The 144179-nt window shown below is 43.6% G+C and overlaps 1 protein-coding gene across 1 annotated transcript; it reads left to right on the forward strand.

The window, feature by feature from the left end:
* Positions 1–17716: 17716 nt before the first annotated feature.
* On the forward strand, positions 17717–83935 carry FOXO1 (forkhead box O1). Its single transcript, XM_054805078.1, has 3 exons — positions 17717–18559; positions 77989–79345; positions 79741–83935. Exons 1-2 carry the CDS (start codon positions 17954–17956, stop codon positions 79330–79332), a joined length of 1950 nt encoding a protein of 649 aa, XP_054661053.1. The 5' UTR covers positions 17717–17953; the 3' UTR covers positions 79333–79345; positions 79741–83935.
* The last annotated feature ends 60244 nt before the right edge of the window (positions 83936–144179 follow it).

The following is a 144179-nucleotide window of genomic DNA, read 5'->3' on the forward strand; positions in this document are numbered from 1 at the left end:
CTTTTTGCAGGAATGGAGATAAAGATTTGAGTCCAGGACATCTAGGGCTAAGTCAGTTCAAAGGTCCCTGACAAGGTTTGTCTATGGGAGGAATGTGCTTCACTCCCTATTAAAACAGTCCTACATGGAGATAGCTATGCTGCGTCAAGGTGCTCTTGCTGGGGGATAAGGCAGTCCGTGTCATCCCATGCCACCCTAGAGCTCCTGAAGCCCCCATGTGAACAAGACCCATCATTCATGGATCATGAAGTCAAAGTGGGGCAACATAACCCTCTAATCTGACACCACGTGCAGCACAAGCTGGGTGGGTTATTAATTTCAACTAGAGCATCTTTCTTCCAGAAAAAAACAAGCAAACAAGCCAAACATTTGGAACTTAATTTCCACTGATGGAGAGTCCACAGCCTCGCTGGGTAAGTTGTTGCAGCGGTTAATTATGCTGATGAAGTCAATGCAGTTACTGTAAACTCAAGTTATACCAGTGTGACTGAATACAAAATTTGGCCTAGTTACCCGAAAGGAGCAGCACTTTGAAGTCTCTGTATGTCTTTAAATAAAATTATTCTCCAGCGGAAGATGCGGAAATGCAAAACTTTTCCTCTAAAGCATGCTACAGCAGTCAATCAGTCTCCAGTATACTACTGGAATATTAAAACCAAATCCAAATTGCACCCATGTTTAAAACAGTTAATTGGACTTATTTTATACCTAAGTCTGTCTGTCGTCGTTAGGGCTATATTGCTGCTGGCTGTGATAACATTTTATCTGTTAACTTCCAAGCTGCTACGACTAACACCAGCTACTCATGAAATGAGTCAGCTAACTTTCCTTTTAACCGTTTGTTCTGCTCCCTGAAGGTGTTATGAATGTTTTGGTATGACAAGCTGGTCGACACTCATTCCTTTAAAGCTTATGTAGCAATTTTATTGTCACATTTATTTTCTAAAAAATGGGGTCAGAGTTTTGCAGCAGCTGGGCAAGAAACAGTTCCAGCTTCAGTGTGAAGACCTGAGTGAAAACAACTGATTTATTTAAAAAGCATCTTATGATGGAAATTGATATTACAAGTTCTAGGTTTTTGTTTCCACAGGAACAATTCTTAAAGTCTATCTAAATTATTCAGAAACTGCCGAGGCAGTTTTATACTTAAACAAGATTATAAGGAAATACATTGCAAACCACTGCAACAAGTCATTACTAATCACAATCAATTGGAGTGATTAAAGCTCTGAAATCTCTCCTGAAGTGGCATTAATGAATAAGAAATTGCATGCAAATGGCACTGCGGTTCTTGGTCCCAGCCAGATGTTGTGCCTCTCGTCCCCCTTCTCGCCCAGTGCGCTGGAAGGTTTTCCCTTGAGCCGACATCCTGATAAATGACTTTTCCACCCCAGGTGAAATCTCCACAGGAAGACTGGGGACATTTATCCTAGACGAAGAATGAAGGCTGTAGTGTGTTGCACCCTAAAAAAATGTTAACCCCTATAGACTAGTCACACCCTTACTCAGGTAAAATATTTTCAGACCAGCTAACTTATCTCTTCGCGTGTAAAATGTCTGTGGTATTCTTCTTAACTTCCTGTGCTTAACTGCTGCTGCTATGGCTGCTACGCATGGCCAAGAAACTATGCTTTCCCACTTAAGACGTGAACAGAGAGCTCCAGCATATATTTATCTTTTTTGCACACTTCACAGAAATATTTTGAAGCTTAAGAAGTCTCTTGGATTATGTTTGTTTGGTGTTTCAATAACCTCCTGTGAAAATGCTCGCAGAGGATTATTCTTTCTGGTCCGTGATGATTTACTTATTTCTCCAACTCAATGTTTGCTTCATGCTGATTATAAGGGCCATAAAACCTGAAATGGCACTGAAGTGCATCATTTCCAGAGGCTGCTTGCTGTCTTTGCTGGGAGAAGACGAGGAATCACAGCCTGGAGGATGCTCCCTGGACAGAGGACGGAGCCTGCTCTCCTGGGGCTGCAGAGCAGGGCAACGAGATGTGCCAAAAGCTGCTGACAGGGAGCAGAGGGTGATGGATGTCCCTGGGGGAGGTTCATGGCTGATAGCATCTGAGGAAGGTCCCATAAAGCATGATCCTTAATCCGTCTCCTTGGGAACCCAGAAAGGCAGATGTAGTTGGTGGGATGTGGATGAATTTGAGCCCTGAGACAGAAGAGGACAACAGTTTCTCCATGCCTACCGTGCTGGTGTAAACGTGGCCTGCATGACAGAAACCTTTTATAATGTCCCTGTGTTTTATCCTCACCCAAACCATCCAAAATAAAAAAGGAAGTCCACAATTACCAGTGTGCACCTGTCCATGCCCCCCGGGAGAGAAATGTGAATGTCTGCTGCCCACCTCAGCCAGGAGGCAGAAAATGTGCCTACAGACTTTGGTGCCCGCGCCTGGGAGAGCCGCGGCGTAATTGCTGAGTGGTGAATACCAGTTTTTCATGTTCTGGGATCCTTCCCTACATCCACCCACTTTATATGATCCTTTCCTGTTTAGAGAGGAGATTATCTCAGCCCACAAACACCCCTGTAGCGAGATAGCTTTGTGCAGCTCTTCTTCGTGTGGCAGAGGTAATGGTGAGGATGCCCCATGTAAGGAAACCTGTGCACCACAGGATCTGTTCTCTGGGCTGCTCTGCTGCTGAGCGCTCTTTTTGAGGCCTTCTCCTCCAGCCACTGCGCCGCAGTAAACCATGTCCACACCACGTCTGCAGTGCGGAGAGCACCATCAGCTCAGCGAGGTTTCGCAGCTGCTGGAAGAGGCGCCGCTAGGATCAACACCTGCTTTAGGATGCTCCCATATCCCAGCACAGCACAGATGTCCCTCAAAGGCTGTGAGAGGTGACCCAGATCCAGTGCATCATATCTCCCCAAAGGGTGTTGCTGCAAAGCGGTGCTTCTTGACGCAATTGCTTCTTAGTGACAGGAATGAGGTAGGTGTGTTCTAATGAAGAGCGGCTTTAGCTTCACTGTGAGTCCCTGTGTGGGAGGATTGCTCTGCTGTGGGTCAGCACTGTGGGTGGGTTCACCCCACTCCTCCACACAGCCACTGGCCCCAGGCACTGCCGGATCACCCCTCTGGCTCTGGCCAAAAATTCACCAGAAATCCTTCCTTGCTGGTGGTGCCAGTGGTGGTGAAGGAGGTGATGAGCTGGACTGATAATTGTATCTTCTGTAGAGCTATAGATAAGCAAACATTTGAGGAGGAAGAAACTGGTGAAGGGAGAAGAAGAACCTGTATTTCTCACAGTTTCAGGATACTAGCGCTTGACTAACAGGCCAATGTGAGCTGGGGCTGTTTCAAGCCAGACTGTTTTTGACGTGGTGGAAGGGCCAGCTGATCTTGGAGGCTGATCACCTTCCTCCTCCTGTAAAAGTCAAAGGGCTGTCTCCCCAGTAGATCTGCTTTGATTTAATACTCACCTGAAAGGAATCAGGAGTGCCTCCACAGCACCTAACGCTTTGTGAGCCTACAGTTCATCCCTACAAACTTGTGCATGGTTCTGTGTGTACCAGAGTTTCAGCTCACGGGGTATCACAGAGCATTTTCTGCTTCACTTTTTTCATAGTCTTTGTAAGAATTCCCTATTTTTACCCTCAGCTGTTACTTACTGAGTTGAAGGGATGTACTTGCAGTGGATATTCATTCCAGGTTACCTGGATGGCTGCCTGAGAGGCTTCATGTTTGTTCTTACCTTCACGAGCCCTTGTCCCATGGTATAGCTTCTCTTGGAGAAACCTGGCATCTGACCCTACCATTGTTCCTCCATTCCTGTGAACAGTTTTATGGTTTGCATGTTTGAGACTCTGTTCTGCTTTTCTATCCGTCTAATTCACAACTACTCACCGCTGATATGATCCTCTAACTCTGAGCTGACCACAAAATTTTGCTGTGTTCAGCAAAAGCAGTTTCGCTCTTCAAAACCTTTCCTGTTGCCCCTTGGTGCAGCATCGCTCCATGAATCAGTATCTCACTTCTAATGGTGAAGAGTCCCATTCATAGTCAAGATGGTGTTTCTGGCACTGCACATAGCTGTTTTCTGAAAAGTCTCTCCTGCTCCTCTGTAATCTTTCCCTTTTTAACTGTGCGGATTGTGCATGCTCTGCTTCTCAGAAGGTACTAGAAGCCCTTCTCTGAAGACTCTTGCAAAAAAGTTTTGCTTCTTTTAAGTGAGACAGATCTTTGGAGAGCCAGACACTGCTAGTGTGTGTTTCCTTCCATGCTTTAGACAGTCTTCCACGCCATTTTCTGTACGTTCTTTATTGGCGCATCTTGCCAGTGTCTCCCTGCACCCTCAGTTTGCATCCCCTTTCTGCGCACATTGCAGAACATAAAGTAGTTCTTCCTACCTTCATGAAAAGACAAAAAAAAAAAAATCGTCTTGCATGATCAGTGCATTCCCGGGATGCTTTGACGCCCTGGAATCCCTGGTTGCTGCCGCGAGGTTCCCGCTTCGCTGGTCACCCTCCCTCCCCATCACTCTTTGCCCTGCCTCCACTTCTGATACAAAATCAGTGTTCTCTGCTGGTAGATAAGGTGAGCCCTGCGGCAGAGCAGCTAACAAAGGTGAGTCTTTGTTATAATAACAGGTGAAGGGAGCAATCTGAGAAGGGGAAATCTACCTTACTGTGTAGTACCAGTACCAGCTGACTCCATCTGCAGCTCTTCCAAACAAGAATATTCTGGTCTCCTAAAGGCCATTGGTAATTCTGACTATAATCCATGCAGGGGGATCAGACTTTAAAGTCCTTGTCAATCTTCTCTCCCTCTCTGCTGACACCAGCCTATTTTCAGGTCAACATATTCATTTTTAAGTTGCTATTAAGTCTACAACACTGGCATGGCATTTCAAAGTAAATTCAGTAGCAGAGGTTGAACAATGGTCACAGATTACTAATTTATGTAGCTTTTATCAAAGCAAAGTACAAAGATGCTTTTAAATAATAGTCTTTTATTAATACCATCAATACTATTATTACACGGTACTATTGAACATACAATTTTACGTTTAGCTGTGAATTTATTTTACAGAAAAGAAGATGGTTTGCAGTGCTGGCTGAAGATCTTTCAGGTTAAGAAATGATGTTGTATATAGAATGGCTGCAGCCTTTGATTTCTTGTCTTTGTATAAGGAAAATATGTGTGTTCTCAGTCTTTACTGCTGTTGGGCACCTGTAAGTCATCTCAAAACTTAGCAATATGTGAAGGTTTTCTATCCAGAATTGAAGCAACAGCATTAGCCAACACATTGTCTTCAAACACGGAAATTGCCTCAAAAGTATCAGTTGATATTTGACGTAGATTGGATCAAGCATTTGACAGACTTTAAAAAAAAAAAAAAAGGCAGTTGATTGACAACTGTGAAGTCAGATTACATTTTGTTAATGCTGCTTTGAAGGAGGGCTTTCTTGGTCAACGTACCATCAGTGGTATGACTGTAAAGTTTGAGCCAGAGCCAAAGCTTACCAAGTCTTTGCTCATTGGCTTGCTCTCATGTCTGATTTTGTGACGGCTGGGATTGCCCTTGGAGAGTGAGCACAGGCTATTGAAGCAGCCGCACATATCTCTAGCAGCCTGCAGGAAGGGTGGGCTTTTCACCCAGCTGTAGAGGTGTGAAGGTAACTTGTGTCCAGGTCAGCGCTAGCTCCTCTACATTGTTCCCATCAAGTCAAAACAGAGGACTGCTCAGCTCTCCTGGCTTTCAGGTCAGGCTTTGGATAAGTGAATTTTCTCTGCCTGTTTTTCTTCCTCAACTACAGATGGAGCCAAAAGTGGCTGGCAAGGACCTAAACATTAAATTTTAGATGCCTGAGTCATGGCAGGTGAATCTTACCCACACATTGAACTGCTAAATGAAGCCGCACGCAAGCTCTTAAGCCCTCATCTCCCCAGAAGCCTTGGCCAGCACAAAAACGACTTAAAAGCCGCTCTTCCACCTTATGACTGGGAAGATTGCAGGTACTTTCCCCTTTGCCTGGAGATATTGTTAGAAGGCAGCAGAGGCCCGTTTTACCACCATAACAAGTTAATTAACTCCATTTTCCCCCAACTAAGCTGAGCAAAGGTTTTGTGCAAGCCACACGCACTATATTGAGAAGCAGGGCTTTTCTTCCACCTTCTTGCTGTGCCTGCAGTGATATGGCTAACAAAAGCTGTTGTCTTCTCCAAAGGAAAATCATATTTCTGAATTGTTTCCGACGGTCTGGGTTGCTCTTTTGGTTTCGAACTAAACTCGCTGCATTAGAAGAAATCCCTGTCGCGAATTGCCTGCTTCCCTCACCAAGCCCTTGTGAATCATCCATGAGGGAACAACACGGCCCCGCTACCGTGCTGAGCACAGCAGCTGCCAGGCTGCTTTCCTTGTCTGCTGCAAGACGATGCCCAACATGAGCATTCTACAGCTTTCGTGGGTCGTTCGTGCGACTTTCAAAATTTTTGGCCTTCTTTTTCCTTCCAGTTGATTCAAACAAGACATGCCACCACGTTTTGCAAAAGAGTTTCCAGATACTTTTTCATAGTGGGGCTGCCTGTGCCAAGAAGTGTACAAAGCCTCTGCAAATCAGGAAACTTACTCTGTGGTGCAGTCGATATAGGAAAAAAGCTCACTTGCCGCTTTTCGTGCTTGGCTCTGCCAGTGCAGATTCAAAATCTCGCAGCTTCGATTCCTGCGAAGCACTCTCAAAATATTTTTCACAGACTGCTTTCGCTCGAAATCCACGGGAGCAGAGCAAGCTGTGCAACAAAGCATGCCAGCATGCTTGTGAAAAATCCCTTCTGGATGCCTGTCACTGCTCTGCTTAGCATTTGCCTTTGCACTCGCAATAGCCATTTTCTTGACCTTGCGTTTACCTCCATGGCACTTACCCACTTCCTTGCTCAGCTGCAGATCTGGGTGGCTGGCTCAGACATTGCTGCACATGCAGCAATCTGTCTGCTAAACAGTAACCCCACTAAGGAAGAGATGTGCTGATTTGATCTGACATTGGCACATGAATTTGATTAAAATATCAAAGAAAGAATCCATTGACGTAGGTGCTTTTGAAGACCCGTTTGCACGACTTCAGAGATGTTACTCAAATAGATGTTTTTTCTGATCACCATAAGAAAATCTTGGGTTTGATGATGGAGGAGGAGTCACTACCCATTCTGTAGCAGTGGTCCTTGGGATGAAGAGTTGTGTAATCGATGTGCCAGTGCTCCACAGCTGGTGTTTTGCAAACCACTCATCTGGTGGCTGAGCTACTCTGGCTGCTGATTTCACAGCACCAGCAACCACCGAGTCTCCTTTCTCACCGGTGGCTGGATCAAGCTGAAAACCAACGAGTGGATGAAGGTGATTTGAGCGACTGCTTCTGCAAAGACTTTCCTCTGGCCTGTGTTAGGCCACAGAGTACTGTCTTGTCCCTGGAGAAACAAGAATTGAGGGGAAAGATTATAATGCAAACCCATCATGCTGCAGAACTGCAGTAGGGTAAAGACATATTCCTGAAGATCTGTCAGAAAAGCAAACAAAACAGAGAGCTGTTCTGGTGAGTTACAAATATTTGGCCATCACTGTCTGCAAACTAGAACCTTTGATAACCAGTCAGCTACTGAGAAATTTGACATACTCAACAATGAGTTTTACAACCATCTCCCCTCTCAGCTACCAGATATTGATAGCTTTTTAAGAACATAATGACATCTTTTTGGGCTTTCTTGTCCTCTCTTTGTTCTCTTCTCCTTTTCTTAGCAGTTAGGCCCATTCTTGAGCTACCTTCCCACCCTTGACAGAGAACGCCGTAAGATGACTGTACATCACCTTTTTCACTCTTTCTACCCTCTCTTCAAGCTGCCAGATGTTCAGCACTGGTTAAAGTTGATGCCCTGGAGGGGTCTGAATGATGTAGACACCAACACTGTAAGACGTGTAAAATGCAGTTATGGTCCATTGGTGAGTCTCCAGGGTGACAAAGCTGGAGACTGTTGGTGACAAACCAAGTCATCTCCACAGCCCTGGGGCTCTGGGGAGGGTAAGTCCTTTCCTCGCCTCTGTGCAGGCTGGCAGTCTGAGTTGTGGAGCCTGCCCGGTTTGGGGAACTGACCTTGAATGGGTTGCATGCTGCTGTGCTGGATCTCGAGTGTTGCTCTGGAGGAGGCTGTACATCTGCTTCACACCCGAAGAGCCCCTCTGCTAGCAGGGGATTGAGGAGGAAAGGTCTAGGCAGGGTCAGACCGGTGCCTGTATTTGCACTCCTGATTTAGTTCCAATATTAAAAAAACCCCCCTCATTAGATTCACATGATGGAGCAGCAAAGAAAGTGCCTATTTATGGAGGCTGAGGAGAATCCACAGAGATGTGGGTTGCTGTTATTTGTCTGAATGGCGCCTCCTGACATCACGAGTGGCTGGAAAGGCTTGTTCAGGAACAATGGAGAAGGCAGCTCTGCCTGGCTGTGTTAAAGCCTTAACACAACACTTTCAGCATCTAGAATTGCATTTCTTGTCTTCTTGACAGAAGTCTTATTTTACAGGAAGTTTCATGTGCAAAGAGGGAAATGCTTTTTGAGTCTTGTGAGAAAAGTGTGGTCCTTGCTTGTTTGCAAGGTGACTTTTCAACCACACCATGGCGATTTTACAAAGAGTAAGATTAGGTGTATATGTAGAAGAGAAAAAAAAAGCTGTAAGAAGAGGTTTCACTAAAAAACATTATAAGAAGATATCAACTGAAAGGAAGACACATCTGGCAGATCGGGAAAAGTAATAAGCAGTCCTGCTTTTCTGCACTGAATTTCCTGTAATTTTAAAAATGCAGTTTTGCAACAAAACTATACAAGGCTCAGGTTTTTAACAAACCAACATATGTTAAGGAATTCTTTAAAATTCATTTTTGTTCCTTGTCCATTTTATTTTGGACTCCTGAGTCCTTCTTCGAATGTGTATCCGTACGCTCGGTGGCCATCATTGCTGGGTCCTACTGGGCAGAACACTAGCAAGAAGTGCTGAGGGTGCCTTGGAATTTATTCAGGTGGGTTGCCTGATATACCACTTTGTCAAGAGCTGTCAGTTCCTGGCATCCCTGAGCCTGTCAGTCGACGCATTGTGCCCGGCTGTTCGGGACAGTACACCTCTGGGCGAGCGCTCCTTTGCTGGCTAACTCCAAATCTCGTGGGTTTTTTTGCAGCATCACCTGGCTTTGCTGGAAACGCTACAGGGAAGCCCAGCCCGAGGGTGCTTACTCTAGATTGTGGGTGCTGCAGGGCAACGTCAGCTGTGCCCCAGGATTAAAGGGAAAGGAAATGCTGACACACGGCAGAAAACGAGGCGCAGGACCAGTTTTGCTCGACCAGGTGAACTTCACTGTAGCATAAACTATGGAGATGCAAAAGTACTTCTGACTGCACCAGGGGCAGGAGGTGTGGATCTGTTCACCCATTAAATCTCTGCAAGGCACACTCTGGTGGGGATGTGAATGTGGCCAGGGTGAGCCCTCTGGGAGACACCCGTGCAGACCTGCCCGGACACCTGCGGAGGTTGCCCATTGCCCCTTGGAGGCACAGCTCTGGGATGACAGTCCTCCAGTGCCTTTTAAGTGGGTTCTTTGTTTTGCAAAAGCTCCAGTTCTGGGTGCTTTGATACAAGTCCTCTTTCTTCATACACTGGCCAAGTCTCATTTCTCTCCTTGTTTTGTGCTCATTTTCCTCCTTTTTATTTTTTTCCTTTCCTTTCTTGCTGGTTTTTCCCTTGTTGTGACTTCTTTTTGTGATTTCCTTATCTCCCCCCACCCTTTCCCTCTTGTCTTTTTTTCTCGCCGCTCACTCTTTCCCTTCTGCCCCTTCATTGTGTTTCCCACTCTCCAGCAGCTCTGGCACCCATCGGAGAGGACAAGGTGTCTCAATGTCTCTGTGCCTCAATGAACCGATCCCCATCCCAGCAAAGAGGGGATACCAGAGAGTCCAGTTGCTGTCAGACTCTGTTTTCTGTTTGCTCGGGGGTTTTGGGGGGTTTGGGGTTTTTTTGTTGCAAGCTTCTTCATCAGCCAGCAAGGTTGGTAGCCACAACTGGAGCAAAGAGTGAAAGTGGGTGGCTTTCAGGGAGCCACTGCTGATTTCTTTGCAGCTGCAGCAGCATTTCTGTAACGTGTGGGTGGACGGATCTGAACAGCCCCACCATTTACCCCTTCGCACCCGATGCTTTTCTCCGCTTCGAGGCCCCTCCTAAATCTCATCGGAGATGGATTGGATAAGAAGAGAAGCCACCAACCTGCCGCCTGCCATGTGCCTTCCTATTACCGATCACATGGCACAAGCTCATCTGATCCTGGTCGAGGTTCACTATGCGGGGTTTGGCAGATGCAAATGTAAAATTGAAACTACTGGTTGCTCTTCTTATCTGTTTTCAGGCCGGTATGTGGTGTGCCTCTGCCTTTAGGCAGAACCTGCCGCTGGGACCTTGCTGGTTTCAGTTTCATCAGTATATTCTCCTTGCAGGCCAGGCCTAAGCAAGGTTTGCATTTGCAGCACCAGATCTCAAAGCACTTAAACTTTTAACAACTAACGTGGTTGCAATGGGCTGACATTTTTAATATCCATTTTGCAGAGAGGTAAAAAAAAAAAAAAAAGCAGAGTTACTTTGTTTCACAAGAAGAAAGAGAGCATAGCTGCCTGGCGTTGTCGTCCTTCTGCTGCGGGCGCTTACACTGTGGATGATATTTGTATGCTGTAAACCTTACCTATTGAGCATCCTGCCCAAACACTGCCTTCTGTAACGTGTTAGTCACCAGCAGTGTAGGAATATATGCATATAAGTTAAAATACTGTCTTACTATTATTGTCTAACCATGTTTGCATCTATATCAATCTAACGTAAAATGTATACAATGATACCATGCATATGGATGTGTGTGGCGTATACATAATGCACTCATTTGTATGTAAATACAGTTGTGTATATATATATATAAAAATATGCTTTTCAAGCATGACTTCCACAATGGAAAAATACATTTGTTTTTAAAAGTAAGTCTTTATTATGCCGCAGCCTCTGTGCTGATTCTGGCTATACATTATTTTTCTTGTTGATGACAGGTAGCTATAAGTTTTCCAGTGAAACAAAGGAAAAGAAGATGAAATAGTTGTCAAGCATTGCATTGTACCATGCCATGAATTTTCCTTCCTACAGGCTGAAGAGAAACCACTGAATTATACCGTAACTGTCAAGCGTCCTGTTTTTAGTTTGTTGCTCAAACACAATAAAATTATTTAATATACAAAAGCTATCATGCGAAGCCAGTCAGTTTTTCCTCCAGCAATATATCAAGGAAAACAAGAAATGAGAAACGCACCTGAAAATGTTGAAACATTGACCGTAGGATGTGGGAGAATATTGTAATAGATCGTATTTACGACAAAACAGAAACCCAACACCCTGGAAAACATACACACCGCTTGAACTGTGTTTACTTCCAGGCACATTGGCCTTTGCATAGGGGTGGGCCGGGTGATTCAGCTGAATTTGAAACCTGATAAACTCTTGCCTTCTGTTTTTACATCACAGCCAGTGATTGCACATGACACATTAAAACCAGATATCACTACGTAGACGCTACCTTTAGTATTTACTGTATCGATCCTGGTAAGGATCATTTCTTCGGCGTATTTTACTTCAGTCTTTCACTTACGGATGTGTGTACTTGGGTGCAAGAGGATCTATGTTTAAATGGAGGTCTTGAGCCTAGATTGTGAGAGAGTCAAGAGATTAATTTGTGTCAAATGTTTTCCTCAGTTTACCTTCTTCTGTTTATGAGATGTGGCAGCAGATTGTGGTTCCCAGCAAATGTATGTCTCACTTGAGCTTATTCAGGTAACACGGTTTTGTTCAAATGCTAAGTAACAGCCACACTTAGAAGGAATTTGAGCTGCGTTAATCGCACCAACCAGTAAAGTTGTATTATTATTTCTTTTCTTTGACGGGAAAAACATATGAGCACTTCTGACATGAACTCTTGCACAAGGAAATTAAAAATTAAATTCTGATTCCTTCAAATAGTGTGACTTAAAAATGGTTTCTGTGAAACCTTGCCCTGAAATCTTAACAGTTTACATTTTTGCAGATGCTGAGGACAAATGATGTATGAACAACATCAAAGGAAATTGTCCAAAAATACATAGTAAATATTTTTACTAGCTATTTAAAAAAAAACCCAAAGGGTTTTTTTACTAAATCCTTTTTTAAATTTATTTAACTAAATATTTATTGCGGCATTTCTTTTACGCCAAGTGTTCCAACCTCAGCAGCCACTAGGTCTGCACCAAGATTTTGAGAGCCCACATCCCTGCCCGCCCCCAGCACGCTCCATCTCCCAGTCTGGAAAGCACAACTCCACCCTCACCCTTCTTGATGGCTCCCTGTCATCCTTCCTCCTGGCAGAGCCCTACGGCCACTCCCTGCCACTGAAGCTGCTGTAGAGAAATTGGGGAAGAAGGAGGGGGCTGGCTGTGGGCTTTGCTGTTGAGTTTGGAGACTTGCTGCTGATTGCTGGTGGTGGAGAGGAGGAGGAGGAGGTGGTCATGGTTGTACTGAGGATGCAGCAGCTGCTGTGACAGCCCCGGTTGCAGCAGCATGGCTCCCCATGGCAAGCAGTGAGGAGGTGAAGGAGATCACACTTGGCTGTTTGGGCAGCTCTCTCATCAACCACGGTTCCCATCTCCTCTGAGAAGAAGGGGTGGGCTGCATGGAGGCTTTCTGGAGGCTGGAGCTGCACCACACTATGCAAGGATCTGGCAGTTCTCGACTCTGAAATACGTCCATTGAGGCAGGCAGGCAGTGTAGCCAGCATTTACAAAGCTCTCCTGACCCTACAGATGTAAATCCAGAAGGGCCTTGCTGCCTCTACTGGGAGCATTTAGGATTTTCACCTGTGTGTAGCATGAGGAGGAGCTGAGACAGAGCAACTTCAAATCCCACACCAGCAAGTACCCTGACAACTGTTGGGTGACATGATTTTTTTTTAAGCCTAAGGACTGGGATTTGGTAGACGTGGCTTCAAAAATCTGTATCTACACTTGTGTCCTCTGCGAGGTCCTCTGCATATTCATGGTCACCAATTTTCCCCCTGGAAAGTAGGACCAATAATTTTTTCCTTTATTTTGCTGTCTCTCTGCAGTGCCTGGTTAACCTGTTAGCCCAACGCCGTGCAGCACAGTCTCCTTCTCACTGTTGAGCTCGGGAGGGCTGCAGCCTTCCTGGGGGTTAGAGGTGCTAGGGTAAAATAGATAACGAGAAGTACTGTGCAAGCTTGCGCCTGGCAAGGCTGAGTGCTGCTTGTCTCACTTGAGCAAGTCGTCAGCATCATCCTGCCCGTCACTTCTGGTTTGCACCAAGCCACCAGACACTTCTGGAGCCTCAAAAATCCTGGGGACACGATGACAGGTGAATCGGCGATTATGCATTTTCCATGCGCTATAAAACAGGATGGGTGGGATTCGCTGGCCTGAAAGCGAGTGTGACCTACTCGGAGTGAGAGCCTGGCATCCCGGTGGTCGGTCAGCTCCGCCATTGGGGGCGGTGAATCATCCTTGGGGGGGATGTGTTTCCCTCCATCGACCGCAGAGGGACCCTAAATGTGACACCCACCTCTCCCTGGGCCAGCTGGACCTCGACCTGTGTGTGGGTGCTGCCGGGTGAGGCAGGAGGTGAAGGGCAGGATGGAAAGGGGGGTGGGGGCATTAGCACCACCAAATCATGGCAAGGGATTAGCAGATCCTTAAATTCTCTCTGTGGTCTGTGTGGTTGATGGGGAGAGATGTGCACTCCCAGGAGGTAACACACAGCAGTGAAATTAAGCTTCTGCTCCGAAACGTGCTCCGGAGGGGCTGCCTTTCTCCAGTGGCTGTTGAAGAAGCCTCAGATTGGTTGGGAGAGCTTCGGGCACCTTGAACTCCCTCAGCTGGACAGTGCAAATTGCCCCTCCACCCGGGACATGTCCAAACCCTGCTGTGCGGGGAGACTCTGAAGCACCCCAGGTCAGGAGGGAATGTGATTGAGGTGCCACGACACCCCTCCGGTACGCAGGCTCCTCGGAAACGCAGACTGCAAACCAAAGTCAATCCCTTCTGAGAGACGTGGGAGGAAACTGGAGGTGCTGAACTCCTCCATCCTTCCTCAGAAAATAAGCTTTCTCCCAGCTCTTATGGTACCAGGTGCAAACTGGTATTTCATCATTGCTTTTGTTCTGTTAAAACGTTTGTACTCTCTCACCATGCACATACATGTAGAAAAAAGAGCTGTACACAGAATATGAGTGCTTTCAACTTCATGTAATCTCCTGCCGAATTTGATCAAAACCTCAGGGAGTGCATTATACAGACAGTAGTAAAAAGACAGTACAGATCCTTTATTTTGGCTGCCTCAAACCTAGAATATGAATATAAGACTGCGCTTTATTCCAGTGATGATAAAAGGCAATCTTGAGGTCTTTAATTTGAAAAAAATACAAGTTGATGCTAAGGATGATAGGAGATATTGTGTTGTAGAGGAGTGGAAAACTGGAGCAGGAGTAGGAGTAGAGAAATGAAAAGGTGGAGTGTAGGAGGAGGACCGTGGGAGTAGAAAATGAATTGTGGTGCATCCATCAGCATTTCGGCATTGTGGGAGATGAGATAAACTTAATGCTGTCATTTGTAGATGCGGTAAAATTTCTTGCACTGAGCCATCACTGTGCTGAGCTGTTTTAGGAGGAAGGAGCCCCCCTTCAGCAGCCAAATGGATGGTTTTGTTCACGGCAGCGTTGTCCTAAGGGCGGTCAATGGGGTTGGGGTGCACTGGGAGAGCGGTGCAGGTGGCATTACAGCACAAAGCTCGCATGACCCTCATATTGTGCATGGCATGTGTGGCACTTGGTTGCTTTGACTCTAAAATTGATTGACACGAAAGGATTCAATCCCCAAATACTCGATGGAGAGAAGAAGTCCTACGAGGAAAGGAGAGGATCACGTAAGCGTGGACCGGGGTCTTGCAGGACTCACTCACCCAGGCAGTTCTGCCGAAGTCAGAGCAGACTGCCTGGATTACTCATCCCAGGAAAGTGCACAGCATCGTCTGATCAGCCTTCATCCTTCCTCCAACCCTTGGCAGACCTGGGCACAGCCGATAGCATGCAATAGTCAAAATCCCCGTGACAGAGCTAAGCTCTGCCTGTTGCGTTGTGAGTCACAGGGCCCCATTTGCCGAGCAAACGCAGCATTTTGAAGGCTCTGGTTTTATCGCACTCTACCTCCATGTCCCTCACCCCTCACTGCAAACTGCTCTCTGTATTCACTGCTAAGTTTCGAGCTGCAAAAACATCAGTGACATGGGGCACAAATGTGGCAGAGCCCCGCCAAGAAGGTGAGGTGAGCAACGGCAACGGCATGTAGGACCGAGAAAGGGCAATACAACCCTTATCCTGCAGAACGAGCCGGGCTGAACTACGAACACACCAGGGCTTCTGAAAATCCCACGGCAGTAGCTTTCTTCCTGGTTTTCACAGTTGGCATCTGACAAAGGAAAGCTGGTTTTTTTCAACATCTGAGTATACCAATAGAGGTCAGGGAATAACATGTCAACTTTTGACAAAATAAAAAAGCAAGGAGCATGAGATTTTTAAAAAGACCTTAGAAGAAAGCCTGGGTAATAAATCCATTTCTTCTAGCGGGATGGGTGCCAGTCTGGCTCTTTGATTTTTTTTTTTTTTTCAGACACCAGGGAAAGAAAAAGAAAACGTTTCAGTGTTCTCGGGCACTTCTTTTGTTTTGGCTCCCATTTAAACACATCCATTTGCTGTGCGTCCCTGGCTGCTTCTCACCATTATATAATCTCTGCTTCTCCAAGGCAGGGTGCTCTCCCTTATTGCAGGGCAACTACTGTAGCCGAGTTGTGTAACGCTGCCGGATAAAGCTGTTCCAAGCTGAAACGTGGCATGCAAGTTATTAGGTTGAACTGGGACTATTTTGCTTTTTTTTTTAAACTGGAAAAAAAGGGGATTTTCTAAAATCCGTAGGCTAAACAGTATAAATTTATGGGTTGAATCCTTTGCAGGATTTGGAAAACATAAAATTACTTAAAGGCAAAGCAACTCTGAAATTTGACAAGCAGCCAGCCTATAATAAGGTATAATCACCTTTGGCATTTGGGAAAATAAACATGACAAAAACAGTGCTTTAAAATCTGATCAGTTTCTATGCACTTATGCATATGTTGCACTAACTACACAGTTAGGTGTCACTGCACGTCTTAAAAAGTGCTTTCATAATAGATAGCATGTGTATGTAGATATATGATCTGTCACTAAATTATATGCTGTGGGCCTAAATCCGGTTTTATACCCTCTCTCCTTCATTATTGTTACTCATTTTCAGAAAATATTTTATAGGAACAATGAACCACATTTAAATAACCTTGATGCTCTCTGCCTTCATGCAGAGAGGAGGGAAGAGCAACAGGTTTGCTGGCTCAGCGGTGACAGTTACCCCGCTCCAGTGGTTCTTTGACAGGCAACATCAGATGCTGTGGCTGGTCGTGAATTTTGTGACTTACTAAGCCATGTCCGAAGCATATTTTTTAAAAGCACTCCTCCTATTGAAAACAAAACAGATTTTCTAAAAAGTAGGGTTTGCCAGTTTGAACAAGGTTTCGAGTCATGCCTCATCCCTGGGATCGTTTCCCCAGCTTAAGCAAACCTCTTCCTTTTAATTTTAAACAGAATAACACGCCTGTGTTGCCTCGAACATATATCTCTTTGTATGTTTATGGGCTCAGGAGGCAGAGGTGGCATGTCCTGTAACTGCTGCCTCTTTGGAAGGGGGGAATACAAGCCTTACTAAATTGTGTGGCCTTGGGGTTTGCCGGGAAAAATACAAAGTATGTTTAATAGTAGACTTAAAATGAAACTATCCCGAGCTCCCGTGCCTGCCCACGGAATAAAACACCAGCTCACGGTATGAAAACACGCTCAGCCGAAGGGGAGGTTTATCACTTCGGGAGGCGCAGCCACTGTCTGGCGAGGAGCCGGCCCGGGAGGGAGGGAGGCAGGGCAGCTGTCGCAGCCCCCGGTCCCGTCCCCCCTGCGCGGGGGCTGCCAGGGCCCCCACGGGGCGGGCACACGGGCGGTAGCGGCGCTCCGCACGGAACCAGCACCGCCGGGCTGCTTGCTGGGAGCGGGGAGCGGCCCGGACCCCCCCCCCGCTGCACCCCCCACAGCCGCCCCGCTGTAGCCGGGCATGCCCCCAGACCCCGCCGGTGCCCAGGGGCGGCAGACACCGGGGCCGTCGGTGCAGACGGCAGGACCAAGGCAGAAACGCTCGGGGGGGCATTTTCCGTGGCAATTCGCCGTGCGAGCAGAGTTACTTCCTTCGCACCCCGCGGCCGAAGGGCGCTCATTCCCCGGCGGGGCAAGGGAGCTCCGGCACCGCCCGCGCAGCCCCTCCGCCGCGCCGAGCCCGGGGCTGCGGGGGGCACGGCCGGCCGGCCGCCGCTTCTCACCCCCCTTCTGCCTCCCGAAAACAAAAACCACCCAGAAACAGCACGGGGGCACCGGCACCCTCCTGCCACACCGGCCCCGCGGCGGGAGGCGGGCGGGCGGCGCGGCGCTGCCATTGGCGCGGCGCGGGCCGTCCCTCCCCGCCGGGAGGAGGAGGAGGAGGAGGAGGAGGAGGAAGGCTGGAGGCGGGCCCGCACGGGGCGGTCGCTCCAGTCGGTGCGCGCCGGGCGGCCGGGTCGCTGCTGTTGCTGCCGCCGCGGAGGGCAGGGAGCCGGGAGTCGGGCAGGGGCAGGGCGGCGGGGCCGGAGCCGTGAGGGGAGTTGGCGGCCGTGCCGTCGGGGCCGCGCCGGTCCGCGCCCGGAGCCTGCATGGGGCGGCGGCGCTGAGCCCGGCCGCCCCGCTGCTGCTGCCGCCGCTGCCGCGCTCCCGCCCCGGCCCCGCCATGGCCGAGGCACCGCAGCTGGTGGACATCGACCCCGACTTCGAGCCGCTGCCGCGGCCCCGCTCCTGCACCTGGCCCTTGCCGCGGCCGGAGTTCAACCCCCCGAGCTCGGCCACCTCCAGCCCGGCGCCGTCGTGCGGCGGGCAGCCCGAGGGGGCGGCCGGAGCCGCGGCCGGCGCCGGTGCCGCCGCTTCGGGAGCGCTCAGCGCCGACTTCATCAGTAACCTCAGCCTGCTAGAGGAGAGCGAGGACTTCGCGCCGCTGCCCCCCGCCGCCGCCCCCCCGGAGGCAGCCGCCTGCCGCTGCGGGGACTTCCCGGCGCCCGAGGCCGGCTGCCGCCTCCACCCGCCGGGACCGCCGCCGGTGCCCCCGGTGCCGCCGCCCGTGGCCGGTCTGTCGCCGGGCCCCGTGGCCGGGCAGCCCCGCAAGAGCAGCTCGTCGCGCCGCAACGCCTGGGGCAACCTGTCCTACGCGGACCTCATCACTAAGGCCATCGAGAGCTCCCCCGAGAAGCGGCTCACCCTCTCCCAGATCTACGAATGGATGGTCAAGAGCGTCCCCTACTTCAAGGATAAGGGCGACAGCAACAGCTCGGCCGGCTGGAAGGTGAGGGGCGGGTGGTGGGGGTCACCCCGTCGGAAGGGGGTCCCGGGAGGCTCCGCCGCGGGGCTGTGGGCGCCGTGCTCGGCGCTGCACACGCTGCTGCCCGGGCAGGGAGCCCCGGCGCTGCAAACGGCTGGGCATGCTGCCCTCCCCCGGGCTGCTCGCTGCCCGCCGCGCAGTTTGCAGGGCTCCGGCTCCATGCCTTTTTTTTTTTTTTTTCCCCTCTCCTTAAAATTTTACTTTTTTCACCCTTCCTAAGGGAAAAATCCTAAGGGAAAAAAAAAGCGGTTTTGCCCTCCCCCCGGTGGGGCGCAGGAGGGGCCGAGGCCGCCCCCCCCCGCTCCGCTCTCCGCCTCCCCCTTCGCCCTGCCCCGCCGAAAGCAAAAGTTCACGTCGTGTCACGGTGCCGTCCCCGGGCAAACCCGGCGGGAGAGCCGCCGCCTCCTGCTCTCCTGGGGCGGCCGGCCGTGGCCGGGGTTCAACACTCGTGCCGTAGGGGTGGCCGTCGGGCGCTGCGGAGGCTCCGCCGGGTTCCCTGGGGCTGCTCGGCCCTGGGGAGGGGGCCGTGTCGGCAGCCGCCCCGGCGCGGCGGGGTTTGCCGTCGGGCGGTGGAGAGGGGGCAGAAGCAAACAGGGATGGGGAAAGAGCGGAGGCAGGACAAGGGTTGCAAAAATACCGTGTGTTTAATGAGTAAGCCGCTGTATTTGTCTTGATGGCTTTGTTAAACTTTGGTTGCCGGAGCGTCTTTCTCCTATTAAATAGTGGGAAAGAGTTTCCTCCTGCAGCGCAGCCTCTGCAGCCGTAGCAGGCTGGTAGCAGTAACCTGTTGGTGGTAGGGATTTGTGCTCAGCCCTGCGCAGGCTGAAGCCGAGCGGCTGGTGCTGCTCAGAGCCAGGCCGTAAGGCTCGTCCCCAGGTCCCCTTGGGCCCCATGGGCACTGGCCACCCTCCCGGGCAGGTTGCCCTGAGCGTGGCGTCGCTTCGTGTGAGGCTGCGTGGCCGTGCTGGCCCTTGCCCACCATGGTAGTGGCCGCACGAGGCCCGTGGTACCTTCCAGCTGTGCATCCCTGCGGGTGGGGAAGGCTTAACGCTGCTGCGAACAAATCCTCTTCCTCTGAGGCCTCTCTTGAGAAAGTGTCACCCACCTGTGCCCCTGCTCGTTTCGGAGGTAGAGCGCGTAGTTTCGTGACGCTGTTGCGTGAGAGCGTTGTCAGAATAAGCTTCAGCTGGGTGCATAAAGGCAGAGCCTCCTCCGCCCTGCGAGGGATTAAATGATGGCAATAAATGTGTGAGGTACACGCACCCAGCACGGTACCAGTGCGTCCTGGTGTGTTTGTGACTTCGGCCCAGTTGGGGCCAGCCAAACGCTTTGCTTCGCTTTCTAGTATCTGTATTATTTGCCTTTTTAAAAAAAGAAAGTGTCAACTCATATCGTGTATTCATGTTTTTTTAATTGCGTGGCTAGGAATGTTTGTTACATCAGATTTTTGTAAATTTATTTTTTTTTAGAGGTCAGCAACATCCTGCTGAGGAAATGCAGATTAATCTTAAAGTCATTTTTAGCTGAAGGCTTTTAAGGCTTTTAAAAGTAATTTATTAGTTTCTATCGATGTGTTTGACTAAAAAATTTAAAGGATAATTATCTGAAGACATCTTTCATGAAAACCCTTAATAGGAGTGAAATGATTGATAGCTGACAACTTTTAAATAAGGTAACTTGTCACTCCAAAATGCTGGGATTTTTCCAGTGGTATTTCAGTCTCCTTGAAAAAAAGCAAGATGCATCAATTTCAGAATGAGTAGAAGAGAACTGAAAACCAAACAAAATAAAATCAAAGCAAAGAACTCCCAAATTCAAGCGAGCAAATAAGAAACTCTGCTAGCTGTGTAACTTACTAGGTGCTTCCTATTTTATTGCTGCTCTTCCTGTGGTGCTTCAGCAAGTAAGAAGCCTTGCACTCCTCTTGCTGACAGAGCGAGCTCTTCCTATGCCCACATACCGCCGCTATGACAGGGACAGCCGTTACTAGTGTGGTTTTTCGGCTGTGGTACCCTCTGGTAAAGTGCAGTAGGTACCCTGCCACTGCTAGCGGGTAAATGCACACGTACTCTCTTACCGTGATTAAGTAGTTACTGTGTTCTGCGTTGGACACATGTTGCCCTAATCCCTTCCTTTGGCTGCGTCACTGCCAGGCTGCTCAGAAAGTTACACGCTTGCAGTTTTTACCACTTTAGCCAGATAAATGCAATGTTTCTTAAACACCTTTTCAGATTGAGTTACTGTCAGCCACTGGGTGTCAATGCTATAACTGATCTGGTCGAGGCGTGCAGCCCGTTTGCCTCGTTGAGCACCATTTATCTACAGCTCAGCTTGAGTAAGGGTTATTTTTATTTTTCAGTTCGGGAGGCTTTTGGTTTGTTCATGCTCTGGGAGCTCCGAGACCTGCTGTAGGTGCGGGCGCGGGGCTGGGAGCGAAGCCTGAGTCAGCCAGGGCCCCAGCAGAGGAGCATCGCTCCGGCGATGAGCATAGATTAGCGGCGGATTTTTTTGCTGACAGAGGGAGCGCGGGTTCGCGTTAGAGCCTGGCGCTGACTTAGGGCCGGGAGTATGTTGTGTGCGGGTGTTTCGCAGTCTGAGAAAGAGAGGGTGGGGTTTTTTTCCCCTTAAATAAAACTTTGAGACCCTTTACCTTGTTGGAGTTTGCATATTTCTAAGTGCAAACAAGGCACCTTTCAAATTATATGCAAAATCTATGAAATACAGAAAAAAATTAAAAAGAATGTGCACTTTCTGTATAGTGGCAAGGCTGTGTTTCTCACCCAGAAGATAAGGGCTAACTGCTGTTAGTGTTGTGAATGTGTACTGCCCTGATTTAATATCTGATGCTGAACTGCTTTTTCATTTTTCACTGAACAGAAAAGTTCAACGGTGTCAACATTATCTGTTAGGAGCTCAAAATAGCATCCAAGTTCTTTGAATAAAAACATTCAAATAAAAATGGCTTTTTAAATAAGAGTAGAAGCTAAAGGTAGTAACATAAAATTATTAATAGTAGCATATTTAACTGGGTAAAATTGTTCTCAGTCATACATACAAAGTAGTTTATTCCAGACTTTATTAGCATAATCTCTGCTTTATAAATAAAACACCCCCTTGAACTCCAGGGGAGCACAGTCTGTGTGACCCCCCATGCAGTGGCTATCTTGAATGAAGCACTTGGGACGGGCTTTGCCAGACCTGCTGTATTACTGAATGCGAATGAGTGCCGATAGCGACTGGCGTTACTCAGAGAAAGCTGAAGCAAGAACAAGATGTGTTTCAGAGATAACAGAGAAATTGTGAAAGTTGCATGGAAGAATGAAACTTTTCTCCTAGTAGTAGTCAAGTGAAAGCAACGTCTGGTTTTAGTGTGCAAGTGGGAGACACAGGGCTTAAGATGGTCTGTAGTCCTCCAAGAACTTCACCGCAGCTGTAGATAACTTTTCCTTTACTCAAATCTGGTAGCTTTTTGGCTAATCATCATATATAAATTATAAAATGTCTCTGTGATGTGCATATTTCATGATGTCTTTGCTTTATGGCAAAATTGTTGAGATTTATCGTAAAGGAGCTATCACAGTTAAGCTTCCTTGAATGATCTCATCCTCTTAGCCTGCTTTTGAAAATGGGTTCACATCAAAACCTATAATTTTTCTTAAAACAGAGAGTTTTGGTGGCACTCATCTGGAGGTGGATGGGTTGTTTATTTTTCACAGTGGCAGGTGTTAAGGTCGCATGGGTATTTACACCTCCTCGATTTCTAGTCCCAAGGAAACTTGATCACCTAAATTTATTTGTTGCCATTGCTGAAGGACTGAGAATAGATGATATCTAGCTGCAGAAAGATGAATGGATGTAAGCCTGAAAGCCTGAGGACAAAACAGGCGTGGGACGAGTGCTTTGGGCGGCCTTACCGGAGGAATACTCTGTGGTCATGACTCTATTCTGTAGGGAATGCAAAATACATTCTGGGTTGTGGCGTATTTGATTCACAAGCCACACATAGTATGAAGTGTTTGAAAGACTTTGAGAAATCAAGAATAATCTTCACGGAAGTTGTCCAAACCTTTTGATTCTAGATCAGTGAACAATTTAAATTGTGGAGATTTATACAATTTATTTAAAGGGAAATGAGTACATCTCTGTGAGGTTTTTATCACACATTTCTTTTTCTACGTGGAGATATCACAACTGAAGATTGCCTTGAAGAATTCCTGTGTGTTCCCTCAATGCTGGTTACATACCTGTAGGCATATACCTCCGTCCCTTTAGATGCTTCCCTAGGTGATTTGTGGACCCCCTAGCATCTTGTATTATACATGTAGCAGACACACACGCATATGTAAGTATTTATGTTTGGTTTTCTGTTTCTGGATTCTGCCAAGTTAGATGTGATTACAGTCATACCTTTTAACATGTGGCACTAGTAATAGCCTCAACAGCTGGAAGCTGTAGTTGCATCTGCTCTGCCGTGACGCCTGATCTCAGTGGAGTCACGCTTGGAAAAACAGCCAGACCGGTCCCAGCCCCTGCCCACCCTGTTGCGAGTTTTACTATTTAGTGGCTTGCATACCTGCTCACTGCCACTAAAAACGTCCTTTATAGCAGCCTTCCTGGTCTGTCTGTGAGTCACCAGCTTGCATTTCGCTTAGTAAGCAAGAAGCTTTCGGGTATGAAAGTTCAGCTTAATCTTTGCAGATGCAAGGTGCTCTCCTTGCCTGCGCCCCAATAACTCACGGCAAAGCTGTATCACAATGGCCAGTTCCTTTTAAACTTAATTTTGTTTCTCCTTTTATGTTTTCCCTTTTGACCTCAGCCCTTGCTTGAAGGGAAAAGCCCATTCTGGCCTCAAACCTGTAAGTTCCTGCCCAGTTTTTGGGGGCTTCCCTTGCCCCATCCCATGGCGCAGCAGGCAGGCTGTGGCCGGGAGGGACTGCGATGTCTCTCAGCAGCTGGGATGCTCAAGATGCGCCCGCTTGCAGTGGCTTGTGCTGTCCGGTGTGATGTGTCCCTGCATTCACGAGTGGTTTTGAGCTTCCCATCAGGGCCTTGAATTATTTGTTGGAAATACTCTTCATTTTCTTTGCCCATTTTCTATTTGCTGTGATGTCTGTTCAGTTAATTGTATGATTATAGGCAAGATTAAACACCAAAACAAAACGCCTGAGTGGCTTTGTATACTGACTTAATGAACTAAATTTTCCATAAGTGCCTGATTTTTAAAGAACCTCAATACAAAAATGAGGTAACTGCTCTCTTTGCCACTGTATTCCTTACGACACACTCAGCTGCTTCCTTAGTATCATTATTTTTGTATCACTTAACACTGTTTCACAAGTTGTCAGTAAAATTGGTGGTTTAGGGAACTGGGGATTTTGCTGCCTGGGATGGAAAGGGGAAGCAGTGTGGTACAAGGGGATAAAGATATTTAGGTAAGGTATGGGAGGTTTTTTGTTTCTTTTTTTTATTTTTTTAAACAATAAAGTAGGCAATATTTTTGGTGTCTTAGTTTTTTTATAAGACTCTAGAAATTATGTACTCTTGAGATGCTTGTTCAGACTTTTTTTTTTCAGTTTCCAAAGCATAATACTACCTAAATATATGCTCCTCTGTTTACACAACTGGTGAATATTTTGTAAAATGAATGTTTGGCTTTTGGAACAAAACTGCTGATACATTTTGCAGCCACAGATTTGTGAAATATGTAGGGCTGTGGCTACAGAGATTCAACCTTCAGCCCCTTCTGTTTAGTTTGTATATGAAACAAGGACTTCTAATGGAAATGATTTTATAACCTTGAGTAATGAATACTGAAGTAAGATGCAGTAAAGATACCTGGTAAATAGTTTGTTTTCCTCTTTCAGAAACATGTAAAAATGGATATATTTACTTTATTGTAAATAAAGTAAAATAAAATATTGTACGAAGAAGGAACTTCAAATTCACTGATGCTGGCTGCTGCTAGTCATAGTTAAGCATATGGTAGTGAATTCTAATATTTTAATGAATTTTGTAGCATTTTGTTTGTAAGTCTAGTTGCCAAAATGGGTTTTAAATATTAGGGAAACACTGCTCTTAGTGATGATAGGCTGCACTTCAGAAACGAAGCACACTGGGAAGAGTCACATTTTGAAGAACAGCGTCTCTGCTGCTCCATAGAGAGCTTCAGCATGAATTAAATTGATCTCTCAGGACAAGTGCTATTCACACTGAAGTATTACTTCTAAATATACTTAGTAAATGTTATTCATGTGTGTTCATCAAATGGGGTGCTTCATTCCTGTACTGTAGTTTGTGATACACAGACGTCTTAAGTTAGCAATGCAGCAGCTGTATCATGAAGTTTCTTGATAGGTCTCGATTCCTAACAGAGGAGGTGGAGGAGTAAAAAGAACGATGTCGGCTGCTTTTACTGAATTGACAATTATCTGCTAAGAACTTCATTAGGCCTTGTGCTAGATTTCGATAGTGGATACTAGTCTTTACCAGATCACTTAAAATAATACCTAAGGAGGCAAATGTTTTGAAGCAATTCTGCAGTAAATGGTAAAGGTTTAGCAAAGCTTTGCTTCATGGCACATGGGACCAGAAGTGGCTAGGTTTAAAAATGTAGTCACTGAAAACCTCCTGGGACTCTTGACAGCTGCTGCATCAGACAGAGACTGGAAATTTGCTGGAGGAGCGGAGGGCAGCTCTCAATTTGCTCAGACAACTTACTGTTGTTAAAGGCATCTTGCGTCACTGCACAGTATCAATGATGTTATAGTTCTGTTTGAAAATACATCTTATTCTAGAGTTAATTAAACTTAAAGGTACAAGTCTTCTCTTGTTCTAGCCGTAGAAACTTAATTTTTGGGAATGTTAGGAATCCATGCAGCTGGAAGTGCATTCAGTCCCGTTGCCGCTTCAAGCCAGAGTGCCAGGGATAGCTGTGATTGCATTTCTAAGCAGCCCGTGTTTCCCCACGTGCTTTGCTGGTGTGTTAACTGCAGTCCAGGCTCACATTGGTGTGAGCATGTGGGGCTCCTTTTTCATTTCGTCAAGGCTAGTTTTGTTGCATAGGTCTAAGGGGTGTAAGTTCCGGAGCCTGGCACGTGCGTGCTTGAGAGAGCGTACTGTGTGTGCGCGACACAGTCTCTAAAATAGTACACGTTCAGATTTAAATTTGGATTGATTGCCAAAAAAGTGTTTTCAAACAGAGGTGCCCTTAACCCATAGTATTTGCTGACTAAATTATAACTCCTAGCTATGCTTTGTAATATGTAAGAGCTCTTATTTAATTAGCATCTTTTTTTTTTTTAATATCATACAGAGGCCACTTCATGCCAGACCTCCTTGCTTCTCCTGTGTCAGGCTGTGAAAGGGTGAAGTAGGCTGCTCTCTGCTTCTTGAGTGTTGCCATCTCTCTGTAGAAATGTTAGAGACACCCCCCTTTTGATTTAGTTAGTATGCGAATGAAATTTTCATCATGCATGGAAATCAAGAAATTAACCCCTTTTTTTTTAATGAAATGAGTGGTGTGCATACATGAAGGAGTTATACGTGTAAGCAGCCTTCGTGCTCTCCATGGAAACTGTAGTTTTGGGGAAAGTTGAAGGTTCATAAAGACAGGAGATGCAGAGGGCAGTGGCTTGCTGGTGAGGCTGATAGGTTGCAGAGGAGGAGGGTAGCAAGTGAGCAAAAGTGCTGTATGGCAGGGGGGGGTACACCGCTGCTGTTCACCTGGAGCTGGTCTTAAATCTCTGTGCTGGAGCGGGTGGTGTGTAGATGGGCAGCAGCCGCTACGTGCAGGCTGTGTCCCTGGCTGCCCCTTCTGCTGGCAGATCTACCTTCTGGGGAATCCCTATTTCCACTGATGGTCTCTCCTTTAATGCTGCAGTGATATGTGCCTCCTGGCGTAGGCAGAACTTGTGACTTGTGACTTTTTTTTTTAATATGCTGAGCTATTTAAATTTATACAATTTAATTCAAGTTTGAGTTGTTTTCCCTTTTTTTTTTCTTCCCCCCCCCCCCCATTTTGGCAGTTACTGTGAGTGGGCAGCAGAGGGTCTTTGATTTGCTTTTTTTGGGAAGGGGAGCTCGGGAGCATCGGGATACAGACATTGATTCTGTAGAACAAAATTGAAGTGAAAATTGCATAATTGCATGCTTTTTCTCTCCTTCCTAAACAAGGGCTATATGTATAGTTCAGAATATGGACTCTAACTGTCCAAATACTGTTGGCAGTCTCATTTGCAATGAAAAGGTAGCAACTTCTTCAGTTTTCTTATGCTTAACTCCAGAAACTGTGACGTGGGTGGAGTTTCACTTACCCATCACTGACTTTTCAAACTATGCAGTTAGATAAGACTGAAGCAACTTGCTATAAATGTGGTGACTTGTTAGACCGCATTTATTGTGCAAATGAGCTTACATCCTGCAAGATCAGCAGAAACGCTTAATGTTTGCCTGGATGGAAATTAATTAAAATTTGGCGACTGAAATTAAAGGAATGGATTTGTTGCCCGTTGTGTTATGTGAAGCTGCCTTTCAGTTCCCACAGTGGGAATTAGTGCAATTGCATATGTTTTTTTGGCATGTCTGAGTTTCAAGTCCAAGTTGGTGCTAAGTTCTGGCATCTGTAGCTTTCTTAGATTTAGGCAAAACTTGTTTCACTTTGTCTGCTGCCGTTTAATGTATGTTAAATGTATTTGAAGCCGCTAACAGGAGTAAGGACGCTAACAATCGAAAAATATACTGTTGTGGTGGTGGTGGAGGAGGCTGATTTGCTTGTAACTTGCATTTGCTTAAAACTGATTCGAGTTAATCTGCTAATTTGAATGTAATTGTTAGAATAAAAAAAAGTACCTATGCCATAGGTATCTTGGATATATATCCAGATTTAAATTTTGATTGCCAAAAGCATACTTACAGACTGAGAGATCTTTAGTGTTTGCCAACTTAATTATATCTTATAGCGATGCTTTGCAATATATAGAAACTCCTAATTAGATATTCAAAAAATGAAGATGCTGTTATTCAGAGATGCCTCATAGCAGGCCTCCGCAGTTCTCCCCTGTCAGGATGTGAAAGGATTATGCGCTCTGTGCTCCTGCTCGCTGTTAATGTGTTGATTTCTCTTTCCAAAAATACTCTCTTCAAATGTGAACCTTCAAATTAAATGTAATTGTTTGCAACCCCCACCACCCCTTCTCCCAGAAAACCTGGCTCTGAAGGGATCCCGGTGGCGCGCTGAGGGAAGAGGGATTATTCCCGCTGTTGGCTCCCCTCTGGAAACGCTTAATTAGCAGGTGTAATTTGTAACCGTTTGGTTAGTCCCCCTCTCCTTTCCTTGCCGTTCCCCTGCAGCGCTGCCCTGTGAGGCTCCGGCATCGGAGCGCTGCGGGGCCGAGGGCTGCTCCCAGCTGCCCTCAAGAGCAGTCCCCTCGGATGCAGGCCTTGGAAGGCGTGAAGAGGTGGGGAGGTGTGAGCAGAAGGCTTTTCGGGAAAGCCTGGAGCCTGGCTTCTGCCCCGGCGCTGGCTGGGTGCTGCTGCGCGGGTTTCGCTGAGTGTTGGAGCCGTGACCCGGCGGCTGCTGGCGGGGTCCTGCTGCACCGCTGCCGTCTGTCGGGCTGGTTTGTGGGTACTGCTGCTTGCGGCTCAGGTGTGGGGGGAGGTCAGGCAAAGGAATCGCATTTCCTCTTATCGGTTACAGGGAGGAGTTTGCAGTGATACGCCACATCGGTCCGTCGCTACTTGGAGCCGTTAAGGTGCATCCCTCGGCCGTGCTGCCGCCTTTCTTCCTCGGTGAGGCGTTCCAGCCTGTCCAGAGGCTCAAGGCGAGGAAAGCAGTGCTTGTGCTGAACTGAAAGATTCACGATGGAAGTGTTGTTCCAAGATAAATGTTTATTGATTAGATTCCTTAGTATTACTACTAATTATATATATATATATATTTAATGAGCTTTGCGGTGATGTTAAGGAAGGTTAAGTTGCCAGGGCCAGGTCTGGTTCAGGTATCTGCAGTTGCAGTTTGCCTGTCGCCACCCTTACGCTTGTCCTACTTCAGCCCTGCCTCTTTGAGCTGAGCTCTGCTCAGCTGATGGATCTGCAGCTCAAACCAGAAACTACTTGAAATTCTGGGTGAGGACGCAGCCTCACACGTGATCCGATCAAATTGTGTTATATAATTCAAACATAAATAAAAATGCGCTACATATATTTATCTAGCTAGATATATTTAGATCTTAATCATTATCTAGAAATTTATAGTGAAGGAAGCGGTACCAAAAAAAGATGTAATTTTTTTTCAGATGTGAAAAGCCAGTGTGACTGCAGGTTTAACTCGGAGCAGCTTCACTTTTTCATGGTTATTACAGCATTTTGGCCCTGCCCTCCTTGGGATGGTGTTAAGGCAGAGCTGCAAGGCACTTCTGCATTTTAAATGCAGGTGGCATGATGCTTGGAAACCTCGGAGAGGTGTGGAGAGGGCTGAACCAGGAGCTTTCTCTTTCGTCTCAAATTGGGGGATTAATTTTTTTTTGCCTTATTTCCCCTTTTTCCTTGATGAATATACACAGCCTCTAAGTAAAACTATTGTGTCAGGTCTTTACGGCTGACCCTTTGCTTCAAGAGCTGAGAGTCTCTCTTAACATTGTGTAGGTGTATATTCTAGCTTGTGGAGTATTAATTCTGGTCGAGGGTCTGGTCCCTGGTGCTGTTGGTGTGTGGCGCCCTTATCCACAAATGTAGTAAATGCAGTCAATGCCTTCTTGAAATAAAAATGAGGACGGGAGTTTAAAGCAGTATTTTAAAATGTAGCCTGTTGAAATTGATTTTTGGGAAAATAAAGACATGCTATCTTAATGCAGACTTTTCCATGCTTGTTAGGAAACTTGAGTCGCTCTTGAATAATCCAGTTTGTTCAGTCTACGAAAACCTGATACTGCAGTCTTGCCTATTCCTTCTTTACAGTTCTGTGGCAATGACATAGTAATAAGTATTAAAAGGAGAAACCATAATCTTCTCTGCTTGCAGTCCAAGCCAACGCTAGTCATTCCCTGATGCTATGAAGTCATCCTTTGCTTTGAGGTTTCTAACTAAGACTTCGCTCCAAATGCCTGCTCTGGATGAGCGGCGGTGGCATTAGTGAGGGAGTCCTGGCACCCTCCCACTGCCTCTGACCCCTCTTCAGCCCGTCCTCCTGTGCCCGAGGAGACAAGTTCTGCAAAGTCCAGCCCGTCCTTTGACAGCAATCCCTCCTTCCCCCTTCTGGAGCTCTGGAACAAAAATGAACATGTAAATGAATTTGCAATGATTGCACAACCCAGTTATGCAATGAGGCTGACGTGGTAGCGTATACATATGTAGAAAACGCCTTTTTGAAGAGATGACATTAAGCACAGTTTCACCACCTTCTCCCCAAAGATGAGGGTAACTGTGTTACTGGCTTCACCCCCTGGTTGGTTAACCTGGGTATTAAAGCACACCAAATATTCGGCTTCTGTTGACCGAGGATTATTGTTGATGGAGCAAAAAAATAAATTGATTCTCATGGACTGTTTATTTGGGAAGGAGTTTTTTAGCTTGTGGCCCAGAGTCAAGGCAATTAACGTTACAGTTGTTACTCCTGAGGAAGTGTCCTGCACTGTAGTGAGTTTTTGTATTGTCAGCATAATCTAAACCATCTTTTAAGTGTGTCGGCTTTTTTTTTTTTTCAAATTAACGATGAAGTTTCAGTTGGAGGGACTGTGTGCTAGTCCAACAGGTCCGTGAGCAAGTGCTCAGTGTTCCTTGCAGCTGGGAACCCAATTCCTTACCCAATTCCTTACTTCCTATGGTTTTTAATTTCTCTGGAAGAAGTTGCGTGGGACTGCTGACTCCTGCCTTTCGAGTGAAGGAGGGGGACTGATGGCACGGTGCTCTAACCACATTTTTGGGGCAGGCTGATTAGTAAGGCCGCCTTGACGCTGAATGTGACACAGTTTTGGGGTTTTTTTTTTTTGTCGCTTCCCTGGCGAGCTGCCCTGTGGGTTATGGGGGCTGGTGGCCAGTGCTGCCCTGGGAGCCCGGCGTGGGACCGTGGCCAAGCAGAGGCGAGATGCCCCACACTGCATTCACACACCCCTTCAGGAGTGTTTGCTGGCTACCTGCGTCCTCTGTGGACTTGTGACTGGGCTGGGGGGCTGTGACTGGGGCTGGATGTGGCTCCCTCGGTGGATGTTATTACCAGGCAGCTTCCTGCAAATGTTTTGGACTTAACTGCTGATGCCTTGGGGCAGGGAATAGACTTCCTGAGGTCCCTTCCATGGCTTCAGCTGAGCAGATTTACATTCAGCTACTGGGCCTGTGGGAAGTTGTTTTCCCAGCTAAGGTGTATGGTCTCTAGAAACTGAATCCATCCCATCTCACCAGAAATGGCTGGTGCTGTCATTAATGGGATGTGTGGTGGCTGTCGGCCTGACTTTGGCTGTTACTTTTTTTACTTATGTGTGGGAAACTAAACCTTTTTGTCCCTCAGTTGCTTCTCTTCTTGCTTCTGTATTAAGTCCTGGTAGGTAGAACAAATAAATGGTGATATCTTCATATATAATGCTTATTGCTGGTTGAAAGAAAAATTCTGCAAACTAAGCAAGTAGACTGACCTGATGACTCCTCGTGACAACTGCCTAGTTTAAGTTAACATTCAGAATATTTTTATCCTAGTTTACTCCTTAGAGGCTAATAGAGTGCTGCTAGAGTAATTTTCAGATGAATCATGCCATCTGCCATACATGCTTTGCTGTTTCAGCAGTAGGGGAGGAGGGGGAATATATACATACAATGGTCTAAAACAGTATGTTTGCATTCACTGCAAAACTAATTTAAGTTTGAGCTTTTTTTTTTTTCTTTCCCTAGCAGACATTTTATATTTCTTGCTTTGGTTATCAGTTTTAACCTGCGGCTCCAGCACTGATATTGCTCTGTTGGGTGGTCAGTGCCAAACTTTGCAGACTCACAAGGCACACTTGATCTGGCCTGCTAGTGAGTTGAAGTAGAGCATAGCAAAGTCCTGCTTTGAAAACACAGTTTAAATGTTGACCCTTGGGATTGCCAAACTGAGCCAGCTGTAATTTGCACCCCCTTAAAAATAATAAAAAAAAAAGTTGTAGACAAATGAAACTGGACCGTGTAACCTGGCAGTGTAGAGGGAAAGGTCACTTATGGAATGAGTTCTGTAGGGCTGATGTTCAAGGGTTGTTCTTCCAGGAGCTCTCCTGAGCCAGGGGAGGAGCATCCCCAGCACGCAGCCGTCTTACCTGTGGGAAAGAGCAAGCTGGCATTTGAAACCAAAAATTCATAACCACAGTGGAGCACTGGACGTGTTGTGTCCCATCTCGTGTTTTGTCCAGAAGCAATTATTTGGGAGGCTAGCCAATCTATTAGTAAGATTCATGGGTTTGGATTTGGGTTTGGAGAGGGCTGGAATCATAATCTTGAGTAGTTTGTACTTCAACCCTATTCCATCTTTGAGAACAGGCTATAATATTAGATAATGCTTTAATTATTACCAGGCAGAGTAAATTTTTCTGTTATATTAAAAATCTTCCCTTGCTGCCTGTCCTAAAGATTTAATTTTCTCATAAATTGATTTGACTGGTGAACTGTTACACCAAAAAGCACTAATAGATTTTGTGCTTTGTTCATGTCTTTAAGCTTTTTATGAGAATTTTATCTCATGTGCTTGGTTTTACTGCCCTGATAAACCATATTTGAAGAAATTGAGAGCAGAATATCGATGTGTGGAGCAATTAAACTGTTTTCTTCCCTTTTCATGCATTTCACCCCCGCCCCGCAAGGGAATGATATATCTGGTAAACTCCAGAATTCTTTATGAGAGGTCAGTTGAAGGCCTGAACAATAGCATGCTCTCTTTTCAGGCAAGAAAGACAATTTTTAAATGCCAGGCATTAAAACCAAGGATTGCTTGCCTATGGAGAGGAGTTGTTGCACCAGATATCGAGCTGACATGCAGGCAGATCTCTGTTACCCTTAGATGTGGATTAGTTTATGCCCTGAAGCAAATGGGTTATTAACTCTTGTAATTTTATTTTAGCATGTTTAACAACAGATACTGTTGTTTATAAAACCCATTTAATCCCTTTTTAATCACTGCAAGCTATTTTCCAATAGTTATCCTGCAGCCATGGGTTCCAATGGTTAGTTATTTACTGAGCAAAACATAGCATTTGTCTCTTTGTACATTTTTTTTAAAGTCATTCTTTAATGCCTTGGATTAGAGTTTAAAAAAAAAAAAGGAAAAGAAAAAGAAAAAGTTAGGCCTCTACTTCTGTTCTTTTTCCTCTCTCTTCATCCCCCAACTCTTCCAATACCTGCAGCAGCCCCTTCCTTTTGCTCTTTACTCTTTGGACTCTCTCTGCCGCATCCTCATTTCCCTTCACTTTTCCCTGGCCACTGCTGTTGCTGATGTGAAACACCAGCAGATAATCCTGGCAGATTTTTATTAGCTTGGGCTTTGCTCTGCACCTCAAGGCATTTATTGATAAATAGGGGCCTTGTATTATGGGATGTATAAACAGGAGCATGTGACTGCCCTCTGCATTGGATTTGAGAACGTAGGAAATGGTGGCGGCAGCGGTGTCGTCATGATGCTCTTAAAGGAGGCAGTGCCTTTTCTTAGAGCCAAGGGTACTGTGGAGGAAAGGCTGGCAAGCTTTCAGGAGTACAGGAGGTTCTTCACGTGTGAAATAAAAGCCATTGACTTCAAAACTATACACAGCTGAGAAGAAATATTTTCATTTTTGAAGATGATCAGAGCAAGAGCATCGTTGGTGGGTGTAGCAAAAGGGCACCAGGGGAGGTGGAGGGCTGAGTGGCTCTCTCAAGGGAGAGCGAGATGGAAGCTGTTGGAGCCTGAAGAGGTTGATGGGAAAGGAGGAAGAGAATAACCCACTGTAGTTATCGGCATCATTTTCTCCATGTTTCCCATCTACTCCTGGGGCAAGAGCTGGTGTTTGCTGTGTTTTTTCACTGCCAGCCAGCTGTTGCTGTGCAGCACAGATAGCCAGCAGTCAAACTGATGCTGCAGCCTGTCCTTTGGGAACCAGGCTAAAGCAAAAGCACACCAAACGTCTTAATTTTCAAGTTGTAATCCAGATTGAGACAGAAGTAAGAAATATTTACACCAAAAATTACACCTTCTTCTTCTTCTTCGAGCCTTTTACGTTTTCCTGTCTGTGACCCAGGGCAGTGTTGTGGCTGCGGAGGTTTCTTCTCAGGTAGAAGTTTCCAAACTGCTCCAGTTGTTCTGCTGAACAACAGGGTTTAGTAACGCACCAGCTGGATTTGCAGCTTCGGCCCAGGGCGGCATTTCGTTTTCATGAGCCAGCTCTCGGGGCGGCATCCCTGCGGTGGCCCGGCAGCTGGCGTCCCTGCCCAACGGCAGTGCGCGAGGCTGGGGACGCAGGCGTCGTGGGGGAGTTTGCTGTGCTGCCCTCTGTAGACTTTTGGGGTGACTGACTTGAGTCCCATCTCCTTTCCTCGTTTGGAGGTCAAGGAAATGGAAAAGGAGAATTTTTGCTCTTCTGGACTAAGTATGTTTGGATACACGTGGATGGTCCATCTGCACAGAAGGAGGGGTGGAGAGCCTCAAGCCTTTTCAGGTTTGCTGACCACTGTGCCAGGATCTTTCAACATTTTGCAAAAATCTGTCCTCTCCGTGCCAGCCACTGGGATGCAATTTATCAATGCTGCCTTGCATGTGGGGGTAATTTTGTGCTTTGTCAAGTGCATGTCTGGAAAAAAAAAAATTATATATATATGCACCCGATAAGCTACTTTCCAATGCAGTGTGAAAGATGAGGAATGGGAGTGATAACATTTATGTCTCTCTGGCTGTAGGAGCTTTGCCTCTCGGCTCTAATTAAGCCAGTGTTTAGCCCATAAATATTTTTTTTCTTAATGTTGGGAGATCTGCTATTACAAGAGATTTTGCCATCGGGGCTGAATGGCATAAAGTGAATACCTGACTGACTTGAAATAATTTGATTAGTCTGTCTTTCGCTGGGAGAATCCGTTGCTCAGGCCTATCCCACAGATAAATGAATCATGCAAAGGAGAAATTGAAATTGCCAAGCAAGGCTTTAAGTTTGTTGCAGTTAAGTGACTGTTAAATGAGCTTTGCTGTAGGAAATGTGCGTTTTCCTGGAAATGTCTTTAACATGGTCTGAATTATACTGAAATGTGAAACTTCCTTCCAAATTTAAGGAAGAAAAACCCAAACCAAACACACAACAGAGGGCAGAATATGCTTTTATTGTCAGAAATTTGTGACCTGGTTTACTGCTTGTGCTCCTGATTTGCTAAAGTACCTCTAACCCTGAATTTTATTACATGAGGAATAGAAATAGAGTAGCAAAACATATCCGTGCTGACCTGAATATTCCCTCTCCCCATTAACACCTTTTTTCCCTGCCATGTAAATCTTACGTTAATGTTCACATAGGTAGCACCAGTAAGAAAAGTAGATCTCATTTGCCATTTAAGATTTGACTTTTCACCATCTACTGGCAACCTAAAGATCACGTGTGTAACTGCTGATGGGAACCGGTTGTGCGAGAGTCTGATGAGGTTCTGAGGTTCCTCTGCACCATTGAAGCTTCAAAGTAGGAAACAGAGGTTTCTCCTTTGTCCCTGACCGGTTAGCTGGTGTGTAGACCACAGTCCTGAACTCCAGGTGAGGTTGCCTGAAGTTACAAAGCCTAATAGTTGCCTTTAGTTAAACCTAGTGGTTCCTTTCCATGCGTTGACTTTTGTGATTCAAAGTACCTCTTGGTGTGGCAAGGAAAGCCCTTGGGTAACAGGAGAAAGGAAAGAAGGCGGCTAGATATGAAGTGGGTTATGTAGTCTGCTTTTAGCTTAGGAGGCTGGTCTATTTGGGATCGGTAGCCGGTGAAGGAGAATAGGTTCCTGCTCTAACTGTTCACAAGGAGAAACTTCATCAGGCACGGTGAATAACTCCCTAGAAACGAGGCAGCCCTTGGGAACATCCCCAGAGATACTTTTAGGCTCAAATTATGAGATACCATCAGTTTAGGGAAAAGACCAAGGAACAGTTTCAAGTGTTGACAAAATAACCTCATCAAATGCAAGCCAGTGGTCCTGAGTGCATAGGACTAAGATGGTATCTCAGATGATGTTGTTTCCAGCTCATGTGAGGACTTTGTATTTTGGCCCAGTTTGCCCTGTCGTGCAGATGTTAAGAGTTTAGGAACTTCTGGGTTTCTCTCTGTACAGGCTGTATTTTGGCAAATTGATTTGGAAATCAAGCTCTGAGCATCATCTTGTCCATACCACAGTGGCCACTAAAGGACTGGGAAGAAGTTTCTCTAAGAGGGATTAAAAAAGCACAAATCTCCTAGTCCGTAGAGAAGTCACGGGTGTCACATGGAGTAGCAACAGTCTGCTCCTCCAAGGAGGTGGAAAGGTGACGGTCTTACATGGGGTTTAACCAGCGCCTGACTCCCTGCTTGCCAGCACTGGGAAGTCTTAACTCTGGTCTCTTAAAGACTGAGCGCAACCACACAGTTCACACATAGACAGGGTTATTATTTTTTTTTTTTTTTTCCCAAATAAATAACATAACTTCCATGCATGTGCAGTCTGAGAGGATTCTCTCCCTTTTCCATTTTGAAAGACAAATGGGATATGGAACAGTACGCTGTGCATCCTGGTTGCGTATGATGAAATACACTCTTTGAGCCAGAGATGGCCATGACATCCGTCAGTCTCAGGCTCATCCGCTCTCAGGACAGACGTAAGAAATATCTGAACTGTGAGTTGTTTTGTGCTTCCTAGAAAGTCTGCAAAGGCTAGATGGTTTCGATACAGGGACAAAGGCTATAACGTGCCGGTAACCTCAGTGGGTTGCAGAGAAATTTCCTCATAATTAGGAGTAGTAGGGTTTTGAAAATCAAAGCAAACAAATGTGTTTTGGTTGTGGTGTTTATAAGAAAAGACGAGAGAGGAAATGAGAAGACTTTGAAATGTGAGTTAAATCGTGAGTGCCACGAGTTGTTGTGTTTTTCTCGTTTTTTGCTTTGTAAAATCCTGCTTTCTCTTGCTGAGGCTTAGTAAGGAAAGTTTTACTTTCTAAAGCAAAGACGATGTGTGTTACAAAGAAAAGGAATATCTTAAAGATACACAATCTGCTACGTAATGGAAGGGTTTGTTATGGAGAAAAACTGCAACATTAAAACCTTATAGGATTTCCTCTTAGTTCAAAAAAACAATCTTTACCTGGAAGCATGAACTCTTCAATAACATTGTAAATGCAGATGAGAATAGAAGAAAAAGATACAGAATGAAATGAATGAGAAAAAAAGAACAAGCTGCAATTAAAAAGGAAGGTAACCTGCTATGAATTGTATTTACAAAAATGGCTATTCCCGTGCAGAAAATTAAAATACTAAAAAGAGTCAAAGGAAGAGCTTATGTAATTCAAGGCTCGTCTGCTTTTTCCAACTTTGTTGTCCAGTACAGGGTATGACGTCTGTCTGCAAGTCTTCTCTTTAGACATATATATTCTTCTCCATGATCTTTGGGTCAGAAGGAAGAGGGGTTTTTTTGCTCTTACTGCTGTAGGATAGAAAAGAACAGACCTCTGCTTTCAGAAGCAGTGCTGTGTAATGTCATTGAATGGATCTGTTCACATCACAGGCCAAAATGGAAATAAATAAAAAATAATCCAGAAGCATAAAATGAACCATTCTTCCTGTATTTTTTAATAGTTGAAATGCAAATTGTGAAAGGCATTAAAAATTATAAATGTATCTGTGGGATATTTATAAATCCTAATTTCTTGCCATTCCAAATTCTATGTGCTTGTGCTTCCCTGTAGTGTTGTCATCGAAATTGTTTTGATTTGTAATGCTTTTTGAAGTGTAGCTCTGATGTGAAATGTGGCCTAAAAATGATGGAAACTTTACTCAGTTTAGAAAAAACCTTTAATGAGTCACAAGGCAGTAATGAATCCAGCTTCTGTGCTCATCACTGTAATATTCATTATTATGGCTAACTATAAAACAAAAAAACCCCAAAAAACCCCAAAACAAACAAAAAAGAAGGTTCAGTTCAAGAGTTAAGTAGCCTTCCTTGGGATCTCCTGTTTTGCTCCTGGTGGGTAGCACCTTGCTGGCCAGTCCAAGCTCTGCTGTAGACCTCGTGGACCTCCCAAGAGACGTTGGTTAAGAGAGGCCAAAAGGTGCTGTGGAGTTTGGGGGACATGTACTGGGGGCTTGCAGTATTTGGGGGGCTGCAAAAGATAAAGGAGTGAAAGTAGCTAAGTTGGAAAGAGGGTGCAGTTCGTGGGGTTGAGGTTATGCGCATGGGAAGCTGTGTGGGACACGGATGGGGGGGGGGTATATCTGCAGGAAACCATGGCATGATGTCTTGTGCTTGCATAGCTTTAGTGTATCAACCTTTCACATGCCAGTATTTTTACTTATTTTGACATGTATTTGTATTGAAGACAACTGACAGGAGCAATTACAAGCAAAGGCAAGCCTGAATGTATCGGAAACCTCTACAAAATAGTCTAAAGCCTAGGGAGGCCCCAGAGGAGAGGGGTTTTGGTGTCCTCGCTGGCAGTGGCGGGGCAGCTGAGGAGGAGCATGGGGCAAAGGAGAGGGCTGGAGCTGCCAGGGGACTGGTCGGGGAACCTGGAGCTGAATCTGGGACCGTGAGTCAAAGTCCCATGACTCCATTGCTGGACCATTAGTCCTTTTAAGTAGCTGCCTTAAGGGCTGCCAAGAATTAAGGCTGATGGATAGCACCAGAACAAAACTCAAATTATTTGGGGTTTTCAGCTAGAAAGCAGCATGGGGTGGAAACCGACACTGCAGTGTGTCTCACAGGCAAACTGGCACAGTAAAATGCGCATGGGAAGAAAAAGTCTGGCCTGCTGCAATTGTAGCTGAGTCCTGACCACTGTTACCCAAAGGATCTTGAGGTTTCACAGGTCATGATAAATTTGGGTTACCGAAGCATGCCTAAGAAACTGCAGAAAGCATATGCAAGAAATGGAAATCGTTAATTTGTACATTTAAACTGTTTAAAGAATTGCAGTCAAGAGAAACCACTTTAAAAGCACTTTGTACTTTTATCTGTATTTTTTGTACAGTATTAGACTTTCGGTCATAAATAACTTAGTAGTTATCGATTACCAGTTTATTAGCAGTAGTACTCTGGGAATTAATATTTGCTTTTCATACTCCAGTCTAAAGCATTAATTTACAATTTGTTATTCTACATACAATGCAGAAAAATGTCACTTTTTTCCTACAATGAAATGTCGGAGAAATTTTATATTCTCTAATATGTGTTATTTTAATTCAAAGAATTTTGCATTCTTTGTATATCTAATGCCAATTGCTGTTTATTTCAAATATGCAGTGTCGTACAGCTTGCCATTCTTTGAGACAGATATTTCCCCTGGAAACAATCAGGGCTGTCTTTGTGATATTCACTCCAGTTTTTTTCCTTTTACAGTTTGTGCAAGTACTGGTCTATTTGTGTTTTCTACTATTTCAGGTGGTATTCCTTCTTTCTTTAAAAATGTATGCTACTTAAGACTTTTATATAAAATACATTTATACATTTTTCTATATTCTATTTTTTCTATATTATTCTGTTACTTTAAGTGTTCTGTGTATAAAAATATGTGCTCCAAATTTCAGCTTGAAGTAGCCATCTTAGTATGTCTGTGCTTTTTGTTTAAGTCCATAAGATAGTAATGTTTATTCTCTACTTGTTAGTTCTTTTAGTTTGCAAGTGGTGTAAGGACGGATTGCACCTTGCTTGCAATATTCCTGCTATTATGTATTTCTGTGTTAGGTAAAGGATGAGTATTTTGGGGATGCTGGTGTTTCATCTGTCTCAATACTTTTCCATGAGACTATATTTGTGGTTTGTATGTAGCGTTTGGGCAGCCCTGCCAAAAGTAGGGTACTATTTGCTTGCTAGTAGTGCACGACACAAGAGATAGCACCTTTCCTCTGGAGTTTACAGCCGGAGGTCCTGAGTGTGCAAACACACAACTGAGCAGTTGTGAGCATGTTGTGAGCACTGGAACTTGATTAAAGACAGCTTCTGGGGAGCAAAAGTGCAGGCGAGGTGAGAGCTTAGACCTTTACCTCAGCTCAGGCAACCCGTTGTTTACAGGAGCGAAGTGGTGGAATCACTCTGGCAAAGAGGCTATTTGTCACAAATTTCATATTCTTTGGCTGTTTGTGCAGTATTTTTTCTTCTGTATTTTTTCCTAAGGTATTGTTTTTGCAGACCATATTGAAAACATGCTGCTTTTTCTTTTCTAATTTGATTGTAATAAGGGCTTTGTTAATCAAAAATAAGTGCAATAAGGGAGAATGACTTGGTTATTTTTACATTTTCCTGTTTAAAAAAAAAAAAAAGCCTCAGTAAGTGAGCCACAATGAGCCGTGATGTATTTCCTCCATCAGGATGGAAAATAAGCCATTTATTATTTCAGCTCTGACTCACAGTGAACCTGCTGACACTGAGACATTTTATAATCATAAGGAACAGGTTAGGGCAGTAACTTGGACGCCAGGCTGGGGATTACCTACTTATTACAGTGTTTTACAACCTGGATGCTTTAGGTTTTCTGGCAGAATGTCCTAAACCTCACACTAAACACCACGTTGTTATTGTACAATTACTGCTTGCAGGTCTTGCTGTAGGTGGTGCCAGCTAGACAGATGCCTTCATTATAATTATCCTTTTTACTATATATAAAGATTTCATCCCTTTAATCCATGTAAATTTTACTGCTCTTGAAAGTGACACTAATAGTTATACTTCTCGCCCTTCCTCCTTGTCCTGCGTTGTTCCCAAACTGACCAGGGCTGGGCTTGCTCAATCCAGAAATGGGAGATTTCCAAGGAGAACCTGGGTTCTGTGGGAAACGGTGCTGATGACTCAGTAGACAGTGCTGGTGGTCATTGCATAGTCCCCCGACACAGTCTGCAAGAACAGCAGTGCTAACTCCAGCGTCTTGGCCAAACTCCAGCTGAATAATTACTTTCTGCCTGCCTCAAATTCCTCTGCAGCTTCAGCTGGAGAAGTTGAGCTTCGTTTCCCTTTTTATAAACAATCCTGTAGCGTTCAAGCAGAGTGGCTGCTTCATCGCACCATGGAGGTAACTGTATTTTGACATTGTGTGAGTGACTTTATCCTCGCGCTTGTGTATAGCCTGAGAAATGCTCTGGTGCATTTTTGGATGGTAAGTCCTGGGTTTCATTCTTTGCATTCGTGAAAGCATCTGTCCCGTCATGTTTGGTGCTTTTATAAATAACTTCAAAATATATGGTCTGGGAATAAAAATAACCAGAGTTTAAGTGTTTGACTGGCCAAGCCAACTCCTAAAATGCTCCTGTTACTATGAAATGTATGACAGATCATCTTGTACTCTACTTTTTCAGTAACAGCCTGTGAATACCATTGCATTTACTGATAAATGAGGGCATCTGTGAAATTCATGGCCTTTTGATAGCTAAATGTTGAAAGATGACTGGGAAACGGATCCTCATCAGGGGATGGGCTAAGATGACTCTTCCCACATAGCAATTTAAGCATAGTAGGTGGTCTCTTGCTCTTTGATAAGCATTACAGTGGGCAACCTGTGACTGGATGTCTCTAGTCTACTCAAACCCACAGCTCCATATATACAGTGAATCAGAGAAGTAGGAAGGTAGGTCAGAAAGTTACGTCTACTTTGAGAGTGTCTTCAAAAATAAGAGCGTAGCCAGTGCTCTGCTCTGAGCCTTGGTGTTCAGACAACCTCATCCCACCATGTTGGGAGGAAGGCTGGCTTGCTCAGGTAAGTGCTGCACCCCCTTCCATATATGGGGGCTTTGCCAATATTTCATTGCTCTTCCCTGTAACAGCGTTGACTTGAGGCTGGGTGCTTCTTGGGGAGGAGGTGGCAGGTGATACAATAGATTGGGTTTTGCTGGTCAGTTGGTTTAATCTGGTATCTGGCTAATGTGTTCCCTAAGCTGTGTAGCTGAAAGATTCTCATGTTGACTTGACTTTTGTCAGTGGGTGACAAATGGAGTGTGATTCAGATGTGCCTTTACCATTTAACACAAGCAAAAGTAACTTGCAAGAAGCAAACTACAGGTAGAGGAGCTAGTTGACATGGCTGAAGATCTTGGCCCCTTGACTTTGTGTTGAGGCTTATGTGCATAAAAGCTTGAATTGCTTTCTTATGAGGAAGATGGTGAAGTTAACCTCAGAGTTAAGCTTATGTCGACATTTGCTGCTGAGCTCATCTGACAAACTGTATAATCTTTTGCTTGCCAGGTACTGAGTACATGTTTACAAATATGAAATCAAGACTCAATGAGATTTCCTATGCATATAAGAGCTACCTTTTTGCCATTTATTTTGCTGAAGAAGGTAGGCTTTGCATGATCCACTTGTAAACTGGCCTTTAATTGCTTCATCCCCTCTCTTCTTGATGAGGAGTCTACTCATGTCTTATGTCTCCTTGAAGCTTGCTACTTAATGGAATTCTGCAGTTAACCATCAAATCCTCTACTGAACACGCATTTTACTATTTTGTCTCTTCCCTCCCTGGGTGCTCAGAAAGTACAGCAGTGTTGCAGCATTTGTCTCTCGCAATATTGGATATATGCAATATTGGATGTTTGGGAGTCAAAATAATTGGTTGCTTAACCAATGCAGGTTGCCCACTTAGCTGTGCAGGATAATTTGAGCAAGGCATCAAAAAGACTGCTTCGTAGGTTTCCACAGCACATTCCGCTTGCTAGTTTGTTTTGAAATCATCTTTAGGGAGTATGTGGTACTTAATGTGTTGTCAGAATCGGGATAGAAAAAAAGCATATGTATTAAAACTTAGCAGAGAGAGTCTGATACCTTCAGACTCCTTGGAAATGGCAAAACAGGAGGTACAAGCAGTTCGTCATGGTAGCCCAGGAACTTTCATTAGCTGTGTTGAAGCTCTAGTGTGTGTAAGAATGTATGACAGCTGAAGGCATAGACTTTCTGAGAAAAAAATCAGATTGTGACCCTGCAGTTTTCTTAATAAGTAAATGTTAATGCCAAACTTCATGACTTAATGGATGATAGAGGAGGCAAATAAAGTTATTTGTCTCCTTGCTTTCCTTCTTTTTTTATGGAGGCAGGGCAGCTCCGTGTATGAAGTTTGGTTTTAAGCTGCTTCTTCATAAATGTGTAATCTCTGCATATTTGCATGCAGAAGAAACTGAAGTATGCAACCAGCGTAGTTCTTAAATTGTCCAAAGATCCCAAAATCTTACCTGGTTTTTTGTAGGCTTGTCAGCTCCCAGTGCCATGGGTCTGCACAGATCTTCCAAGATGAAAAGGAGTTACTAGATTCTAGGCTAAAATACTGGCATATCTAATCTGAAAAATCACAGTATAGGAAGAGATTATACAAAATAGGCAAGTTGAAAGGTCATGTGGGCCTGAAGGGAGAATTTATATTCTAAACCCTTTATCACATGAAGCATGTTGGTAATCTGTCAGTTACATTAATGAATTATTATTTTTTTATTTGCCCTGTGTTCATGTTGAAGGGAAAACTGGAAGGCACAGGTTTTGAACAGAGGTTGACTGTGTTGTTCGAAGAACCAGAGAGCTTCTCCCAGAATGGGATTAACATGTGAATGGCACAGGAGTTCCTGTGTAAGAGGCAGGTAGCAGGTTTGGAGATCGAGTTGTAGTCGGTATGTGCTTTCTTTGGCATCATGTGGATGTGTAAGTAGGAGAAGCCATCTGATTTAATGAGATACTTACAGTAAGAAATATCATGACTTTAAGCTGAAGGAGGGTAGATTTAGATTAAATATTAGGAAAGAATTCTTCACTGTGAGGGTGGTGAGACACTGGAACAGGTTGCCCAGAGAAGCTGTGGATGCCCCGTCCCTGGAAGTGTTCAAGGCCAGGTTGGATGGGGCTTTGGGCAACCTGGTCTAGTGGAGGGTGTTCCTACCCATGGCAGGGGGGTTGGAACTAGATGGTCTTTAAGGTCCCTTCCAAACCAAACCATTCTATGATTCTATCATAAATAAAGGTCTTTAACTTTGGCAGGGGTAAAAATTTCTATAGATGTAATTAAGATAGTTTTCTGCTTGAAAGTACCTTTTAAACTTCAAAAGACAGATTCAAATAATTATTTATGAAATTGGAAAGATGTTAATGCACATATTTTGGGAGAAAGTGTTGAGGTAAAAATGGAGACAACTTAGAGTTGCAGGACTAAATTCTAGGTACTTAAAAACAAGTTAGTAAAGAAAAATATAGGGGTTACATCTTCCCTTAGATGCACAGTGCTGGATAACAAGCAGCTTTATAATCATAAAGCAAGAATGTACTGATGATTAACTGTACTCTACACGTGCCAAGCATCTTTCTACTACAGTTATTTGATATGATTAGCTTCACACTTATTATGAAAGACTGGTTTGAGGCTAAGAATGAATTAAATCCTACCAGCCCCATCTTCCCATCAACTTTTAAAGCTAGATTTGTATTAAGCTCAAGTATGTGGGCCACTCTCAAGCCATTTGCTTAAGGATAAGAATTTTTTTTGAGAAACTGTAGCTGAATATATATGTGTATTTTACCCTAGATTTCTGGGGAAAGCTTGGGAGCATTCATTAATGAAAATTTGAATTTTTATTCTAAGAACACTAATCTCTAACAGCACTTCTGGACTTGTCCTACATAGATACTGAAAAAATTCTGTGAGCAGTATTTTGTTAGAGCCTATTTGTGGTAGTTATCCCAAATATTTAATAGGAAGGGTCTTTCTAGGAAGAATATAATATTGTTAAAAAGACTGCAGCAAGAGCACTGAGCTCAGTGCAGAGAAAACCCAAACCATAACATGTCAGGAACCATGGTGTGATCCTTATTGTCCCTGGGTCTCCACTCACCTTATTTCTTTGAGCCATTGCTTGCTCTATGAACCTACCCCTGAATATCCAGCTACGAGGCCTCTGCCCCTCAAGGTGATATCCATGGAAAATCAGAGAAGGCAGCAAAGAAGTCTTAAGCAGTTACATTGTAGGAAGTATTTAGGTGTGGGCTTGAGTCTTCTTTCTTTCTGGGACATGGAAACAATCCTTGTGTAGTGCCTGCACATGGTAGTTTTCTTGGGATGGAGAACTCCATTGCTTTGTGCAACTGTGCACCTTCCTTTTTTTAAAAAAAAAAAAAAAAGGCTTGTTCTTCCTACAGCATTCCTGTTACCTTCCCTCTGTTATAAAATACACACCCTGAAAAAGCTGCTCCTAGAAGGAGGTTCTGCATTGCAGTTAGTGGCACTTGCTTTCTAGCTATTGGGAAATGGACCTTCCAATGATGGTCTCTACAGAGCCGGGGCGGAAGAGGAAAAATCTCCCTGTCCCTCCAAACACCAGCCCTTGTGCAAGTCACATGGGGATGTTGGGGACCACTGTGGCGCAGGTGAAATGTGCAGGGTGATGGCTACCAGTGTTATTTCGACCAGAGGCTGCAAGGACCAACCTGGTGCCCAGATGGCTTATTTTACTACTTCTCCACACAGCCCTCTGCTATATCAGGAGGAGCAGCCTGCATTTTGGTGGGAGGAAAGCCCTCTTCAGCAGCATCAGTCATCACTCCATCTTCATCAGACTGTAGTAAAAGAAGAAAGTCTGACTCTCCATCCCGGTGCTTTTGCCCTCTCCTGCTGCCCACTTTCCTCAGGGCAAAGCAACCACCAGCCTGGTGCTTCCTTCCCTGATGCAACAGCATGATCAGGGATTGCAGCACGGCAAGGAGAAGGATGAATAGCTTTTGTAGAAGGAATGAGGCCTGGACAGATGTGGTTAGTTGAGTCTGGATTTGAGAAGATAGAGGATGGGCATGCTGCAGTGGGAATGTGTATGAGGTGGGTGGAGGATGCCATGCTGCAGGGAATGGAAAACACCTTTTGGGGGCTGTTCTCAGCTTCCCACTTACCAACCTGGTAATACCACCAGATTAAATTTTGCATACACTGTTGAGAAACCTTAAGCTGGTCCCAGGCAAGTATCAGTCACACGTATTTTGTCTGGGTGAGGGTTTGATGCCAGAATTGGTAATCGGATCAGGAAGTCTGGGTATGCTTTTTTCTACAGCAATGTGTGGGCAAAATGCTGTGCCTCCCGCTTCCGCGGGTGATTGAACTTGCTGGGTTTTATGGCTTTGAGACTTTGGCCTCTATCACATGTATCAGCATGAAAGTGGTGCCAGGCTAGAGCTTCTCAAAGAGGCGTTTATGTGGGGAGGCAGAGTTCAAAATTGCCCTTGGAGTCACTGGCTGCAGTCACACGCTACAGGGGCTGTAAAATATAAGGGAAGCTGTTACCAGCAGTATGAGAATATGCACAGCCAAAGCCTGGCGTTTCTTCTGTGAATGATCTCGGCAAACGGGATAGAGAAACACAATTGAAAGCTGTGGGTTTATTCCAGTATAGATAGGTAAACAGATCAGAAACTCTGCTGTTGTCAGAATGAGCAGTTTTTAGAGGATTTTAAATTTATGTTTATATTGGAATTTCAAAACCTATAAATAAATGACATGAAGTTAGAAATGTGGAAAACAGGATAGACACATGACCAAGTGTTTATGAACGTCTATCCCGTCCCAGACCTGCAGCGCAGCATGTGATGTTGTTGTTTCTCCTCCAGCAGAAGGTGAGGGGAGAGAGAGCACAGTCACCAGAAAGGAGCGAGCATAATTTGGGTTAGTGTAATCTGAAATCCTTTCACAAGGATCTTTGTAATTTAGAGCACACAGTACTGAGAATCATCAAAAATAAATGTATGTATTTTTCAAATGTCCTTTTTAGTTCATTCCTTATTGCATGACTTCTGTCATAACTAATGTTTAAGGGTGTTGGAGTCTGCAGCAACTCTCAGGTGTACCCTAGTCCCTTGGAGGCCGCGAGTCTGTTTTAGTTTGGCAGATGCTTTTCTTTAAAGGACTAACTTGCTGCCACTGTTGGAAGCCCTCTTGGGAGCCAGAGAAGTCCTTCCTCTATGGGAGCTGGTGCTGAAATTTTTCCCGACTTGAGCGAGAGAGACGCCTGAACTCCTGCCGTGCCGCTAAAACGGCGCGGAGCAGAGCCTGCTGCAAGGGCGGCAGAGCCCGCTGCGAGCTTTGCAGCAGCTCAGACCCATGCAAAGCGGACTTTTCTAAATGCGAATCTTTGAGATCTTTTGTAAATGCGAACATCCTGCAGCCTGTGCTGTACAGTGGCTCCTCATGCCACTGTGTACTTTGATACCTTTAAAACGGTAAAGAGCAAAATACATTTCCTCCTCCTCTCCCCCTGCTGAATCTCATAGCCCTGAGAGGCCCGTTGCTGGCCAGGGTAGGGTCCTGGTCTCGTCATCGTTTCCTGCATGAACCTGTGCCCTCCTGTCTCAGGGCACCATAACTCTGCGGCCAGGCTGTCACAAGCTCTCTTCCTGCGATTGTTATCCTGACATCTCCCCTCCAGCTTGTTTTACAGCACAATGATAGAGAATGCAGGGAGGAAGGAGCGGGGAGGAGCTCCGGTTGTAAGAGGATTTCTCCCCACTAGCATTGCTGTCTGTCTGGGGGAAGCTGTGCCCGGCTTTCTCACCCGCTGGGGAAAGACTGATGTATGGGGGGAGGCAGGCAGTACCCCATGGCAGGGGTTCGTCAGGTGAAGCTGATGGGAACAGAGACGTTTGACCCATCAGGCCTAACGTCAGGGCTAAATCCAATTCACCTGAGTGCGCTCGTCACTGTGTGCCTGCAGGCTCTGTTCGCTGCCTGACCGCAGCCAAAGGATGTTTTAAATGTGAATTTCAGAATATAAAAATGGCCTTTAGTGAATTAGGCCTAAGAGTCTTCTACTCCAGTCTTTTCTCTGCCTGGGACCTATTGTATTTAGAGTTCAAGATCAAGGCATGCATCTAGCCAGTGAAGCATCTTCAGATTCAAGCAAGGGCTTTGAATTTATTTTGTTGAAAGCATGTCATTATAATGTAGACGGATAGCTGGAACACACTGAATTTTCAAGTTACACTAGTATCTTCATAAATATTATATTTTCATTTTCTTAATTTGTCATGTTAGATTAAATGAATAGCAAGTAATGCTAGTGGTGTCACATTGGGCTCCTAAAATACGATGTAGTATTACTGACGTTGGCGTGCATAAAATGCTTGTTAAATTTTACAAGCTGATAATCTTCATCAAGAACGTACTTGCTGCTGTAGAAGCTTTCAGTCATAGTTTTTCTTAACAGGAAGAAATCACAAAAATACTAAATAAAAAAGCGAATCCCATTGGCTATCTAAGAAAAAAATGCAGTAAGGGTCTCTGGTCTTTTAGAATAACTTTCACTAAAGCTGTTATAACTTTCTTAGAAATGATGTCTTGTGTATACTACCTCAAGTCCTAGAAGCAGGAAGGCAGAATAAGGCTGACTTGCATGTGCAGACATGTCTGTAAATAGCAGTAAGGACAGAGTTCACTCGTCAGCTGTGAAGGGGACTTGCGAAGGAAAACTAAAATACTGCGGGTTACTTAATATAAACCTTTGGTTAAATATGAAGTCGGAGCAAATGTGATGCACAAAAAGCAATTGAAAACACATGCCAGGCAAAAATATTCTTGAATTTGTGTGTTGGTATGAACCTTAGATAAAGGTAAGTTATCTGAGCCTGCCCCTGCTTATTGCTTTGGAAGTGGAGAAGGGGAAAAGATTTTACCAGCTGTTGTGCAATATAAGTCTGCAGGATGTGGCATCTAAGAATATATATGCACATGCATATAAGGAAATACATATTACAAATATCTCTATATAATCTATATAACACATATAAAATATTAGTGTTTTGTTGGTACTTTGTGTATGATGTGTTTATATTTAAAAAAAAACAAAAACAATCAAAAGCCATGCAGAATGGCCAATACACAAATAATGGTGCTGCTGGAAAGGCAGATGCTTTAATTGAATGCAGCCTTTAGGAGACGTGTAACATCTATGTGCTAAAATCATGTTTTCTGCAGCAGTTATTTTCATGTCGTGGATGTAAAAGGGGAGCAAATGCGTTCTGTCATTGTCTAAAGACTAAGGTGAATCAGACTTGAGACATTTCTACTGGTGATGAGGTCTTTCATTTTTGTAGTCTTATTGCTAAGTTTCCGCACGTACGGTTCCTTTTTGAATAGAAACTTTTGCTGCTTTCCTCTTTTCTCTGTACACGGGTCATAGTTATTCTCAATCTCCTGGCACGTGGTTTAATAAAGCCCATTTTCATGGGAAGTCCCTGAGTAGGAAATACTGTTTGAAGGGTAAGTCTTACCCTCTGTGTAGCACAGCTGGCTTGTTTTCTGTTCTTATGGCGTTGCCGCTAGATTTAATGCACACCCTGGGAGAACTACTTTCAGTAATGTCTACGTGATTAACTTGGCTTTAGTAGTGTGAGTGGAACGAGGTATCCCAAGACCTGATTTCATGCTTAATGTGTTTCCTCTATTCACTTTTCACTTGGTCATTAAGGATAGAAGATATTTTGGAAACAAAAAAATCATATTCATGGAATTGGAGGGAGGAAGAGGGATTTTCACTGGATCATGGCCTGTAAATAAGAGTACGCTATAAATTTTGCAGGCAGAATGATCTGCAATGCCAGAGCAATGTTCACGAGGAGCTTTTTAAAGTAAAATTTGTAGGAAACAAAGCTTCGGTGTGTGGTGCTGTTAATGAAGCCACTAGCTGTTACGTCCAGAAAATGAATGTCTACCTTGATATGCCTTTGAAGTGTAGTTTTCTGATGCATAAAGAAGAAAGTGTCTTGAAGATAAACCAGTCCTCTCCCCCATGAAAGTCACTATGGTTTCTCGGCATGATGGGAAGTTAGTGCAGAGCAGATCCTTCTATTTTCTGTCTCCAGATCAATTATGACTTGTAGGAGAAGCCCTAACTGGTACATGTAGGTGTATTTGGGAGGAAGACTTGTTTCCAATGTGGTACATACCCTCCTCAGTCTTTTCTTGTAGCCTGGTTGTCCTGGGCTGTCAGCTTTTTGGGTCACTGACTCTGCAAGCCTCTTGTGCCTGGCACAATGAGGCCCCTTTCTGCTCAAGGTCTCTGGGTGCTACTGCAGTACAAATATTTAATGATAAAACATGCTTATGTCCCGCCAAAAATCTGGCAACATCCTTATCGAGATATTATTAAATTGTCAGTTCAACCATATGCCGAGCATTTTAGGCGAACAAATGTTCATGTTGGCTCTCGCACAATACGTGCAGACTCCGAGAGAGACAGGTGGCCGTGTTTACACCATTGAGTACTGCCTGGTTCCTCACAAACAAGAAGTTGCATTAAGTGACTCTTGCTTTATAGCAGCTTAAAAATTTATGGACTTGATATGCTTGAGACAATGTTAATTTGATTACACTTAAAAGGTAAGTGTGTGTTGGTGGAACCTATGTAGCTTCCATATTAAAGATGTGTCTCTATTGCCCAGGACAAAGAAATGGGAGAAGAAAATTTATCAGACCCTCCCCGCAAAAAAACCCACCCTTGATAATGAAAGTATGATTTAAAGTTTAAAAGTATTTTTTCTTTCAGAGTAGTTAATAGAAAAATGCCTTCATCCATAAATTTCATTACTTCTAGTATTTGCCATTGATAAATACTCAGGAAAATCCTGGTGCTTTTTTAGACACTCTGTTCCGCCTTTTCATGTGCTTTCTCCAGATGATATCACTTATTATCGCACCCTGGTTCTTGGAATACATGAGCTCTAAGATCCACCAAGTAATTGTCAACTCTTTCATTTTATCTTCACTTTGTCTCTTTTTTGAGGAGTGAGAAGTGTGAATGTTGTTCTGTTACTGTACTAGCATTTTTTCCCACACTTTTATTCTTGGAAGGTAGCCTCTCTGGCAAAAAATCAAAATAGTCTGATTTTGTGAACAAGCTTGGAATTTTCTTTCAGAAATCTGTAGTAATACTGCACAGTCTTAGTTGTGGTTAATCAAAATGATATTTTGATTCATTTCAGTGTTGAAGATTTTTTTTTTCCTCTCTCTTACGGTCTTTAAAAATAAATTAATAAATTACTCTATTGTGAAAGCTGTCTACTGACAGCTATTTGCATTTCTTTCATTAAGAATTGTATTCTGTTCTGGGGGGTCTGCTACAGTTTGGGGGATTTGATTCATCCTGTGGTGTGTTGTTTTTTTTTTTTTTTAAATGTGTAGACTTTGTACCAAACTTCTGTAATGATAAATGAGTGAAGAGGGAGATGATATTTCTTCTTTCTTGTCTTTATCTGTTGACAGCATTTGAATGCATCAGGAGGTAATGAGCTGAAAAGGAATTAGAATTTATACTGAACATTTTCTTCAGAAAAAGAAATACTTTCAGAATGCTTAATGCAAATGAATTTGAAGGAAGTTGCTGATCTGTCTTTATTGATGGATATCACTTCATAATAATTCTTTTTCTGCCTGTGTAATTTCTTTGGGAGAGAGAAGTTCATATGCCAAAAAAAGTGTATAAACATCAAGAACATTAATACTTGCAGTCTGTTTTAGGTGAACTTCCCTTACCCAAAACACCAGTTGCTTTGCCATTATCTTCATTATTTTTCTGACCCATGTATTACTTTCTCTGCAGTCTTTCTTTTGCTGAAATGAGAGCCTGTGACCATAAAGCTGTCCTGCAGCTCGGAAGGACCAGGAACTGTGTCACCCAGCCCTCAGTCGCCTCCTAATGCCTTCCTTGCAGGTGGAAGGTAGAAGAGCTGGACACCCCTATTGACAATGTACCCCAGATCCTCTCAGAGGAGCGTTGTGGCTGATGGACATCCCTGGGGGTGGGGAGGGAGCGAGGAGAGTGTGGTGGGTTGCTAAAACAGCTTGCTGCTGTTTAGAGCAAGAGCTTTTCAGATGCATGCTTATAGCTGCCTGGGCCTTTTAAGGGTGATTTTAACTTCATCCACACAGTAGCTGGAATACAGCTTGGCTCTAAGTAGAGAGACAGTACCATCTCCTCAACCCATCTGCTCTTCAATCCATCCTGTGCTTTATGAAGAATTCGTTGTTTGACTACTATATTCTTCCAGGAAAGTCCATTTTCTCAATGAAACCTCCTACAGACCAGTGTAAACCAAACCTGCGCTGGGCCAGCTCTGTTTCAAAGGGTTGGATAGAGTACATTGGAGCTGCAGTGACTTAGTTTTGGAAGGCTCGGACAGTGATGAGTCAGTGTCCAAGATGGTTTTGGGAACATGAGGCCCCTTGTAATTTTCCATTTAAGTATTTGAAAGTCTTTTATGCTTTTCATAAAATGCAGAGAGTCCAATTCCTTTGGAATTGCTGTGGGCCAAGTTGTCAAAAGAGCGCAGAGGCAGCGTGGATCAAAGTGCTGTTTGAGACAGGGTACGTGACCATCCCTCTCATGACAGTACTGGAGTCTCCAGGGTATATAAGATGACCATCAGTGGAGATTGGCTAAGGGAGAGATGACAGAATTGCAGGGTAGCTGAAGCAGGAAGGTACCTCTGTGAGATGGTGTAGCCCAGCCCCTTGCTCACAGCTGGATCTGCTAGGGCTGTTCTCAGGACGAAGTCCGGTTGGGTTTTGCCTGTTTCCAAAGGTGGAGACTCCGCAGCCTCTCTTGGCAACTTCTGCCATTCTTTGACCACTGTCACAGTAAAGGTGGTGTTCTTAAAACAGGGAAATGGTGATCCCTAGGTAAAAGGGGAGATAGTGCCAGGGATGTGATGAGGTGGTGTTATGAAAGCAAATGGCCACTTTCAATTTTGCTAAAGGTTCTGAAGCATATTTCAAACAAATTGGAGATGACTCTCGAGAAGCCAGAAGCTGCTCTCTGTTAGCATTGTGTTTTCTAACCATGAGAAAAGCACCTTTGGCATGCTTGTGTCCATTCACGGTGTGGTTGCAAAGATGGCACCCCACATCCCTTACTGGGGCCATGCTGCATCCTGCTTCACCACCTCCTCCCCCCTCCTCTATCACATCAGATCTGAGTGTCTCATCTTCACTTTCAGGGCCTCATTTAACCTACTGTTATTTTCCCTTCCACTTTTACTCACTTCTGTGATGTTCACACAAGCCTCTAGTTTGCCTGTGGTACCTGTCTCCATTGCCTACTTGATACATCTGTACAAAACCTATTTTGGTGGCCTCTTTTGTTGGAGAGAAACCTTCCACAAAACTGCTTCATTATAGTCATTCAAAAGCCCATTTCAAGTCTTTGTAGTGTTTTAAAAACCTTGGCAACAGGCTGGGTTACTGGTGTGCTCCTACTACTCCCCTGCAGATGTACGTTCCCTTCTTGATTCCTTGTTATGCTGCTCCTATATCACCAGTTGTCTGTTGCTATAATCTCCTATCTCAGGTTGTAACCTGCCTGAGGCCACTGTTTTTCTCTCTCTGCAGAAGGCCCACTAGAATGGGATGCAATCCCTATGTTGATGGTATAATCCATAACAGAAGAAAATAATGGTAGATCAATGATGTAGAGACCAGATTTTTTTATCTGGGTGAACTGGGATGAACAGCTCCCTTGTGTAGAGAGCCCTGCGATCCAAAGGGTACAGCCGGGTTTAAGGATTAAAGTGAAAATACGTAAAATGGGCAACAAAAAAATCTTGAGTAGTCTTGTAGGGTGACCTCTGTCAGATGAAGAAGTCTGAACTCTTAAAAATGCTGCAGCCTGGCCTTGGTCTGAGTGGGAACAGTTGCGGGATGATTTGATCTCTGCAAAGCTGCTCTTGATCAAGTTGGGCAGGATTATTGAGGAAGATCGGCCGGTTGAAACCCGCAGAAAATTAAATAGAGCAAGGTTGTTTGCTGGGGATTTTGGCATAACGCCATGTGTCTATACTCTGGTGTACTCCATCCCTGGTTTTTGGGCAAGACTCTGCCCACATCATCCTTGTGCTTGTGGTGGCAAGAAGGTGCCTGTGGTTGGGCTGGAGGCAGGGAAAAGTAATGAAGTTGCAGATGGGTTGATGTGGTCCTGTCAGCCTTGGTGTCATGACCAGCTGAATTTGGGCACCATTGGTGTTACCCTCTCTTGTTTGTGGTTGTGTTTGTAATACAAAGCACCCACCAGTTGGCAAGATGAGGTGGCTGAGTATCTGGTGACTGCTGTAACAAAGTTTCTAGATGTTTTTTCCCCATTTGAGAGGTGTAATAGAAGTAACATCACTATATAGAGAAAGCGAGTGGTCTTGTTGCATTAATATAGAAAATGAATTTTTCTTTCTTCCTCCTTATAATGTATCATCAATCTGTGGCCTAAAGCAGAAGTGTGTTCTTGCCGTGATTGAGATACTACAGAAGTAAATGACACTGAAATTAAATGAATCAATTTAAAGTCACCTTTCTAGTTGGATGCAGAAAGGTGTCTCATCACAGCTGTGCCTAAGAGTTTTACTAGCAGTAAATTAAACTTCAGGATATGTTAGTAGTCAGACAGGCAGGCAGAGCGACTGTTGAATGTTGGTTTTGAGTATCTGAGCTCATTTTAAGGGTTGCTCTCCACTGACAAATAACTTTTGACTGGACTGAGGGTTACTAGTGCTTTATCATTAAGATTACTGTTACACTGATGGCTCTAAAATGCTAATTTTAATGTACTTAGTATTTTTAAAAGGTTGGAATTTCTAAGAAATATATTTGTTCTTGTTATTTGTTCTTATTGCAATGCCTAGATGCAAAACTAGGAAAGATGGTAGAAGGGGATTCTTTTGCTGTTAGAAGTTAAGCATGTAGGAGCCCACTTGCTTGTCTTCAGCTGCATTATGGACAGGTTTCAGGATGAGTGTGAAGCTGCCAGTGTCCTCCTGCAGCTGGTATTTGCATGCATGTACATGCTTCAGGGGTCTGTCTGCTGCCTTTCCCCGTACCAAAGGAAGTCATCTTCAGTTAGCAGTTTTTAAGCTTATCCAGTTTTTGCTGAACTTCAGCCCCAGGTGAGATAGGAAGGGAGCAGTATGCAATAAGGCCTTACTTGGTCACGTTGCCATCTCTCCTCTTTAGCAGGGAACCTTCTTCCCACCTCCCTTGAAATCCAGAAGCAGAGTTTGTTTCCGTGGGGTCCAGCAGGACTGCAGATATGTCATTTGATTTTGGTTTGTCACTGAATGGCCCTTCCCATGCTTCTCTTCTAAAGAAAAAATTATCAGGTGGAGTTAGGGCTTTTTGTTTATCACTGGCCTTTGAGTGCCTGTTGTTTTTCTTGTGCTTATGCAGGTAGTTCCCTTATTCCGTATTTGAACTGTGCAAAGCTGCATGGTTGGGTTTATTTTCCCCTCATTTAGCCTAACTTTTCAAGAAAGATAAGAAAATACCTTTAAAGAAAAAATATTTTTTAACTGTTAGAAAGTTTTGACTACTTTTGTTTGACAAAACTTTGAATTGGCATGTAATGCTTGTCCTGGGACAATACTACTTGTCCTGATTAAGCAGGTTGTTTAACGGATCCAATGAACGCTTATTTAGATACAGTAAGTATTTGTGGCAGAGAGCCTTGCCTGTGAATTCAGACATATCTCTTAGCAGCAGCAATCTGTATGGTCATCTGCAGATTCTGTTCAGTGATTTGACCCGCCTAAAACAAAGTTATATTGGATGAGCATTAATTCAAACCTTGTATGTGTGTATCTTTTTTAAAGCTTATTTAAGCTGCACTGCAAATTCCTCCTAAATGTGTTGAAGTGACAAAAATTGCACGTGACTATCCAATGCGAATAAACGTATTTAGTCAAAGTAAGATGAATATGATGGAGTCAGTAAAATGCTGAAAGTGGTTGGCTTTATCAAGTCATCAGCTTGATGCATTATTGTTGACTTGTTGGGGCAGAAACTAAGTTTTGGTCTAATTGTCATTTGGACTAATTGTATGTTGAGAATAGTGTATACTCTATAGACAGCTGCTGTGGTAACACCAACAGCTTTGTTTTTTCTTGAAAACTCAGGGTGGTAAGTTGGAAGCTTACGCTATGTCAGAGAATGAATAAACTTCAGTGTGCAGCTTTGTAATTATTATAATCAAAAGTATAGGTGTGTACTGTATCTGCTGATGTTGTGAGGTGCTGGGTTTGTTTTCTGTTCCTCTTATCACATTCCTTTGGGCTCTATTGAATATGACCAAGCTTTTAGTTTAAGCCCTGATTTTTATGTAATCTCTTAAGCTTTAAAAAAAGCAAGTTTCATTAACTTCATATGTAGAGGGAAATGTGGAGGGGAAGAAAGGAAAGGGAGGGCACTGTTTGCTTATGCGCACCAGACTAATGCTCTCTGTTATCATGAAACGTCATTATCCCATTCTTGTTTCACTTCTCCTTCCCCCATATCCATATTACATTTTTAAGTCTTTTATGCAAAATACGTCAAGCCGGTTATTTAATCATCTTAACGGAAAAGTTTGGTCTCGGTTGAGTGCCGAATTTCAAAAAAATTGTATTAGCTTTTTCATCTTAGGCACACATTAACAGTTCTAGCCTGTCTCCTACCAAACATCACTAGCTTTGCGTAGCCTTTATGAACAATATTTATGAACTTGGCCATTGCCAGGGAAGACAAGCTAATGGTGAAAAGTTTGTTGAAGACCCTAGATTCTAGGGATCGGGAATATATTGACATATTGAATATATTAAAACAAGGATCCATTTTCTTACTCTTGTTTCAAAATATCCTGGAATTCCCTATCAGTTCAGTAGGTATTGACAGTAAAAACAAAAAAAATACAGTAAACACGGTTGCCTGGCTGAGTAAGGTTCTCAAAACCAAACAGAGCCTTGAAAGCTGTGTGTCCCAAAACCCAGGCATCATTTGAAAAAAGGTCAGTGCTGTCCAATGAACTTTGCTTCTGATTCCCCTTAAAAAACGGGAGGAGGAGGAATAACCTGTAGTTTTTAAATTTCTCCGTCCCTGTTTATAAGAATAGTCTCAGACATCTGTTTCTGCTGTGGTGCAGTCATGCTCCGGTGCTTCCCCCGCCGAAGCGTGACTTGTCTCTGTGCCTCAGTTCACCGGCGCCTGCCCCGGTGCTTTGGGGAGGGTGAGTGTTTTGGAAGGTGGTCCCAGCTGTGCCTCGGCACGCTGTGAGACCCCACCAGCATCCCCGCATCCCTCACTGCAGGCAGGGATGTTCCTGGCCCTGCTTGATAGGATGGTCCCTCTCCTGCTGGAGCTCAGAGCCTCTGTAGATGGTGGCCATGCAATTTTGGGGCTACTTCGATGCTCAGGTTCGAGTCCATTGGCAGTGAAATGGCTGGACGCGCCGTAGCGTGCCATTTTCTGGGTTACGCACCCAAGACGTTGGACTTGGTTGCATTTCCCCAGTTTCTTGTCTTTAGCTGAAGCTCAGACTTCAGAGGCTTGTGGTTAGCAAGTGTCTCGTGTGTGTGGTGAGGGTGGGACCCTGGGGAGGGACTGCAGTGCCCTGCTAAGTGAACATCCAGTTTTTGTTTGAATTTAACTCTTATTTTTGGAACTATGGGTGACTTATTCTTGGAACCCCGTTTTTCAGAAACCCATCTGCACGCAACGTTGCCAGGATTTCTGGTACAAATATTTTGTCATTTGCTCTTGAGACAATCTGTTGTTTCAGTCCTGGATGAAGTTTTGTAATATGTTCCTTGAGATATCATGGAAAAATATCTTAGTGGTTGTGTAATCTTCTAGGTGAAAACACAAGGTTATAATTTTTTTTTAGTAGAAAATTGATTATTTGGTTTTATCAATGAACAAAATCTGTAAAATCTTTAAAAAAAAAAATCCAAGACTCTACTGTGCTTATTCTTTCCATATCTGATTGCAGCAGTTGAGTTAGAAATGAGCCACCTTGTCTTTTCCAAGGAATATTTGGAATTCTCACATTTGGTGCTCATTTTGCTCCATCCTTTCTCACCTGTTTCACATGCTCAGAGCATTGTGCCTGGAAGCTTGTTTGTTTTCATGAGGGGTTTTTTTTCTTCTCTAGAGACAGAGCTCGTTCCCTTCATTAGTACCTCCCTTAGTGTAGACACAAAATCCTGCCTTTGCTAGACAATGATATAGCAGAAGAGTTGGTGAGAACTTTTAGAAGTTGGAGGTTTAAAAACAAGGCTCAGTCTTTCCTTTCGAATGACAATTCTTATTCTTTATCAGACTTGTGTGATGCTGGACAAATCTCTCCATTTCCCTTATATATATGTGTACAGAGATAGATGGTACTTTGGTCTGTTGTTTTAATAACAAATGGCAGTTAAAAAACCAACAGCATTGGGTCGTCAGTGTTGACCCTCCTGGTGTTGCCAACAATGTGATCTCCCCTTGCGTGATCATAGAGGGGACACAGGAAGATATTGTAGGCTGGTTGCTCATGGTAACACCATCAATAGCTACATCAAGGAGTAACTGATGAAATTCTATTTACTGGGATTTTTTTTCTTTTACTTATCAATCTTCAGATGTTTGTATTATCCTTCTCTTTTTTTTTCTAACCCCAAAGAGTGAAAGGGAAAAGTCCCCTAGTAAGGGGGATGTCAGGAGAACTGTTTTTTGTCACCGAGTGGGAAAGAAAGGGGAATAAATGCACTTACCATGGTTGATATTGGAGTGTATATGTTTTCCTGTCCTCATAGCTCTCCTATTTAATTGGCAGTTTCTGAAAAGAAGACTCTGAAACCTAGCAAACGGTTTAAGATTTCAAATGAATGGAAAAAATTCTCAGTATTCCAAAATAGCCTTCTGGAGGTGAATCTCATGGAACTTGTGGACAGGCAGATCTAAAACCTCTGGAAGCAACTCCAAGATGCTATGGGAGAAAACTCTAATTAAGAGTTAGGTCAGCTTTGTGTGTCTGGGAAAGCTGTTGCAGATGAGGTTGCTAACCGTAAAGAGAGAATGATCTCCTCCCGCTCCAAAACTAGAGCATGAGTCGAGTGGTTGCCAGGTTTATTTTGGCAGAAGCAGCATTGGAGGTGGTGGCTGATGCTAAAGGTGTGCTAAGAAAAGCTCCTTTTGCAATGAGTGGCTTTAAGTTTGAGAAAGCTTTGCATACTCACATAATTCATGTAGAGTCCTTACGAATGCTGTTCCTTTTGGCACTTGCCCCTCTTCCCGTTCCTGTAGCTGGGCCTAGGAGTAGGCAAGTGGTACTCCTTGCTTGGCCATTGCTAAGCAATTCTTTCTCCTGGTGCTTCGTTTGCACTTGTTTGGCTCTCTGGATATCACGTGCCCGGCAAGCTTTCAAGCGCTAGTAGCTCCTCCGTGCAGGAGAGGTGGGCAGGTCTGACAGCACGTAGCTTTGCTGGCGTACTTAACTTTCACTTGTCTTCTCCCTGCAAAATAAATAAATAATTGACGCGTGAAGGGGAAAAGCGTGGGAGGAAAAATGTCAGGAAATTCAAAGGTGAAGCTATTTCCTCCCTCAGTAATATTTTTCTTCTGCATGTTGTTTCTTCTCTTCAAACAATGGGGTGAGTTTGAATCCATTCTTAACTATCAGCCTTGCCATTGTTTATTCATAAATCCTTTCATGTGTGTGACGGACCTCAGGAAAAACCCACACTTCCATTGTGAGACCTCTGGGCAGGCTCTCTGTGTTGTACACTGCCAGTACAACAGGGCTCCAGTCCTTCTTTGGGGTCCCCATGTGCCAGTGAGTTAATATTCATGGTGAAGTATGTAACGTGTGTGATTTAAAGGTGTAGGTTGTGAAATGTGGTAACTCTAGCAAAGCTTAGGTTTTTTTTAAAAAAAGCAAATAAATAGATATTCAGAACAAGGATTTCTGATGTTAGATGTTAATTACTCAAGCATAACGTGTTTGTTAACTTTCTGTGTGTGTTCGTGTGTGTGCACACACTTGTATTTGGGGGAAGGGGTGTTTTGCTGAAACAGGTGAAAGTTAGTTCTGTAGTATAAAACAGGAAGCAGATGGGTACTAATTAAAGCCCTGTTGATGATAAAAGGGTGACTGAGCTTTTGAAGCAGCTGCTTTCCTAATTTTATACATAGCTGGTACGTACTTTATATAAGAGCCGGCCTCCCCACACTTCATTGTTTTCGTGAAGCTGGAGGAAATGCGTGTGCATGTGCGTGCGTGCTGCCATGGCTGAGGGATGGCGCTTGCTGTTTGCTTCCTTCTCTGCGCTAGAGAAAACGGTGTTTTCCAAATGCCTGACAAAGGTGCCAGGCACCTTTTCATCTCCCTCCTCTTCTCCCTCCACCTTTCCACACGCAAGAAGGCACCGGGTTTGTGGGAGCATCTGTTAGCAGCGGTGCTGTAGATAAGGGAGGGCAGCTTAATGTGTGTTGCAGGCTTTTGTGTCTCGACTCATCTGGGAGAGCTGCATCTAGGAGAGAAAGTTATTTTTTCTTGGCTGTTATTTATTGCGCCGTTAGACTTTCGCGAAGTGGTTAGAGAGTCAACAACGAAAATACCAGTGAGGGTGTCAGTCTCCGCTGTGTGTGACCCGTGATCGTCATGGTCTTTAATCTTCACAAGTACTCTTTATACTGCCTTTACTGCCTTTTCTCTTATCTTGAGGCTCGTAGGATGGGTAATAAACTCATCTTCCAAAAACAAGGAAACAAAAAGATACAAACATGTTGTATCGAAATGTAGGCAGAGGAAAAATAGCACCAAAGCAGAGCAGATCTTCATACAGTAGAACTAGCAATGTGAATTGTAGTATTTTAATGACCTCAGTGGGTGTTGGACATAGAGAAATAAATAGTAACTTTCTGTTGACTTGAGTAGCAGGTTTGGTCTATAATGAATATATTTAATCATTGAAACCTTTTTACTGACAGCTTTTGCCACTGGAAATTGGTGTGGGGGAATTGGTTTCTTCCTTGGGAAAGCAAAGTGCCAGTGTTCAGTCCCAGTGTTGGAGGTGTCAACATTCTGGTAGAAATAAACCAAACTTGGTGTGGGCAGGAGGAGAAAGAGGAGGAGGAAAATTTTGGTCAGCACGGGCTTTAGTCTGGTAACATGCAGATTCAGGGGATGGCAGCTGAGGTGTGGAGGAGTGTCTTCTGCACGGGGAAAGGAAACTCTTGTCGCACTGGCCACATTTCGTAGCAGTGCTTGGGGATCCGGATTGTGTTTGGCTGGAGTTCTCACAGGGATGCTGTCTGGGTGTTGGTTTGAAGAAGCAGCCTTTCAGAGAAAGCTTAACTTGTGAGTGGCAGCCATTGCTCCTACCACCCGGTAAGCCCATGACTGCCTTGGAGGAGCCAGATGACCCAGAGAATTCAGGGAAGCATTGCCTCCTTCAGTGGCTAACACTCCTTCCCTCATGTCACCAAGCAACTGCTATCTGCTGTGGCTCGTTCAGCAGCTGTGATGGAAGTGTTGTACAGTATGAGTCAGAGTCTTTAAATCCTTCTCTGTTATTGCTGTTAGTGTTCACCCCCCCCTTGTCTTTTCACTCTGTCCCGTGCTAATGTTACTGATGGGTTTGTGGATGTTCCCTTCTAAACTGCACACTTCTCCACTGCTGCATCTCTCCCCTACTCCTGGCAGCTGAAAGGAGAACCACCAGGTCCCAAAGCACATGGAAGGATGGCAATGTCACCTTCTACATTGGACAGTACGTCTCTTGGAGGATTTTCTTACTCCAAAGTCATCTGGGTTGGCTGCATTTCTGGTTACGGGATCAGTGAGATGTGCTGCATCACTACAACCAAAAGTTTACTGGGTGCCAGAACCTGGTCTGGGAGAGCTTTCTTTCATGCACAGACTGCAGGGTTGTGAGTTCTCTGCAGTATTGGTTTCTTAAATATTCTGTTTTTTACAACTGCTCAGTGTTTGTCAAGAAGCTGTTGCTGTTTGAGTGTACTTTGACATCGTACTTGTGTTAATCTCCTTTGGCCTTATCCTTTAAATCAGCCTTTTGACAAAGTCTGGGGGCTGGGTTTAATCTTAGGCAGTTCTTGCTCTTTTTCTAGAGTCAGCAACTTAAAATTGTCTATTTTCTTCCTGTGGTGCAGGTATCTAAGCCAGGATTACAGGAAAGCTAGTGCAATCAGAGATGACATTTGACTGCCACTACATCCCCTAGCTGCCTTCTGAAGGATTTTAAAAGTATTTTGGAGGCCCTGAGAGTCTGTGGTCTTCAAGCTGAGAACAGCTACAGTAGAAAGGATGTGAGCTTGCCAATATACTTGTTTTAAAAAAAATAAAAATCTGTATGGTTAAGGCTATTTGAGAAGTGGGCAGCCTCTGTGGCAATGCAGAGGAGTCACGCAAGCTGCTGCAAAGGTTACGGTGTGCCCTTAGCTGTGCCAGGAAGCAAGTGCCAGAGAGCTGCTGCTCTCTGGCAAGTTCTTTCTTAGGGTAAAAGGCCCTTAACCCTGCTTTGAACGTGTTTCTGTGGCTTTTGTGAGCCAGCCATACTGTGTAGAAATCGCTGCAGCTGGGGGATTTGTACGAGCCCCAGAGTTCTCTACAGTTTTCCTTAGGGGTGAGTGTGTATCCTAATGCTTTGGTTGATCATGCTCAATCTTGAATGTTTTCATGTTTAAATACTTAACACAAAAATAGACAGAAATAGGTGAGAATTGCTAAAAAAATAATCTTTTCTGTTTAAAATGTCACTTAGCTGTAGAGCGTGGAGATGCATATTTTTGTTGTCAAACTTACTCAGCTACTGCTGTCCTTGGAAAATCAGTCAAATGTGTTGAAGGTATATGTTGAATATATATGTGTGGGATGGTTGCTGTTAGGCAAACTTTGAGCAAGATAACTCTGAGCTTCCTTATCAGCTGCCCCAGAGATGCCTGGCATCGAAGGCAGCCGTGGAGGAGTGAATGAGGGGTCCTTGAATAATTGTCGGAGGAGGAGAAAGGCGGATTGAGCCCATGCCTGTTTTGCCAGTCTCCGTTACTTGAGCCTGACATGTGCAATGTGTTTTTAAGTGGTAGGTCCTGAACTCAGCTGATGCCTTGAGAATTTCATTAAAAGGAGCATGTAAAGGGATGCTAGCCTCTGGTAAAATAATAACTGGTGCCCAGATACATTCAAGGTACTAGATCCAGATCCTTCACTCACTGCTCCAAAGCTGAGTATTGGAAGTACCTTTTTTACAGAGCCAGTCTTGGAAGAAATGTACTTCTTTCCTTCAGCTCCCTCTCCTTCCTAGGTAAATGAGGAACATGTAATTAAATCAGAGCAGTTGTTAATTGTAGTCTTTTAACTTAGTCTTGCAGCAAACAACAACTAGCTTGTAAATGTTGAGGTCCAGACTCTGCCCTGTGAGCAGATAATTATTCTGTTATCTTCTCTAATTTCATTACTTTTATTCCAGGGGGGAAATAGGGAGTAAGGGAAGAGGAAAGTCCGGAGGAGGGGTAGGGTAGGTAAGCTTTCCTATTATTATTTAAAGGCCAAGCACTGTGAAGTAGATACATTTGATATTCTTCAAGTGTAAAAGCAGATAAACTGCAATTATTTGTGTTTACTCTCAACTTCTACCACTGCTTTTCTGAGGCTTCAGATACCAACTTTTTCAGAGAGAGGCTCTGGTACAATATTGCTGTATTGGGGACACTCATTTCTAACTTTGTCAAGCTGGCATACTTTAATTTAAAATAAAAGTAGAGAATGGTGACGCCTGTTGTCAAGCCTGGCATACATACATCTGGAGGTAGGAGAGAAAGGGAAAAAATTAATTGATGCACGTGGTCTTATCTTTAAGAAAACTATCTTTGCCCCAACTATTACTGCCCATTTGGCAATAATTTGGCTCAGCCCAATTCCTGTTTGCTATGTTTCAGGGGCTGACATAGCAGCTTTGGAAGTTTACAACTCAAAAAGGTCCATGAGCTCTTCTGATTTGCAGATAAGCAGATCTGCTCTTTTCTTGCTTGTCTCCTTGTACTTTTATTTAGTTACACACTTGAAATCTAGGGATGGGGGAAGGAGTTCTTCTGTTGTTGCTGGTTTGCCAGAAATGTTCTGCAGGTAAGTTGGTAAATGTGTTCCACCTCCAAAAGGAGGATATTTTTGGATATTTGAGGTTTGCTTGGGTAGACAATAGGTATCTGTGGGGGGAGAGAGGTATCTTGCCAAGCACCTTTATTTTTGAGTCAGAAGCCTGTATTTTCCTAGAAAATGAGATCTTTCAAAGTTTATGTTAGGGGGATCCAAAATAAGGTGTTTTAAGGCGGGGTCATTCACTCTGCCTTTTGAGAACAGAAAGAGTTGGTTTTTTGAGCCTGTGTGCTCGGAGGACTTGCGACATGAATATGGTGTTATGTAAGAACTGAAGCTCTTAAATTTTGAAGATATATTTTTCACAAAGATGGCCAAAGGAAAACACATAGTAAAACAGTCATGTTTCTTCCCTCCTACTTATTGGGATTCCTAAGACTCCTCTAACGGAGGAGAGGCAGAAATCCTGCTGCATGAGAATTGAATGCTTGAAAGATAATGTCCAACTTAACCCTATAGAAAAATTCCTTGAGAAATTCCTTAAATGGAGTTCTGTAATTTCTACTTTGGTGCAGAGACCGTGTTGTATGAATTGTGTGACTTCTGGAACGTCTCTTTTTTTTTCCCCCCTAATCCAGAGGTTTCTTAGGAGTCACAACGGGTTAGTAATCATGTCCACAGCAGACCGTGATCCTGATGAGCAGCAGGGATGGCATGTAGTTCAAAGTCTCTTTTCTAACTCTTTGCCTTAGTGTCAGGGTGAAGGTAGGCAAACAGTGCCTTGGCTGGGGCTCTGCCTCTTCCAGCTGTGTGACCTGTAATCCCTGGGTGCGTGTGAGCTGACTCCAGGAGAGCTTTGTTGGTTTTCCTATGATTTCAAAACCAACCTTCAGCAAATACGGTGACTTTATATTCTTTTTTTTTTTCCCCAGTGTCCTGTTTCTTGCTCCTTTTTGTTTGTGTTTTGTTCTGACCATGCCTGTGAGCCAAATTATAGCTGTTTTTACAGGTTGCAAAGCTGTGTAAAATTATGAATTATCTTCTTTGCTGTTGTAAGTCAGCAGCAGACAGGAAGAAAGTTGAAAATACTGAATAGGCAGCATATTGCTGTGTAGGCACTTAATTTTGTTACAGTGTGATATAAGTTAAAATATTGCTTATTTCCTCTTTGCTGTTCAAAACAACTTGAAGCATGTTATGACCAGGACCTAAACAGTAACTGAAAAAGTAAAAACAAACCTTTTAACAGAGAAAAGCATGGCTTGCCAAATACTGTGTGTAATTTATGACTACATGAATAATCAATAAACAAAATACTTGAAAACACCTGACTTTCCGGGAGAAGGCTTTAATTTCTTTTTAAAACAAAGTAAAAAATGGAAACATTCCCTGTAATATCCTCAAAACTGGAAAAAAAAAATTAAACAAGAGCCACAAGAGCTTCAGTGTGTGCTGGAGTTTGCCAGCAGTTTAACAAATCTGTGGACATAAACGCACAAATGTATCCATGACAAATTATGATAAAACTTCATAAACAAACTTGGCTAGATAAATAATATTGGAAAACAAGCCTCAGTAAACATGCTTGCTTTTTTCTGTTTCATCCTTGTTTTTAGAGAGGCCCTTATGTGATCCACAGAATAAATAATTTCATGTGTCTTGATAGCTATTGCAAATGACAGCTCCTACTGCTGACATTCCTGCCATTTTTAATTTGATGTAAGCTAGTGTCCTGTGATTTTTTTTTTGTTATTATTATTTTGAAATGCGTGCCCCATTCTGACCTAGGAGGCGGATTCTCTCTAGAAGAGAGCTTGTGCGTCTTAAGAGCTGTGCAGGGGGCTGTGTTGTCTGAACATCTTCAAGAGGGAAAACTAAACTGCGGTACTTAAAAGAAGCAAAACTGGACAGGAGAAGACAAATACTAAGCAAGTCCATGCAGATTGTCTTAAGACTTTCTTGTTGCAGCCCTTTGAATTGATTAGGGCATTTTAGCTTACTGTCTCAGCTTTGCTTTTGCCAGAGCACTTTAGTGCATGTCTGGGGAAAGCTAGAAGAGAGCTCCTCTGCATTCCCCATCTTTGGGCGAAGGCACGGGAGGGATGGGAGGCCCATGTCAGCCTTTGTGATTGTGAAGTTGGATGTTGCAATCCTTAAATCTGAATAACTAGCCAGGTAGGGTTAGGCTGTCCAGTTACCCATGAGCTCTTCATTGAAGGAGGATGGGGGTGATGATGGTGAAGTTTGCACCAAGCAAAGACTGTGACCTTCAGGAGGCGGGAGCCTAATCTGAAAGTTGATAAGAGCTTTTTGAGTTTGTGAGATTAGTGAAGGGGTGTGGAAGGCTTTTCAAAACCAGTATTTTCTTCTCTGAATTGATGAGGATAATGGCAGTGTCCTTCCTGGGACACCTCCTGTTGCACCTGGCATTCCCCAGTGCACCCAGAGCCTCCTTCTGTCAGGCTCTGTCCAGGGCAATGGGAGAATGAATGACGGCTGCTCCGAGCAGCCGTGGTGAGGCAAGTCTCCTTATGTATGTCAAATGGAGAAAAATAGTAATGAGGGGAGATTAATTAGACCTAATTAGCAGGAGAAAAATAGCACCCAAAATGCCTAACAAAGCTCGTTCTTTGCATAACAGCATCCCACTCTGAGAGCTGTCTTAATTTGTGTCCAGCGTGGTCCTGCACCTCTCCAGCAGCACGTGTGTATGTAAAAGATCCCAAGCCACAGCTGTGTGGCTTATCTTCCTTTTTGTTGTCCTCATTGTAATATTTTACTGTTTTTAAAAAAAATGGATGTTTGGGTTTTGTGATGAATGCTGATGCACCAGAGCTCTTGGGCTTTACTCTGTTAATTCTATTCTTGTCATTAAAAACACGACTTTCTTGTCCTTTTTACTTTTCTTGTTTGGGAAGGAGGAAAGCAAGTAAATACAGAGCTGATGGTTTAAGTCACTGTTGCCAGATGACATTCTATGGGAATGTGGACTTGCCAGTATGTAGATTGTAAATAGTCCTTTGATTTAATAAGGGTCTGTTAAGTACAGAGCACAGCCTACAGTAGTGAGGGAATAGGAATGCTTCCAAAACTGGTGTGAGGGAAGAAATTACCCTTTAGATTTCCCTTCTTTCTGTGCCCAGCTTGCTCTGAGAAATAGCACTCTGCCTCCCGTAGCCTACTGAAAATTGTGTGCGTGTCTGGGGGTAACTTGGTTCGGAGTTGGCACTACACGTTTTGCAAGATTGGGTGACTGTGGCTTTATAATGCTGAACAGATGTCATAAAACCCAGTGATGAGCGCCAGCGTTTCTTGAAACTGCAGCCTGGAGAACGTCACGGAAAGCAGCATTCGAGAGGAAGACGCTGGCATGAACAGTGCAACCAGCCATCATGAGTCCTCTGAGTCCCGAGACCCTCCTGTAAGAAAATAAACTAAAAACCCTTTAAGTATAAACCACACCTTACGTGAAAGAGGGTGGCTGCAACTGGCCAGACACTGGAGAGGGGCAATACACGCTGGAATATAGCTCCAGGCTTTAATGAAATTTGGATGAGGGCTTTTTTTGTGGGCATTGTAGCAGTAAAACATGTTATATAAAATCTACTAGGCTGCGGGAGCAAGCTTGAACTGGAAAGAGCTCTTGCGAAGAGAGTGTGCTGGTGGTCTGGCATGGTTCTGTGGTGGGGGGGAAAGTACCAAGGCAAACCGTGTTCAAAGAAGCTGAGTAGAAACACAGTACCTAGTATATGGGCTGCCTCTTCAGGATGTGCGAAAGGGGTAACTGGAAATTGGTACTTGCTCCTTGTAACTTTGGAAAAAAGAACAAGTATGAAAAACAGAACACAAAGGAAAATGAACAAGTAGTGACCACATAAGGCAATATCCTTTATCTATGTATTTGCAGGTGATGTAGTAAAGAGAACTTAAATCTTGTCCTGTTTAAGCTATTTTAAGAACAACTTAAGTCTGTTTTCTGCTAATATTTTGTTAACAAGAAAATGGTATTTTATTTTTATATGTTAGACAGATACAGGGAGAATTGGTAGAGGAAGAATAAATAGTGAAAACAGTGGCTTCGTACACTGGACTGTACTCATGTACAAAAGAAATTAAAGGAAAGAGAAATGTCCCTGTCTTCTTTCCTCAGTTTCTCTTGGTTACTACAGCAACATCAGATATTTACAACATTAGGTGAAATCCAGAGGGTGGCTGTTATTTTTAAGCTGACACTGTCCCCTTACAAATGTGAAACCTTCAGCATCTCTACCACTAGATGCAGTAAAGAATCTCTAAAGATGCACCAAATCAAACAAAACCCCCTGGTCAACTCGATTTTATTTTCCTTTTTGTAGTTTTGGGGACTATACTAAAATTTTGTTAGCCTATCCTTGCACTTGCTGCAGTCAAAATAAAGATCAAATGCATAGTGAGATGTAGTGTAAGATATCATTCAGCCTGTAAATGGAAGGCTTTGCCCTTCTTTTTACAAGACGTGCAGTTTCCTTCAGCCAGGGATTTCCTGTGGGGCACAGCTAACCCTGCTGCAAAGGAAGCTTGCTGCTTTCATTGACTCTTTGTTTCTGAAAAAACTAGTATTCAGTGACACCCATGTCCGGAGAATTTGGCTCCTTTGCTTGCTAAAGGAAAAGGCTGCTTCTGCTATGCTGGTACAGTGCACTAAGTAGATGCATTTCTATTTTTTTTTTTAATTCTGCACAAAGATTCAGTTAACCTACTTTTTTATAATACTGCATCTGTACATCCCCCTTGGTATGTTGCTCCTCAAGGTAAGAAATACAGACAGGCTCGGTGGCTTTTCTGCAGACAAGCAAACATCTCTGCTTGTCATCTGCCCTTGTCAGATGAGTTTGCGCATTGTAGGAGCCGTGGGCGCAGTGCTGCAGGTGCGCTTGGCTCTGTCCGTGGATTTGTGGTTGTAAACCGGCAGCTGCTCCTTCTCTGTGTCCCTAAGGAGAGATCTACACAGTGGGCGTTGTTGCAGGTGAAATAAGTCCTCAAGCCTCTCCAACCACAGCTGGCCTGTGGGCAGCACAGCGAATGGGGCAAGTGTCGTGGACTTAGCCCATGTCTCCGGTGCATCCTGCTTTGCTTTCCCAGCTTCAGTTTTAACATATTTTCCACTGTTGTGGGTAGCCCATTGCTTGTAAATCCATCAGGTCGCAACAATCTTTCCAACCCTTTAGGTTATCTGTGATTTGGTGAAAGCAAATAGTCTTGATCCATGAAGATGAAGAAAAGATGTGTGGCTCCCTAGTAAAGCATCCAATGGCAACCAAACATTTAGGGTTAGGTCTTCTTGTGCCATTACATAGGCAAGTGGGAAACGACTCTTTTGATCATTATGCAGGGCTTTGAGCATGGAAAGCTTATGTGACTTCTCAGGCAGGGATCTTTCCAATTGTTTCTCTTATCCTATTAAAGCTTTTGGAATAATCATATCTGGGTGTTGTGGTGGTGTGTTTTTTGTTTTTTTTTTTTTTAATTCGTGGAAGTTCTCTGCGTGTCCACAAAGGCCAATGCAAAAAATGAGCCCTATTTTCGGACTATGATGTTTTTCACCTCTGTGGTTTACACTGAGACTTTGGCCTATTTCTCCCCTTACTGCTTCTTATTGGTGAGAGCGTGTTTCTAGCACTCCTTTTAAGATTAACTGCTGGTCTAATTAGTACTGATATATCTAGCATGTATACACATTTGTACCTCTTCATTAGAGCTAACGAATGTCAATAAAAGGCACCTTAGTTTTAGAAAGAAAAAGAGGGAAGCTTTCTATAAACAGTGCTGCAGTCTTTGTGATGAATTGGGCGTAACCGTGGAGAGTGGCAGAGGTGAAACAGGCTGTCTGTTAAACAGGAAACGAGTGATTAACATTTTTTGTCCTACTGATCATAATTATTCCCACTGGCTGAAAAAAAATAAACACCCCTTAGTCTCTCCTTTACTATAGTCACAGAATAAAATTTTAAGCTTATTAGTCATTTTGGCATTGTATGGATGAACTGCTACTTTATTACTCCAATTTTTTAATTATTTATTTTAATAAACTTTGCTTATAATTGTGATTCATGTTTTCCTTGCAATAACATACTTGCGCTCTGCATTCAGAGAGAGCTTTGCCATTACCACCGACCGCTGTGGTGCCTGCGTCCCCTCTGCAGTTGCATCCCTGATTCCTGCATTAGAGCCGGCACTGAATAATTGTAAGAACGCTACCTGCCCGTCACGAATCGCTGCAGCCTTCCTCACGGCTTATTGCACTACAGATAATTTTAATGGTTTTAATCCCTTTGATGAACACACATTAATGGTGGTGTGTGGTGCTAATCTTGGCTGCGGTGTCATCCAGCGTGGCATTGGCGTATCTGCAGGTGTTCTCTATCTTACCTTTCTTGAACAAAAGATATTTTTCTGGTACATGTGGTGGCCTATATTCTGTGGGACTGTTTTGAAAGGCATTAATTTTATCCTTGACCTCTGATGGCTTATTAATTGAATTTGTTATCAGCTTTTCTGTGATATCACCTGGGACTGATACTGGGCACCCAGGTTATGCATGCATCCTCTGCTTTGCTGTTTTTGCGTTACTGGTGTAATTGCAGCACAGGCTGCTTGCGAAGGCCAGAGGTCTGAGAGCGCTTAAAGGGAGGAGGAGGAGAGGCCCCAGTTATCAGGGCATCCTGACTTTGAAACCTTCCTCTTCAGTGAGGCCTCAGTGTTGGCCTCCTGTGTCACTAGTGAACTTCGGCAATGCTTCTTCATCATGAGCTATATATATATACATATGTGTATATATATATATATATATGTTCCATATTTGTGGAAAACAGTTTTTTTTTTTTTTTTTTTTTTTTTACAAATACAGAACCCTTATATTTGTCAAACACTTGTTTTCTGTCTGTTGGAATAGAAAGCTTACAGCATCAGTTTTGTAAAGGCAGTAATAGGATTTGGGTCACCAAATACAGTTACCCTGCTAGCTTTCATTTTTTTTTTCTGAAATCTGATATTTATGTCTTCTCTTATTTTCTGTATTTCATAACTTTTGTTTTATCCTGATGGCTATTTGCTTTTTTTTTTTTTAATAATACTGTGCTGCCTTTTTATTGTTGCCTTTCTTTCACCCCTGAAAACTGATAGATTTTAGACAAACCTATTGGCTGTCTTGGCTTCCTAGATGATTTTACCAGAGAGGGAGGAAGTTCCATTTGACAAGTCCCTTTTAAAAATCTCACAATTTTCATATGCATCTTCATCTGTTGTTTTTCCTAATCAGTGTCACTTAGTTTCCTTGGCTTTGAAACACTAGCAAATGTTTGTATATTTGGTCTATGCTGTGTTCCTATTATATCATGCCTGTATTGTGGTTATAGAAATAAATGTAGCTATAAAATGGAATATTGGCACTGATGTAGGTGATTGTTAACCTGGTTGTGGCTCTGTCTCTCTCTTGGGGGTACAGAATACATAAGAGTGCTCGTAAGAAGTTTTGGATGGGGTCATCACATGTGGAAGAGTATCCAGGTGTGTGCTTGCCCCGTGTGTATACTTCTCATACTATGCTTTACCTTGTTCATGGTTTTTATGCTCATTCTTTCTAAATGCCTGTGTAAGGGAAGTAGGCAGGTGTTATCATCTCATTAGAAATGTCCAAACTGCCATTATGGAAAGGTGCTTCAAAGGAATCTGCCTAGAATGAAGAGGAGAGTATCTGGGGATAGCAATTGGGAATTACTCAAATACATGTCAGTAGAGTTGCCAGTTCTGACATGTAAGTTTTGCATAGCCAAGTCCCTTAAACATCAACGTCTGGAGCTGTGCATATATTTTCTGTTACCACATACCGTGTTCCAGTGGTTGTGAAATCCCATCCAGTCCCTGGTGCCACGTGTGGCTGCAGGATGCAACCTGGAGGATGGCCAAGCCCCTTTGGTGTCCAAAGTTTTTCAGTCTTCTGCAGCTATGAGAAGGAAGTGTAGGAGAGTGTAAATCTGCAGAGTTAACTGCAGAATGTGCAGGACTTAGATTAATGCCACTGACGTGGTCACAGGAGATCCTTCCCCGTGCAGGAGAGACATGTATAGCGACCATATAGTGATAACATACAGTCTGTCCCATTCTTGTACATTCGTGCATGGAACAAGGGATGCATTGCTGAAATGTTATCAAATGAAGCAGTCTATGAAAGTATCTCCATGTTTGGAGATGGCGTTTCATGGGTGGTGGTCTGGAAAAGACTCTTGCTATGCCACCATCTGTAATGAAAAGCAGAGAAACAGTGCAAGGTCCCTCTAGTAAGACTGAAGTGTTTCTGCACTTTATCCAGCTGACACTCCTTAACCATATAACAGCGCAGGACAAAAATGAAGTCAAACAAAAGCACCCCCCAGGAACAAAGGACCCAAAAAAGCATGACCTGTTTGGGAGGAAATCCTGCCCTTCCACCTTCACGCAGCTGCAGGTGGCAAATTGCCAGCGTCTTCTAAATATGACTCTTTGACCTGAGGCTAAGTGACATGCTTTCTGTCCATGCTCTTATCTGACAACGGACAAGGTTTCGGAGCTGTAATCAAAGAATTCTACAATTGGGTGGCAGACATAGCTATTTCATTAACATTTGAAGCCTCTGACAGCGCAGCCAGATGTGTGTTTGTGTTGGTGAACATTGTAGTATCAGGAACCTTTTTGAGAGAGAGATGTGGCTAAGGCTGTTTTATAAGTGTGCTGCCTGTTGACCAAATGCTTTTGGGTGTCCAACACTAGCTCTGAGGTAACCCCAAGCTCTGTGTGCAGCATCTGCATCTGAACTTCTTGTATCTCAGAGTCATTAGATAAGACAAACAGGATTGCCTTACACCAGACTGTTGTACCAAAGGCAATGCTGGTACATCCGGAGTTATCAATGTTCTCTTTCTTCCTTAGCCTCCTCACCCAGCCCCTGCAAACTTGGCAGGATGGTTGGAAACCACAGCAAAATGGGTGCAGGCAGTGAAACTATTCCAAGCACACCTGCTTGTTTTGCCAGGCATGGTCTAGCTCAGCCTTGGACAGATGCTACATGGTGCCACTTGCCATGGTTAGTCCCTGCTGCTGCTGTCTGGCTGTTAATGCTGAAGGAGCCCTGAGCAAGTGTGGTGGTGAACTTCTTGTCCTTTGTGTACTTTCCTAGGATGTTTTTAATGACTTCTTTTTAGTGGTGCTTGCCACTGAGGCTCCAAGAGGAGGGTGATTTGAACATCTGGACCTACTGTAGAGCTGCCATACACAGACCTTGAGAGGCAGGTGTGATGTCCTCTTTACAGCATATGGAAATCCTGGGGTCTTCCCTCTTTGCTGCAAAGCTTTTGCTTTGGTGCTCTCTCCACAGAGGGACTATGCTGGTTCTGCATCCTCCTCTAAGCTGTCAGTAATGGGACATGCTAACACAAGTGGCTCATGTGCCAACCACCAGTGATCACAGCAGACACCTCTCAACAGTGATGATGTTAGCTGATGGGTCTCTGAACTTCTCTCCTACCAGTCCTTGACCCTGACTTTCTTGCTAGGCACGTTCCTATTGCGGTTATCTTAGGGGGTCATGGCAAAAGTAGTCTTGAGTGTCCTATTCTCTGAAAGTTTCTCTTCAGCTTCCGAATCCGTTTCAGACTTCATTTAGAAAGATCTGAGAACAACAGTCTAATACTGTTCCCCAATCTGTATTTGCAGCCATTTCAGCTGATGGTAGTTCCAGATGACTAGCAACGTGTGTAGGCTGTCCCCTTAGATGAGGTATAGGAAGCAATGGACTGCTGAAAAGTCCTCTGAAAGAAAAATTGGTAGGCACTCATTATACTGTTACCTTTAATAGCAGTGTTGACCTGTGTATTGTGGAAGCAGTCTTGCTTTTATGGCCTCCTGCATTGTTATGGCTGTATTGGCCTCCAGATGCCAAGTTCTTCTGCCTAAGTTACTGGTGAATCTCTTTTCCAAGATGCCATGGCATGCTTTATTGTAATATCAGCATAAGCACCTTGATAGCAAATCCACTTGTTTTTGTAAAACATATCGACTGTTGCATCCATTCCTTGCTCTCCCGTTTGGTGGCTGTCACAGCACTGTGGTTGAATGGGTGTGTGAGGGTATGAGGGTGGGAGAGACCATAGGCACTCATAGGTGCTCTTACAAGGTTTGGGTCTTGCAGCTCCCTGGATACTCAGAGATCCACAGTTAAATCCTCGTTGGAGAGGTTTGCGATGGGATTAAATAGGAGCTCTGCAGCAGGAGCTGTGCTCTGCTTTCTTCTCTCTTGCATGCTCCAAGTGCTGGGGTGGAGGAAAGATGGCCAGCGTGACTGTATGGTTTCTCTTCAGTAAGTACAGGCCTACAATGTTGTCAGTTTAATAAAGCAACTGTGTTTTCAGGTGTTTCTCTTTAGTAAAACACCAAAACAATTTACTGAAAAAATAATTAAATACCTAAACTTTCATTATAATAGAGGGGTGATTTTTTTTTTTCAGCAACTAGTCAGGCTAAAGTTAAGTTGCATGTTTTAGTATGAATATCTCTTGGGTTTAAATGCGGTATTAGATATCAGCAGAGCTTCTTGCACCCAGGGATTAAATGGCTGAGACGCTTATTTCTTTAATTATTTAAAACCTTAAAGCAGTTTGAGGGTTTTTGTTGCTTAGAGGAGCAGCAAGCAGGGCGTTCTCGCAGCAGTGCAGTTCAGCTGTAGGAAATGTTGGAAATGAAGCTGAATGATATACGTGCGTAGATTCAAATGAATTGTTTTCTTGGCTTCACAAGTTTTATTAGCTGCTCATCACATTGCATTTAGCGGATACTGGTTTTGCATATTTTGGCTCTTAAATCAGCGAGTAATGATAAGCATATCGACAGCTCCCGGTCTGTATGCTGAAGTATGGCATGAAGTCTGTTCGCAGACCAAACAGCAGCGGAGGCTCTCTGCGCTTTATCTCCGAGGCAGAAACTCAATCCCAGGAAACACCCCACAGGTGGCAGCAGCCCTGCTGCCGTCCTCACCAGGTTTTGATAAAATTCCAGCACGGATGCTCTCAGAACGATCTGGCGTGCGTCGTCACTGCACGGAAACCCGCCTCAAAACGCGGCCGCTTGCTTTTCGTGTCACTCAGGCCAGATTTTGGGAGGCTTTGCTTCGAAGTCCTGCCGAAAGCCGCGGCTGGAGGCATCTCACAGCGTGCCGGGGCCGGAGGTGCCGCCGAGCGCCCCGGCCACTGACAGCCGCGCCGCTCTTCCAGCTGCCAAGATCCACTGCTGAAACTATACTTTTTTATCAGGTCATGTTTGCGTCTGGCAAAGATTTGTAGACACAACATCATTAACAGCAGTGCATATTTTCACAAGATTTACCTCTTCAACACTTTTTCCAAGTTAGTAAATCATAGCTTCTTTAATGTCCTGCTGGCTGCGTGAAAAACAGGAATTTATGTAACAAGCTCTGGGCCGCAAACCTTTTCCTGTTAGGAAAATTTTTTTTTTCCATTGCTGGCAGACTTAGGAGACAGCTCTGTTACTCAAAGAGCGACCTCAGATGTCCTCAGTACAATAATACCAGATTATAACATTTTTGATGACTAAGGAATAGCAGTGATTTCTTAAATATTTAACACTTCTGTTGCAGAGAAAAAGGGAACTGTGCCTTAGCACGGTATTTTCTCTGCCTGATGTTTTGTGTGTTTGATATGCCTATTTTGATAGTAAACAGTAAGCGTGAGCCAACTGGGTATGTTTACAAAATACAATAAAAGACAAAAAAAATGAACTGGCGCAGGAGGTTTTTTAATCAACAGACATGCAGAACAACTTTCTTGTGACATTTCTAGAGCTGGACTTGTGTCAGCCGGCGATTCAGCTGTGGCCCTGGAGTGAAAACCACGGGCTGCGCCGGCTGGCCTCATGAGGCTTCTTGGTCAGCCCTTGGGGCTGCGGGCAAGTCCAAAAACAGGTTTTCAGGTTTATCTTCCCGACGTGTTAGCTGCACCTGGTGAAAATAAAACATCAAGGCCTTCCCTAACACCCTGTAGCTAGATAGAGGATGAGATTTTGATTGCAGGGTTAGCTGCAGTGAAGAGATACAGTCCTCCGTTAATTAGTTAATATGAGAAAGATTGGCTTCCTTTCAAAATTGAATAAGGAAACGCTCAAATTGTCGCTGGTGTTTATTTAACGGGGATAATTTGTTGAAGATGGTTCTTTGGAGGGGAAGGAGAGGTTGGAGAGGCTTCTGAGGTTAGGCACGCAGGTTGACTCCTTGCTGCGCGGGTTGAACTGCAAGCTGCCATGAGGCCATGTTTTCTGCTGTCAGACAGTGCCTTGTGGCCCTGTTTGGGGTGAAGCCGCACTCCTGCGGAGATGGTCTTAGGACACGGCTGCCTGTCAGGTGTGACGGGACTGTAACACTGCCTTGCTTCCCTCATCTGCTGAAGGGCTCCTCTTTGACCCCAGAGTAACCATTCCTGTTGAGCACTGCAGGGGGCCAGGCCTGCTTTGGCCAGTTGGCTTTCTGTGGTCCACAACGTGTCATGGCCCTTGCGGGGAATTTGAACCTATTGTCAATAATTTGAGCCAGGTCCCATGAGTTGACTGTTTTTTGGCTGATGTGCCTCCTTTATGGTCTTTGCTTCTTTTCTTCTGGATGTATAGGCAATGGGGAAAGATGTGCATCTTTGTAGAAAGCAGATATACACAGGAGGACAGGTAGAGAAGGTGAAGGAAGACATTTCTGGAGATGCTGTTGTCACAGGCAGCATTCTGGGTTGGGAAATACAGCAAAAGCAGCCAGAGACCAGAGCAGTGCATCCTCTGGTTTGCCTCATGAGCCATGCAAAGCTCCATGATCTTTATCATCCTCTTGGTTTGGTGCTGTAGTGGGTCTTGGCAGTCAGGTTAAAAACTTAGGATAGATGGGAGGAAAAAGGTAGGAAAACAGGAAAGACAGAACAGGGGGTTTGTAGGTCTGGCAGCCACTTAGTGTTTTCAGATAACTGGCCTGCTGGTCAAGATCAGCCTTATTACTGCTTTCTAGAAACAGTCTTTCCATTTTCACTCTCCCAAATATTTATTTAGACAGCCTGCTAAAAATTACTATGAATGGAAGGCAGCTACTGCATCATTGATTACTCTGCCATTGAAGTCTAATTTCTGGTTTACTCATTTCGTGTGTTGCTTTGTGGTTCCCTCCTACTTATTCTGCATGAATTGCAGCCCAAGAGCAGACCGTGGGTCCCCACGTAGACTCTGCTACTGTCCCACCCTCCTACCAACACCAATGGCTGCCATTCTCAGCACTCTTTGAACTTGTGGCCTTTTGTTAACAATTATGTCAAAAAAATATGGGACAGCTTTTCTGTTGATACAATGTTCTTTACATGTGTTCAGCAGAAAATTACATGAGGAAAAAAATATTTATCTACAGCTTGGTAATGCCAAGAGTAGTCTCTTGGTCAACCTGTGGGCTTGGATTTTGAATTTTTCGATTTTTTTCCTTTTTTTTTTTTTTGCTTTAAGAACAAAACATGAAACATTACTCGTGGCTGAGGAGATAATGAAAAGCTTCAGTACCTCTGGTCAGTCTTGGCGCAAGATAGCTCGTACCCTCAGGTATTAGAAGAGTCAATTTTGCATATTAAAATGTGGATTTTGAAAGAGAAAGATGGTTTTAAGACTTAGGTTTTAAATGCAATTTTGTCTATGCTGTTTGCATTCCTTTCTCCCTTACGATTTCTTAGGCAATTAGTGATGTTTATTTATAAAAATGAGAACTTAATCCTCAACCAGTTTTCTGCATGTGTTTTCTCACATAACACAAGTAATATAAAGCTCACTGATGTTCAGTGGCAATACTCACAGGCTGGCATGTTTGTAGGGTTTATAGATGTGCATGATGAGATGCCATTATAAGGACCGTAGAACAGGATCTAGCATTTCTGAACTTTGCTTAAACTAATAAAAAAATAATAAAATGCCTAGATGCAATCAGGTTCAACTCATTAGGGTGAAGCTGATAATGAGATTTTCAGTTGTCGTCTTGGTCTTCTGGTATATTTTGTCTCCTTTATGAGGAATTTGTATTTCAGAACAACTCCTTCAGTATTTAACTTTTTATAATGTCAGATGTGATCAGGCCACATGACAGACAAATTGACATGGCAACTCTCTGCAAGCTCGTTTCAGCCAGTTCTGAGTAGTGAGCTGATAAAAGCTGTTTCCAGACTGGCATGTTTTCCCATTTCTTGATTACCCCATGTTTTCTAACAAAAAGAGAGTATGTTTGCAAAGACAAATATTAGCACACCATAAAAGAAGCGTGTGTTCTCCATTTCTTACATCTTTTTTTTTGTTTTTCAGAATTCAATCCGTCACAACCTGTCTCTGCACAGCAAGTTCATTAGAGTGCAGAATGAGGGAACAGGGAAGAGTTCCTGGTGGATGCTCAATCCTGAAGGAGGAAAGAGTGGCAAATCTCCTAGGAGGCGAGCGGCATCCATGGATAACAACAGCAAGTTTGCCAAAAGCAGAGGCAGAGCTGCTAAGAAAAAAGCATCCCTTCAGGCTGGTCAAGAGGGAAATGGTGACAGCCCCGGATCGCAGTTCTCCAAGTGGCCTGCAAGCCCCAGCTCTCACAGTAACGATGACTTTGATAACTGGAGTACATTTCGACCGAGAACTAGCTCTAATGCTAGTACGATTAGCGGAAGACTTTCTCCTATTTTGCCAGAGCAAGATGATCTTGGAGATGGGGATGTGCACTCCATGGTATACCCATCATCAGCCACCAAAATGACTTCTACTCTACCCAGCCTTTCAGAGATGAGTAATTCTGAGAACATGGAAAATCTTTTGGATAACCTTAATCTCTTGTCACCTAATACGTCAATGACTGTGTCAACCCAGTCTTCATCTGCTACCTTGATGCAGCAAACACCAGGTTACTCGTTCGCATCCTCGACCACAAGTATAGGTTCACCAAATCCAGACTACAGGAAATTTACATATGCTCAAGCTAGCATGAACTCGTTGCCTCAGATTCCTATGCAGACTCTTCAAGACAGTAAATCAAGCTATGGATCGATGAGCCAATATAACTGTCCTGCAGGACTTCTGAAGGAGTTACTGACTTCCGATTCTCCTCCGCACAATGATATCTTGGCATCAGTAGACACTGGTATCTCCCAGGCTGGTGGCAGGGCGCTGGGCCAAAGCGTGCTGATGGTCACTAATTCTGTGATGCCAACTTATGGCAGCCAACCGCCCCACAACAAAATGATGAACCCTAATGCCCGCCCTCACCAAGGACATAACCAGCCAACACCTGCAGTTAATGGTCGTGCCTTGTCACACACAGTGAACACCATGTCGCATACTTCAGGTCTAAATCGCTTGTCGACAGTGAAGACTTCGTTACAAGTGCCTATGAGTCACCCGATGCAGATGAATACTATGAACCCGTATGCCCCTGTTAACAGTTGCAATGGCTACGGAAGGGTGGGAATTGTTTCCCTCCACCAGGAGAAGCTTCCCAGTGACTTAGATGACATGTTAATTGAACGGTTGGACTGTGACGTGGAGTCGATTATCCGTAATGACCTTATGGATGGAGAAACGTTAGATTTTAACTTTGACAGTGTATTACCTAACCAAAGTTTTCAGCACAGCGTAAAGACAACCACACACAGCTGGGTGTCAGGCTAGGATGTAGTAGGAGGTAAGCTGTGCTTTTTATAATAAATCTGAAAAACAACTAAAGGGAAAAGAAATCTAAAATGCTTAAAATCTGGGTGGTCTTCTGTATTGGCATATGAAGTGCCTCTATACACTCAGTCACTTTCCAGTCCTTTATTTGTTTGTAAATCAAGTTTGCACTGGTGCGTTAGGATTGCCAAGTATCAGCTTTGGTTACTTCATGTGGAGCACTAATGTTTTGCTGTTACTATTTTAAACCAAAAACTTGCTGGTAACTAGCAATTAATGAATAATTTTTTTTCCCCATTTAAGTTATCTTAAAGCTAGTTTGAGCATATTTTAATAGATTTAATCTTTTGGTGTGAATGTTAATTTGTTCTTTTTGTTGTTTTTTTTTCTTTCTTTTTTTCTTCCTAGGCTACGGTTAAATTCTCCAGACTTGTCTGACAGCAGGAACTGAGAAAAGCAGTACAAAGATGTCCTTCACCTTCCTTTTTAATTTTCTTGACAAAGCTGTGCGCATGCACTAGCTTTTTTTTGGGGGCTTTTTTTTTTTCTTTTTTCTTCCTTTCGTCAGAGTTGGCAGCAGACAGAGTATTTTCCTGTACAGGATGTTTGCCCAAGGTTTGCAGGTTATGTGCTGCTGTAGATAAGAACTGTGCCATTGGAAATTTCATTACTCTGAAGTGCCAAATTCACTACACCATATAATCACAGCAAAGACTCTTACTTACATCATGTTGTGCTTTCGGTTTTGTACAGTATGATCTGTAGAAGAAGAATTGTTTTTTAAGAATATCTGTTTTGGTCCAAGAAAAGTTTATAAACTTTTGTAAGAATACTGTGATGATCTCATCCCCTAAGTAAGCTTAACCTTCGTTGATGTTACCTGTGTTCTTATGAATTGAGATAACTGTGGACTTGCCTTGCAGCAGTACGAACTGCGTTATTTTACTCAAAATTGCCACACATTTCATATGGGAACAGAATAGCCTGTTAAATATGATCCTGCTAAACTCACCGACTATTCAGAGCAAACAGTAGGTTAAATGCCATTTGATAAGTACCTGTATTCATGTAAATTTATGCAAAAATATATCTGGCTTTCATTGTCAGACTAATGACTTTATTGTTGGACTTAAGATAATTTTTGGAATACTTTCCAAGCTATTTTTCTTATAATTAAAGTCTACTTTTGTTACATAGGCAACTTTAAAAAAAAAATCTGAGATCTGGCAGCATTCATAACCTCTTCATTTTGTACAGTATTTTAACTGGATTAAGTACATGTTTTTATAAATTTCCCTAGCACTTGGGAGTGCTAATAAAGGAAAAGCTTAATAAGTATCTTGAATACAAAACATTTCTGTCCCTTTTTTTGTTGTGTGATGTATAAATATAGACAACTTTATGTTTAGGAAATATTTAATCAGTTTTATATATGCATTTTTAGAAATGTCATCTGCTTCTACTATCATTTAACTCTGACTACCACAAAGTGTTAAGTATTCATCGTTAGACGCTTGTACAATGCTTCACATTTATATTTATTTCACGGAGGTCTCATAATGTTTGGGCACTCAAGAGCAGGACCTTTTGGAGAAAATCCGTAATTTTAGAAAAATTGAAGACAAAATTGTTGTTTGTCTTAATTAGCACTAATTTTAGGGGCTGTCAGCATTTGAAGAGGCAAAAAGTGCTACTTTTCACTGGGAGGCTAAAACTTTTGTGACCCCCTATTACAGGGCAAAACATTACTTTCTGTTTTTTTAAATAAGAAAGATAAAGTAAGTGGCAAAGTTACACAAATACATGAGCTTTAGGGCAGGGGAGAGATTTAACGATAGAGGCCTTTTCCCTGTGGAAAGACCTGCGCTTGTTGGAGTACACACTGACAGCTACCTGAGTGTTCTCAGGATTGGGTCTTGGATAAATAATTTCTGTTTGTTTTTTTTTTTTTTGTGATCGCACGATGCAGTTTTCATGGATGTGTAGATAACAGGCCTCACCTGTCTTTTCACTGGTTGCTACACATCGTTTGTGTTATAGAAATCCTCGGAGCTTTTCTATGCACTGACAGGATGACCAGTTTTTGTGCTAGGGCTGTCTGTTGTGAAGAAGAGGAGAAATAAATATTTTTCCACTGATTTTTGTTTTGTGTATGTAGCCCACAACTGGAAAATGTTGTAATTGAAACATAACTTCCCTGTAGTGATGGTGTGTGGTGGAGGAAGAAATGGGATGTGCCAAGAAAATGAAGTTTAGTAACAAGCCATGTATTTAATGATCCTGTGATGACTTTCCTAAGGCTCTGCAATGTATTTATTGATGTGCTAGCATTTAGCTCCCTGTTGGGCTTAAATCACTACTAATTACAGCTGGTCCTACTTTTTTAGATATCCTATTACAGTTGTCAGCAATTCCAGAGGCTGATGTTAAGCTGTCCTGTGATACAGGATCTCCCCCAGCGTGAAATTGGTCTTTGAACTTCTGATGAGCAAAACGAAACTTTCTTAGCGCCGAAGCCTCAACGAAGCCGCCTGCTTTTACAGGCAAATATCTCTAGTAGCATCTTCACCATCACATTCCTACTCTCTGAAACGTGATGGTAAATCCTGGCAGTGGAGCAAGCAGAGGGCTCTCATATGGGTTTCTGAAGATCCTTCTTTCTGCTGTGTGTGCAAAAATGTTTGCTCCCAAATGGGCACTGACGTGCATAGGCCAAAGTAGTCGTAAAATTCACTTCTGCCTGCAAAGAAAGCAGTACTTAATTCTATACTCCATGGGGTTGCAGCTGAACATGCTACATTTAACAATATACCTCCTGTTTATTATTTACTGCTACTGTAGAACTTCCTGTATACAGATATTTTCTTCATTTCCTTTTATAACTATGAATAACATAAATGTAGCCGTTCCTTAATTACAACAGTCTGTAGGAAGCCCCTTTTAATTATTGTGAGAAAGCAGTTGTAGATAATCAGAGGTTTGGGCTATGTGGTCAAATTTTTTTTCTTTTTTTTTTTTTTTCTTTTTTGTGGTGCCATTCTAATACTTTGCAATTGTAGTTCTGGAATACTGTGAAGTCTGGTGAAGGGGCATGTCGTCTGCCTTGAAAACAAACATTATGTGACCTCTAGTAATAAATCCTTTTTCAGTAAAAGTACCAAGTTTCTGGAGTAACTTAGTTTGTCAGAATTGTTGTAAATGATTGGTTTGTGAATTGTGCAGATGATCTTACCTATGCAGCCTTGTTTTTGACTTTTCTCTGGTTTGTACTGTTATTAAAAGTTTATTGTATTATAGAGCTGTTCAGATATTTTAAATATAAAGATGTATTGTTTCCATAATATAGCTATATGATATATGTTTAGGTAGTAGATGCATTAATTGGAAAGCTCTGCTTTGATAAACTGACAATTTGCCTACACTTATAAGCAAAAGTCATATTGCTTATTATTGGCTTAAGTCAACAGAGCATCCCTAAGAAGAGAAGTTAAAATTGGACCAATTATAAAACAGTATAAAATTTGCACTTGTTAAACCACTGGATGTATGTTAGTACTTTTTTTATTTTTTTACTGATTTGAAATTCCTATTTTCATTACGAAATTGCTAGGATCCTTAATTTATGACTGATTTTAAATAAGGTATTCTCATTATTATTATTATTTTGGTAATCATAATGTAAAATGCAGCATGGTTTATGCAAGCAAAAAGCCAATTACTCGGCATTAAAACTGGCCTCCTTTTTGAGGGTGTTCCACAAACCAGCAATATTGTGAGAGATTGGCATGTACATACCGCTAGTTCTACTTGCAAGTGGTGTGACAGCTCTTCAACGCTTCACTGCTCTGACTTAGTCACATTGCAGAATTAAAATTCATATGTGGATATTTTCAGAAAAAGTGCCTGATGTACTTCTACAGACACACGAGAACAATCCCTGACAGTTTGTTGTATAAAGCCATAAATGTATATAAATTATGTTTAAAAGGTTTTGTGTCCTTTCTTGTATACGGAGAATGAGATTTGTACCAGGATTCTACTTGTGATTAGTAATCCTTCTACTCAGACATTGTCGTAATCACTTTCCTTACCGCGTAATCTTTTAAATGATGATGATCCCATTTGGACAATCCTGATGGCATTAGCAATTTTATACGGAAAAATACCTCATGGTACCAAGTCTTGCCTGGCAAGATGATACCATATTAACGAGCAAACACTAACTGCATAATAGTTAACAAATTTTCCATTACTTGGTATAAAGGAATTTCTCTCTCTTGGCATTGCTTCTGGAATTGGAACTGTAGCAGGTACAGGAACCTAATAGGGCTGTGTTACCAGTGTTTTATCACAACATAGTGTGCTAAAAGTAACTTGTTTACAAGTCTTTGAGACTAAACGCAAGAAGAATCCATGCCTGACTCTTAGGGCTCGCGAGAGATCTTTGTGTAGAGACGCTTTGTTACTGGAAGCTGCATTAGGCAGCATCAGACCGTGTTGCCAGTGCTTCGACAAGCCTAGTTCAGAGAAAATTACAAAAAAGTCCTGAAATCCTTTCAGAATGGGTATTTGTAAGTATAAGCTCTTAATAAAATTGCTATGACATGAGATGGTAATTAGTGTATCAGAATGTTATGTAATACATTGTTAAAGAAGAAGAAAAATGGGACGCTAACATCCATCAAACCACAGGAAAGAATTAGTCTTTTAGTCCAAATTACACGTTAGATCCTAATGCTATTACATGCGGGAGAGAGCCGGCTCTGGAGAGACATTTTTCTCTTTCCTCTGCTCTCCCTGTTAAAGCGAGACGGTTCACAGAGTCCTCTTGGCCCTCTCTTCCCTTATTTTCACCTCTTGCCTTCCTCTGCCCCTCCTGCCTTCCTAAGTACGTACCTTTTCTCGAGTAAGAGTTCTTTCTTTGCCAAACGTTTGGGCTGTATAGTTCAACCTGCACGGTGCTGCTCCTTTCGCAGCCGTGCTTTACGCGGCGGCGACAGGAGCGCTGATGTGAGTAGAGAGAACAGGAACGTCTAAATTTTTTTTTTTAAATTTAGATTGTGTTTCAAAACAGAGCTGGAAGAAAGGAGGAGAGGCTGCCAAAACAGACAGCCAATAACACCCACGCCACAGTAGTCTTGTGAGGCCCAGAGCCCTGCTTGCCTGCAGGTGGGGAGGGAGAAGGGTGGCAGAGAGCAGGCTTTTAATGAATTGCTGGCAAAAATGCCAGTTTGGTCTTAAAGCGAGCAGAGGTAGACCTGAAGAGCATGAAAGAACGCAAGAGTATCGTTCCACATAAAACCAGGAATATTTAAAGACATTTGAAAAATAAGTTTCTCTTGTACTTTGCAATTCCATCTTTATTTTAGCTTTGCCCTGTTTTCCTCAGTGTACCTTTTGGAAGGGTTTTTGCTCGTTAGGGGAAGCTGAGAAAATCTTCACTGATGTTTTGAAAAGCCTGACTCCTGGAATGGGAGGGTTGTAAGATCCAAAGATCACAAAGCCGTTGTTGGAAAGGATGCGCATCTAATTGGTACATGACTAGTTACTGCTGTCGGGAGGGATAGTCGAAGCTTGTCTCTTGGGAAGGGACCGGCTAGCAATTTATGCCAATCTGGCAACAAGGGATTTGAATCTGCTGATGAAGCACGGAAACCTCAAAGCATCCTTTTGCTCTGAGTCAGTTCTGCATCAATGTAATAAACATGTTTTTGTGCAGAAACATCAGCTATTATGTCATATCAATTGATAATCCAATTAAAAGTATAAATAGCATTAGATGTTGTGGCCGTTTGTCGTGCAGCTGGTGTGCAAAGGTGGATTTTTGTGAAGATTCTGAGAAGGAAAAACTTGCACTGAGCAGTGCCTGTGGTCATGCCCACTGCTGGAATTGCATGCAAATCCCTGTTCATTACCTGGTGATGTTTTGCCTGGGGTGATGTTCTGGCATATGCCAAAATGATAGCTAAAATGAGGAGGCAGGGACAGCGCCCCATCTTATTTTATTTTATGTTTTTCTACTTGCTGTTGGACCCTGAGGCATTCAGAAATTTTGCATGTATGTTTTGCGAGTAAACTTCTTGCGTGGGTGTTTATCACTGAGATGATGGGAAAAGGGATGAGGGCTTTGTGCAGTACAACTGGAGGAGCACTGCAGGAAGCTTCTGGTGGGTGTAGTAGGGCTGTGGAGTGAAGAATCTGACAAGGAGCTTGTTCATAACTTGGAACCTCAACATTTTGCGTCCTTGCTGTGTGCTCATCGATAGCTGCTCATGCCATCCTTAAATGAAGAGGCCTTTCCAAGTGCTTACATTTCCTTCTCAGTGACCTAGAGTGACACCACCTGAGCAGGCAACTGCCCAGAGCTTGCACGAGAGCTTTGCTGGGTTTCCAGGGAACTGTGGGGTTTGGCAGGAATGTCTAAATTGTTTCTGAAATATTCAATCAACTGCAATTTTGCTGAAGTCAGAGGAGTTAATGGAAAAGCCCATTATAGAAGTGTATGCATATGTATTTGAAAGGGGGGGGGATGAGAAATTCTGCAGGTATAATGAGCTGTTCCTGGTGTGATGAAGCAGGGCAAGTGGTTGCTTCAAAGGGCAAAGGGGGGTGGACTTCTCTGGGGTAAGGGCTCAGTCTAACAAGAAAAGAGATTCCTTTCTGTTGGATTTCAAAGTTGTGTCCAATAGCAGCCACAGATGGCACAACATCCTGGGCTGATTAGTTGCTTGGAACTTTTTGACCAGGTGAAAACAAGTGATGAGCTGTGAAACCCTGTGAGAGCTGGAGTCTCATTTCAGGAGTCCAAATAAGTTACCACTTCCTGCTCCTCCCATTCTTCCACCTTCACCCCATCAATTCTCAGCACTTGAGCGTTACTGTTTGGGTTTTTCTTTTTTTAATCTTTCCACCCCGCTCAGAGGAGTTGGGCTAGGCAAGGCCTTGTGTCCTTCTTTCAGCCCCAACAGTGATGGCTGTGATATAAAAGTTCTTTGCCTCCTCCTCCCCTTTCAGCCTGTACAACAGACCTCTCAAATTAATGCCCAAATGAGCCCCAAAGCAAAAGTTGATAAACTCCGTGAATGACTGCAGGACACTTTTGAGGTGGGAAGTCTCGTTGGCCTGTGGGTCTCCTGCTGGGGGGGTGCTTCTAAACTGAAAATAGTCTGGAGGTGGCAGGGGAGGTCCTAGGGAAGGGGCTTGTTTTGGGGCCATGTAGCTGCTCCACCACTGGCCCTCTCCCACCCTGCCTCGATGTCCTTTAACCTTTGCACCGAGCCTTGCTGGTCTGCAAGGCAAGGCTTTCACAGGAGGGCATTCTGAGCAGGGTTTCTGCAGCCCAGATGTCTCATTCTGCTGCAGGCAAACTGCTGGTGTAAGCCCATGTGTCTGGAAGTTTATTTCCAGCATGAAATAAGAAGTACAGCCCTCCTGCCTACAGACTTCTTGAGCAGCTGGCTGTCTTCATCTCAGTGGTCCTGGTGTGGTAGGTACAGCCAAGTTAACAGCAGCATGCCAGGCAAATGGGGCTGGTATTGACTCCAAAAATAACACTGAATAATAATATTCAATATAATTATATTGAATATACTGGACTCCAACGTAACTGCTAAAGGACCCATTGCTTAAATAGGACTTTGTGACAGATAAGTTAGAAAAATGGTGATGCTGATCTTTGCAAGAGGTCCTAGCACGATCAGCGGAGCTGAGTTTGACTTCCACATGGGGTAACTTCACAGAATGTGTAACACAGATGGGGAAAAGGGTGGTCATGGTCCTCCTGGAAGGAGGCTAAGTCAGCAGACATGAGGATATGGGTGATCAGCGTAACCTGTTTGGATTTTCAGTGGCTTCAGAAATTTTCTTCGCTGAAGTTCCTGAGGCAACTGGAATGTAATGGAGATCCTGTCAGTGCCTACACTGCTTTAAAGGGTTGGCCATCTGAGTGTGGAAGTAGTACTTGGCTTTTCCAAACTAGGGAAGCTGCCATTGCCTTCCCTCATGGACATGTGCTATTCAAGGAGTTTGAACAATGATCAGCAGAAGCGGTCAATGACCTAAGTCATTGAGTCCATCTTTATACAGGATAGTGAAATGTCAGGCTGTGCCAAGAGTGGAAGGGATTCAGCATATTTTATCACTAGCTGATAAACCAGCAGATACAATTAAGTGTTGATAAATGTGGAATAATGCACAGGGGAGAAGGGAAAAGTGAGTCTAGTGCACATGGATGCATAACGAACCCTGGATAAGGTGCTGCCACCATGAGAAAGATCTTGGAGTCTTTCGAAGGATTTCTTGCAAGTCTCAGCTCACAATTAGCTATGGACAAAAATACACAATAAGAGTACGAGAAAAGAACGGAAAACTTCTGTTGTGCTACTGCTTGCATGCAAAATGCACCCATATTGTAAATATTGCATGCTATTTGGTTTTCAGAGAGGGTATTGCAGGGTACAAAGAGCCAGGAGCAGAGACTAAATAGAAGCAGGAATGAGTGAGGGTGGGTATAGATGAGTGAGGTGATAGAGGTTTGTAAAATTGTGGATGCTGTGGAGAAGGTGAATAGGAAATGATTAATCAGTATTTCTTGTGAAACAATTGGGGCCACCCAATGAAATGATCAGGCAACAGGTTTAAAACAAACAAGAGGAAGTACTTTTTCACACAGTACATAATGAAAATTTGGAACTCATTGCCACAGGATGTTGTGGAGGCCAAAAGTATAAATGGATTCAAAAAAGAATTATACAAATTAATAGAAGATAGGCCCATCAGTGGCTATTAAATACAATGGTCCAGATGCGGCCTCTAGCTCAGGAAGTCTCTAAATGGCCAGTTGCTGGAAGCTTGGAGCATGTACCAGGGAAGAGATTACTCAGTCCGTGGCCTGTTCCTTATGCTCTTTTCTCCTACGCATCCGCTGCTGGCCACTATCAGGGACCAGACATTGGCATAAGTGGACCTTTGATCTGACCTTACAAGGGTGTCTTCAGGTTCTTAGTTGCGCTGGGAATAGGTACAGCCAGAAACAGCTGCCCAACACCCTTCTGTGAGGAGATTTCAAACACCCATTTGTCCCTTTTCAGGTCTCTGGCAGTGGTCATGGACTGGCTGTCTCTGTGTTGGGAGTCTTACTTGGTACCTTTCACTGGGAGGCAGTGAGATTATATTCTCACTGTAATAAACTGCGATGTAACAAATGCAAAATACCTGGTTAAATTTGTAAGCTTTTACGGCAGGAAAAAAGTGCACAAGGAAGAGCAGGGAGAAACAAAAATCTCTGTCCTTCCCAAGCAGCATTTCCCAAGCAGCTCTATGGAGGCTGTGCTTAGGGCAGGGAGAAGACCATGTGTTAAAAATCCCAGCCTCCCTTCCACACCCATGACTAAAGCACTACTTTTTTTTGCTTTTGTTGGCAGGTAAGGGGTTAACGTCATTGATGTGGACATGTGAAAGCCTTGCAAAGATAGACAACAGTGATACTGGACAGTAAGCCTGGCAGAACCGGTCTAGAAGTAGTGGTGTGTCAGTGGTAGTGGCTTCTCCAGTGCTGACAGCTGAGGTCAGCCAAAAGAGAAACGAGCGTGAAATATGCAATTTTATCTCTTTCTAAATATTTTAAATGATGTAGAATGGAGTTTTAGTGGAGGACAGAACAGCATTTTCTTGCCAGATCCATAGTTTGAGCTCTTTCCTTTGTATGTTAACAGAATTACACCAGGCTTGTTGACTCGCTGTAACTGATTAAGAAATGCTGACCTAAAGATGCAAGGAAAGGTAAAGCCTGTTACCCTGCCTGTAGCTGAGACAGCCCGTTACAGGACTTCATGTGAAGAGACACTGAGTAGACGTTGCGACTGAGTCTCGAATGCCAGCAGCTATAAATACTGGGTGAGAGTGAATTTATGCTGTAGCTCACTAGACAACATGCAGGAAATCACAGACTTCACTCAAGCGTTGAAAATATAATGCTAATGGACTACCATATGCATTGCAAACATAGCTTGCTTTCCTTAGATCTGTGTCCAAAGCTGCTTTCTCTGCGAAGCTTTGAAATGCGAAGTCTGATCAATGCTGACTCTTCTCAAAACATTCAAAAAGAATTTTTAAGAAAGCTGTCACCTCTGTATGTTCCCCTTCAGGAGCGACTGGGTATTTTCTCTAAATTTCCACCATTAAAAGAAAATGGAGATATCTAAACCTCCATAAATGCAACCTGTAAGTTGTTTAAATTAACTTAATGTTTGGCACCAACTGACTGAAACCTGGACTTATTAATGTATTTTAAATTGAGTAGTAGAGAGCCATTCATTTTATAAAGCACTGGTTAGGCTTTATTATCCAGCAGATCCATTCTCTCTTCCCTGTCTTTTCTTACCCACCTTCTCTTTGGCGATAGGTTTGGCAAATGCTTAGTGACACCCAAATCATGGGTGCAATGTCAGAGACTGGGCACCCAGAGCTCCTTCCTGTTTATATTGGCATCTGTTACTGTTTAGCAGCTTCTCTTTTGCTTGCTTTTATTAGTGTGCTTCGCAAGGTGTGAAGCACTTTCCAAACATGATGAAAACATTCCTGTTCTGAAAAAACTTGCAACTGACAATTTGTAGCAAGCAATGGTTTTGTAGGACTGGTTTTGAAGGCAGCTATGTCTCTCCACAAAGTTTCCTAGTTTGTACTGAACCTTGTTTTGGCTGCATTAGCCATTAGCAACGTTAAGATGCGTTGAGGTCGTTACGAGAGACTCAGGAAGCTCTCTGCCACCCACTCCAGAAGCTGTGCAGATACTCTGAGGCTACTGCAAATGCAAAATGAAACATGATCCTGCTCCCTCTGAATAAACTTAATTTGGAGGTGGTTTGTATCAACGTTTTTTTTTTCCTTATGTGCAATGATCTGGTGGTATTTACACAGTCCGGTACTGCGGCTCTGTGGAGGAGTGGTAACTGCCGTCAAGCAGAAGTTATGACTTCTTGCACCTTTGGCCATGTAAAGGGAACCCACAACCCAGCTGACTGTGACAGCTCCCTTATTCACTGCAGTTCTGCGCATCCTGAGGAAGGCCTCATAATTCCCAAACTTAAGAGGCAATTGCACGCCAACATTACAGTTACCTTTCGAGCATTAGTTAACTGAGTGATGATACAAAGCTGTTTCTGGCAGCCAAGGGGATGAAATCCAGCTGGCAGATCTGCTGTCGCGGGGTCTCAGTCAGGCAGCCCTGCTTGCTCTGCGATCCTGGTGCTGCTGTGCTAATTGCTGGAATGTGACTCCTACCCACGGCGCGAGGGGAGAGCACGAACCCTGGCAAACGAAGGCTTGCCTAGCCCACTGCCAAAACTTTGGCCGCCCCCTGCTCCGAAGGCTGCTCCGCTTAGGTTAGTCGCTGCTCCAAAGCAAGTGCTCGGGAGGTGCCTACTGAGAGCCCTGAGCCCTCCCTGCTGACGGCCGCACGAAGGGAGCGCACACAATGGCGTTGATTTTCAGTTTTCTTTTTAAGGATTTAGTTTACTCAGTTGGAAAACATTCATCAAAGGCAGTAGGTAGGCTGGTCTGTGATTCTGAGTGTGTTCAGGTTCTCAGGGACTCTGGTGGGGCAGATAGAATAAATCACGCACAGCAGCTGCGAGAGCAGCCTCTAACTTCAGTGGCACTGGAAACCATGGGAAGAGAGCAGCAGTGTTTAGTCAGGGTGCTCTCTATCTATTGAAAAAATGAACCACTTCTCCAAGTGACTCTCATTTTTTGGAGGAGTGCTGTTTTAAAACTTTAAAAGTGTGGGTTTTAAGGTCAGGATGCATTTGCCATGTTGAAATTTATTTGCTTATTTCTCAGATGAGAGTGGTTTCTGAGATATTGATAGGAACAGGTTTAGTGAGAAGGGAGGTGACTTTTGACTTATTTTTCTCAAGACAAGACAAAAACGTGTCTGATCAGTGAATTTAAATTAAAAAAAATCTGTATTCCTGCGTGCTTTTTTGGATTATAGGCAATGAAACACATTTTAGCTATCATCTAGTTGAACAAGGCACATCTTAGTTATTAAGTTTGTGTGAAGAAATACTTGACTTGCTTTTAGTATGACACAGTCTGAAAGAAATCCAATATTGTAGAGTGCAGATATGAACATAGTCCTTGACAGACGGTGGAAATCAAGGGGTGCTAGGCTTCTGGGTACTGTTTTTTTCCATGTTCCTATGGTCCTCCCCTCTTTGAAGAGATTTATACTTCTACTTATCAGCATTGTATATGGCAGAATGGGGCCCCACTGGGCTGGTATTGAAAAAAAACCTACTCCAGGAAATCATCTCTGATTTGCAGCCTTTCTGGTCTTTGTTGTGAAAAGGGAAAACAAAGAAACGGATTGAGTAGCATGCTGCCAACCAGCATTATGGTCTAACTCCTTCATATTTGATTTTGATGTGTTAGCAAGAGAGAAGCTAAAAGGGAAAGAAAACCAAAAGGACATGAGTTGCAGAAAGGAATGGAAAATTAAATGGGATTGGAGAGGAGAGGTAAGGTCCAGATGGAGAAAGAAATGGGAAACAGCAAACTCAGTTGCTGGTCAGTGCAGAACAGAGCGAGCTGGAGAGGGTTACCAGGCATTCGATCCAGCGGCTGGGCAAGATGTCTCTGGTCTGAGAGTTACTGTGCTGCAGAGAGCCAGCAAAAATTGCTGGGGTAGCATGATCTTAGTCACATGTCCAGGCAAAGCAGCTTCTCAGCCACTATGTCCCATGTGACAGTGTATGCTTTTTATGCCAAAGCTGGTAAAGTACCCAAAACAATGAGCTTAATGGCAGTATTCATAGCTGAATGAATACCTGTATAATTTATGGAGTGTATTAACAATCCTGTATAAAATGAATAGTCTAGACTACATATGGAGAGTATTTAGCCACCAGGATGCTGGGAACCATGGACTCCCAGGTCCTGGAGGAGTCATTCATGGTATTTGTGTGGCTGATCAGGTGTGAATCATGATCAGGTGTGAACAGATTGTCAGTTGCTGGAAGAGTCTGACACCAGGTAGAGCCATTCTCCATGCAGGCGTGGTACCAGTAGAATGGAAATGAGGCAGATGGCAATGGAAATGGAGACTATTCAGAACTGAAAGGAGTGTTTGAAAGACAAAATGTTGCCTGAATCCCTAGGGCTACAAGCAGAGATATATCTTTGGTTTTGTTTGCAAGACATCGAATCTGTTCTCAGATTTTGCTAAATACATCTTTGCTTGCTATATCAGCTTCTAATCTATCACCTATTTGCTCACAGGATCAAGGTGAAACAGATGAATTTCTGGTGTCTACGGAGACAGTCTCAAGAAAATGGTAGGTGCAGGCACCCATCGAAGACCTGTTGTCAAAGCTGTGTGGGGCTGGTTTTCTGCCAGTCTTCATGGAAACATGAATTGGGATTCATGCAGCCAAGTGCTGAGTTTTGGGATGGGGCTATTAGTGGTCTGTGCAAACTGGCACTCACCTGCAAAAACAAACATCTGAGACACACCTTGCAGCTCCAGCCAAACCAACGCTGTCTGTGGCTCCACATGTTAGTGAATGCAGAGTGTAAGAGACTCTCGCTACTTGTCCTGACCCTTTTGCTGACCATGCAGGGCAGCTGCTCAGGGAACCAGCTCAGGGAGCTGATTCAGCCAAAAAATAACTTGCCAGAAAAGAGATCCTGGGAATTAAGGAGCTGGAGGAGAGCAGCTGTGGCTAAAAGATGGAGCTGTGCTAGGTCAGCACTTCCTCCAAGGCAGGGGGAAACCCAGGCATTACTATCCAGCCTAAAAGGCAGGTGCTGAGACCTACACCAGTGACTGTGTTCGTGAACACAAGTGAGAGACAGCACCAGCCAAACAAGGAAGCTTTCACTTTTGTGAGAACCCCAAAGGACCATGCTTTAAATATTACTTCGCTCATGCCCGCCACATTTTTTTCCTCTGCAAAGCCAGATCCATTTGATTAAGATAACTCCAAACAGTGCTCCTGGTGCAGAAGCTTTGGATTCCTTTGTTCTTTTTATCCTTTTACCAACCTATTTCGGTTGAGAGCGAGCTGTCTGGAAGCGAAATAAATGCTGAAGCTGAAACCTTAAAACTGGAACACAGTTGTGAATTTAGCAGCTTTAATTTTCCAATGAATGCAGTCAGCCCTGCCTAACTTGGGGTCTAAACTTACTCCTGGCATGGAAACTCCCTAGTGCCTGTTCTTCCAATGCTGGTCTGAGAAATCTAGCCCTGTTTACGGTGCTAGCCACCACATTCCCATTTGTTTGAGAGAATTCATGACACTTGACATGCCCTCTCCACCCACCCTCTCACCCTCTGGCAGCTCTAGTCAACAGTTTAACCCACTAGAGAAATTAGTAGAAACCAACAGATGCATACTTTGCAGTATAGAAGGATTTCTAGAAGGCCTTTTGCTTCTGGACATGGGTGGATCTGTGCAAAATAAGACTATCCATACATAGTCTGATGCTTACATTTAGTCCTAACTCCTCATAATTCTTTTGGAGAAAAAAGTCTGTTTGGAGAAGACTGAGGCTTTTTCCTCTTCCTCTTCCTTCCCCATCACATCTTTAGCCTGTGCAGTGTTGTTACGTTTTTGGAGCCCGTGGTTGGTGTGCAGTGGATTTCACTTCCAGAGAGTTCAGCTTCTCTTTGCAATGGTCAAGCACTCCACAACCAGGTGTAGCAGGCTGCTGTTTCCAGTCTAACGACCTGTTCAAACATGACTTTGTGATAAGGCATGAGCATGCCAATAACACATGATACTTGGAATAGGTCACTGTTGGGATATTTTGCTGTGCTTTTATTAAACTGGCTGATGTCCTCAGTTTGAACTGTCTGGTTCTAACAATAAAACTCAGCAGCTGTGAAGCCTATCAGGTGCTGAGGGACCTTTGAGCATAGGTTAAGCTCAATGTCTTTAGGTCTGAGATGTTCAGCTTCGGAGACTTCATGCTATAAAACTGCATTTGTTGGAAAATTTAAGCTGCTAAATCCACAAATGTGTTCCAGTTTTAAGGTCTCAGCTTCAGCATTTGTTTAGCTTCCAGCCAGCTCACTCTCAACTGAAATGGGCTGGTAAAAGGGGAAAAAAAAAAAAAAAAAATTACTCCAGAGCTTCTACACTGTGTCCCCAAAGCCATGGTGGTACCAACCAATTTCACAGGAGATTGTAGGAGCTTAGTTAATGATAGTTGCTGAATGCTTTGAGTTCTTCAGATGAAAGCACATGTATATGCCTAGATGTTGTTCCTACAGAGGCCACTTAGGCTAGAGCTTCCCTCTCACCTTCCTGCGTGCAGTAGAGAGGAGGTCACTGCGTACAAGTGCCTTGCACAGGAGATCTGAAGGAGCCCTTTGGCCATTCCCTGATATTTCCAAGGAACTGGGTTGATAAATGCAGCAGGTGTTTGAGCTAACTTCAAGTTCTGGGCTCAGAGCAAACACAGGGGAAAAAAAAGTGCCTGAAAAACTCCTCAACTTGCAAGAAAGTATTTTTTGTCACCTGGCAAAATACAGAAAGCAACCAGCCAACCTCTGTTCTGAGCAACTTTTCTTAGTAACACTATCCTCTCTCCCTGTGGTGGCTCGACCATTTGTTAGTGGATTGGATGCTTGTTCGGCAGCTGTTCTGATTTGGTGTAACAGTGACCCAACAAATCTGAGCTATGTGCCGTACTGAAGAACAGATTTCACTTAGTTTGAAAATAGCCATGTCACTTTTATTTCTTTTCCCATTGCTTTATAATCTTTGTTCATGGGGCTGCCAGGACAGTGAGAGTCCAAGACCCAAGCTAGCATGGACAGGTTAAGCTGATTGTTTGCTTCTTGGTCACACATGGAACTGTAATAGCCCTTGGCTGGGTTTTAGAAAGCAAAGGTGTGCAATTCTGAGACAGCTCCACCCCAGCCAGAGATCACGGAATTATTCTCCCTAATTTACAATAGCAAGAGCAAGTGTTCCCTCCCACAAAGTTGCAACACAAGGCGTGAACTGGCCTAGTTAACTCCTGCTTTTCATTCAGCCCCTGCTTCGCACCAAGGCGGAACCTGAAGAGCAGAAAAACAAGCAACTGGCATGAATGTTGTTATTAGAGGTGCTAGGCTGGCCTTTGTAGGTATCTTCTTTAAAAATCTCGGGTTTTACCAGGAGCATGGAAAAACCAAGAAGAAATGCTGGCAAGACCTTGTGTCTAGTTACTAAGCCTAAACTGACAGTGCTTGCAAAACAATTTAAATGGTCTTTTTCTGCTGTTTATCCTGCCTCTCTGGGTTGAGAGAAATGGTCGCTGCTTCACAGGGGATCAATAAACTGTATCAACAAACCTTCCCTTTCTCTCTTATACTGTATGTCAACAAACTGGTGACTCTTCGCCATGGCAAGCGTCTAGGTGGAAACTGCTACAGTTCTAAAGGAAGGGGCTGCTTGTTGAAAAAAGACACCAACAGCATAGATCCAAGTGTACTGGAGTGAACAGGTATCTCTAGCTTGCTCGTTGCTGATCAAGATCCAGGCACAACTGTAAAAACTGTATACATACACACATGTATTATACACATATATTTACATGTGTGTACACCAGCACACATACAATGTTTATTAAGGCCTGCATAGCATAGCCACTGTTACATGACAATAGGCAGTGAACAAAGACTGATGGTGTAAATAAATGGAATTGCTCATGTGAAGAATTCAAGCTGCCTTGCGAGAAATGTAGCCAAGCGTACATTGGTGGAAGGCCAGAAGAAACACTGCAACGGTGCTGCCTGACCACCTGCGTAATGCAGGCCATGGGATTTGTCACAACAGCAATGCACCTTCTGACCCTGATTTAGATGCCATTGCTGAAGGAAAATCTATGATCCCTCTTGGTATGTTGTCCTAGTGCTGCCAAAAGTGAATCTGACTCCCAGTTCAGCTGGCTGTGTTCTCTCCCTCCCAACTTCAGGTCTCTACAAAAGAGGCGTCTAGATTCAAGCTTATTTCCCTCCATGCCTGTGGAGCATCCTTTAAGACAGTTGCTTGATGATTATTGCCATTGACATTTTGACAATACTAGTTTTGATTAACTTTTATTGATTTCTTCATCTTCTGTCTTCCTGGTCCAAATGTTAGTGCCCATCAAAATACTTTATATATATAGTTGAGCAGTTCTACCACCCCTATTACCACTATGAAAAACTGTGTCATGTAAGGACATCAATTTAATTTGATTGATAGGATTTATTTTCCATAAATCCATGTTGATTATCATTATATATAATTCTACATCATTCTCAATCCTTTTGTCAATCACTTTGTTCTTTTACTAGGGTCAGTATCAGGCTGATCAAATGGGGTTGACCTATTTATTTACCCTTTAGCCTGGGGTACTAATATGACATTACAATTTGTTCATGCTCTTCCTCTTTTTCCAATTTTCTTCCACCCTTGAGTGCTGAGGAGTTTTGAAGTCCTGATTCTCCTCTGTCTTCAGCTTGCCTTGTACCTTGCCTAGTACAGCACTAATATTCTGAGTGGAGTCACACGGAAGTTATGGCATGAAGGAGTCAGAAATATAAGCATTTGGACTGTCCTGATTATCTTACTCCACAAACAACTTTGTTGCTTAAGAGTTGTAGTGTTAAGGGTTTTCTTTTTCTGGTAACATGAAAGTGTTTGGTGGGAAACAAGGCTTTAGAATGTGATTTCAAGAAAAGTTGTTGTTTGTCTGCAGAGCCATGAAGGTAAATATAGTTTTGACAAAAAATTAAGCCATCTATGAACTGCCTGTATTATTAAAGCCTAAGTTAGTGGTTCCTAAACTGTAGTTTGTGGATCCTAATGATCTCTGAGGCCATGGTAAGTACCTTATGTATATCACTGGCACATCAGATTTGCCAGCTGCAATGTGATGTCTTGTCTTGTATGGGGAAGATACTATGATGCTGATGTGCATGCTGGGAGTAGCTCACCTTCTTCAGCTCCTTTGAACACTGACCCTTCACTCCATGGCACCATCTCCGATCATGCAAAGGATCACAGCACACTACTTTCTTCTCTGACATATCTCTCAGACCACCAGATATGATGGGCTCTGCTACTACTCTCCTCATGGCTCTGAAATGGTCCATGGGAAAAAACATCCTGGGAACTAGGTGTGTGGAAGAGCTGCTTGGTGGTTGTCCTGGGGATGAGCTTTTGAGAAGAATGTTGAGTGTCCTTAGCCATTTGCAACCCAGAGACTTCTGCAAAATAGGCCTGATTATCACAGAACAGTCACTTAGAGGCACTGAAAGGCTTTGCTGTAAAAAAAAGGGTGTGGACCAAGATATACTGCTAGATTTTTGGAAACATAATTAAGAGGCCATCTACAATGTAAACAGACCCAATAAAGTTGGCAGAGCCACTGCCAGAAGCTAGATAGTGAAAGCCAACCTAGGTTCTGTTAGCCCACTGACTATATTCGTTTATGGTCTTGAAGTTAAATCCTTTGCAAATGATTTAATGATGTTGTGGAAAGTGGCTTTTTAGTTGTGCCTTTGGGTTATAAGGGTGTATCAGGTAAAAAGATTTTGGAGACAAAGGAACAAACCTATAGACGTGTCTGACTGGTTGATCTTGGAGGCAGCACAACTATCTAAATGAAAAATATCCTTCTAAGGATATTTTATGATGGAAATGGAGTTGTTTAGTGGGAGGAAATGGATATTATCCGGTGAAAGCTATTGCCAAGGTCCTTCCATTATTCACAAAATCAACATATTCCTAGCTCAAGGGAGAGGTACTCCACCAAGCAGGGTTATAATCCAGGAGTTATTTCTCTGGGAACAATAGGAAATTCAGAAATGTCGAGAAACTTGTAGAGGGAATGGAATATTTGCTCTCCAGGATGGTTGTTTGTGAACAGCTCGAGTGCTCTCCGTGGGAGGCTCCAGGCGTGTCTCTGCTGGCAGGATCCAAAGCTCATGTCACCCTGCACACCTACACAGCAGGGTGCTCTTGCCAGCTAGGGACTCCAAGTCTGGAGGGAAGCCACTGAAGTTGGACCTGTGTTGTGTGTGTGAATCAGGTGGACCATTCCCTCGGTTCGGTAGAAAGATCGAGGGCTAGCAGAGAGAGCCTACTGGTCTGGGATAAGGACTTGCACCACCTGGATCACTTCTAGCTCACAATGTACAGTGATGATTGCCATATCGACATCCCAAAGCAGCAGATTTTAGCTCTGATGGAGAGATGATGGAAAAAGCAAGCCAGACAATGGAAAGGGTCATTCAGGGGCTCTAAGAATCTGCTTTGAAGAGCGTGTCAGTGTCTGGCATCTAATACTTTGAAAGCTTTCCTTCACTCAAAGAGGGGCTTAAGACCACCTTGGTGCTGATTTTCAAACAGAGTAGCAGCTAATAGTGCATGTTGGGAGAGGGAAAATGAAAAAAACCCTAAAACACACAAACCTTTTAAAAATTGAGGGCTTGCTGGTGCACATGTGGCTCTGCTGTGAATTTTTTGTCTGCCTGTAGATCAGAACAGGAAGCAAGGCTTTGAGAGTTTTTGTCAGAAAACCTCAAAGCTTTTGATGGTATTATAAATGTCAAGTATATTTTAAAAAGGAGGAAAGTACCAGACTCTGTTCTGTACAAGACAATAGGGGCTTTATAATATTACAGGAAGCTGCATGTGAGAATTACAGAGAAGTTAAGGTCTGTGGTATTAATGCACTGTAATAACTGAGCTCTCAACACATTCAATTTATCCCTCTTTCAGTATATTCCCAGGCACATGCAGTATCACACTGGTTGAACTGTGGAGTGTAGACTTGTCATTTTAAAAGCACTTAAAGAGAATTTTTCCCCAAGTTCCAGTCCTCCTAAGTGAAAAGGTTAAAACAAAACAATCAAAACCAAGCTCTTATGCTTGACTGTACATCAGATAAGTTGGTCAGTAGAGAGCATTGTCTTTAGCTGCTGGTCTTGAAAAAATGAGAGAAAACAGCAGTATTAGGAGGGTGGAGAGTGGGAAGGTAGACTATTTCTGGACCCTACACTAGAGGTGAGCTGGTAATTGTTCATATCTCAAAGATGTTTGAAATAAGCAGGAAAGTAAAAACTTCTGCCTCAGTCATGGATATGTGCTGAGCATAAAAAGCTAAGATGACAATATGCTTGGACACACTGCAGAAAGCTCAGAATAAGAAATGACCCTGAAAATACTTCAGCAATCTGCCACTCCTTTGCTACTGGCCTTGTACCAACCATCTATGATTCTGTCTTGGCTGAACTGAAGCAGAACCTATTATAATCCACCCAAGACTAAATTGTCTGTAGATAATTGGACGGTGGAGAAACTGAATTATGAAGTACAAATGTATCCATGGGAGAATATAAAAAACACATTAAGGAGTCCTGAACAAGTGTTCTATCTACCTTATTCACCAGCCTTTTAAGAGCTTTTTTTTTTTTTTTTTCCCCTTTGTTTCTTACCATAGATTGTTGTGGGGAAGATTTCTGAGCTGATAATATACATGGCCTGAAAACACTATGTTAAACCTTTCAGATTTTTTTTCTATTTTATACCAGTAGGCCAATGTTGACTGTGTATAAAGATGGATATGTGAAATTTAAAAAAATATTCAAGTTGTCTTTGTAAGCTTAGAGAGAGAGAATAACAAGTGGTATGGACTACCAGAGCCCACTGGGACTATTTCTAGGCTTTATTTTGTTGCTGTGAAATGTTTATCCAGTCTAACAAGTAGGAGGAGGAGAAGGTATCCTGTAAACTTAAGGAACATCTTGCCATTCTAAAAACATTAATGAGCTCAAGAAGAAAACCCCCTTTGTCACGTTTTTCAAGTACTATTCTTTCCCACTAGCCTTGCTAGGACATGCCAAATCTCCCAGACCAATAAATATGAGAACACTAGATGTGGTGAAGATAAAATTTCCTGAATTAATGGTGAGCACAAGGCTGAACTGTTGCTTACAGCTGCCTTGTGTTCTCACCACAGGAATAAACACCGGTCTGCACGGCAGGCTGTAGCATGGCTCAGGATCCCAGTGCTCCTTTTCCTTGTGTAGATTGTTTCTGACCATTGACTTTTTACTGAACACATCCTTCGTTGGAAAAGAGTCACGGTGGAGGTGTCCTTGGTGGACTTGGTTACCTGCTCTGCCCCGTTCCTTGGGCACTTCTCTGTCCCTCTTGCTGTTCCCCTAGTGACTGAAGCAATGCCCAGAAGAGGACTTGCCAGCCTTTTTCTGACAACTCTCTCAAAGCTTGTCTCTGCCTGCATTTGTGGTAATTTATAGTAGCAATCTTCTCAGGTCTAACCCAAAGCCTACTTCAGCCAGTAGCAAGTCTGTGAGCCAGAGGGTCTATTCCTGCAGCTAAAGTGAAGCACGGGCATGACGGGCCAGGGCCCAGGGCCCAAACACGGACCTATCAGAGGGAGGTTCATGCAGGTCAGTAAGGATGGGACTCTGCAAGAGAATCAGTCAAAGGGGTAGTTTAGATTGGTGCAAATTCAAATTCACTTCCCAGCTGATGCCAGTGGGACTTGATGGTGTGCTCGTTGTATGTGCATGTGTAAGTGCTTCTCTGAACTGTGCCTTTTGTTGGTAGGGAAGGAAGAGCAGAGAGTAGAAAAAAGCATAATTTTAAGAAACTATTTTTAAGCATTATAAAACTAGCCTCCTTGTAAGTCCAAGAAGTTAAACTTCACAGAGATATTTTGATGATTTACACTTCTGGATTGAGATTTATCATGTCAGTGACTTGCACTTGTTTAGTATTACTTTCCTAACTGTGCTGAATCTCTATATCTTTAGGTTTTATTAGTCAGATCAAATTCCTGGTGCCTGGATTAGGATTTGTGTAGGCAAAGAACGAGGAAGATTGAAGTCTGGGTAATCATTATTATTTCAGCTCTGCTTTCATGCCTTCAGAGGTCATAAAAATCATCCCTTGCTGTAGATATTATTTTTCACACACTAAAAGGAAAGATTAGAGTATGTTTTCTTTTTTTGTCCTGGACTTAGTGAAAGACTTTCAGGAAGTATATTTCCCTTTCTCAAAACAAAAACATGGGGCAATTGAAATGCAGGGAATCATTTTCATATTGTTCATTTCCCACTGCAGCTCAAACAGATCGCACTTTGGAGCTCCCCAGATGATAGAGGTTTTGATAATGTTAAAGATATGCTCAAGATCCAGTCATCCTTGAGTTAAAAGGATGCAAACCGTGCCTAGCAAACATGGCATTTCCATAGGAGATTTGAATTGGTTTGCTTTTGTAGTGCTGTTGCAAAACAGGCACACAGAACCACCTCACAAGCAAAACAGAAGCATCAAAAAGACAATATACTTTCCTTCCTGAGGCAGATATTTCAGGAGTTGGGGAAACACAGCTTCCTGTGTTCTCACACGGATTTAGATAATGAAACTCTTGACTGATTCAGAAAGAATAGAGCACTACACAGTTGCTTGAAAATATCACTATGTTATTGTACAATGTGCCGTAGCATTAAACTCCCAGCTGTAGTGAAATCTTCTGTGTACATGTCCTAGAAAACAGTCATAACCCCCAGGCTGCAACTGGTCTTCCCACAAGGTACTAAGACTGGGGTGGGAGGAGCTGGAGAAGAGTGGAAGATGGGGGGGTGGGGGGGAAGGTGTAGCAATAATGAACATAAAGAGGTTAGAAATGGCTGGTTCATTTCTGTTCTTTTAAAGATGTGATTATAGGTGGGGCTGGTAGCTTTGATTATCATTAAAGTCACGTGATACCTAGCAGCTCACTACTCTGTTTTTAATTATTACTCATGTTCTTAAGGCTCAACTATGTAGGCTGAAATTTTCAATATGTGGTGTGCTATCATGAGGTAAGTATAATAGCCAAATGAGACCAGAATGGCTTCCCCCCCGCCCAGCCCCCCAAAGGACACTTCAAGATAAAGTCAAAATCCCTGGAAGTGGCCCCATCCCTGGAAGTGTTTAAGACCAGGTTCGATGAGGCTTTGGGCAACATGGTTTAGTGGAGGGTGTCCCTGCCCGCAGCAGGGGGGTTGGAACTAGATGATCTTTGAGGTCCCTTCCAACTCTAGCCATTCTATGAATCAATGATTCTATGAAAATTTAAAAAAAAAAAAATTACTTTAGTGATTATTCTTTTTTTTTTAAAACACTCTTATTTCCGTATTTCCCTCTGTTTTGTAGCAGAGATTCAAAATACAGTAGGAAATGGTTGATTTTCTATCAAAGATGGCTCTTTTTCATCCCTGTGAAAAGTCTCTACAGGCTTGATCAAGTAATAAACCCCATGAAATCTGCATTTTGCAAAAATTTGAAGTAGAAACTTGCAGGTCTTTTTAGAGTTCAGATCTCCTGAAGATATCTTCCTCATTGGCCATCTTCCAGCCCTGGCAATGTCCTCATGTGCATGCTCCATCCCTGCAGAACATCTTAGTCTACAGCAAGTTGGAAAACAGGTCTTGTGGCTGTGGCTGGAACAGCTGTGGGCTGAGCTGGGAGCAGCTGCTGGAAGTGAGAACGGGATGGAGAACACCTCTGCTCTCCTGTTCATGATCTTTTCCTGGTGCCCCAGTAGTATGGAGGAGAAAGCTGTCTTATCCAAATATGGGGGGGGGGGGAGGGAGGGGTGTGTGTAAAAAAAGACCTCAGTATGTTAATGTGACAAGAGGGGAGAGAAACAGTGTTACGAGGTTGAATGGGGGGAAATTCGGTTTAAGTAGACGAGCGAACTAGCAAAAAGGGACATGGATGGGAAAGCAGCTGGGGTCAGATATGTGGCTGAAGAAAAGGAGAGGCTGGGACTGACTGAACAAGGAAAACTGGAAACAGTGAAGGGAGAGAGATGGTCTGGAATAAAGACTAGGACCATTGGGATGCAAAGGTATGAACTGGGTAGGTGAGCATGATGTAGTTTGAGCCATGGGTAAGGAAGATAGACAGGGACAGAGGCATTTTGGAAGGGTTTGGAGGAAATATTGGCCAATATATTCACACTCCCCTTCAAATCCAGGATTTCTGCCAGCTCTCTTGCTACTGGCAGGTAATTTCTGTGCTATTCAGTCTGCACTGTTTCCACTCTGCCACAGTTCTTTTAAACCAGGCTTATACTGTTCAAAAGGAAGAAAAGTTCTACAAAATTTCAAACTTCCAATATCTTTAATTCTGAAAGATAATGATGTTATCTGAAAGTTCATGGTGTATAATTCTCTACGCAGCGTATGCTATACTGTACAGACAGATGGGTCCAAATTTCTCCAAATTTCTTTCAGTCGAAAAGCAAGATGAAGTGAGAGGCTAATGCAATAAAGAGGATCAGGAAAGTACATGGCAGCAGGCACAGCAGAGGTTGCACAGGCCAAGTCTGTTTTCTAGGCATAAAGAGACAAACAAATATATTTTTTTTCCTCCCTCCTGAGTTTCTGCAAACCTTTTTATCCCTGTGGGGCAGAGATGGAAGCAGCAAAGAGCACTCACAGGATGGCCATGACTCTTTGAGTCAGAGCAGAACTTAAAACTTGATGTTTGAGGTCCCTTTGGCCCCGGCGCGATAGAAATGTTCAGTGTCCAAGGTTGGATGCATTCTTCCCCACATGAAGGAGGAGAAGGGTGAGAGCCTTTTCTCTTCAGACAGGAGCCTGACCTGAGAAATGTTAGCTCCTTCTCAGGGTCTTGATGAAAGATCCACTAAGCAGGCATGCTGTGCTGCTTCTACTTCAAAATAGCCACCTTTTTTTCCAAGCATGTGAGAACATGGAGAACCATAACCACTCATGGTAATGTGGATTTGGCAGTATGATCTCTGAACACCTGAGGATTTCTCAGTGCAAGATGGGAAAATAGCAGGAAAGGCAGGCTCTGACTGGAAATGAATTCATAGACCTCTTGAAATATTTTCATTACTGCTGATGCATTTATATAAAAGAAATGGGAATTTTTGTCTTTCACTTGATTCATGTCAGAGCCTTGCTGGAAAGCAGAACAGCTGTTGTGAAGAGACTTGAGTTCATATTCAGTTGAAACATTTGATGTGCATGGTGGTGAGCAAGGTTTGCATCAGTGGCACTGCTTGTGGGGCTTGCCCATTGCCTCTCAGCTTCAGGCCTGAGACAGCTTTTGGATAAACAACTTGTCCTGTCTTTGAGGGCATTACCATACCGTTTTTCTACCTGAACAGAAACAAGACCTTGCTGCAAACCAGCTATTGAATGTGGTTAATGGCAAAATCATGGAACTTTAAAGCAATTACAATCAAAAGATTGCCTCTGAACAAGCCGGCCAAGGTAAGGTAAGGCTGCACCAGTGATTTGCTGGTGGGAACAAGAGTCTATGGAGGATGGGGTACCTCTAATTTTAATGGGGGGTTCTTCTAGCTAATTCTGCTGTAAAATGTGGGTCCCTGTTTAAATTTTCTTCTCCCATTTCCTTTTTCTCAGTTCAACAGAATTAGAACTGATGTGTAAAGTGCTTATATTACTAGGAACAACAGTAGGAAACCCTTTGTTAACCTTAATTTCCCATCTAATATTTCTCTGCAGCGTCAGCCAGTCTCCAAGGAGATAGGGTTGTTGACAATAACTCCAAATTGCTATGTAACTCTCCAATTGTGCAGCTTCTCAAGAGCAATTTGTTAATTTTTGCCCCTGCTCATTTGTTGGTGTTTGGTTTGGTTTTTTTTTCTTTTCTGGGGCAATATCCAGAACTTCTCACATCTCTTGAATGTTAAGTAAATGACAGACCTGAGTTTCCCACCTAAGAAACAGTATATTTCTATCAAGGGCTAAATCCAGCTGGTTGCTGAGATCCTGCTGTAAAGCACTGAGAATACTGCGCTTTTTAGGAAGCCAAGAGATGAGAGCACTCAGTGCCATAGGAGTTACAGAGTTAGTTGCAGGATCTAGAATTTGTCTTTTAAGATGAAATCCTAACATATGCAGAAACTCTACTTGCCAGCACGAAAACCTGAAGGTGTCCAGCATGATACATGGTCCCATTTCTGGAAGGCGTGGAGGTGGGTTTGAGAGTCCACGTTGCTCTGTGGAACGTACCCAGAAGAAGCGCAGGTATTCTGTGTCTGTGAAACTCTCTTGGTAATTACAACACCACAAAGTAGTTGTTCAGTTTTGCTGTTTTACACAGTCCTGTTGATGAAAGAACCTCAACAGTCCATGAAGGAAATGTTCGACTCAGTGAAACGTTGACTTTTCTAAATGTGTTTGGTTCAACAATTGTAATCTTTCAACAGAGCCTGTGTCATTTTTCTCACCACCTTTCTCTCCTACCCGTGGTGCCTGCTCTCCAGGGCTGTTGGTGTGACTTTCATTCTCCTGGCAAGAGGGAGTGTCAAGACTTTGAAACTATCATATTTATTTTTCATTCAGGAATGTTAAGAAGGTGGTCTGCTCAAGATGTTTCACCCATTGCTGAGCTATGAAAGCAAAGCAGACGCCCAAAATAAGAACAGGTCTTATCTCTGTGGCTGAAGAGCTTTTTCACCCCCTGGAAAGGTGGCAGGTGAAAGAGGAGTAAAGCACAGGTATAAATTGTCATTCAAGCTCCATCCAACTCCATGAAAAGAATGTAACTTCCCAGGAGCTACATTTTATGTGAATGAAAACATACTCAGGTTTAGCATTTTGGTATTTTAGCTGCTCTTAGCCATTAAATAGATTTATGAAGGCTGGAACATTCAAACAGAGGGTTTGGAACATCAACATACTCTTGACAAGGAGGAATAAAATATATAAGAACATCAAAAGAAAAAGATCCAAGGTAAGGAACAAAACAAGGTTGAACTATTCCTTTGCTTCACTCCTGAAGGAAAAAAAAATGAGACAATTCATAGAAACAGTGACTCAGAGCAGTAATGATTAGTGAAAGAAATAATTAGTTTATGATTAGCCTTTTTTCCTGTGTGTTCTCATGTTTGGGTAAAGCATATTGTTCTTATAAATGTTGAGCGGACATTTATCACATCCTCTGTCATAATTATTAGTGACAAGTCAAGTCTGCATGAAAACAAATGAAAAAAGTAAGTGTTTATCTCACTGTGAATTCTTTCTGATAATGTCTCGTGAAATACTTTCCATCTTGCACTTGCGGGAACTGAAGGAGCATTTTGGCCCTGGGACATACTGGGTGGATTACCATCATTAACTGAAAAGTGCATCCCCTTTAACTCCTCTAACGGTAGAAGAAAGAGGCCAGTTACATTCCTGGGAACTTTGCACTTCTATTGTTTTTACACATTTTTTTAAATTTGAATTGTACTTAGTTGAATTGTACAAAGCATCCATTTAGTCCCTCTGACCTGCTCATAAAACACTCAAAAGTGTTTCCAAGTTTTCTGCTAGGAGAGTTAAGCCTGGATGAGTTTCCTTCCAGTATGAACTGGTTTTCCAGAAGGGGAAAACTAAGGAAGGAGCTAGGATTCCCTCTGATGGGTACTCAGCCTGGGAGGTGTGGAACCCGCATTTTGAGGAGTATTTCATTGTCCCAAAAAGTGAGAAGAGGTGAAACATCTGGCACTGCTGCTCATTCAGAACCTTTCCTACTAGTGGTGCATTGGTGTCCGGAGTTGTACTGGCTATCAGCGGAGGAAGGAAATTAACCTGTTCAACAGAGAACGGAATTAATGCTATTACCGTGTGTTTGCTCCCAGTGACTTAGATTGGACTAAGACAAAGAGAGCTTAAAGGGGGAGACCTTCGGAAGAGCCTTGTAATGGTCACTCCTTTGGGCCCTTGATGTAAAATTCCTGTGGATTTCAGCAGCAGCTTTATCCTAAGGATCCTGAACTGATCCTTCATTTCTGAAGCCAATTGGCTCAGAACCAAGATCTCACAGAAAAGGGCTCCAAAGTTGCCTGAAAGAGAACTGCTTGGTTTTCTTAATGTTTCGATAAAATATTTGAGGATTTTATTTAATTTTTTCCCCTCTAAGGAGTTTGTACTTAAGGTACAGGCTGAATCAACGTTTCCCATGAGGTGAAGAAAAGCAGTACATGAGCATTATGTAGTGTGTCTGATAACAAGGAATGGACTTGGTTGCTCTTCATGCTGTTTTGTGAGAACCACCAAAGACCACAGTATGGAGCACTGGGACATTGTAGGTGTTTGACTGTGGGGAGACTAGGTGAGTTCAAGCTGATCATGAGTCCTCCTGGGCTTTCATTACCTTTTCATTTCAGGACGGCTCTCCAGAACATGCCTGTTGGACTGGGGGAATACAGAGACTGGGGGGAGAGGAAGCGGTTTCAGTGGAACGCTCATGGTTTGGACAATGAACCCCAGTGAATGGCTGTTAAAGGCAGTCTGCTTTGAAGGGGGAAAGACAATTTCACTGGCAGGCCCAAAAAATCTGCTTTTCACCTACAAAATGTGGCAAAAAAGGAGACATTTTTATCTGCTTTGAAACCTACCAACCAACGTGAAACAAATCACCAAATCAACAGATTTCTGTGCCGATTGCTCTAAAGTCAAGTGCCTTAAATTCCCTGCAGTTTTAAAAGTCTCAGGAGCTTGGCGTCCTAAAAGTTAGGTGCACCAATGGTAAAGAAAGGTCTCTTTTTTAACTGATTCGTCTCTCCTTGACATGTTAAGAAATGTCCTTGATGTCCTTTTAAATTCCAGCAATGCTGACTTTTAGATGCCTTGTTATGGGCTGGGGTTGTTGAGATGTGGGGATGGGAAAGTTGGGAGCCTGTCTGTAAAGTCTGAAATTTCATGGAAATCAAGCCTACACTGCCAGCTTGTGCTTTAGATGTCAGTTAGAGCAGGTTAGGTAGACATTATATACCCAGAACATGAACATAAAATCTGCGTCCTGCCCAGCACAGTGGGCTGTTGTGTGGCAGCAGGATTGGGTAGGTCAGATAGCCTGTGAGTGATTGTGCTTGGACCCCTTAACATGTCTGTGGTAAAAAGAACCACCTCTGGGACGCTTGTCTTGCTGCCTTGTGACCTCTGTATAACCCTATCCATAACATCGTTCTCTGTTTTGGAGGGGGCACTGGTTTGCAGAAATTTGGTGTCAGTACTATGCAAAGGCAGTGGGAACATTATCAGAGTTGGTTCCAATATCTTTTCTTGCGTGATTTTTTTCTGGCACTTCTTCTCGTGACCTTGCTTGAGACCATGCATTAATTTGCTCCCATATTCAGCATCTTCAAGGTGTGTTTATATGACTGGTCATGCAGCTTTGCCAAGCCAAGGCCAAGACCTGTCTCTGGCCCATACAGAAGCTCAGGGGGGAAACATATGGATGCACCCCTGGATGCTGGTATGGAAAGGGGCCCCGAAGGCTGGCAGCCAGTGGTTAGAGAGAGGTGCCAACCAAACTCCCAAGTGGTCCTGTATGCATGGGGATGAACAAAATTTGAGTATGAACCTTTAGTCTTTAAAAGCCAGCTGCTATTTAGTTTGCTTGCTTTTGGAGAGGTTTCCTCAGCAGATGAATTGAATTGGGAAAAAAAAGCAAAGTCTTCTGGTTTTAGGCCACAACCACTCTGGAAAATATAGGGGAGAGAGAACTATTTGATGGTGAACTACTTGAGGCTAAAATCAAAGAAATTTGGGGAGCAACAAATTTGGGCATAGCAGTGGGTGATCCTTGGTAAGCCTGTGGCATCGCATCAGTCTGAAATGGACAGACCAAATTTCAGATAATATATTACATAATGGCCCTTAATCAGACAACTTTCCTGAGGTGAATGAACCGAGATTACTTTCAGGTCACACTGCTTTCTTTTTAATTTTTCCAGTCCTTGTTGAGCTGAAACTACAGTAAAAAAATATTTTTTTCATGCAGTATTTCAGTGTTTCCCTCCTGGTCTGAGCAGAGGAAGCAGAGAAGAATGGGAAAATAAATAAAATCAAGTAAGTTTTTCTGGAGGATCAAAAGAGTTTAATTTGAGTTTTTGGCCAGAAGTTTGAATTGCTTTTTATTTTCTATGAGTTTATTTTCCTTCCACCCTGGCTCTGAACACTGTGTACTTTCAAGATAACATTGTTCAAAATCCTATGAAATTTACACATAAACTGTCTTAAATGAAAGGGAATATTTAAGTTTGGAGATAGTTGTAGAGTGTCATGATCTAATTACAATAGTATTTTTGAAGGATAACAAGCGTCGAAAGAAATAAACTGGATGTTATGGAAAATAAAAGTAGGGCCAAGAATCTAAGGCTAGCCAGAGAAATTAAACATTGAGGCTTTTCCTTTGGAAGGTTTTAAATCAATTTAGTGTTGGTGAAAAGTGCCAGATTCATAGCAGAGGAAAATGATGCCTTTTATTTATTTACAGGCGAGGCTGGCATGCACCAGCGGCAGCATCTCTTCTTGAGACTATCGCTGTACTTTGACACTCAGCTGAACTGACCACCAGGAAAAGCAGTTGAAAAGTCCTTCTGTCTCTCTTCCCTTCTGTCCTCTGAGCTTGCCAGCAGCCTGACTACACTTTACTTTTGAAAGTGGTTTTGATCATGTGGATCTATCCATCAAGAGCTACGCCGAGACAAATGACTCCTCGCATTCAAGTCCAGGAACAGCTGTCAGACGGTTAAAAAAAAAAAATCACAACTTTTTTCTTATTTTTTATTTGCATGCAAATTTGAATGCCTGTGGATCAAGAGATGGACTGGGGACAGAGTTTCTTTTTTTGGAGCACGCAGTTCACACCTAGGTTTATTCACAATGTATTTCCATCATGCTTTGGGAATACCAGGCAAGGAGACCCTCCACAGATATTATCCGCCCTCCAGTGAGGCAACGTGGTGCGGTGGCTAGCGAAAGAAAGTGGCAGTTTTCAAACTGCTTGTGAAGAGTACAGATTTTTGATTGTAATAAATGCGTCTTTTCTTAGTTCGTCAGAGCAGCTTTCTTTCAGGGCTGAGCCTTCAAAATTGGCTGATGCAGTCATAGCTGCAAACTTTGTACGGTCCCTGTGGGACTCCCTGTGGGAGTCCTCGGGTGGTAAGTTAAGTTGGAAGATCAGGAACTGTTCCATAAAATATATTTTTTTCATGAGGTTTTACCTCCTACTGAATGTAGAACTGGGGCTGAAAAAGGGAATTCATTTTTTGTTGGATGTTCATTGAGCAGCTGAAAAGAGAGTCCTTTCATAAGGCCCTGGTTTCGGTGGTGGGGCTTGATCACATGGTGAGGAACGCCCGGCTACCTGGCAGCCTCTTTAAAGCTCGTCTCCTCTCTGAAACACACAGTTCAAAGCATCCTAAGGCTCATGCAGAAGGTGTTGAGGTATCAAGCACGTCTCATTTTGAGGGAGATTCCCAAGCCTTTGGGCCCAGACTCCACATTGCTGGCTGCTAAGAAATCAGACCAGAGATGCTTAATACCTTCACGCCATTTGGAGAGTTGCATGCAGCGGAAGGGAAAAAGACAGTGTCCGTCTGCAGCTGCAGATGACACAACTTTGAATCATCAGGGCTAATGAGATCCACTGACTAATTGGGTGTTTCCAGTAAGCAGCCACTTGCCAAGGAGGTGAGGGAAGGGAAGGTGTCTGTCAGGAGCTTGTCTCTCTCTCTCTCTGGCATGTGGTACCACGGATGCTGCAAAATTTGGCCTGGGATAAGGCAGGGCAGTTGCTCAGAGTCTGTCTTGTGTCTCAGAGACCAAGGCCTGGGTATCAAAACAACGGCTGAAAAGGAAATGGTGATCTGGATTGAAGATGAAACACAATAAGGCATTGCGAGGAAAGACAGAGGGGAAACTAGTGCTCAGAGGGCTGTTCTCAAATGTCTGAAATCCAGTTCCTAGCAAAGGGTCAAAAATAACAGGGTGAGGGAGATCTGGGAGCTGTTGTGGCCCTGGTGCGGATGAAGGAAGGGAGGCTGGGGTCAGGTTTTGTGCTGCTGGCTGCAGCCGGTGGTGGGAGGATTCCCCATTCCCCATGTGAGTATCCCCTTTGGGTCGCAGCCCCTTCCCGGAGAGTTTCTGCACTGCAGCAACCCTGGCGAACTCCCCGTGGCTCACAGCTTTGGAGAATTGCTTTGCTCTCTTGAGCAGAGAGAGAGATTCCCTGTGGGCAGCCCCTGATTCCCGCGGGCACCGTTGCTGGCTCAGGATGCTGTCCTGGGGCGGCTGGCTGGTAAGGGCTGGTGCTGGGAGCCTCCCACGGGGGAAGAGTTTTCACGCAGGAATGTCACTGCTGGGTCTTTCAGGAGAGAGAGATGGCTCCCTGCAGAATTCAAGAGGAAAAACGTGAAAGTATTCCCCCTGCCTCTGATAATAAACTTGAAATGGCTAAAGGAAGAAGTACTTAGTGCTCGCAAAAATGTTTGGCTTATTGAAAAACCCTGGAGACAACAGCACTTCACTGGTTTGTACAGAGGCTCTGCACTGGTAAAGGACTTGCCAGCTTTTATGCTCTGCCCCACCAATCTAAATTAATTTGAGATCTTTGGGACTGACTCCAAAGGTGATAAAGTCGGTCAGCTTTCATTTCCTCTCATTCTTTGATCTCTCTCCTGAGGCTGCCTTCAATGGAACATAATGAATTGATTTTATTGTTATTCTTGATGATGAGATGACATTGCCCCAGTGGGAATAGAACAGAAATCATGAGGGGTTTTTTTGTTCTTTTTTTTCTTCCCAAATAAGATTTCAAGAACTTTAATTTACTGGGACTGTCTTTAAGGAGGCTGCATGGCTCTCTGCTGATCTCTCTTCATACACGTGGAAGCTGGGGCTTCTTTGTGAGGTGTCTATAGCTGGGTGGTGTGAAGCTGGACCTCTGAAACTCTGCAGCCACCGTTATGATCCATCCCTCCTCTACTCTTGAAAGACAGTTACAGAGAGTGGTTGTCAAACCTGCAGTTGTGTGTTTCTGTGATGGGCAAAAGATAATTTTCTTGAGAAAAAAAGTATTTGTGCACTGCCCATATACACCAAGCAATCAAATAAATAATTTTAAACAATCTTTACATGCATTTTTTTCCATGCACCTTATAGAAAAATATTTCATATTTTCATATTATTTAACAAGATCTACCTGTAGTCAGCTCTGAATCTTTGTCCCTCTGGACACTGGATTTTGGCTGGATGACTTTGGCACTAAAGCACAGCATTAGAACCAGTGTCACTAGGCTGAATCTTCTGAGATTGTCAGTGACAATAAAGAGCCTGGCAGCTGTTTCACAGCCGAGGTAAAGAGAGATTTACAGGACTGGTCTCACTCTTTTGAATCAGAGTTGCCATCTCTACTGGCAATTTAACAAGGAAGAGTTTTACTGTTCCTGCCTGTGGGACAGGATCTCTTTGAGCATACGGAAATGTCTCCTCCCAGTTTTCTGACCTCCCAAGAGAAATGAAATGCCTTAATGTCGCTTTACACTTCTCTGAAATGTGCCTGCGTTATGCCAGTGTATACAGTAATACCTTTGACTACATAACTCTCTCATATATCCTCTACTGTTTTGATCATATATCGAATGATAAGGAAAACAGTGAGCCTGAAGACTTCTGAAGGCTCCTTATTTATTTATTTATTTATCTATCTATCTATTTATTTATTTATTTCTCTCTTTAATGTGGTGGTAGTCTGAGGTTTTATAAATGCTGAGGCCAGTGAAGAAAAACCCCTACCAAAAAGCCCCTTATGCCAAACCAAAACAGTTTCTTTATCCATCCAATGCCTAGTTCCACACTCCTGTTATCTGACCTACTATAAGCTCAGGTATTTGCAGTAATGGTTACTCTGAGATTGTCTACACAAGGAGCAATAAATGAGGGGATTAGTCAGTCCATAAATAATTGCTTAAATGTTAGAAGTATTTAATAAGTATTATTTAAATAGGGATTATGTAACCTGCTCCTCCCACCACTTTGCTCTGAGGTAGAAGGATTAGTGAAGATTTCCTACTCCAATGTACCTGCCCAAGCTAATTCTTCATCTCGTAACCCTTTGGCTCGTAACCCTAACCAGCAGCAAGCTTTACAGCCTGTCCTGCTTCCCCTGCCTTCACTTCTTTGTGGATGCTTTTGGTAGGTCTCTGGATGTTTATGTGCAAAGAAACATACTCCGTCCTAAAAGGAAAGGAAGCAGCATCGCCCTTGGGAAGGCCTAAATGAGCCGCAGAGGGAGCTGGTGTGAAGCACCTCATGTTATTAAATGCATACCTAGGTGGGGCCTTCCTGTGTTACGAATCTCCTGGTACTGCAGGCAACCATCCTTTCACAAACTGACTGTGCCCCATCTTGGAACTAATTTCGTTTTTTACCCCCTTTATGTTGAAAGGCTGTTCCAGAATCTCCCAGTCTCTGGCTTTCTTCTAACCACCAGTCTGAATATATCCAAGCCTTATTTACATCCAAACCCAATTTACATCTTTGTCCTAACACTGCCTTTCTTCCTCAATAACTCTGCTCCTTGCCTGCTGGTTTCAGTAATATGTACAGAGAAGAATCATAACTTTTATTTTAAACTCAACTCATATGATGGACTCTTCATGTATCTCATTATCTTACCCTGATTTTGTATTTCTGTAACTCTTCAAGGTGAAACTAACATTTCTTGGGCACGGATGACTGAATTAGACCTGCAAACATCAGGCTTGTGTCCATTAGAAAGCAAAAAAATCCCCATCCACATCAAATGTGGGAACTATTAGGAGCAGAATAGAGAATGCAACATCTTTATGCCACTGTTTAAACCCATGACTTGACCATGCCTTGAATGCTCAGTGCAGTCCTGCTCTCCTTAGCTTAGAAAGCCTATATTGAAACTAAGAGCAGGGCAGCAGGGATGATCAGGGATCTGGACTGGCTGAATACATGGGGCCTGTTCCGCCTGGAAGAGAGGCCGCTTGGGAAGATATAATAAAGGTTTACAAAATTTGGGAAAAGGTTGATGTGGATTGACTGTTCTTGTTTCATCCCACACAAGAGTTAGGGGCCACGACATGAAATTATTGGGAACTAGATTCAAAACAAAAAAAGGAGGTGATTCTTTGTGTCATAAGCAGTAAATGTGAGGAAGTCCTTGCTGAAGCACACAGTGGATTCAAGGAATTTGCACTGACTCAAGGGTAGGTTGAGAATCATTTGGAAGAAAAATCCACTGTGGGTTGCTTAATAGTCAAACCACAACTAGTGAAGGAAATCCCCTGAGTTGAAAATGTTTCGAGGCTGTGAGAGTATCAGAAGGAAGTCTTACATGTTCTTGTCCTATTCTTATTCTTCCTGTTCTTACTCTGGCCACTGCTGAAGAAAGAGTAATGGGCTAGGAGGACCCTTGGTCTGAACATATGGCCATTTGTATATTATTGCCTTTCCATGTTGCACCACTTTTACATCATGACAACAATTACCTGTCTCCTACCTTGACTGACATATCCTAGGATCACATTTGCTTTTTTTTCGTAGTTGCATCACTTGGGACCTTAAGTCATCCTATAATTAATTAACGCTCCCTGCTTCTTCTTGTCCTCAGTCATCTCCAGTTAATGAGCTCTCAGCTTATGGTAGCAGTTCTCACTATTACTCCATCAATATATGATCTTGTGTTGAGTATATTTGAATATCATCCCATTTTTATGTCTCCAGTCACCTTGCTCCTCCAGTTTTTGGCATTGCAAGCCTCCCCTAGAAAAATGGGACCTTTCTCCTTTATGCTATGAGGAAATATCAGCAGCACACTCGCTTTTATATATCAAGGTCACCTGCAAAAACATTAAACAAGATGGGGCCAAGGCTGCTCCCTGAATAATTCTATTAGTAGCTTCTCTACAGACTGATACTTCCTCTTTTGTCAAAACTCACTGCTGTCTCTTCTTCACCTACTTCCTTCCCACTTCAAAGTTCTGCTATTTGGGCCCTGATTTTGCACAACCTGTGCATGTGGAGGGCCTTCTGGGCTGGGTCTTCAAAGGCAGGTAGCACTGGGTTAACTCCAGTCTACTGAAATCAGCTGCAGTCTCCCCATACCTTTGCCTTCAGTGCTGGACATGATGGGCCAGAATTAATATCACAGAATAATGCCACTCATGTCTTTTTTGAAAGAGCAGATCTACTTTCATAGCAAATATTTGGTTTCTTTCATGAAGACTACATTAGATTCAAATTATGGTGTTCACTTCTTTCCCATTAGAGAAATGACACAGTGGCACTTATAACCTTTGGTTAAAACTTCATTTGCTTCTGAACTACATTTGCCTACACAACATTAATTGGTGGGCTGTGGTTAAAGCCAGAAGGCTTTGCTATCTCATTGCTATGGTTGCATGTAATGTGTGTTAAATTACAGGGATGCTTCTATATTCCTGCAAGTTAAGAGACATTTTTAAGGAGAACACACAACCCTTATTTTGCAGATGAAGATGAGGACAGCACTTGTGAAGATGTTATCCCCAGAGACTCACATTCATGTTGAATCGGAGTTGCAAAAGTATCTAGCACCCAAAGGTGCACTTGTTTTTTGGAGATTATGGTTCCAGGGACCTGATTTCACTGAGAAGAGAATCTCTCCTGTGCTTGGATACCCATTTCCTTCCTTCCAGCTTTTTGCGTACTTTTCTATATTGCGAGAGACATTTGAAATTGTCTAATAGGTCTGTGTGTCGGTCCTGTGCGGTTATTTCTGTGCACATGGAGTAGCACTACTCGGGCACTGGCACTTTAGGGGTTTGTGTCAGAGGAAGGTGGCAGTGTAGGCACTTCCATATGCTAATCCAGGTTTTTCCAGAAGCTTATTTCCAGGTGTCTCTCCTGTGGGGTTGCTCCTAGCTAAATTGCAACCCACCTTTAAGGCTTGGTTTCTTAATCTGCAAAACAGGACCAAGAAGTAGTTTCAATATAAAGAAGTCAGTCAATGTTGCTCTTTGTTTCAGCAGAATGTTCCCTGTTTCTTGAAAAGTAGCGCTTTAAAAGAAGAAAGTTTGGCAGACCTGGGTTCTACAGCTAGGTGCTCACTCCCCAGATCCTTATTTACAGGAACTGCTCAAAGAAAAATTGTCTTTCTATGGAGTTGCCAAGAGAAGTAACATGGGGCAGAACAAGTGCTGTAGTCAGAGAGCAAATAGAATTATTTAAAATTTCATCATGTGTCAGCTGCTTTTTTGGCAGGAGTGTGTAACATAATTGTAGCTTTAAAAAGGAAGCTCAGTGAAAGCGCGGTTAAGGAGGTGAATGTTCCAGAAACTCTGTTTGCATGCACGAGCAGAGCTGCAGGATGGCTGCCCTCCCAGCCAGCCCCTCGCTGTCTTGCCGGCACTGCTCACTGTATGGACTCAACCGCGTGGCCCCGGGGAAAACTAAATTACTTGGAACTTATCAAGAGGTTGCTCAGTTACTCAATCATTATAATGGCTCACTTGTAATTTCCTCCAACCTGTGGTATGTATGTTTGGGTTTTACAGAGACTTGAACAATGATACTCACATTGATTATAATTGGATAGACTTTCCATTGGCATAAATGGACAGAATGCCACAGATCTTAGGATGTGCACCTTCAAGTAGCAGTACAGGCTCTATAGTTTAAACCATCTGCCTGCAGAGAAAGGGAATTTTTCTACTGTGTACGCTCAGTAATTAATTGCCCTGTGGCTGTTCATTGATTTAATACAAACCCAGCCCTTTGAGAACACTTGCAATTAATTTGCAGGAGTGTGACAGAAGTTGTTTAGTTACATTATCTGTCATTGCTGATGTGCATGGCAAGGACTGTAATTTTACTATGTCTAGTTTAAAAACAACTTTTTGGAGCATTTGTTGCTAGTGACACTGATTTCTAAATAACTTTAGAAACAGCATTTCTTCCTCTCATGTCATCTGGTCAAGGGTGATTTGCAATTATGCTTTCAGCGAGTGAAAGAAGGATTATGTTTTCCTCCTCTACTCATGGCAATGTCTTTTCCTCATTGCTAAAAGAAGTTCCAGCATGGTGGCGGTGTCTCTTTGAAGTGTTACAGTCTCTCAGCTAAAACTTAACACTTAGCTCATGCTTTTGTGTTTGTAGATTTTCAAAGAGGGTAAATATTATCACCTCTGTAAACGAGGCCAACAGAGATCTAGTCAAGTGAAGTGATTTGTGCTGGAAAGAAAACACACTCTTCCTGATGTGCCATCACCTCTAGCTTATTGTGAATCTCAGCTCAACTCTTAAGTGAATTAAAGTGCATGGAGCTCAGCACCTTCCTTCTGAGGTCCTTTATTCGTAGCTGTGGTGAAGCAACGTCTAATGGAAACAAGCTTTGCAAGCAGGTGCAAAACTAAATCCTATATGTAAGGTAATACATAAGGTTTACGCATCAGGACAGCTAGGAAATAAATAGGGAACTTCAGGAACAGATGCAGTCTGTCAACATGCTTGAGCTGTAATCAGAGAAACAACGGCCACACGTGCACTGCCCCGGCTCCCAAGGGCTGCCCCAGTGCCTCTTTTCTCCCTCCTGGAGTGGATGGCTCTAAGAGAGACCCTCAGAATCCCTATGGCAGCCCCTCTGGTCATGTCTGCTGAGCTGTCAGAGGGCCTGGGTGGATCTGGGATCATGCTGCTTGTGAAGGGTAATTCCTCCTATGTATTACCTGATGCAGCTGAGGAGCTGGGATCCTGCTTGTTAGTGGTGGTCTGCTATGTGGATTTTGCTCTGTAATAAGTGTCCTTCAGCATTTCCTTTCATCAAGCACAGTCCCCTCTTCCCTCTGTACGCCACTGTGACACATGGATAATCTCTCTGCAACACTATGATGACTGTAAAGGGCCTTCCCAAAGCTGTGATCCTATGTATATCTCTTCCAGATGAAGAAGAGGGTATGGGATTTCTTGCAGGGCTATGTGAATCCCATAGGTGATGGGCTGCCTTGGCATGGTCTGAGCAGCTTGCTAAGGGTCTGAGTCCAGAGTTGTGTGTCGTGAGAAACACCCTAACGGTATCTGTAGAGGTAAAACCAAAGGTAGGCAGGCAATTCTCCCCAGCACGCTCAGAGTGGGCACCTAAGGACAGAGTTATGTAGGGCAAGTGTGCACTTTCATGGGAAAGTTTTCTCGACTTCCAACAGTTATCTGCCTAGGCACTTCCTCAGCTGTGAGGAAGGGGAGTTGCCTTAATAGCAGTCAGTACATTATATTTCTTTTTCCCAAGTTCAAAAAGTTTTCAGAACTTTTGTGAACTTGTTCAGTTGCTTTTTAAAATGATGTCAATGTTTAGCATCTGCAGTAGCCAGTTGTGAGGAGCTTAGCTGAACTCTGTGTGTGTGTGTGTGCGTGCGTGTGAAGTATTTCCTTTTGTTTGTTTTGCATCTGCCATCTGTTAGTTTCATAAAATACTCCCTAGTTCTTTGCATATGAGGTGAAAAATGAAGAAAAGTTCCCTGTTTTCTCTGTACCACTCAGGATTTGATACATGTCATTATACATGATGTCATATTCCCCCACAGTCCCTGTTTTTCTGGGCTGCAGTGTTCCTGTCTCCTCGGCCATTACTTACACAGAAGTTGCTTCATTTTTTTGCCTTTATATCAGTCCTTCACTCTATCCTTTACAATTCTATCACCTACTTTTTGAGATGGAAGAGACAAAATATGCCACAATACTCCAGATGTAGCTACACCATGAACATGTCTTGCCTGTGCTAAAGACGTTTTGCATAGGCCTGAAGGCATGGGGATGCCGGGCTACAAGATGTTCAGGGAACTGTGCGCGCTATGCTGCACAGCTTTACGTGGTCTCCGTTGGCTCTACCTCTCTGTTAGAGATGCCTGTGTGAAGATAGATGTGACCAGAGAGTACAAAATAAGACAACAGTGCTTGCAAACTTTCCCACTTGGTGAAGCAAGGGATGTGCTCACTTGGTAGGCTGAGGAGTCTCCAGAGACTGGGTAAGTAGGGGGTGGCTGGGGAAGGAGGCCCCGAGGGTGCTGCTGGAGGCATCATAACAGGAGAGTGCAGCACAGCCAGGGATATCTTCTTGCTCTGAGCAATCGTGTTTGATATCATCAGCAATCTGTAAATCACTGCGGGTGCTGCTCCTTTGCTTCCATTTAATCCGTTGGCTAAGACAGATGAAAACTGTGCTTAGAAGTAGATAAAATGATTTCATCCTTTCCACTGATCATGATGGAATGAAGCTGAATTCTTTGCTGTCCCTGGGAGAAATATAGTGCCCATTGATGTGTCCCTCTATAGAACAACTTCCTTATTCTTCCAGCTAGTTAGAAGACCATGCTGGGTTTGCTTTCCTTTTGAAAAAGACAGGGTAAGAGGAAGAAAACATCTCATGCCCATGCTCAATGCTGCCAGCTCATCTTGCTAGCTTAGATTTTGCTTAGTAAAACAGACGTTACTGTGCTCTGCAGCCCTGGCCTTGGAGATGAGGACCTGACCCACTGTGCCTTGATCTCATTAAAACACCATTTTCATAAATACTTGTAGTAATAACACAAATTAGGCACACCATCTTTTCTGTAAAGCATACTATTAACTGGGGAAAAAAAGATTAGTGATTGAAAGTAAAGAATGAGCTCTGTGCTGAATCAGCTGAAACTATTCAAGGTCATTGTAAGAACTATTGTTCCAGATTATGTCTATGGCAAATAGTTGTCAACGTTAGGATCATTAATGCCTATTTGACCTATGCAGCAAGAGGCCTGTGTATGCAGAAGAGAACGTGCCCTTCACATTTCCTAGTTATGCAAAGGAAGTATTTTATGGAAAGCTTCATTTAATCAAGATTTTATTTGATTGAGTATTTCGTATCACTTAGCAGAGCTCATTTGGTAGAAAATCTGCATAATTTCAGGTACTGAAAAATGTACGCCTGTACACATTCACCAGAGAATCACTCCTGGCTGACACTATTAAAATTGATACTGCTGGTGTATTCCCTTAATGAGAAAGTCTTGGATCATGGGAGTGGGTAGCATGAGCTCTTGGCCAATTCGGATGGGTGCTAGGCCTGACTCTAGGTCAGGTGGATCACAGCCCTTTTCTGTTTCTTTGTTCCTTAATCTGTAAAATGGAACAAATAAATTTCTGTGCAGGAGAGTTAGTGCTGTAGCTCATATCAGCAGGAAATGATTTTTTTCTTGACAGTTAAATCCACCCAGCTGAGGCTGGTTTTGGGTGATTCTCACAGAGCTGCTATGGCGAGCAGCTGGCTGAGGTGGAAAGCCTCCCTCAACCCCGGGATCCTCGCTTTCCGCTCGCCTAGGCATGCAAAGGTTGGTCATGCAAAGGCACTGCAGACACATCTTCAAGGGCTGTTTCCGGCAGGCCCATCCATTCCTCTGTCACTACAAGGTGTAAGGTTTTGTGTGTGTAGCTTCAATTGCACTCTGCCTGCCCAAAATAATATACTTCTTTTTCCTACTATCACATGTGTTCTCCAGGCATACATATTTCCCTATGAATACGATGTGGCTATGGACTTCTCTCACTAACACAAACCTTGAAAGTCAAAGCCGTAACTAGGAATAAGTTACTGGGAGCTGCACTTTATTTTTTACCCCATATGACACCTGCAGACCATGCCCTTCCTGAGTAAGAGGCAGGAAGTCTTCATAACACAGCACACCAGCTACACGCTCATCCGTTCTGCACGCTATTAGTGTGACTTTCCTAAAAACACCTTGTAGGGTTGTTTTGTACGTAGACGGTGGGGAGGATCTGGCTGTAGGCTGCAAACAGCAGCCATGAGATGGGTTTGTCCACAGTGTCGAGGTTTGTGCCGGTGAGGTTAGCAGTCTTGCAGCTTTGCCTCTAAGTTATGACAAGTTTCATACAGTAACTTGTCATCTGAGTTTGCATCTGAGCTGATATTCACACAGATAGTGTACCACACGTAGAAGCAGGTCCCTCACCAGATGTACTTCTTTTGTAACAGCCTCATCTGTACTGCTTTTCCCAAGCATGGGATTGGCCTCTCAAAGCAGTTTTGTTTCAGCATCATGCCTTTCTCTGACTAGACCTTTTAATTTGGCAGGATCAAACAGCTGAGGCCTTAATGGGGTCATTTTCTAATTTTCTCTTATTGCTGCATCTCTTTTTGTTCCTGACAGCAGCAAAGGTGCTTCTCTTGTTTGTTTCCCCTAACAGAAGTGGCTTATTTTATGCTCAAGAGATACAGACCCTCAACAGCTCACGGAAATACGTCTTTTAAGTGCCCCATGTGATGGTTCTCACAATGCCCTGTGCAGGAATTTCTATTTCTACCAGATGTCCAGGGTAGCAAAATTTTCTATATCTCAGGTGCCTGTCATGCCCCCTTGCCTAAAACCCCGAGGCAGCTGCTGGCTGGGAACTGGGATCTGCACTAGGCTTCCTCTCTTTTGTTATTTCACGGCGATATAAAGCAGGAATAATTTCGCAGGGGGGTGAGCCTAGTGCTGTCAAAGCTGCATGAGCACAGACCGCGCCGGCAGAAACATTTTGGCCAGTACAATCTCTCTCAGGAGGCTCTTGCGTCAGGCGCAGATGCTGGACCACTCTGTTGTGAAGAGGTTGCTCCACAACCCCTCCCAGCCCCGCGGTTTGTGGTTTCTCAGGTCTGCTGGCAGCGAGGGGAGGATATATGCACTTGCTGCTCAGCCTGCCTCCCCGTAGCTTGCAGACGTGGTTCTCAGACGTGGAAAAAGTATGTGTGCTTCAGATGGCACGTTAGGGGCTGGGTCCTCCAAAACTGACCAAAGGACCTCCCCAGGCCCTCGGTGGCGGCTCCTGCTCACACAGGGGCTGTATCTCAGCTCCTTTTAGCTCTCTATTAGCAGCATAGCTGTTTTTCAGAGACATGCTAATTGGAGTTCATGGTGGCAAGAGGAGAGCTTGTCTTCCCCATAACTGCCCTTTGTGAGATGAAGCTGGTTTTGCCATGCAGGGAAGGGCAGGAAAGTGTGGCATAGACCATCCTGGCAACTGGCAGTGTGTGCTCCTGAACTCCTAGGATGCAATGTCAGGAGAGGCAAAGGTGTGATCTTAATGTCAGGATAGTCTCTTGCTCCACTGCCCAGGTGCTGGGCAATCTGTATTTACAATGCATTTATTATCTCCCTTTCCAGCTCCCTGAAGTTACTGGGAAAGCTTACTGCTGCTGGGGACCCTTTTGCTTTACCTGTGGGGTTGCTGAAGTTGGGGGAGCAGCAGTAGATGAGGGGCCCTGGACATCACAGGGATATAGAGCTGTACCTTGAGCAGTGTTGGGACATAGGGCTCCTCAGAGGTAGGGCTTTTCTTCATGTGACCATGGCCTCCACAAGTACCACATTTGGGCTCAGGCCCCTAGTTTTACAAGTGGATAGGAGATCTCTTCCTTTCACCCGTCCCTAGCAGAAAGAACCCTTCTGTGAGGAAAAATCTATAATGTGCAAGGTGAATTTCAGTATATGGGGTACGGTGCAGATATAGTTTCACACACAATCATTGGGTAGCAAAAGGATTTGTTCACCTATTACTTAATTCTCATGTGACATCAGCATCCAGAATCAGACTACAAAGATCAAGGAAGGGAAGGAAGAGTAGTGGACAGGACTGGAGGTCTATTACGTTGCCTGTCCCAATCACGCTGAGGAAATCTGGCCCTTTTGTAACAAGTGGTGCCGTTAATCTGCCCTGGCAGAAGAATCTGGTCATTCATTTTTATCTAACAGTGTGAGCAGTGTGGGGTCTGGGACAAAATGGGTCTGCAAACTGGCCTGCCTCATGGCAGCGAAGAGAGAAAGCGTCACAAATCAGAGGCAATAAAGGATGCTTTCCTAAAAACTGCTGATGTGAGAGATTAACTGATATCTTCTCTCTGAGCTGGGAGCAAACACCTGCAGCCGATGGAATGGAAGAAAGGGAGGAGGTAGGTCATTTGACTAACATAGTGTTTTGTACTGAGCAGCTTGCTTCCACAGGGGTACTATTCGCCATAATCACTAGGCTTTGCCATACTCTTGCTATAGGAATGAATGGGTATGTTTATGCTAAGATGCTTAGCATATTCTAGCAGCTCTTTATAAAGATCATTATCTATAATTAGGTAAGTGTGCGTAACTGTTATTGCTCCTGTGCTAAAAATTGCTGCAAATGGAGCTGAGGAGGGAGAGGATTATAATTTAGACATCAGATAATTGGACTTAATTTGCTTAAGAGAGCTACTAGTTGTGGCCACTTGAAACAGTAAGTCTTAAGCTCAGGAATAAAATGCTTTTCTAAAAGTATTTAGTGTTGCTGTTCATATCTGTGTCAATATTTCCACTAGAGATAAGTGGGTTTGTGACTGAAACTTAGCATGTGAAAATGTCAGTCAGTGCACTGCTGAACATAATGGTCCTGATTTTGCCTTTTCTCACAGATGCCTGAAATTAGAAACAGACTGCCATTTCCTAAACTTCATTCGGTTCTGCTGAATGAACTATGGTGAAATTCATTGGTCCTTTTCACACTGATCAGATTTCCAGGCAGGGTTTAGAGGTGCATTTGCTGCTCCTGTGGTCACCAGTGTGGTAACAGTTGATTCAGATGTGGCTAATAAAGGTACCTATGAAGTTAGTGCCTGTTCCCTAAAGGCTGAGCTTCACCTCTCTGCACAAGCCTGGCCCTAGGTTGAGATTTCACCAACTGTTTTGTGAAAGGCTGCGCTGCCTTTACTTGCTTTCGGAAAGGAATCGCTAGGTGAATGCAACTATCCACAGTATCGTCTGCTGCATTGCGTTGGTACCCAGCTGCCCGTACATTTTCTGGACCTGCTCTGAGACCAGCGCTGCTGCTGCGTGGGGTGGCTACCACAAGTGCAGAGTGCTAGTGTTACAACGTGTATGAGGTAGAGTACTCAGGACTGCGTGGACTGTGGGCTTCAGGGCAGCCAAAACTTGCCATAGACATATGCATGAGGATGAATTTTGCCCTTACTCTCTATATCCCAGGTCTGTAGCCTGTTCAAATCATCTTTTGAGGATCCTGATATACTTCTGTCTTCCAGAAAGAGTGGACCCAGCTCCAATGCTTTCAAAGCAATTTTTTTTAAATGCCTGTTTTGTCACTGAAAATTTAGCTGGTTCTTTTCTGCTTTCTGTCTTATTCTGGCAAGCCTGCAGTTGGAAATTGACTGCTTGTCTTAGCTGATATGTGAAATAAATAAATAAATATATAAATAGCTATGCTGCTTATACAGAGGTGATAGTGTGTAATATTTGGGGCTTAGCGTTACCCTCTGGGTGTGAGTCAGAGTTGACTAAACAGCTGTTCATTTTCTTGGGTTCCTGTGCTGGAGCCTAACTGCTGGAATGTGTGGGCAGTATGGGCTGATGGGCTCCATGGACAGGCCAATGGTAGATGCCAGTGACCCCAGGGATGCTGGACTGCTTCAGGCAGAATCCTCTGCAACCCTTGTGGCAAGGGCAAGCTCCTAACACCAGAATGAGTGAGAAACCTGTGAACATGAACCCAGAGTTTTCCTGGGAGATTATTCTAAGGAAGGGGCCTATATGGAGCAAAGCTCTGCCACTGAATAAGCAGGCATGGCATGGCATGAAAGCCATGGAGATTGGACAACAGTATTTACCATGGTGCCTTTCCCACCATTACTGCAATCATGTATGAAGCCTTGAATCTAAAGGTATTTCAACAAAGTTCTCTTGGTGTCTTCAAAATCACGGCTACTGACCCCAAAAGATCAAATCCTAAGCACGCACACAGGATGGATGCTGAGCTGGCTCCGGATGTGGGGTGGATGGTCTCTGGGCGAACCCGAAGTGTGTGCTCAGAGTGTGTCTTGGTGAAGGCTACTTGTCCAGCAGGCAGAAAGAATGGAAGCCTGGTAGTCAAAAGCTTTGCCCCTCAGGTTCAAATCCTTCTCCTTGATCTAAGTAACAAGCTGAACCATCGTCCGTGGAGAATTATGGGGTGCGGCTTTCTTAATCTTGCCTGTAGAACACTGTACAAATGGGTTATGAGGAGGATCTGAATCTCAACCTCTTGTATCTCAGACAAAAGCCCCATTGAGCAGATTATAGACCCAATCACCAATTGACCTGGAATAAGGGAAGAAGAAGTGAAATAGCTCTAGCTAGAAGCCCACCTCAGAATGTCTGAAAGCTTAAGAGGAGATTTGTTTCGTCTGCTCCAGCTCAGGTACAAGAATCTCCTACAGATCACCAGCTAAGTAACCAAGGAGATTTATGTGCAAAGATAAGTTTTTAAAATACTGTCTTCTGAGAAAATTATATAAAAGTCTTCTGAGAATATATTCTGCATCTATGTTCTTTCTAGCTCTCTCCCTGCCCCCCCAACCCCCAATAAGTTTTAAATCCATTATCTAATTTCAATCACATTCAACAAATGGAAAGAAGTCTCAAAGATACCAGATTCCTTCAATGGGCCTTTACACTGTATAGCCTGGAGATCATGTGTAGCTCCTTGAGCCATTTGTTTTCTCCACAAGAACAGGCTGATAGGCTTAGGTGGAAGTCACGAGAGAACAGTCACAAGGTGGACAGCTAGTGAGGGCATAAACGCTAAGTGGCCAGCAGACATGCATGCTCATCCATTTAGCCTCTTAGGCTATGTCTGTCCTGCTGCTACCATATTCATGTTTTATCTTGTTGACTTCTATGAAAAAGATCCTGTGTGTGAAGTAATATACATGCAGTATAGGTGGCAAGGGGACCAAGATGCAGGAGTAAGCATGGGAGCTAAGCTATTAGATAATGGAAACAACACTTGTATACCTTAGCACCATCTCTTTCCTTTGTGTCTCTGCTAACTTAAGTGAATCCCAACTTGACTGGTTTTCATGACCTCTTTCTTTAGACAATCCATGCTCCTTGGGCATCGGGGATGAAGATTCCACCAGAAAGTGGCGTGCTGTGGGGTCAGACATTGCAAAAATAAGTACTGAGTACCTTTGAGGACATACTCTGAAGTGAATGGTGAGATGAAGAATGTGAACACAAATATTTAATCTAGAAAAGATGCCGCATACTGGTTTGGGTTTTTTTGTTTTTTTTTTTTTCTTTTTTCTTTCAGCAATGATTTTGTAATGAGTCTTAACACCCTGATTAGGTGCGGCTATGGCAGGGAATGCTTCATCAGCCAGTCTGAGCTATTGCAGCCTAGCAGAGAAATGACTGAATACCTAAGATAACTGTCTACTCCAGAACCACTGTGTGTTACCATCACCTGGGGAGAAGGGAGATACAACTGAGTATCCACCTGCAATAGTCACTGTTGGCTTATTGACTTGATTATTCTCTTTGGATATGTATTCACTCAACAGATCGCAGCAACCCCAAAGAGATTAATTACGTGTATTTTTAAATTCCCTAAGTGCACATTTGCATAACTAGCATTTTTAAATATTCATAAATACATATTTGCTTGATAGATTGTGGCATCATTTGCAGCTTCAAAAGGGACCTTTACTTAATCAAACCAGAAATGTTAATCATTTCTTGAGGCTCAGACATATGATCAGCATATTGTGGCACAATAAATACATTAAGCATCAGCTGGGGCACGGTAATTGAGTGCATGCTCCTACCCTATGGCACATGGGAGGAAATCTGACCCAGCTTAACCCCCTATCACTGTGGTTTAGCTGAGCCCTCTTTGCATTCACTACAGACAGAAAGCAGACTCATACATAACTGCCACGGATCAGCTCATTTGGGTCATGTGGATCCTACATCCTCGCTAGCTCCTCTTTCCCAGTGACAAAAGCCTTGCAGACATGCCACTGTGGACATTCCTGGAGACGGTGTGTCCGTATGGCACTCTGCACCCTCAACCTCACAGGCTATGTCCACAACGTTAAATGGAAAAGGCCAGGAAAGAAGCCTGAGCACTGAGGCCGTGATTAACTCTGCTGCTTAACTCATTCCCTGGCTGTCTTTTGAACTCCTTCAATGATCTGTCTCCAAGACACAGCCCCCGGCAGAGTCCTGGGAACAGCTCATAGTGCCACTGGGAGGGTACCAGGTGTGCGTGCCTTCACCCTACGCAGTCATCCAGTGCTACCTCAGACGGGATATTTGTACCCTCAAACGTGCCCACATACTTCTTGCCACCCCAGGAGTATGTAACATGGACTCTGGGGGTAACATTATGCCCCTGGGGCGGAGCCAAGTCCTCACTACTTCAGATATTTTGAATTACGAGAAGCATGAAAAATAGCAATACTGTTAGAGGGGACCACGGTGACAGAGATCCAGGGTCATGTGCAGACACAGCCTGTCTGCCATTGAGGGGCTAGTCCCAAAGCACCGTGAATGCGGGCAGGCCTGTACGTCCCTCCCCTGCAGCAGTACAGACAGAGCTGCTGCAGCCGATAGCAGCTGAGGGGGCTTGTGTCCCAGACACGGACTGGCGTGCAGTTCCCCACTCCCCGCTCAGCCTGGCTGTATGCTTATTTCATTCTGGTTGCAGGGAAGTAGTCCTGATCGTCTTCAGCTCGACAGAAAGGGGAGTGTAAGTTTTATTCACACAAGCAGATTGTGGCCAGGTGTTACAACCAGAAGGGCTTTCCCCACGCCCCTCCTTTTCCTTTGCGTCGCTATATGAAGAGCCTTTGCAGTATCAAAGCAGGAAACCTCAAAGCAGGGTGACAACGAAGTTAACTCCTTCTGGGCCTGCCTGCGAGGTGGTGAGTCAGACGTGAAGGGTGGTCCCTTGGCAAGCAACCGAAAAGAAAAAAGAAAGACGACAGCTGTCCCCACCAGCTGAGTTTTGAGCTCAAGTTCAGGAAGAGAGGATCGTGAATTCATTACATGCAAGAAATGCCCAAGTTTGCACTCAGACATAACAGCTCGTGGCTGGGAAGTGCAGGCCCCTAGAAGGGATTAAGAAGCCCCACTCGTGACGTGGGTCTGGTGGGAGCCGGGTGCAGGGGGAAGGCAAGGGGACAGTGGTTGCAGGGGAGGGAAGGAATAACCCAGAAAGAGGGAAGGAGGATGATTCACATGCGTCAGCATCCCTGAGCTCACAAAGAGGGTCTCCAGTGTCCGGGCCATTGGCCCCATACCCACGGGTGCATTTTGGGGGCAGTAGTGGCTGGGTGCCCACATATCTGCTGTGCTGCCCTGAGCGCAGGCTACGCGGCACCCCGAGGAGCTGCCAGCTCGTGGGGTGCTTGCCTGGGAGGAGGAAGGCCACGAAGGGGGAACCAGTGTCCTGAGCTTGTGTGTGATCCCTCCTCGCCAGACCACAGCCCTGCAACCCTGCTCTGCTGAGTCAGTGTGGGACACGTGCATTTTAGGTTTCTGCTGGGTGATATTGCATAAACTGTGACATCTACACCAAATCAGATCCTCCCTGCCTTGGCGAGTGGGAAGCGAAAGCCTGCTTGGCAGATTGCTCCAAATCCAACCTTATGTCCCAGTGCTTGTATTTTGAAACACTTCATAGCATCACATCTTAGCAGATGTGATCTCCTGACTTTAACCCTTCAGGGCAAATTCATTTTGGGGTTCAAGTTTGTTTGGGGCTCAGTAGTTAACAGTTCCATTTTTTGTTGAGAAATTACTGTGGTTTGGTCCATTGCAAATGAAAGCCAAAATGCAATTACAAGTATATAATTTTATTTAAAAATGCATACTCCTTCATGGCTGGATACCAGCCCCCTGTCCATTACAACATCCTCTGCAGTCAGTCATTTATTTTGGAAACACACAAATTCCAGCCACTCTTAACAACCGTTTGATCACCGAGAAATAAATAAACTTTTTATAGTAGCTGAAAGCCAGTCTTAGTGGGTATCTGTGCTTGAATACATTTTTGTCAGGAACCTGCTGGCCTTTTGAACCTCACAGCAGAGAATGATGGAAGATCCTGAGGCATCAAAGTTCGTCATTTGTGTTTCATTACCAACAGTTCCTTTTTAGAAAGATAAAGCCACCTATAATTTTAATTGGAGCTGTAAAGAAAATCTACCCCTGCAGTTTTGGATGAGTCAAGATTGTGGTGGCAATGAATGATTAATATTAATTCTTGCTTCAGTGGTGCTGAAATAAGCACCTTACATCAAACAGGGAAAGCAGCCTCACATTGACCAAGCTTATCTGACCTGCCTTCAGTGAGGAGCAAAGGGAAAAGGGAATGCTGAAGTGGATTTTTTCTCTCTACAGGTTTCGTATCTGCAGGAGAGGAATCTGGAGACTGAGAGTTACTAGACCCATTAATTAATCTTTGAGTTCCCACTGAGTGGCTTCCCTTTGGATGTACCTTTTATAATTTGGATGTGGCTGAACTCATAGGGGACCATAAAGCTCTGACCCACCTCAAAGTGTCAGACCTGCAGCTAGACTGGTTTTCACCAAAGATTTAGGAAAACAACTTAATGTTGGTTGTTCAGCATACCCTTTCAGGAAATTGTGACTCTTTTGGCCACTCTAAACCCTCCTAAGTTCCCACCTGAACAGATTTACTTTTATCATTAGCAAGTAGTCATGGCACAAGATGAAAGTGTGCATACTTACTCTTTCTAAAATGAGTTATTAACTAGTCCTTATTAGGCTAAGTAACTGGCTCTGGATGACTTCATAGTGGGAAGGAAAAAGAGAGACAACTTTAGTAATTTCTTTTTCTTCTTTTCCCAGCTGTTAGTGCCAGGGCAATTATTGCTGTTCAATACATGGAAGGCAGACCAATTGACAGCTCTAGGCTTATAATCTTTAGTTATATTTTCAATCAATAAAATTTAATATCCCCGTCTAAGCATAATTTCTAGGTCTGTCTGTTGTTGAGAAATAGGAACTCATGACAATGTATGGATTGGTAACAAAAAGCTTTTCTTGATTACTCGTTATGCCCAAACTAAGATTAAATAATTCTTTCTAATTTTTTCCTTCTTACAGACTCAATGGCAAAATGACATCTGTGGAGAGGTGAGGACCGTCTGCTTTCCCTACATTCACATCTAGTTGCTATTCCTTTTTCTGCTTAAAAGCGGTGGCTGGGATGGGATGAAGGAAGGATGGAGATGATGGATGAGGTGCTCCAGACCTATGGTGCCTGAGGGGGCTCAGCTGGGTGCTCGCTCCCCAGCCAGGCAGTGTGCCCTTCAAGGCCCGGCTGCTCGGCTGCAGCAGCAGAACCCGCTCACCCAGAGAGATGTTCTTCTGCTCCCGGGGCTCTGCTTCCTCCCAGGCCACACTGGCCTGGGGCACGCTGGCAGCTGCCCTCTTTGCAGCCCTCTGCAAGGTAAACACCAGAGCCACTGCGGCTTGAAATATCAGCCTCGGGCTGGGGACAGTGAAAAAGAGGTAGTCCAACATGCAACTGAAAAAACCACAGGCTGAACCATACTGATCCTGTGACTGCTTGTCCTCAATAGCCCGGAAAGGTTGAGTTTAAAGTATTAGGGGATGCTGCCACAGCCTCAGCACTGCAAAATGAAGGGGTCTAACAGGGAGTCTTGGCTGCAGTCAACCATAAGCCTTTTTTAATGATCAGGTCTGCAACGTGTGAACACTACCAAAATGCTAACTAAGTTCTTACTGCTGGAAAATGAGGGGTTCAATCTAAAACCTGGGATGCATTATTTGAGGACAGTCTTGACTTCAGTTTTTTAGGTCCTTGGTGAAGAATCCACAGGGATACTCACATGCAGACATGCATATGTGTGCAAACACACAGAAAGCTAGGAAGTAGACTGTTAGCTAGGTATTAGTTCAGTTTTGCTCTAGGACCTACCCTATTGACATATTCTGATTACAGCTACAGAAATTAACTGATCACCTGGCCTGCCAAGATGAGGACTATATGGCCAAAACCAGACAGAGCTCCTGTGAATGCTCCATGCCTTTGTGGTTACAGCTCTCTTGTAGAAGAAGTCTGAAATGCCCTCAGGCAGGAGGAGAGCTTGCCCAGGGCCTCGTGTCCACAGGGAGTACTCTGGTCAGGAGGCTCTTGCATTGCCTTTCTCCAACTGAGTCTTGAGGAGACAGGATTGCTATGTTGTTCAAGTCCTGAAGAATTTCAAATGGTTGAAAAGCCCTTTCTGCACTGTGGAGTCAAGCTCTAAACTTTTTCAGAGGTTATTTCTTAGAACAGCTTACAGGTTTCCCCACTCTTTCATATGTTCCTGTCTCCCCCAGTTGCCATCACATATTGCACAAGGTATTAAGTTGCCTAGCTAAGATGCCCTGTTTGCATTCCACTGTGTAGTAAGCCCTGATCGCATACTATCTGATTTTGGACACTTAAAGGAAAGCCTGGATGCTCCAAACTTCTGTCAACAGTGGTCTTCCACTCTGAGAGCAACACAGGTCCTGGGTGGGCTTGAAATATCTGTTTCCTTCCACTGACTAATGAGGGCAACAAGGGTGAAGAGGCACTTCAGTTACGTTCCTGAGGTAGAGGGGGTGAATTCAGGCACAAGTCCCCTGAAAGTCCAGTGTGTGACCACTGAAAACCACTGCAGTGTTCATCTGCTCTCACATCTGGCTTGTTTCATGTGCCATCTGGTTCGTTCCTGGGGTCGTAGGATTTTCCTGTACATCGTAGCCTCCCTGCATGTGTTTCAGCCTTCACACAAGCACAGAGCTTTCTGATTTTCTTGCCAGATAATGGAAGCAAAAAAGTAGGTGGCTAAGTGGAATCTCTCACCCATCATTTGGATGAAGACCAAGTGAATGCTAAGTTCTGAATAGAATAAAATTTTAATGGAGGGTTTGTGATTGAGACTTGGAGTTTCTGTTGGTTTTTTTTTTTCCTTTTTTTATTTTTTTTAACTCTCATTATCTGGTTTCCATGGAAAGCTTTTTCAATGGAGCAGGAGAACAGCTTCAATGTTTTTCTTACAACAGTTAATGAAGAAATAAGATGCATGTCTATCTCTTTCTTTTTAAAGTCAGGAATCTTGGGCATGGAAAATTGAATTAGCCAAAATGGATTGAGTGATCAGTTTCTTGTGGCCTCCATTTTCCTTCATGAAATGTGCACACCAAATAAGAGCTGCTGGTCAGAACACCATTGGAAATGCCTTTTTTCTTGCACCATTAGACAACTGCTCTATTTTTTTGTTTGTTTGTTTGCATTAGAACAGCCATGCACAAAATAAGCATGCATTCATGAGACTGCCTGTCACTAAAGTGATTTGATTATATTGTAGGGAGTGCCAGTTTAAACTGTAAACTCAGTAGGACTTCTTGGAAGCTTCTTTTTATTCATTGGCAAAAGAACTTGGAATATATATTTGGCCTAATCTAATCTGATCTGCTTCACAATGCCATCTGGATGTCATCAGGGGCTGGATGCTTTCAGTGTTTGATCCAGGCATTTCCCCCCTCCCCCCAATGGCTATTCTTTAAGAATTAAGTATTTTGAGGAAGTGTCGGTCCCTGTTCATTCCTATTCATTGTGCTAAAGATATCCAGGCACAGCCATGGAGATATTTATTGCCTCTAAGGAGCCAATAACTAATTGAATCTGAATCGGTTGCTATCAGTTGTTGTCTTGGGAGTGGCTCAAAAACATTTCTGTGTCTTTCAAGGATGGCGTATTCCTGACCAAATGTTAGGCCTAAGTAAGCACCTGGTGGATTTGGATGACAGCACAGCATTATCTCAAAGCATTTCTCAGTTACTGATAGGTCTCCCCATACATACTGGGAAGAAAAACTTTCTAATGATAAGGATAGTTATGCTCTGGCACAGGTTGCCTAGGGAGATGATGAAATCTCCATCACGAGAGGGTTTTAAGAACAGGTTAGACAAGCAGCTGCAAAGAACGGGTGATGTAGTCAATTCTGCCTTTGGGCACCACTAGATGACCTCCTGAAAGCCTTTTGAATATTTTGAGCTTAGAGTCAAACAATGAATCAATCAACAAGAAATCACAACCAGGGAATTGGAACAAATTTTTTGTTTTTGTAAGTGTTAAAAGTATAAATAGAATAAAAAGTACACTTTGTATATGACACTTCATTTTAAGAAACATCTGAATCATCAGAGAAAGAGACATCTACAAATATACATACCTAGGAAGTTTACTGCAAATGTGGAGACTCCTCATTCCAGAAAAACAAACTGGGGAAAGCCTAATTACTGTCTAGAGATTTCATTTATAGGGCATAAGGGGAGATATTCAGTCAGAGAATGTGTTTTGAGATGGCCTGTTAAAGTATATTTAAGTTACATGGTGATACCTGCACTTCACCTCTTACCCAGACCTTTCAGATCTAGAGGGCTACATGTTGCAGAACCATAGACCCATCATTTAAGACAGAGCATAATGGAGACAGAATTTTTTTTCACAGCTTCCTATATAGGAGCCCCTCATTCAAAATATATGAAAGAAATAAAACATTATTTGCATCCCAAGAGGCTCTGACAACTTAAGGGCACCAAAGTGTGATATTGAAATATAGAACTGAGACTGTTTATGTGGCAATTGAGATAAAATTCACCTTGTGCAGAAAACCAAGGGTGTCTTGTGATAGAATGTGTTCCTCTCCAGGTCCCAGGGTATAGGATGACTCTCACCTTTATTCTGTGGCGGCAGAGCTTCAAGTGCAGGCTCACTGTGCATGTGTCCCATCTGCACATCTGAGCTATATGGCAGTGTGCTTAAAGTCTCATTCAGGACTATGTCTGGCATAGTTCCAAGATGCTGTATTCAAAAAGTGTTTTTAGTATTAAACATTGAGCACTGGGCTAATCCTACAGCCAGAACTGATGTTCATTGTTTAATCAGTGAAGATCTTCATAGATTACTGCATTTATACTATAAACAACAAATATGCTTACAAATCAATTTAAATTAAAATGAATAAAGTACATTTCAAACCATATGTCATGATAATCATCGTAAACCATATATCATGACAATCTTTAGAGTCAATTAGATTTCTTCTCTTACCTGAAGAGTAGACCTCCAATTGAGCTTAAGCACCACGCCTCAGTTTCCCCAACAGACCCAGCTCTGCTCCTCATCCTCCCCTGGCCTGACGTGGCTCCAGCTGTGGTGCCCTCCCTGCACTGCTGCAGGGTATTGGGGCCCAGGGAGTTGTGGTGAATGGAGTTAAATTCAGCTGGTGGCCGGTCACAAGTGGTGTTCCCCAGGGTTCAGTACTGGGGCCAGTTCTTATTCATATTTTTATCAATGACCTGGCCAAGGGGATCGAGTGCACCCTCACTAAGTTTGCAGACAACACCAAGTTGGGTGGGAGTGTTGATCTGCTTGAGGGTAGGAAGGCTCTACAGAGAGATCTGGACAGGCTGGATCGATGGGCCAAGGCCAACTGTATGAGGTTCAACAAGGCTCAGTGCTGGGTCCTGCACTTGGGTCACAACAACCTCATGCAACACTACAGGCTTGGGCAAGAATGGCTGGAAAGCTGCCCAGCAGAAAAAGACCTGGGGGTGTTGGTCGACAGCCAGCTGAATATGAGCCAGCAGTGTGCCCAGGTGGCCAAGAAGGCCAACAGCATCAGAAAGAATGTGGCCAGCAGGACTAGGGAAGTGATTGTCCCCTTGTACTTGGCACTGGTGAGGCTGCACTTTGAGACTTGTGTTCAGTTTTGGGCCCTTCACAAGAAAGACATTGAGGTGCTGAAGCATGTCCAGAGAAGGGCAATGGAGCTGGTGAAGGGTCCAGAGCACAAGTCTTATGAGGAGCGGCTGAGGGAACTGAGGCGGTTTAGTCCGGAGAAAAGGAGGCTGAGGGGAGACCTTCTCGCTCTCTACAGCTACCTGAAAGGAGGTTGTAGCGAGGTGGGGGTCAGTCTCTTCTCCCAAGTAACAAGCAATATGACAAGAGAAAATGGCCTCAAGTTGTGCCAGGGGATGTTTAGATTGGATATTAGGAAAAATTTCTTCACCGAAAGGGTTATCAATCACTGCCCAGGGACGTGGCTGAGTCACCATCCCTGGTGATGTGTAGATGTGGTGCTTAGGGACACGGCTTAGTGGTTGGACTTGGCACTGTTAGGTTAACGGTTGGACTTGATGATCTTAAAGGTCTTTTCCAACCAAAATGATTCTATGATTCTATGATTCTGTGATGCTGTATGGGTGTAAATGACGCAAATGGAAGACAAAGTAAAGGACAGCCATGTGCTAAACACCATAATTTAAGAGTTGTGTGTGTAATACATGTGTCTTTGTAATTCAAGAGGCAATTTTATTCATTTTTTATTACAGATAGCTGCTGTTGCTTGTTTTGTGTGAACGTCACAGCAGTAGGATGCTGAAGAGACATTTGGGTGGCAGTGTGGCTACACCCCAGCAAACTAGAATAGGGATGAAATTCAGTGTTTATGGCTGGGGAAGTAAGATGACAAAGCTTCATGAGGACAGAAAGGCAAAATCTGACCACTTTCAAACATCTTCATGTGCTCACTGAGGGGTTCTGCGAGGATAATGAAAGGTGCTCCATGACACCTGTATATTTCAGTTCAGTAACTAAATAAGTTTTGACATGCAAAAGGTATCTGTCTCATATTTATGCTGGGTACAGTGGCTGCTCACTTGCAGGCACAGCCTGAGCTAAGATGTTTCTGAGCAGTCTGATGGAAGTCCAGAAGAACCATTGTTTATTTCAGAAGGCAGATTTTGGCCCATGAGACTTCTCTGCCTCTTTCATCCCTACTGTTTACTTTTTTTTTTTTTTTTTAACAAGCAAAAAAGATTTGAACAAAGCGCCCCAATTCTAGTGTAGCTAGGAATATGATCTGGCTTGCTACTCATTAGCATGGGCAAAAAGCTCTCTGTTAGCATTTCTGAGATGATGGTGTCTCACTACACAGATTCTTCATTCTTTTTCATATCACTGCTTTCTTTTTTTGGTACAAATTCCAGAAGTTTTTAAATCTAAAAAGCCCATTTTGAGGGGCCAGATTCATGACCAAAGAAAATGTATAAACCTTTGTTTATAATTCAAAAGTGAAATAAGAAGTGAGAAGGAAAAATAAGTTGTGATTCTTGTTATTGGTTGGATCTAGGCCCAGAGCCCTAGCTGGGGTGTGTGGACAGAATGTTTATTTCACTTAGCAGGTGCATCTCTTTATCTTGCATTGAGGGTCCTATCCCTTTTGTTTTCACTCAGCAGGTGTAATGGCTCATCTGTAAAGCAGAACAGCAATTTTCAGTCAGGCTTTCCTTTTTCCTCTACTCAACATAGATTTCAATAATTTAAAAAATTAATTAATTATTGGATTTATTTTGATTCAGTAATATTTCACTTGGATAGTAATTTCCATTTCAATAATTTGTCCCCCTTCCTCTTGCCCCCTCTGTAGTCCCCATCTTCCCAGATACATAACGTCTCTCTGCCTTGCTAACCTCCCCTTCAAACTTCCTACCTTACCCTGAGTGTAGCAGTCAGTAGTATCTACTCATGCTGCCCTCTCTCCCTGCTCGTCTGCTCTTCTTTCCCCTCCTTCTCCACTATGAGGGTTGCTGAACTAGAGAATCCTTCACTGTGGTTGTTGTTTCACTTTGACATCTAAGATCCTTGGCTTTCTGTACAGAATGCATAATCTCTTTTTATTTGTTACTTCTGTTTAAGTTGGAGGCACTTAAAATATTTCTCCCAGCGTGTTGGTGACTCTCTTTTTATTTTATTGGAAAAGCATTTCTATAGACTATGTAATCTGTATTGCACTGATTTATAAGGTTGTTTCCTTGGATCTTATCCAGTCTTTAGTCAGACCTCCCATTGATTCACTGAAATCAATATGAGGTAACATTGTTTTTTCTTTCTTATCCTTTTATGTACATTTATACATTTAAGGACTGATTGTACAATGAAACTGCTCTGGTTAGGCCAGGCCTAACTGACTACACAAATCTCAGAACTGTTGTAGCAGCAGGTCCAATGAGAATTTAGTTAATTAGTGACTAAAAAGATGTCAGGGTTTAGCATGAAGTGGATAACCTATCTTAATAAATGGAAGTGAAGTGTAATACAGAAGAAGCATTGTTGTGACACTGAAAAAAATATTTTAGGTGCTTCCCTCTTACTTGAGGAGTGTCAAGAGGTAAGACGAGGGGTAACATCACAGGTATGCAGTGGCTCATGAGCAGGGTGCTCTGATCCTGGCTTCATAGTAGGCCAGTGGCCCCTAATTATAGACCACACTTTGTCTCATGAATCTTTATAACTAGTTTATTTCTGTACCAGCATTTTGACGTCATTCATCTGGTAAAAAAATTCTTAATACTGTAAGATTTAGACCAGAAACATCTTAGGTATTAAAGAAGAAACTGATCTTCTTTATATATGATGAAAATTTGAAGTTCAGCCTTTTCAGAGATATGGATGTGTTTCCACTCAGTTTTATATACTGCACAGCTTGTCGTAATCAATGTGATAACAGGGGTAAGAGGTGATAGATTTGTTTTACAATCTGTTGCTCTTATAAACAAATGATCTAGTAATGTAATTTGCAAAGGCCATTAAAATGAAATCAAATGCTTTTATAGGTTATGCATAATTATTGCTTTTAATTAGCAAGCAGAGCTGGGGCATATTTAAGGCTTAGATCAATTGGATTACTTCCTTCATTTTCCATATTACATCCCAGGCCCTAAGAATCAATTGTATTTTAAACCCATCCCTGTAATTTGAAATAAATCTGCCAGTGTGTATTACCTTTCTTGCTGCCTTTCATACCTTTTAAATGCAAGGCTTTCCTGGGGTGTGCAAAGTTTTGGCACGAAGAAAATTGACTGAACACTGCTAAGGGGATGTTTTGGGATGTAAAGAACTATGGGAGTGAGGACTATAGCAAAAGATCAAGAAGGAAATAAGAACATTAAGAAGTGGAAGGGCAATGAAATGGAAGATTTAGACAGGAGGCAAGGAAAGAAAGTTGATTGCAAGGACAGAAAAGTAAACAAGAAACACATTGTGCAAGGGTTGTGTGTGAATGAATGGACAGAGACTGGAAAGATGGTTTTGTAGGTTGAGTCTGTGCCCTGCCATGCAGTTCTTAGAGCTGATTAGGTCAGGTACCTAATATTTCTGTCCCTCAGTTTTCTACCTATAAAACATGGATGATAAAACCCTTGCTAACTCACCAGGATATTTCGTGACTCGTTTGCGCTATTTAGAAACACGGTGTGGAAGAAGGGGCTCCAGCGTGGCAGGAAGAAGGGAAGAACCAAGACTAAACAGAGAGAAAAAAAGAGAGGATGAAGCTTCTGGAGGACTGAATTAAGCCAGGCCAGGGGAAATCTGGCTGGTTCAGCACCCTCATTCTGGGTTTTTCCTCCAAAGATACTCCGCATGCTCAATGTGGCTGCCTGCAGTGACAGCTGCTTTGGGGGGAGAGGGAGGGTGGGAAAGTCAGGACACTCGGCAGTTCAACTTTTGCTTTACAGTACACCGAAGTCTTGTCGAAAGCAGGGATACTTAAGTTTCAAGGCTGTGGCTCTCCCTCAAGGATCTTATGGATTTAACTATTTGCAGCACTAAACTCTTGTTTCTTTTCACCAACAGCAACCAATGCAAGCTACAGTTGTTCCCCGCTTTCAACACCCTGGCTTCCCTTTCAGCTGACACTGAAGATTAGCTTCAAACTCTAAGCTTGTAAAGTCTTGGAGGAAAAGCCTTAATGAGGATCTGATCCTTTTAAACTCTGATCTAATTACTGTTAGAGCAGTGTTTCTATTTTGGATGCCACAAACAGATCAAGTTTGCGTTTTTGAAGGCGGCACTATTCGGTGGACAAGAAGCAAACTCCACCCTGTAGGTTAAATAAATTTTCATACGTAAGTAGAAACATGACTAGCACCTATGTAAAGCAGCTGGCATTATTTCAGAGGAAGTTTGGGAGCTCAGCCTGGGGAACTACAGGAATACGGAAAGATTTTTTTTCTCCCTTGCTGTATGTTTACTGGTCGAATGGTAGCAGAGGGGATTTGAGGCCACAGTGATGTAATCTATTGAGTGTATCAGTAGGGAAGAAGGGCAAAGAGGACTGAAAACTACAGACCGAGCCATGAAGAGTTCTCTGGAGTGCACAGAAGTATTATCCAGAGCATGATCGAAAACCTCATAGGTTCTAACTCAGTCATAGCAAAGAAAGGCAAGGCTGAGTCCTACAAGCCAACACTTTCACTTGATCTATTGCTGCAGCTTCAGTGTTTTGTGTGCTTTTATCATGTGTTTCTACTGCTGTTGGGATTTGAATCTATGATGTGCTGAGCTCCAGACTGGCTCCCCACTGTTCTTGTCACATGCACTGGGCAGCTTTGCCCATCGTGGAGCACATGTGTGCATGTACCTGTACAATGAATGCTTGCAGAGAAGACCTATCCAAGCTGCAGATATGGACATGGTTGATTCACAGTCTTTGCCTGAATCCCCCCAAGCTTTCTTCAAGAGATGGAAGAATGTTGCTTGCTTTTCTGGCTGTAAAACTGTCAGTCATTGCATGGATCCCCGTGTTGCTGTTTGGCTTGGCTGGCAGCCTTCAGAGTGTGAAATGCTACCACTGGCAAGCCAGGTGTGAAGTGTATTTGCCATGTTCTGCTTAATGGGGTGTTACTGTAACTTCAAACCATTCTGGTGACCACTTCTAGGTTAACATCCTTCAGTAACTGACCAAAACACAAACATTAAGCAGGAGAAATGTTAAAATGCTATTATGAGCCATGGTTTTGTCCAATCAGCAGACTCTGCTTTAGGCTTGACTCAAGTGGCTTGTCTATATAAGGATGTATTAGTCATTTTCTTTTTTTATTTTTTTTTGACCTTAAAAACAACAGATGTGATGCTCTGTGGTCAGCATAGACAAGAATGATTCATGGCTAGGCATATTTAAACCTCTACTAGAAAACTATCCATCTGAGACCCTCTCCACCTCTTCCCCCTCATTCCAGACAACCAGAGCCAAAAGCACCTGTCACATGATACATCTCAAAATTCATCAGCGATTCTCTCCATATGTCTTAGTTTTGAGGTGGCCAGGAGATATCAGCTGCTCCTGCCTACTCTCTTAGGACTGCATGGACTTTAGCAAAACTAGGATAGTGATAGAGAAAACATTCTTGTGCAGCGATGATGAGGGTGAGCAAAGAAGCTCTTATGGCTGAGCAAGGATCAACTCATACATGGTAACCTGGTCTTGTGGAAGGTGGAAGGTTTGGCTCTGGTATCTGTTCTATAGCCATCTCTGGAGTACTTTGGGGAGGAATTCAGCTAATGCTGGAGTCAATGCTTTCAGCTGAGGATGTGGGAGAGGAATTGGCTTGGAAAGTAAGGCAAAGGGATGGTGGACATGGAGTATGGAAGAGGTTGTTAGTGCTCCTTCTGTGAAGTAATTGTAGGAGAAGTTGGGAAGCAGGAATAGAGGGACTGGGGTTGTGTGTGGAGCAGTAGCAGGTTTGGAAATGAGAGAATCAGAAATCCTGTATGCATGGGCTGGGGGTCCTGGCTTGGGGAGCTGGCATTTGAAGGGGGTAAGAAGAGGACTTCTGCTGGAATATGCAGGAGAGAGGAAAAGGCTGTTATCCCATGAGTGTTTTGGTGGCAACATTGAGGCTGCTTGGCTACCCCTAATCCATAGCTAGATCTGTGTGGAATTGCCTGGAGCCACAGGGAAAGTGCTCTGCCCAGGCCGGGAGGTGTCTGCACCCCACTGGGTGCTGTACAAGGAGCTTGGGCTTGCTTGTGAAGCAGGACTGGAAAGCTGGGGCTGTATGTACTGTTGCCCTCTTCTTAGTACTGCTGGCAGGTCTGTTCTCCTGCCACTTCAGTAGTATCTGGCTATCTGGTGGTCTCAGAGACCTGCACTCCCAATGAGTGGCCTGCTAAGGACTCTGTGGAATGGTGGCTCATGGCTGAAGGTGACATCTCCAGAGGAAACTAAACTGATGATCTGAGCCTCACTGAAAAAAAGAAAAAAAAAAAAAAGAGATACATCAGTGTTTAAAATATGTGGAAAACATAGCACAGTGAAATTCAATGTAGGTAAAAATAAGCCAGTCCTCTAGAGGTGATGTAAGGTCTCTTCCCACAGAAAGGAGAAACTTGTGGAGCAGTAAGCTTGAAAAACTAGGATGAGGGACAGGTAATGGAGATGAGACAGCCCTGATGAGCCTTGTCTAATGAGCCTAATCAGATGTGAGATTAGGTACTGTAATATGGAGCACAAACAAGACAGGCCAGTGAACTTTTCCAGTTCAAGAGTCAGAAGCGGTAAATCACAAAGAAGGAAAGCCCTGGTTTTGCATTCTTGGCTTCTGGCATAGAATAGACTGAACCCATCCTGTGCTATAAAGTATAAACGTACGTGTACACAAAGCACATTACAAGAACTCCGAAGCTGCAAAATTCACCTCTTCCAAGTTAGACCAAGCATGAAGGCTCCTTCTGGATTTTTAACTTAATCATAATTTCCTGTGTCTATCTCTTGGCACAGTTTTTAACTTCCTGACGGTGGACTCAGAAGCGCTGCTTACTTCAGTGTACAGGATCAACACATCCTTCTGCCTTGTCCTGTGCCAAATCTGGCTGCTTGTTCCAATCCTTTTCTCCACGTCCAGCCAGCTTCATTCTCTTCTCATCTTCAGCTCTTCTACCTCAAATTCTGGTTTCCTCATTCATCAGGTCCTCCAATGACTTCCCACTGCAAATTCCCCAGTTCGTTTTGGCTGGAACCAGTCATTCCCACTTGGCACCATAGCACTTTCAGTTTCTCTTTGCTGCTGAGTTCTTCCCTTTTGTCATTCCCCATTTTCACCTGTGCTCCTGGTCATCTCTCCAGATGGCTCCATAGGCTGGTCTTCTTCTGGGGCTGCTCATCTAATGTCAGTGTTTTGCCCAGAGTGAATCTACCCAATCAGGCCCAGTTCTCATGTGCAACACGGTTCCTTGTCAGGTTGTCCATTGCCTTTCCCTCAGCCATCCGTTTCACAGTCAATTGTAGGCAGTGAGAGGCTCTCCCCATCTCTTTCTCCAGTCCCAGGCTTTTTTGTCATTCTGTGGCTTCCAGTTTTCCTTCCTATTTTTCTACACACTTAAAATTTCTGTCTCTCGATCTTGCTCATTCCAGTCATCAAGACATGGGAACATTTGATAAAGACTTGCAAAGGAAAGGGCAGGACTTTTTAAAGTGGAGGAAACAATAGGTGAAGGGAAAAAAAAAATCCATCCTCCCCTTTGCTTGAGGGGGGTGAGTTTCTTACCACACACAAGTTCCAATGCTACTGAGATTCCCTGGATTCCTTGTGATCTGTACCCATCTGGGCAAGCTACAAGCAAAGGATCCAGGTATAGCGTGGAGTTCGTGCAGAACAGCTACCTGACATGAGGTCAGCCGAAGGGATGCATACCTGCATGCTTTCTTCTTGCAGAAACCAACTGTGTCCGAGGCAGGGGCTATATGGTCAGTGAAGCATCACGTACCATTAGAGTTGCTACTTTTGCAATTAAAAAGCCCAGTCAATTACAGCAGTGTTCCTCCCGCCCCACTACCCAGAGCCTCCCCTCTGCGGGGAGCGGGCAGGGGCCATCCGTCGCCACTTGGCCCCACAACCCTGTCTGTTCTGTTCCTGCCTACCCTGCGGCTTTGGGACTGGCACAACTGGTTGTCTGATCATCACCTGGAAATGTCAGCTTTCTCCTCTGTCTCTCTCTTTCCATATTTAGATTGGGGTCATGTTATACCTTGTGGCAATTTTGAGGGGAGAACTGGGACAACTAATGATCCCAGGATAAAGCATTGCATCTATTTTGGTAGGCTGAGACCCAGTCCCAAGTGAGACCGAGCGCTGAAGATCTTCTCTATTTTTACATGTGTTGTTTCCAGTTTTTACTAAAGTAATTTGGGTATAAAACAATCTTCTTTTAAGATTGATAAGTCAGTTGCTGTTCTTGTATTTAATATTTCCAAAAAGAAAATTCATTAAATCTTGCTGGAAGGGTGCAGAACTACAATATTGTCAATTGCAAAAGCTGACATCTGGGATCAGAGGCATGTTTGATTTATTTTTAGATCTACAGGACATAGTTTAATTGATCAGAAATGGTCACGATCATGTGAGAACTGTTTACCTTCTGAATCTATGCCAATAATGTAGCAAGATGGCACTCAGCACCTTAAGTAAGCTATCTAAATTGCTCTGAAAAAGTTTCCTAAGTGCCTGTCAGTCTTTATTGACTCTAGATACAAACTTAGCTAAAATCCCACTTTATCTGAATGTGGCCCTTCAAGCAGTATCCTTGTCTGCCTTTCAGAGAGCTAATACTTAGCTTAAAGTTACAAACTGTAAGTTCAAGGGAGCTGAGTGTTAAACAAGCTGCTTGCTATCCAGGGCTGCAGACCTGGCTTTTTATCCAGGCAACGGAGATATAGGGGCTGTGTTTTCTAACCGGTACTTATAAAGTGCCTAATGTGGACACTGGGACTATTTATCTCCAAAGGTTCTGTGGGGAGCCAACCCAAACTGCTCCTGCTCCCCTGAGCTTTGGCTCCGAAGCTGGAGTGCTAGGTGCTATTTTAGGTAGTCTGAATATAGCCCTAAGCAAGTGTTTATTATATTAGCAGGTAGCAAATGGTTGGAATTAATAATGGTACTAAGTATGAGGTGCAGTTTATATAACTTTCAGAAGTCCACTATTAGCCTAGCACTGTCGGAGTTTAAAAACATACTTAAAAATATGCAAATATAGCCATACTTTTCTATCAGGCCTTTTGAGAGAGTGGGCAAAGAATGAAGACAAGGACAGGATGCTAGACTTAGCGTAGCCTGAGAGATAAACAGCAGGGCAGATGTATCAGATATTACCTGCTTGACAACCAGAATGTTTGCCAGGTATCAAGAATGATGAATATACAACAATCAGTTAGGCTAATCATTTTTATTTATCAGCAAGAAAGCTTACTGTGCTGTTCCATGTCAATAGGCTACTGATGTAACATAAAGTGAGTTTTGTTTTCATACCT

This window comes from Grus americana, chromosome 1 (genome assembly GCF_028858705.1).
Source record: "Grus americana isolate bGruAme1 chromosome 1, bGruAme1.mat, whole genome shotgun sequence".
Taxonomy (NCBI): domain Eukaryota; kingdom Metazoa; phylum Chordata; class Aves; order Gruiformes; family Gruidae; genus Grus; species Grus americana.

Bases quoted from the DNA above. Each gene is read 5' to 3' on its own strand.
- FOXO1 (XM_054805078.1), top strand. From the start codon at position 17,954: ATGGCCGAGGCACCGCAGCTGGTGGACATCGACCCCGACTTCGAGCCG. The intron at 18,560-77,988 runs GTGAGGGGCGGG...TTTGTTTTTCAG, and splicing joins ACAGCTCGGCCGGCTGGAAG to AATTCAATCCGTCACAACCT.